We start from the raw sequence: 143,858 nt of genomic DNA, 5'->3' as shown, positions 1-143,858 counted from the left end.
ATGAGCATTTGATACTTGGACAATGAGAAAAAGATAATTCACAGTTTCAGAATATCTTCCTGGCACCAAGATTAACAGCATAAGCAGCAAATCAGTGCAAACAAAATACTGCTTGTCCATTTAATCATACTTTTGGCCATTAATTCTGTCCTTGACTTCCTTAAGCCTCTCTCCCCCCCTTCAAAATATGCTTGCTAGGCCTGGAGAGATTGCTCAGTGGTTACAAGTACTTGCTGCTCTTGGAGGGGACCCAGATTAGGTTCCCAGCGCCCACATGGCAGCTCATATTATCTACAAATGCCATTCCCTCTTCCAGCCTCCGCACGTACCAGGTATGTATATGATGCTTAAGCATACATGCAGGCAAAACACTCATACACAAAAAGTAAAAATAAATCTTCAAAATATACTTTCTTCTCTAGCAACAATGGTGATATTCAACTAATATTGTGATTTTGTGCCCTGCCAAATGTTTCATATGTGTTTTGCATTCCTTTGTCTATTAGGGGAATGCCTGTTCACTCTCCAAAACCTCCAAGGCCACCGCTTATGTGAAACCTTCCCTGACAAGCAGTGCTAACAATAGTTAGATTTTCATTGCACTGGAGTTTGTGCATTTGTCTGGTACAGTTATTTGTGTAACTTCCCCATCCAGGATGAGGATGCTATCTGACATAACCTGTTACATAGCTAGCACTGCAGATACTCATACCGACAGAAGTAGAAGAGAGCTTGTTCCTTGGTTGGAATTAGTTTAGGTTGGAGTCATTCAGAAACTGAATTTGAAACAAAGGTCAGAATATGTGAGGGGGGAACTCCTGGGAGCAAGCAAGACAGGAAAGGATATGATACCAAGAGAAGGTGAGTTAAGGAGTATCTCATTGCATGGGCTACTGATGTCATCCTGCTGGGAACTCAGAGGCACAGTAAATGCTTTGGAGTTGTCCCTCCAAGGAGAAAGCTAGGTTTCCCCACAAAAACTGTTCCCAAGTATTGACGTCCCCAGTGCTTCCAGTCCGACTTGAGATCGGCATGTGTCTGCTGTCAGTGAAGAGTCTGGCAACAGTGAGCCTCAGAGCAGGGTCTGCGCCGAGAACATAGCGAGTGACGAGGAGGGTGGGCGGGACTCTAGAGGTGTCTGTTGCAGGTGTGGAGAGAAGTATTCCCCTAACTACATGGACATTATTAGAAGGCTGACTGGCAAGCCCTCAGAGTTCCCCCTGTGGCTTCCAAGACATCTGGGGGGGACACAGCTGGCCTGAAGGAGAAGGCGTCTCCTTCATCTCCTGCCCAGACTCCCTGCTCATAGTTCTAAGGGCCATGGGGGCCATGTGGCTTCTCTGTGCTCTGCATCCTGCCCCACCAGTTGGCCTGAGGGCAAGTGTAGGCAGGAGGCTGGAGTATTATCAGAGCTAGCATGGTCTCTGGGGAAGCGTCACTTCCACTTACCATGGCACTTGGTGACACAGGCCATGGGATGTAAAGCCATAGCTGGTGCTGTTAGTCCATCTTTGGTCATCTCCCTGCAGACACCAGGCCTTGACAAACAGAGGTTGCGCTGGAGTGCATCTAGAATCCAAGAGACTGAGTCCTGAGGGCTCTTTCACAGTCCATACCTCCAAGGCATCATAGAAACAATTAAGGCAAAAGAGAAGGGGAAGTCTACTATACATCATCCTCTCTCTCTCTCTCTCTCTCTCTCTCTCTCTCTCTCTCTCTCTCTCTCTCTCTCTCGTGTGTGTGTGTGTGTGTGTGTGTGTGTCTGCATATGTGTGTTGCTCTCTCCCTCCTTCTTCCTTCCCTCTTCTCTGCCTCTTTCTCCCCCCATGTCTTTCCCTCTTCCTCCATTCCCCCATCCCTCCCCCCTCTCCTTTCCCCTCTCTATTAGGATATTAAATCTTTCTCATTGAAGCTGGTCTGCCCAGGGTTATTGGTCTTTGGTCTAAGTTGTGTTCTAAATACAAATAGCAAAACAAGTGCCCTCGATACAAAACACACAAGTTCAGATCTGGTTCCATCAGGTTACTTCCCACTGAACCCCTTGAGGTTTCCGAAGCTTCTCGTCTAGAAAGTTATGTCTCAGTTCTTGGTGTCTTCTCTGCCAGGTTATAAGACTAGCTGGCCTCCCGCAGTCACTGGCATCAGAGCGCCACTGTCCCTTATAGACCCCCACATTTACACCCTCTGCCTGGACCTCTGCTCTGGGTCCTAGTACTTTGGATTCAACTACAGTCTAGGCAGTTTTACCTGGAAAACCAGAGGCATGGAACTGACCATGAGCAAATCAGAGTCCCTGGTGCCCTCTCCGTGACTTACACATAAACTGCCCCTCCACAGTTGCCCTCAGCCTAGGTTACAATGCCTCCCTCTTTCTGGTGCCTCAAACCATTGAGCACCGAGTCAGTCTTAACTCTTCTTACTCCTGTATCTAACCCTGCACAGGTTCTGTGGACTCTAAATCATGTCACATCTCTGCACCTCAGAGGTGACTTCCCTATTCCAAATCACATCAGCTCCTGCCAGGATGGCTGTGACAGTCTCCAGGTGGCCTCTCCTGCTTGGCCCAGTTCTCTGTGACTTGAAGACTCTAGAACTGCAGGAAGACGTTTTAGTAATATGTTCATGCTCTGTTACCCTCACTCTCTTCCTCCAATGGCTCCTTTAGATTTGGTACAAAATCAAAGCAAGACCCTTCCCTAACTAATAGAACTCGCTTGTACTCATCTTGGGAAGGCCTGCAGCTCCTACATCAACAAGGGACAGAGGTTCCAGAGGGGAGGAGAACAAAATGGCAGATAGCACAGCAGAAAGATATCTGAGGCTTAATTGGGATCTTCAGTTGTGACCAAGGCCATCGCTGAAATGAGATAGGCCATTAGAAAAAGAAAAATAGAACATATGGCAATAGAAGAGCTTGGAGGGATAATTGGAAAGGTGTATCCAGCATGCAGTCTCCTGAAAGGAACAGATTTCCTTCCTTCTCTGCCTACCTAGACACATCCTTGGATGGACTTACCACGGTCATGAGGGTTAGAAGACAAGAGGGCTCATGCCTGACTCCTGACTGTCTCCAGGGCAGATGGGTTATGATTAACTTGATACTAGACTTCTATCCATCTGGGAATATCAAAGCAGATGGAAAGCTCAGAAACAATCATGCAAAGATTGTATTCTTTAACTAACTAACTACCTAAAGCATGGAATCACTTCTCAGAAACATAACACACACACACACACACACACACACACACACACACACACACCGTTCCTGACTGAGTGTGAAATTCATCGAGCATAAAAACATTGTGTACACTTCACAGTTTGTAATAGCTATTACGTGAATATACAAAACTCCATGCAGTCCTCCCAAGTCCATGTCCTCCCAGCATGAGTTCCTACACACATAGTAACCACTGTCCTGAACTTAAAATCATTGTCACTACTTTTTCTTCATGGTATTACCACCTATGAATTTATTCCCAAGTAACACATTGTTTGGTTTTACTATAGTCCATAATAATAGTTTCTTAGATTTATCCAGAATGATGGTATTTGCCGTAGTTTCCTAATTTCCATTGCTGTATATATTTAATTTGTTGACTATCTAACAACAATTTATTTATTTATTCAGCATGAAAGACATAGAGTTTAGGGTTGTTTCCAGAGTTTATGTGTGTACACATGTGTGTGAATTTCCAACAATCAACATAAACATGTTAAAATATCTCTCATCCACGTTCACAAGAATCTCTCCAGGGAGTATTCTTGGGAGAGAACACTCTTCTAAGCGTTGTTGCTTTCTAGGTTAAGCTCAGCTTGAGGAAGCAATGACACACTGTTTTCTAAGTGACAGAACCACCTACAGCTCCCTCTAGCAGGCTCAGTTCTTCCCTTCTCATCGTCAGAGCCTCTGTAACCTCGCCGTGATCTGCGCTGCTGACTCTTGGTGATCTGTAGAGTGTGAGATGATATTTTATTGTGGTAAGTTTGCACTTCTCCAACCGCTCATTATACTACATGCCTTCTCCCATGCCTGTGGGTCCTTTGTGTTTCTTTTTCTTCTGGAAATGACGGCACATTTGCCAATGCATACGTATTGGCTTGTATGTTCTTAATTCACAGGAGCTTTAAGCATGCTGGCTGCTTATCTTTCTGTGTTGGTGCAAGCATCTTTATTTGGTTGTGCAAGATTCCTGCTCTGCTCACGATTTGATAGCAATTATTTGTTTTACTATGTAAATGTATCACTATTGCTTTACTGCTTATGTGCCTTCATGTAATTTGAGAGGTTCTTCCCTCAATGACATTTTTCTTCATTATGTTTTAAAATTTGACAGTTTGGGTCTTTCATAGTTATGTCTTTAATCTACTCAGTGGGAGTTCATTTGTAGAAAGTGTGTGGTAGGAATTCACTTCATTATTTTTGATAAAACTATCGAGTAGTTACTTCTCTGTTTTGATTAGCAAAAAGTTCTCAAGCTTAAACAGTGTCTTTCTACAACTGGGATCCTTCCAGGCTTTCTCTTCTAGTCTACTTATCTGTTTGTAAGCACCAAGAACCTCGCTGACTTAATAACCATGACTTTATATTCATATCTAGAGAGAAAAAAATCTCCAGTCCTTTTTCATTGGAGCTACCTTTGAGGGGGGATTGGGGGAGGTCATTGCAGGTCAACAATGACAGCATTGAATCTGAGGTCATTTTGGAGAGAACTGACCTTTCCAGAGAGTTTGACCATCTCATCTGAAATTAGAGGACGTGTCATCATCTTTACTACAAAACTTTGTGGAAGAAGCCAAATGGTCCAGGGATAAAGCACACACCTAAGAGAGGTGTGGCCTGAGTTTTAATACTATCCCACTACTGAGTTCCTGTAACTCTTGGCTGAGTTCCTTTGTTTGCCCATTACCTCAGCTTCATCTTTAAAGTGTGTAAGATGCTGCTGCTACAACCATTGATAGTGGTAGTGACTTACCTCGTGCAACTATTGAGAGGATTATCGAGCACTTAAAACAGCAACCATATAGATTGATACTTCCCCAAATCTATTGGAGGCAAAGATTTTTTCCCCAGAATTTTAAAGTTAGGCTTACCTAACTTCAACCCTCACGACCAGGATGAAATAGAAACTGTGGGCTGTTGTTACAGTCCTGAGTCCAGTTTTTGGAATTAGAACTAAAGGCTGACTTCAGAGCCTCCTATCACTGCTTGCTTGTTGGGTGACCTTCAGATTCTGAATCTCCATTTCCCCACCTGTAAATAGGATATAAGATGGTGCCTATCATGGGAGTTGTAGGCCCTGTAATACCAGTAGGATTTATGGTTTCAAGGCTCACCATGGCTGCCCATTTGCCCCTACTCAAGATCTTAGCGTTCCAGCAGACTCCTGGCTTTGCTTGAGACTATGGGATGGAGTGAGCCTGCAGCTGGGGCCAGGCATCCATGCTTGTGGCATGGTTGTGGTAAACACCAGAAGCCCTGGTCTCCTGCCTTCCTTGACACAACAAGCCAGCCTGGGAACTCACAACTTTCCTGTTAGGAGCACAGCATTAAACCCAGGCACCCACTTCCCAGATGTGCTACCTGAGGCTGCTGAGTGACTCAGTTTCTCACTTCAGACTTTGTCTCATTGAGTAGTCATGAGGCTTAAATACTGAGAGAATGCTAAATGGACATCAATGACCCATCTGGTAGTGCTAAAGGCACAGTGGACACCAGTGACCCATCTGGTAGTGCTAAACTCACAGTGGACACCAGTGACCCATCTGGTAGTGCTAAACTCACAGTGACCACCAGTGACCCAAGTGTTAGTGCTAAATGCACAGTGGACACCAGTGACCCATGTGGTACGATGTTCTTTATTTGCTGGACAAAGGATTCTAGGCACTGTGCTAAGTCTTCTTCACATAGCATTCACTGTATTAAATCCATCTCACAGGTTAGATAGTGGACCTTAAAGTGACCAAAGGCCTTATCCTGGGTACAGGTCTAGAGTAGGACTGCTCTCACACACACTTCACCACACCCCAGGCTGTAGATCCACTGTAGGTTGGCACGGGTCACTCATGGCTCTAGGACTTCAGATTTTTGTTCCCTGACACTTGAAATGAGATTCCCCACCCCTGTCTTCATGTGACACACACCGGCCATTCATAACACTGGGTAATCTGACTGTAAAGGGTGGAGATCCTGAAGAATTTATGAGTCCAAGTAGAGTCTTGACATCAATGGGTGGGTGGGGGGAGTCAAGATTAGGCCAATTTCTCGGTGATAGTGGAAGCAGGGTGTCTCTTCATAGACCTCATGGCTTGTACTGAGAGATCATTCAAAGTTCTCACTTCCCTATGAGGAGCCTAGCAAGTCCCTAGCAAGGGGCGAGGTGGTTAGTTAACATCAGGCCCACCATCACACTAGAACACATGTTTCTCTGGGAAAAGTGGGGAGAAGGAGGCCAAGGGACTGGAATCTTAGGAGATGCACCAAGGCCTGTCTTCTGAAGGGCATATGTAACCTCCGACGACACAGTCACTGCAGGTGGGTCCTCTGCGGCATGATATTGAAACTACTACCCATAAACGTTTGCACAGATTTATCATTTGTTAAATACATGTAATGTTTCTATATTTGTGAAATATATATCATACCTGGGTTACATAATATATTTAGTATGTATCATTAAATATACATATGCACATACATTCCTAAAATGTGTGGGCAACCCTAAAGTTCTATATTGTATAGATGTATGTGCGTATATGACTTTATACTCAAAGAACACTGAACTGCTTGTAAATTAACTTTTTAACTACTAAATATACCCATTTACCTACACAAAGGCTATTAAAATGAAATAAGCAGCCTTACAAAAGTTACCCTGTCAACACTTCCAATCAGAATCCCCTCCCTCTGCCCAAAGGCAACCTTTACCTTGACTTATGATGGCAGGAATCCCTTTTCCCTGTCTAAACAATGAAAAGCATCTCTTCTTGTATGCTGTAAGTTCATGTAAATGCTATCATTCTGCATGAATCCTTCTGCAAATATTCTTGAGATTTTGCCAAGTTGATATGTGAATTTCCTTTTTTTTAAACAAGTGGATTTGATTAAGGAAAGCAAATTGATTGGGAAGAAAACATCAAGAGAACTCCGGGACACATGGCAAATGGAGTACTAGAATCTAGGTGCAATGGCACCTGACCTCACCATCATTCCCTTTTATGAGTATTAAAACTGAGGCCAGAGAAAGCAAAAGCTCCACCCTTGGTCACCATGTGTGATCCTGTCAAAACTGAAATGAGGCCTCAGCCAATATATGAGGCCAAAGAACTTTCTTATTATGTTATGTTGGCAAGAAATGTTGTCCACCCATAATCATAGACATCAATCCATTTCCCAGTCAAAGTTACTTCTCAGCCTTGAACTGCAGAAAGTAAACTGTTTTGTTGAATCAATTGCTTCAGCATTAGGCCTGAAGCTGGGGTGTGACTGCATTGGGGGACCCGGTCCCACTAAAACCGCTGTCCAGCCTTCAAAGTTATGACAAGTCTTCTATCAGCAGCCCACCTCAGTGACCTATATTTTAATGTGAGCTATTAGATTATTGCTAATGAGACATCTTAGGGATAAAAGAATTATGCTCGCTGCTCAGGCCATGGTAGAAGTCCAATTGAATTAAAGGCTGAAATCGTTTAGGACTCTGCTAGACAAGCTGTCCCCCAGGCTGAGCCTGAATGCAGATATTAAGCTTTGGAAATTACACAGGAAAAATAAGTATAATTGATCTAAGGTAACTTCACTCGTCTAAATTAAATAATGTGATTGTTACAGGCAGAAAGGCTCGGGATGAGGAGCGAGGCGGAAAAGGCTCCCTATCTGCAAACAAAGTTATAAGTAAGAGCCCCAGGGAATTGACTTTTCCATGATGGGCTGAACCCCCTCCTGGTGGCTTCTGAGAATCCACTTGGTAGCAGAAGAAAGGGAACTTGGTCTGGGTGTCATAGAACCTGAGGATGGCCAGGCACCCTACCAACCCCCTCACTCTCCTTCCCAAAACTTAAGTCTGTGACAGGGTCCTCACAGCCTCCCCCTGGTGGCTGACAGATTACATTTCTCTAACTTATGTTTAGCCATGAGGACGCTCTCTCAGAGATGCCTAAGGTCATCTATTGCCACCTCACCTCCTCAGAGCAAGCTTCCCCTATCCCATACCATCATTTGTCCTGTGATAGAGGTACAGAAGTGACAGCCTCAGACCAGCTCCTGCCGGTGAGACAGAAGACCCAAGATGTCTGGGAGTAGCTCTGTCTTTAAGTCTGTGACCTGAAGGGAACACCCTTCTCTTGAAGCAGTTCATGCAATGGCAGGTGCTGGCATCAGACATCTCCCAGGTAGGAACAGGCCGACCCATCTTTGAACTGAGAGTTCTCACTTACTGGCCATTTCTCTCCTGACTTCTGTGTACCCTACGTGTAAACAACCCAGGGGACAGCCTACAATGGAAGACGTGGTGGTTTCCCCAAGTTATCTTGCTTGCTGCAAAATATAGCTGCTCTGGGGGTCTTAACGTCCACAATTAAGACTTATAGTTTCCACTCCCTTATATCACCTTTCAGTGTGTCTGCGGGGCTGTCTGCAGAGAGACCTAACTTGAATGTGCTGGAGGCCCCGTAGAAGAAAAGGGAAAAGCCACAAGAGTGCCTGTATTTCCTGTGGTCTTTCTGATCTGCCCACATGTAAGCAAGCTTCCACCGTTGCAGCCACAAGCCCCTCCCAGTACCATGCCTTCCCACAAAGGACTAACCGTGTCTTCAAGCTGTGTGCCCAGAGACATCCTCCCCTAAGTTGCTCGTTGTCAATATCCGGTCACAGCAATAGAAGTGTCACTAATATGCTTCCTCCTCTCTTCCTTCCTGCCACAAAAATTCCCTGATCCACAATCCTGGGCAGAAACAGTTCTAGGAGTCGAAACTATAGTGGCAAATCAAGTCCCTCCTTGAACTCAAGAAGAAAGAGAAGTCTAGAGAGAAGCAAGCAAAATAAACACCACATGGACACACACTGATAAGGGTTCTGAAGAAAAGACTAAAGTGATGACAAGCCATAGAAAGCCCTGGAGGGACTCTTGCGAGGTGCAGAGAAGGAGAGATGAACGAAAAGGAGAGGTGGAAGGTGGCCTACTTTTCCGGCTCCTTCTGGCAGTTCTGAGGGCCGTGGTTTCCTCTTTCAAGTTACTAAGGAATCTATAACGAGTTTTGGAGCTGAGCGGCCTGAATGTGTTTAAAGGGTCCGGCCGGAAGCATGGTGCAGGGACAGGGACATGGGTGGAGCAGGGGGCCTGATCAGCAGGCTCCAGAGAAGTACAGGAGGGACAAAGGAAAGGAAGGAGAGGCTTTTGTCACCGGCGGGAGGAGAAAAGATGATTGCAGTGATATTCTGAAGTCCGCCACCCAAAGACAACGTGTGATGTCTTCCGACGTGAAAATATGTAAGGCAGGCTGGGGGATGGCTGTTTCTTGCCCTTCAGAGACGCAATCCTACTGGCTTGGAATCCAGCACTCCGGGGGAACCCTCTTTCTACCTTTCAAGCAAGGTTCATTCAGAGGCTGCTAGGCCCTGAGCAGCCTGTGAACATCACACATCACAGATTCTGGCTGTTTCAAGTACGTACATTCCAGCCTTGATCCTGTCAGTAGGAAGCTGACTTTCGGTGTGTGGAACAAAAGAAACAGCTTCGTTTGAGAGGGTTTCCATGTTAATTCCCACAGACAGTATTTGTAAGGCAGAAACTGAAGTGCAAGCTCTGCCTTTCCCAGTATCCGCTCTCCCCCGGTTAACTCAAAGGAAAACATAGAGCAGCTCCCACATGCCTCCACCCTCTCACTATGTCTGCATGGAACCGCTGCTTGGGTCTCAGCTTTTCCTGCTGTGCAACTGAGAGATGTTTTCCCAGCATCTGCTTCTGCTCCTACATCCCAGGTTTTTCCTGTAGTCTCCTAATGATGGACATGCTACCTGTGATGTGGGGTAGCAGAGACCATTTGCCCCAAGCGGTGTGCCTCTAGCCCCATTGTGTCCTAGAACACAGCAAGGAGGAGGAGAGCCTCGGGCAGGGTAAGCTTCCTGCCACAAAGAACTCACACATCAATGTGTAATTACATGTTTCCAACTTCCCCCAGTTTGGTCACCTGGGGGTCTTTGTGAATCCTTCATTACTTTCTAATTGCTTGATTTCTGTTTATTATTTTTTTCTCTCATGTTGCCCTCAGAGTGGGTTTAGTTCGGTGACTCATCTGTTTGACTTCTTGACTTTTTATTAGTTTACTCTTGGATAATTTCATACATAAAACATTGTGATCATATTTATGTCTCCCACCCTCTCTTATTCCCCTCTGGCTCCCATCAACCTCTTTATTCCCAAAAGTCTCCCTCCGTCTGTTTCTTTTGTTTGGCTTTGTTTCTGTTTGTGAGGCCCTGGGCTTAACCAGTACTTACTACCTATGTGGGTCAGGAAGTGAAGATGTTCCCAAACAGTGACTATTTGAACAGGAGATTAGATGCCTATTGTGACAGACACACAATGCTTTGGAAGGCAGCCCATCCCGCCTTTTGATATCATGATTGATAAACCAGGATTTGTTCCCTTTTACACCTGACTTTAACCCTCTTATCCAAACAAAATGATAACAGACACCTAGATCAGTAGATTGGCATAGAGGATTGGTGTGGAAGTCCAAGAAACTACAACCACCTGGTTTTTGACGAAAATGGCAGGCACACACATTGTGCACACCAACAGCTGGTGGTGGAGAAACTGGGTATCAACACAGAAGAACTGAATTGGATCCTTACTCCTTAGCCTGCAGGAAAACCAGCTTCCAGTGGATTCAGGACCTTGGTATATGAGGCGGGAGCATCCTTCAACATAAGAGCAGAGGCATGCACTCTGACTAGAACTCTGGTTGTTCAGGAAACAAGGCCAACAAATCAATAAATGGGGCCTTAGGAAGCTGAAAGGAAAACAAAACCAAAAAACAAATGTCCTCAGATGACTGGTGAGATAGCTCAGAGGGTAAAGATGCTTGCCGACAAGCTTGGCAACCTGAGATTCATCATAAGGACCTATAAGAAAGAAAGGGTGATCCACTTTAGCAAGTTGTCCTCTGACCTCAACACACAAGCTATGGCCAATGTAGCCGTGAGCGTACACACACACACACACACACACACACACACACACACACACACATTAATTAATTAAAATATAACTAAAAGTTTTTTTCTTTTCCAAAACAGCTTCTGTACCACAAAGAAATGATTGAGTAAGTGAAAAGGCACAGAACGGGAGGAAATCTTGACCAGTGATGTATTCAGAGGAGTCACTTCTACAGAAAAAAAAAAGCCCCACTTAACATTTTACAAATCTTAAACTCTCATGTCCTGTGTGCCCATTTCCCTTCCTGGTTCATGGAAGCCTGCCTCATGTTTAATTTTTCTCAGGTGATCACAAATTACAACACTGCCATTCACCTGTGTCTCCCCGACCGCATGCCTCTAGAACGCAGTGTTTCTGGGTCTGTTATTGTGCCGAGAGTGCCATTTCCAGAGAAAGCATGCAAAGAAGTCATGGCTGCAAATAAAGTGAGTTAAAATCACAAGCTGCGACTGTTAAGAGAAGTATGACAAGGCACAACCTTTCCCCGGCAGAGAGAGGGAATGCCAGAGCGCACCTAAAGGAGCCCTTCCTTCCCCTTATCACCCTCAAACAGTCACTGTTTAACACACACCTGGATTCCAATACACACAGAGTAGGATGGGCACTTAAATACAGAGTATCCTCCCTTTAGGAATCTGTGTTAGGTTGGGGTCTGTTTCACTACATACACCCTTAGAGTCACAAAGAAGACGCTGACACCCAGTCACCCCTGCAGACATTTGAGGGTGGGAATGACAGCTCTCCCTGTCCCCCTTATCACACCACCATTCACTATGTTTTCTCTCCACTGTGCCTCTCTGTTCCTCAGCATGTCTGGGAATTCAGCAGCTGTCAGGATATCAAAGCTAATTAGCGAAGAGGCCACGGGGACGCATTTCATCCCTGCTTCAGCCATTGAGTTTCTCAGGTTTTCCTTCACCCAATTTGCTTGGGTCACATCCCTGTGAAACACAGGCATTTGCCCCAGCTCTACCATCCTGAGAGCTCCTTCCCCTGCCCTACCACCAGGGACAGGCCATGGTTACATTCGTGATCACTCGGAAAGATGCCCAAGGGTCACTAAGTGACTGTTGGCACTTCGCAGTTCAGGGTGGATCAAAGAAGGACTTATACCTCTATCACAGGGAATCACCAGCAGGTACCTTGTCAACCAGCTGGAGACCTCGTCATGTTTTATTGTTTTACCCAGTGCTTTCCGAGTTGAGAGATTCTATATAAAACATCCCAGCTTCTGGCTTCATATAAAGCCTTGGGGGCTCTGTTTGGCTCCCCTGAATTTGAAGGCCGGCATGAGTTCTCCAGACGACCTTGGATTCCTCATTTCCCAACCGCCTTGCTTCTGCGTTCCACCTTTGAGATGTTTGGAAGTTTGTAACCCGTGTTATTGACACATCTCCCTCTCCACATCAGCAATGCCCCCAGGATGATGGCGCTGTCTAGGTAAGCGCTATCAGTACTTCTGTATGAGCATTCAGTGCTGCCCATTTCCACCTGCCTCCTCGTCATGACCGGCCATCCTACCTACCTGAGTGGTGGCAAGTTGTTGCAAGTCGAGTTGGCCCTTGTCTTTGTCCATGCCACACTCTGAAGGCACCCCTCTCCACCATGCACTCTTCCTTGTCTACTAAACATGAACCCCGCCGGATCAGCTTTCAAGGCCTTTGCCTAGGTACGTGGTGCTGACCTCCCTCCCAATCCACACAGTTTCTCTAGCACCATTGTTGTTGTTGCTGCTGCTGCTTTTACACACTTACTGCACATAGTAAGAAAAGTCAGGCTTGGTCCTTAGCAAAGCTCACACTACGTAAAGTGACATCAGATGGACTCAGGCGACTCAAGAGAAAGTGATCATTGTTAACACGATTCTTAAAGGACTTTAAAGTTGCAGTGCGTGTCCAGGCTCAGGGTGTTCTGCAAGACCACCCAGATGTAAAGTGGCAAGTGATGAAAAGTTAGATGGCCTGGACAAACCAGAACCAGACTCCAAATAATGACCTTGGGGAGACATGACACATCTTGAAGGGGTGCCTGGAGTTGGGGGGCAGTGAGGCCAGACCCGAGCTGACCCAGAACAGCGCATTCTGAATCCCTTGCCAAGCACATGCAGGACAAGTTCACTCTTGGACTGGTCAAGAACTGGTCCAAGAACCTGGGACTGCCACACTTTCACTGGGAGCCAGAAGGGTTTAGGAAACAGTTCCCTTGGCATATGCAGAACACACCTAGGAGTTCCCAGTAGCTGGAATTGTCCCCATTTTTACAAATAAGACATGGGTCAAGGACCAACAACAAAGTCTAATCAACCAACAGTTTCTTCACGCTGCCAGATGAGGAACCTGTATCACGAAATCATGCCCTCTGCCATCTTAGGGGATAGTAGCTGTTATGTAAGCCAAGGCTGGAGTTCACCTTACTCCCTGGGATGATGTAATCTTTGCTCCAAGACAGAACACCATGTTCATCCCTTTATACCTTACTGAGATGAAGCATGTCCCCACCCAATGCAGTTCTAGTGGACCAGCACAGAATTCCAAGTGTAAAGAGAAATGATAGCGCTCCAAGTGCAGACACAAATGGGTAGATCTTGACAAGACCTTGCTCTACTGAACTGAGCAAGGTCTTCTTTTCTTCTAAATATGAAAGAGAAGTTGACAACTATTGGTTCATGTCTTCTGGTTGGTTGGCTTAGGTGTGTACTTTTCACAAACTTCAAGACCTGAATTTTTTTCCTACCCTACAACTCCTTCCCCAGTACATCCTGTATTAGTCCATTTCGTTGCTACAACAAAGCATCTGAGGGATCAAAATAAGATTGATGAGCTTATAATTTTAGATGCTGAATATTCAACAGCAGGAGGCCCCAGTTGCTATGTCTCTTGTGGAGGACTGGTGGTCCATGGTGTCATCACTGCTGGAGTATTGTGAGATCAAACAGTACAAACAGTAAGAGAAGTCAGAGACTCAGGGCCCAGGCTTGTTCTTTATGTAATAACCAACAAAGAGAACCATGTTAATCCTTTTTGAGGATAGATCCCCCAATGCTGTAATTCCCTCTCTCCTCCCCCACCTCTTGTAGGTCTCACCACCTGTCAACATCACCCCACTGGGCCAGCAGGCGGCTAACATGTGTGTCTCTGAGACACATTCAAACCATACCTGCACTGTAGCACTCAGGGCAAGAGCATGCCAGCCTTTCCTTACCACCCTTCCCATTGCATGCTGAAGCCAAGACTGAAAAGGGATCTGAACACAGCTTGACAAGCACTCTCCAGCATTATGGAAACAGGAAGAAACAAGTTTAGGGACACAGTGACTTGCAGTATTGTTCTGCCCACTCCATGAAGCCTGCCATGATTGGGCAGTGGTGTTCAAGGGTCCAACCCTGGAGAAGATGTGTATCCCTGTTGCTTGCCCCATGGAAGAAACAGTTGCTCCCTTGATATGACAGATACATCTTCTTTGTCTCATTCTTAGCTCACCAGTGTCAGGACCCTGGGTTCCAAAAAGCCAGGAGAGTTGCAGAGGCTCCCGCCGGAGGGAGAAGCCCTCCCAGATGTGGGGTGATGGCTACAGCCATGCTGAGGCAGACAGTCATATGGTAGGAGGACGAGGAAACAGTGAAGCCTAGAGACAGTGTTGAGAGTTTGTTCTCAGCCACGTGAGTCTTCCCGGGGCTGCAATGCTAAGCGCTTCATTGTGGTGTGAACCAGAGAACAAACGGCCTCTGCTTGTGCAAAGAAGCCCAGAGAGGACAGCGGCTCCTGGAATGAGGAACTCGGGCAGTGGGCCAGAGAGGAGCGGCAGACCAGGAAACGGGAGTGAAGGACAGGACAAGAGAGCCAGGGATTGAAGAAGGGCAAAGCCGGGGGATGATGCAGGTTGAGTTGCGATCAGACAGCACTTGTTTCCGCCACAGTCTCTGTGCTCAGAGTGCCTACAGCTTGTCCCTGGATGGAATGCACCACCTTTGTTCTTGGGATGGTGGCCACTGCTCCCAGGGTCACATTGGGCACTGGACGCTGGCAGCAGACAGCAGAGGCCCACTGTGCTCCTTTGATGTTTCAAGGTGGAGTACTACATCCGAGGGTGAGTCTGGGCCACCACTAAGAATTGGTCATGGCAGCTAAGAGGAAAGCCAGAGGTGGATGGAGTGACATGAATCGGGGTTCCACAGGTACTCTAGTGTTGGGTATCGTAATGGGAGGGCAGAGTGCAAAGCCAGCAGAGCCCCCCAACTCCTCTCCTACTCTACCCAGCATGGAGGTTCTTCCCATTTTCATCCTCAGGGCTGGGCTGGGCAGCAGGGTAGACCTGGCACCAAAAGCAAGGTGACAAGCAGAGGTTCTCCTGGAGTGGCCCAATCACGTTGGGACATATGGTCATGGACACCTTCTTTGGGAGTTTGGCTGTTGACACATGGAGAGAGGCAGAGAGAGAGTCAAGGTACAGTCTATGAGGGTTTTTTGTCTTTGATTAGAAAAGATGGTATCCTCAATAATAAAATCTTAGCAGTCAGGAAATGGTGGGGCAGAAAAGTCAGGCCCTGTACTTAGCCAAAATGCTGGCCAGAGGTCAAAGTCATGAGTAGCAGGTCCTTCTGAGGGTCTGGATCCTTCGTTGTTGAAGGCCTGAAATCACCCAGCACCCACAATAAAGTTTAGACTTCATAATCTGAACTGCAAAGCCTCTTCAGGGGCAAGTCCTTCCAGATGCTTCTCCCATTCCAGGCACACTGGATGACCAACCCCTCCAGCATGGACAGGCTAGGCCCTTTCCCAGCAAAGCTGTTATTCCTTCTCTTTTCTTAAAAGAATTCCAGGTTCTCGGAATGCAGCCAGTTCCCATCCTGTTGAGTGCAACCCCAATATGGGTAGGCCCATTGCTGAGCATGCCCAGCTAAGGAGTACTTTTCTGAGCGTGTTCAGCTTAAGGTCATACAAGAAAAGATGACAGACACGTTGTGAAGCATGCTTAGCACAAGGGCATTGGATAGATGTTGAAAGGTTGACATGGCAGACACATAGGGGCATGCTGGCTTATGTCAAGGATGGAGGAAAAAGTTAGGCCTGGTGGCCCAGGCCTATATAATCTTAACTACTACAAAGGTTTTAGATAGGAGGATCACAGTTCAAGGCCTTCCTGGCCTATAGAGTATATTCAGGGACAGCTGAAGCAATGCAGTCTTGTAAAAAAATGTAGAAGCAGGATTGGTGATGTAGCTCAGTGGTAAAGTACTTGCCTAGTGTGGGTGAGACCCTATGTTCAAGTTCCAAACCAGCATCAGGGAGGAGCGGCACAGAGGAACTGGGCAGGCTCAGATTGTGTCATAAAGTCTTAGCTGGGAAACAAACAAAACGAAACAAAGCAGAACAAAACACAAAGGTGTGATCACTGCCTCGGAAGGTGCGTGTTAATACTGGAGTTTGCTCCCTAAAGGTCCCAGCCTCACGGAACTAGCCAAGTACATCTACATGCAGGCCCCATCTATGCTGCAAATGACCGGGTGTCTGCAGTTCAGGCCCTTGTCAGCTACAGGGTTCTTTTGTTTCTTTAGTACGGGAATTAAACCCAGGGTCTCAGGCATGCTAGGCAATGGTCCTACACTGCACCACACGGCCAGCTCTGCTTAACTCACTCTGTGGTCTGTCTAGGTTGACCTTGATTTTGTGATCCATTTCTTCAGCTTCTCGAGTATAAAACAACAGGCCCGAACCATCAACCCTGGCTTTCTTTACTTTCTTTAAAGAAAGGAAGAAGTGTTCCATGTGTGAGCAGGAAGCTTTGCTGGCTTCTCCTGACGAGACTCGGTTGCAGGAAAACCACCTCTGAGCTCTGGTTGTGTCCTCCCTGATATGTTCATTCCTCATCTGGCCAAACCAGTCTGATTCATTCAGATAATGATGCTCAATTGTTTTTAATCACACTCTAATTTTAGGGAGTTGTGAAGGGAAAGTTGGTTCCTTTTGGAAGTGACTTATGAGCAGATGCCGGAGATAGATTTAAAAGGCGCAGTTTAGCTTTCTTTTGTAACTCCAGGACACCCAAGTGACTGACTTGGCTCAAGGTTGCAAAAGTAAGCTTTATTATTTTGCCTGAGTTTGGAGTTCATCTTACCTAAAAGAAGGTAACTTACAGTCCTCAGGAGCTGTCCATAGGATGTGAGCCCGCCCCCCCACACTCAGAACATGGCCCCCACCTCGTTTCTACTCTGCGTTTGGAGCTTTCACTCAGGAAGCCCCAGCATCAACTCAAGTTCATTCCCCTGCCTCTTTTCTCCCCTAAGTCCCTTGGAGATGACTGGGCAATAAGCATCCATCTTTTCCACCTCCTGGGCTACCTTTAGCCCCCTCCACACATCTATACAAGAATGTATTTGGACATTAGAAGGATCGCCAGGCAGAAATTTGTGGCAGAAAAATATCAACTTACAGCCCCCAGATTCTTGCATTTTCAGATGCTCTCATGATCACATTGGCTAAAGGAAATACTTAACAATGGCATGAGTGATACATGTTGCAAGGTTTTCATCTCATTTCACCTCTCTCTATCTCTGTCTATCTCTCTCTTTCTGTCTCTCTCTAACACACACACACACACACACACACACCCCGCAACACACATACTGTTAGTCTGATTTTGACAGCAGCACAGAAAAAAATTATGGATGGGGAAACTGAGTCACAGAGAGGGTAAAAAACCATAGCAATCCGTGAGGAAACATGGGCACCAACACCACAGAATTTCAGAAGCTGTTTCTGACAGTCCCTGAGAGGAAGCGGGATGGAGGGGTACTAAGCCTGAGGACCCATCTACATCCACGCCACCTGGATCCTCTCCTAACCCCACTAGACTGTGCTGCCTCTTCTGAGCTCCCATCCGCAATGTGCGCTTACATCCTGTCTCAAGCCTGTCTATCAAGTTCTCTGGGAACAAACAAGGATTTTCTTCCAACTCCAGGACACTCTCTCCCACCCTTAGTACTGACTCCACCCTGGGAAGCCATGCGTCAATGGCTGGGGCCTGGTGACCTCTGCAGGAACTCCTCCATAAATGCACAGACAATGGCACAGGAAGCTCCAGTCTTTAATGTGCCTGAGGGGTTGCATTCATGCTCATAGCACCTCTCTGCCATCTAGGGCTTCAGAGCCCTCTCCTATATTATCTCATTGGGGGGTGGCACCAGAGCCCTGGGTATGCACAGAGCCAGCACAATCATTTCTTTTTCGATATGTGGAGACAGAGATGTGGGTCACTGCGGTGGGAGTTGGGAGTCTTGGATCCCTGGACTACCTCTAGCCTCAGGGTACAGAACTTCTGTCCCCAGTGTACGGACCAAGCAGTTACTCTGCCTCACGGGACCTCAGTTTCTTTGCTTGTAAAAGAGACCCAACAATCCATTAAGGATAACTGCTGATATGCAAAATACGTAGCTTCTATTGATGGTATTTCTAGAAGCATTTATGCAACTTTTAGGTTCCCCTGCTGCAATGGCCTACTGAATCAGTGGACGGAAGAACACAGAGCTTAAGGAACTTGACAGCTGGTAGTGAATCTTCAGATACTCCACCCCACTCCACCCCACCCCACTCCCGAGGCCTGGGGAGCTGCACAGCTTTCCACGGGACGACAGGAGTCACTCGTGTGAGCTGTCGCCACAACCATTCACCATCATTTAACCCCTGAGCCGTGTCCCTAACTTGCCCACAAGTGCTGCAAGGTAATGATGGGAAAGAGCAGCCATTGCAGTCTAAAGACCATCCACCCTCACGCTGAGTTTCTGTCTCCTTAACTCTTAAAGGAATAGTATCCTCCATGGCTTCCTCTTCTGTTCCTTCTTCCAGGTTCCTGCCTTAAGTTTCTACCTGGCATCCCTCAGTGATGGATTTTACCCTGGAATAATATGAAATAAACTCTTTCTTCCCCAAGTTGCCTTTGATCACAGGGTTTATCACAGTAACAGGGATATGAACTAGGACAGATCTCATGGATCAACACGCGTTTTCTTCCAGAACATTTTGTTTCACCTAAAGAAACATTCCATCCTCCACATGTGGTCCAGCCTCTGCCCATTCTTCCTCTCCCACTAAGCAGAGAAGACTTCCTCATAGCATTAGGGACAGCTCGCTTTGTTCCTAGATTAAAAGACTTTAAATCAGCGGTTCTGAGCCTTTGAGGGCCATATGTCAAATATCTTCACATTAGATATTTATATTGTGATTCATATCAGTAGAGAGATTACAGTTATGAGTAGCAACAGAATAATTTTATGATTGGGGTCAGCACAACATGAGGAACTGTACTAAAGGGTTTCAGCGTTAGGAAGGTTGAGATCACTGCTTTAACAGAAGGTCACTACAACATGAGGACCTATAGTAAAGGGTTTCAGTGCTAGGAAGGTTGAGATCACTGCTTTAACAGAAGAAAAGGTAGAAAGAGTGATGCAGACAGCTGTCTTCTGGTTCACAGCTACGCTATCATCTCTGTCCTGCACGATCTCACACTGGATCACAATTACACCTGTGCCACTGTACAAAATCTCACATCTAATTTTGTTTGGTTTTGTTTTCTATAACCTATCACATATATCACTATGGTTAGATGTCCTTAATCTAAAATGCTTAAGGCCAGAAATGTTTCTTTTTTTTTTTTTTTTTTTTTTGAGGACAAGTTCAAGGCTTGCCTAGATTGCCTGAGAAATTTTTTTAATTTAAATAAGCTTGCTTCACATGCCAATCCCAGTTCCGTACCCCTCCCCTCCAGTCCCCCCAGCCTCCCTCCCAATCCCCACTCCATTCCCCAGGAAGAGTGAGGCCCTCTGTGGAGGATCTCATTTTGTCCAGGGCAGGGCCTAGGCCCTCCCCCAAGAGCCCAGGCTGAGAGAGCATCCCTCATTGTGGATGGGCACCCAAAGTCTATTTGTATGCCAGGGACAGAAATGTTTCTAGATGTTAGATTTTTTTCATGTTGTGGAATGTCTGCACATACACACAAAGACACCTTGGGAGTGGACCTGTCAATGCAAAACCAATTATTACCTCAAAGACAATGACATTTTATTCTGATATCAAATTTGAATACCCATGGCCCAGGACCTTAGGTTTAAGTTACTTCAATATTCATGTTCCAACCTGGTATCATTTTCATGATATTTTTATAGTAGTATAACAAAGAAATTTCCAACTCAAGGCATTTTTAAAATTATGTTGGTGGGGCTATCAGGTAAATTGGGCACACAAAACAGAGAAATTGTATACAGGCCTCAGCTGTTACCTGATGGTATTATTGGCCTTTGAGTTACTGGGAGCTAGATTTCACCCAACAATCACCAAACCTCTAGGTCCAGTACAGAACTTGACAAGGAATGCCTTTCGAGGGGCCTAAGGACAGCCCCAAATAATCTTGCTCCTGACATGCAGGGTTCCATGTTTCCACAGCCACAAAAGTTCTAATTCATCAGCCAGCCTGGTAGACTCTTTTTTACAGGTGTGGCTCCCGCCATCAGGACTTTAATTCACAGGCTCAAATCTAAACGCTAAATAGATTTACATTTCACAACATTTATTGAGTGAATGTGTGCATGCATATCCATGCCATGGTGTGCTTGTGGAGGTTAGAAAACAATTTACAGGAGTCAGATCTCTCCTTCCACCATGTGGGCTCCAGGGATAGAACTCAGGTCGTCAGGCTCCGCCACAAACCCCTTTGCCCATCTTGTTGACCACCTGAAGATAATTTTGTAACTATCATTAGTGCTTCTGTATCTCCACCATGACATGTTCCACTTGGGACATCATGGGCGTGCTCAAAAAGGTCTGGCATTTGGGGCATTTTAGATTTTAAACTTGCAGATCAGGAATGCTCAATGTGTATGCATTTTAGACATCTGTCTTCTCCACTGTTTCCTTTGGAGATAAAGACTGTTTATCCTGCTCACCATTGTATGCCTGACATCTACCCCAGCGGTACACAATGTGCTTAACAAATATTTGTCAAAAGAACTTAAATGAAGGAAGGTAGTGTGAGTGAAGTTGAAGCCGTCTTCCGGTTCATTGCTGCTCCATCAATCTCCATCTTGCATTCTTTCAACGTGGATCACTGTGACACCCATGTCACTGGTTTAGATCGCATATGTGATGTGACAAGTCCCCTGCATCAAACATATGGCCTTTCTTGGACGCCCCCTTGCAGTTTGCAGCCCTCTGTCCTGCGTACGCATGCACTTTACAGCTGTCTTCCTCGCCTGTGCTTATCAGCTCTGTCCCTGCACACACAAGCACTCGCCTACCACGGAGGGAGCCTCTCTGTAATCGCTTGGAATTTATGAGATATTGACGGAAACCTTCGTGGTTAGCTCATGAAGTCAGCCTATAAATTTAATTATGTCTTCCTATTTTTCCTTGTCTTTAATGAATGAATTCCAATAATGCTTTCAGAATGTTCTCACCAAAGTTCTTGTGAATTTATTTTAGATTATCCTCACACACCCTGATCTAAAGCATTTCATTTTGCAATTGTTGAATAGCAGTCTTGTTCTAGTTTGTGCTATTTCTGAGACAGCCCCACTTTTTCTAGGCCAGGAGGGCCTTGAACTCACAGACTTGTGATGCTCCTCCTGCTGCCTTCTGAGTGCCTGGATAGTCGTGAGCATGCCTAACTCAGGGTAGTGTTCTTGTTAACTGTACTAATTAATCTGTAGACTGTTAAATTTTGTTTTGTTTTTCTTTTCCTGTGCCTGGCTTTTCTAACCTCCACTACAGTGGTGACTAGGAACATCGGGAATCAGGACAGTAGATTCTTGTCTCCTTCCGGGTTTTAGAGGAATGCTCTCGTAAGTGTGCATTTTCTTGAGATTCCTGGTACATAATCAAGTGAAGGAAGTCTCTCTATATACACAGATGCTTATTATATGGGGAGGAAGAAGTATGTGAATGTCTTGTTTACTCTATTCTGATTACTTCACATAGGTGTCTTCCAAAGCCCTGGGTCGTGGAGCTATTGAGAGGAAGCAGAAGTTTCAGTGAGTGAGGCCCAATGGAAAGACTTTGGATCATGAGCCATGTTCTAGAAAGAGGTTGGAACACTTCCTCTTCACTTCCTGTTTGCCACGAAGTAACTTGCTCCAACGTGAAGCTCTCCTCAAGGTGATCTTGCTGCCTTGCCACATGGGTCGCCAAGCCAGATTCTGGAACCTTCAAAATTGTGAACCATATTCATCTTTCCTCTGTGAAAGCTGATTTTCATGGTATTTTGTTACAGTATTGGAAAGCCCACTAATAGAGTTTCTAGACTGTGATGTGTACTTCCTGAAAAACACAGGCAGACTATTGGCTTCCTGAGTATTCCTTTCCTGTTTTTCTTAAACCCGTGAATATGCTCCTTTGCATGGCAATAATAATAATATAATAATTAAAGTTGCAGATGTAATTAAAGTTACTAGTCAATCAAACCATCCTGAATTTCCTTGGTGGACCCTTGAAAGAAATCCAGGCAAAGGGGTTAGAATAAAATGAAGTGAAGACAACTTGATTTTCCTTGCAATCCTTGAAGACAGAGGAGGGAGCCATGAGCTGGGGAATGTGGTGGCCTCTAGAAGGTGCCACAGGCAAAGACATCTCTTCTCCCCTGAGCCCCACAGGAGGAAGCAGTGCAGCCTATGGACGCTTCTGTTTTAGCCCAAGGACACCCAGCTACTACATAGTGAGATGAATTTGCCATAGGACACTAATACAATGTTAATTCAATTGCACAAATATATTCTCTGATGCTGAGCCCTCCTTAGATTCCTGGGATGAGACCACAAATTAATGTCCTTTATGAATTTCAATCAAATTTGATAATAAATGAAGTAGAATAGTTGGGATGGTTTTCCTTGTTTGGGTTTGGTAACAAAGTTACTTCCTACTCTGCTAGAGCATACACAACTCTGGGACAATCTATTGCTTCAGTGTTTAAAACTTTTTAACACCACGTGCAGATATATTAGGGGTCTAGTTAAGGTTATTTCCATGATTGTAGAATTATCCAGGATTTCTCTTTCTTCTTTTATTTTAATTATTTGTCTTTGTTTATGTGTTGGATGTTTTGCTTGCATGTAGGTCTACGTAGCACCTGCACGCAGTGCTTGTTGAGACCAGAAGTGGCATTGGATGTCCTGGAACTGGAGTCACAGACAGCTGTGAGGGACCATGTAGAGGCTGGCAATCTAATCTGGGTCTTCTGGAAGAGTAGCCAGCTCTTAACTGATGAGCTGTCTCTCCAGCCTCTTCTCTTAAAAAACAAACAAACAGCAACAACAAAAGAACTTTTATACTAGCACTGGTGGCTCACAACTTTGATCCCAACACTGGGGAGCAGAGGCAGGAGGATCTCTGAGTTCCAGGCCAGTGAGTTCCAGGTCAGCAAGGCTACACAGAGAAACCCTGTCTCAAAAACAAAAACAAAATAAACAAACAAAACACTTCTATTTTGAATTGGCACATTATAATTGTACATATCTGTGGGGCACAGTGTCATGCTTCACTGTACATATAGAACATGTTTTTTTCCTTAAGTTATATTTGTTAGATTTTTATTTAAAATATTTGAGGGACTTTAGGGATGACTCAGTGGTTAAGAGGGCTTACTACTCTTACAGAGGACCCGCGTTGGGTCCCTAGTACCCGTGTCGGGCATCTCATAGGCAACTGTAACTCAGCTCTGGGAGATCCAATGCCCTCTTCTGGACTCTGAGGGAACTCAGGTGTGCAACTTTATCCCATACACATAATTAAAAGTAAATATACTTTTTAAAGATTTATTTATTACGTGTATAGTGTTCTGCCTGCATGTATGCCTGCACGCCAGAAGAGGGCACCAGATCTCATTACAGATGGTGGTGAGTCATCATATGACTTCTGGGAATTGGACTCAGGACCTCTGTGCTCTTAAGCGCCTAGTCCATTAAAAGTAAATCTGAAAAAATACTCATTTGGTATAAACTTCAAAAACACTGACAGGATGTGTCTCATATTGTTCCCTTATGATTTTAAAACATTCTCAAGATGTGTTTGTGCTCATGGACGTTCCTAAGATGACTTTTCCTGTAATCAGTTTTTCCAAAGGTTTTTATTATTATTATTATTAACAGATTGCTTTCTGGGGGAGATGAATATAAACTCACCAGCAGTTGTGCACTCTTTGCGTGGATTCCTCCAGGCCACCACTTAGCAAAGCTATAGCTCACAGCCACGACTAGGATGATGGTGTTGACACAGAATACTTCCGTTAAAGGACTCCTTACGTTGCTATTTATGTCCCATCCCCTTCCATCCTTCCTATCTGCTGGGCCTCTGGTGAACACTGACCTGTTTTCCATGAGATTGATGATTTTATTAACAGTTTGTTCTTTTTCACTCCACACAGTAAGTAATATTAAATATGAGTCTTTTCTACCAAATTCTATAAAACTTGTGTTTAGGACATGGAATTCGAATCTTTTCATCTTCCTCACCTAGGAAGAATTTTACAGAAAAGCCTTAAGGCCCCCCTCAGTTCGGGGACCCCAACACCTCGAACTCACAGAGATCCTCCTGCCTCTGCCTCCCAAGTGCTGGGATTAAAGGCATGTGCCACCACTACTCGGTGTGTCACACATTTTTAGTCTAGTCATTTTGAGAGGTATGTAGCAGTGTTTTATTGGGATTTAATTTGTGTCATTTGATATCATAATGTTGACCATTCTTTCATGTGCTTATCAACCATCTGCTATATCTCTGTGGTGAAGTGTTTGCTTGTATCTTTGGATCATTTTCTAATTGGATTGTCTTATTTTCACCAATGTGTAATGTGTTTTGGGAGTTCTTTATATATTTCAGGGACTACTTTTTTGGATAGCTGATTTGTAAAAATTTACTCTAAATAATAGTATAAGATCACATAGATCCAAAGATTTGAATTTTGATGAGGCACTGTTTATCAGTCTTTGCCTTGTGAAACTGTATTTTGGGTGTTAGTCTAAAATTCTTTGTTTTTTGTTTTTTGTTTTGTTTTTTTTACGAGACAGGGTTTCTCTGTATTGTTTTGGAGGCTGTCGGTCCAGCCCGGCCTCGAACTCACAGAGATCCGCCTGCCTCTGCCTCCCGAGTGCTGGGATTAAAGGCATGCGCCACCACCGCCTGGCAATTCTTTGTTTTCAATGTGCTTTGCTCCTCAGAGGTTTGTGTATTGGGAGGCTGACCTCTTGTGACGCTGCTAAAAGGTGACTTTTCAGGTCTCTAAGAATGAGAACTGCTGGGGGAGGGGTTGTAGGTCACTGAGGTGGTGTTCTCAGATGAATTTACTCCTGGAGAATGGTCACTCTTTAGCTTCTTGTCCCTCAAACACTCATCTCTGTGATCGTTTGCAGGAGGTGGTTACAACATCCAGGAGATACCAAGTGACACAGTAATATTGGGACACCTTTGAGAACAATAGAACCTTTATTGGGGAGCCCAGATTCTAGAAAATTCAATGGTAACCAAAGTTGCCTGAGTCAGTGGCTTTCCAGATTTCTGGTTCTTGCCTTGCCTCAGGAACTCAAGGTCTTGTCTCTTAGGATTTCAAAGAAGGAAACTGGTGAACCACAAAGGATCCACAGTTTTAGAGGGAAACGTACTATAGATTCACAGGTGGGAGCCTAAGGGGGTGGGCCTGTACAGCAGCAGAGGTCTCTGAGTCTCAGCAGCTAGTCATACACAGCCTCCAGGCAGAGGTGCTCATTTAGGAGATAACAAAGAGACAGGAACCAGAGCTCCTTCTGGCATCCCCGGCCCCCAGGAAGGATGTTCTCAGAATCCATGCTCTAAGGTCACCCCCCAACCTGACCAAGTTTTACCTCCTGTTTTGATTGTGACCACAGACGGTACTAGACTCTGAGCTTTTACTTAGATGGTGCGATAGCTTTGCATTTCATATCTAAGCTTGTGGTCATTTTGAACTAGTTTTTGTGTAAGGTGTAGCTTTAGGCCAGAGGTCATGCTGTACTTAATTTTAACTAACCTGGACCATGTGATGCTCAAGCAGTTGTTTAAGCCATCTTTGTGTGTATTTCTAGATGAGATTAATATTTGAATCAGTAGACTAAGTAAAGCAGATTGCTGTCTTAAAGGTGGGTGGGCCCTACACATTCTCCTGGAGGTCTGAGGAGAATAAGAAAGGCCTCCCTGGGAAAAAGAAATGTCCTCCTTGTTGTTCTTTTGTTTAAATTTCCGGTGCATGATGGAACATGAGCCAAGAGATTCATTAACCACGTGGAGTTTATTAAAGGTGGGGGAGAGTGAGGGGGCATGACGAGAGAGAGGCGAAGGGAGACAGACAGACAGACAGACAGACAGAGAGAAGAGCAAGACAGCAAGAGAGTAAGGGAGCATAAGTGGGCGGAGTCTGCCTTTTAAAGGGGTCCTTTGCACCTGTTTTCAGACTAGTACTCATGGAACCCTGGGCTGACCAGAGCACTGCCTGAGTGCATTCTGCCAGGTGACAGGGCAGGCCAGCATAATGCCTGAATCCTTACATTCTCCCTGCCTGACTGCCTTGGACAGGGACACTGATGTTCTCCTGCCTTTTGATTGGAACTGAAATAGTGCCTCTTCAAGTCTCAAGCCTGCCTTTGGTCTCTAGTGACTTGTCAGCTTCCATGATCACAAAAGCTAATTCCTTACTAGCCGACTATCTGTTGACACAAAAATACCTGCCACCTCAAAGGATAAAAGAGATACTGTATTCTAAAACCTAACTTGAGTGACCATGACCTGGGAACAAAGATCCAGGATTCCCAGATTCCATGTTCCAAAGTGGTAAGAATTTCGGTAGACTTTATAGTGACAGAACAACAACAAAAAATAATACCATAAATCAAGGCGCTTTTCAAATGCACGGTGGAAACACAGGAGGCACTTTTCAAATGCCTGTTTGAAACACACAGGACACTTTTCTAATCCACACTGGAAGCAGGTGAGGCAGGTTAAAACAAAGCAAGGGAAACTGCTATAGGCCTCAGATGCTAGCAGAGAACACCCTTAGCTCATTGGGTGGTTGGAAATCAGGGGTCTGTTCCTACAGTCAGTGGATTTGCCTAATGGTCTCAAGGATGTCAAGTCACATATGAAAGAGGGGAATACTTGGTTATTAAGAAGGTAAAGATGTCCCAGTATCATTTGGCTCTGGACTTATCCACATCACTGAAGTTTTAATTAGTTAGTCAGCCTTGCAGAAGATTCAGGGGAAGGTGCCATTCTTTTGAGAAACTTTCATTCATGTATATGTCATGTAGCACCTTCTTTCTGCCTCGGGGGAATTTTAGCTTTCATAGATTCGGTGTGGGAAGTCATCTTAGAGGAAAAGGATTTAAGGATGGGTTTTCTGGAATTAGTTCTGGGCTTCTGGGATTGTATGTAATCACACCAGAGAAACCATATTAACGACTCAGTTTCTAGCAATAAAGAGCAGCCACGGCTTGATGCAGCCATGAAGGTGTGGAAAACATCACCACTCGACTCTCCAGGTTAACCACTTATGAGAATCCAGCATTTGACTGCCTATGTATACTTCAGAGCACATTCCTCACAAGGCAGAATGAGATTGGTACTTTACTTCTAATATCAAGGGACAAAGTAAGGAAAGAAAAATGATGAGTTCAGGGATTTGATATCCCAGCTCAAATGCCATATACATAACCTGAAAACTTGTGTGCCCAGAAGGAGGATCATAGCTCAGGACAGGGACCCCTAAAAATTCAGTTCAGACTTGCATCCTGTAGCTAGCTGAACAAAAAAAGCACAAGATTCTCTTATAGAGAATCTACTGTTAAAGTCAGCACACTGGTTCAGAAGGAATGAGTCTTAAAAGATTTATTGGGTGAAGGAGGGAGAACTGCTCAGTGATTAAGAGCACATGCTGCTCTTTAGACACATTTGGTTCCCAGCTCCCAATTGGTAACTTGTGATCACATATAATTCTGGTTCCAGGGGACTACAAGCCTCTTCTGGCCTCTGAGGACTCCAGAAAGCTTGTGGTACATATAAACTCTTACACACATACACATAAAATAAATATATAAATAAAAAGGTCAAATGAGGATATGAGAGTAGAATCTAATGGGAAGGAGACATTTGACCTCTGAAGTTTGACACATTGCTAAGTTTGGGGGCGTTTTTTTGGTTTCTCGAGACAGGGTTTCTCTGTATTGTTTTGGAGGCTGTCCTGGAACTTGCTCTGTAGACCAGGCTGGCCTCGAACTCACAGAGATCTGCCTGCCTCTGCCTCCAGAATACTGGGATTAAAGGCGTGTGCCACCAACGCCCAGCTTCATTGCTAAGTTTTAAATTAAAATAAAACATTTCCCCAACGTCACAGAGAATTGTAATTGTAGAAAAGGAAACAGCAGGCCTTTTGCGAAGTTTTGGACATTGTCTCCGAACCAACACTACTTCTAGGAGACTCAGAACATCACTGTGGTCTACCAGTAAGATTTATGGAGGAAAGGCAATCAATGCCGTTTTAATTCAGTTTCATCTCAGTGGGCCCAGTGGGTCTCTGAAGGGTATTTCACCCAATTCTACTTATTTCATTAATACACACGAGAGAGAGAGAGACAGAGAGACAGAGAGACAGAGAGAGAGACAGAGAGACAGAGAGACAGAGAGAGAGAAGACAGGAAGGGAGGGGAAGGAGAAGGGAGGGAGGGAGGGAGGAGAGAGAGGAGGGGTGAAGGGAGAGAAAATAGGCCAGCAGGTGCACATGTGGAGTTAACTTTACCGGTGGAGTCACATTGCTGGCTCTCATTTCCCCTACTTTTGAATAAATGGCAGGTTCACACTCATCACTCAGTTAAGGAAAAACAGGCTGGGGTTCCCTTAGGAAAAGTGAATTCTGCCTTCAAACTATATCTGAGTTTATGCTGTAGCATCAATCCTTCCTTGGGTCTCCAACCTACCATAGATTTTGAAGGTTTTGGATCTGCCAGCCTCTATAATTGTGTAAGAAGTCTTTAAATTCTTTCTCTTTCTCTCTGAACACATATGTACATGTATTTGTATGTATCTGTACATACATACATATATACAACATACACATACATCTGGTCTCAGTCTGTTTCTTTGGACAGCTCTAATAAAATACCCAACATGCTTGAAGTGAGTTTCTTACAGACAGTATATAGTTGTGTCGTTTTTAAAATCAACAGACCAATGTCTGCCTTTTAAATGGTCTGTTTAGGTATACATATTCCATTCAGTTATTAAGATGTTAAGCCTTTCTTTTATCTGTCTTTTGTTTTGTTTTAGTTATTTGCTGCTTTTGGCTTTTCCCTTCCCTGACTTTGTAAGCATTTATCTAATTCCATCTGAATTTATTGATAGTGTTTTTTGAGCATGGCTTGCAGGTTTATAATGATCACTCTGGGTAGGTGCATTCATTTCATGTCTGGGTGTCACGAACCAGTTTAAGCATAGAAGTGTTACTCCAGCATCCTTTTGACCCTCACACATTCATACAATGATCATCTTCAACATTGCTTCTACATACACTTGGAGCTAATCATAGAGGGTCATTTCTGATTTAGTTATCAAGCACAATTTAGAAAGCTCAGCGGTCTACTGAAACCACTCTCTTCGTTTATCACATTCTTCTCTTTCCCAAATGTCTTAAGGTTTCTTTTTTTGTTTTGTTTTGTTTTTTGTTTTTACGAGACAGGGTTTCTCTGTATTGTTTCGGAGGCTATAGGTCCAGCCCGGCCTCAAACTCACAGAGATTCTGCCTGCCTCTGCCTCCTGAGTGCTGGGATTAAAGGCGTGCACCACCACCACCCGGCTAGGTTTCTTCTTTTATCATTTCTAATATTTCTGGAGAACCTCCCTCAGATGTTCATTTTACAAACTTGATGGAAATAGCAAGCTTAAACGTTCAACAGAAGAAATACCAATACCAACATGACTGCTTTAACATGAAGGGAACAAGAACAGCCACGATAGGCATGCTAATGTGGATAGAGAAAGCCTAGGAGGCTTCAGCCCTAAACAAAGAACCACAAGAGACTAAGGAATGCTGAGAGTGGGATAAGCTGTCTTCCTAGGGAAGAGCCCACCACTCTAGCATCCAATGCCAGATGCTCAGCCCTGGAAAGGAAACATGAAGACAAGCAGCATTCAGACTGAGCAGGCTGTATTCATGTGTTTAGGAACACACACACAATGGCAATGAAAAGGTAAAAAGGGAAATAGGAGTATGCATTTGAAATAGAACAAGGAGAAATATATGAGAGGGTTTGGAAGGAGGAAAGGGAAAGGGCAAATCATAATTATTATATAATCTCAAAAAATAAAAAAGCAATAAGAAGACACCCCCCCAAAAAAGAAAGAAGGTCATATCTAGGTAAGTCATAATAAAATTCTCTAAAATCAGAAGTAAGAGACAAATGTTACAAGTAACCTGATGGCAAGAATATGGTATAGAGATGGCTCAGTGGTTAAGAGCACTGGTTATGTTTCCAGAGGACCCAGGTTCAATTCCCAGCACTCACAGGGCAACTCACAATCATCTGTAACTCCAGTTCCAGGGGACCTATGCCCTCTTCTTCAAATGAAGGCAGAAGCATATTCAGACCAAAAAGAGTTGTAAGAATTATTTTCATAAAGCTTGTGTTTAAGAATTGTTCAATAGCATTTTGAAGTAATGAAAAGGCAGAATAAAGGGGAGAAAGAGAGAGAGAGACAGAGAGACAGAGACAGAGAGAGGGAGGGAGGAAGGGAAGGAAGAGAGAAACATGACAGAAATAAAACCAAGTAAGGAGATAAATATAAGAGCTTTTCTTTCCCCCCTCAGATTCTTTCTCTTACATAAATCTGCTGTTTAGAATAAAAATGGTAAAAGTGTTACTTGAGAGTTTTTAAGACGCAAACACAATACCTGACACCAGCACCCATCCTGGGGTGGAGTATGTCAGGGTATAGTGTTGTAATCACTCTGTGTTAAAATGCCTAGTACTGTTTGAAATCAAGCTGCATCAAGTCTACTATACACACACACACACACACACACACACACACACACACACACACACACACACACACACCGGGTAGGGAGAGAAAGAAAAGGCAGGATAACTCAAGGCCCATATAGACTATAAAATACTTATTTGACATATATGTTATCTTCATAAGTGCATTGGGACATCTATCAGACTAAGAAGTTAAAAGAATTGAATGGAAAATGAAAACATCAGCTGTCTCCCTACATCCTCATACCCAAGATGAGAAAAACTGTCTTCATTGTCTTCCTTAGTCAGAAGATGAATTTTTTTTCATTCACTTTTTTTTCTTGGACAGGGTTTCTCTGTGTAGCTTTGTAGACCAGGCTAACTCACAGAGCTCCACCTACCTCTACCTCCCGAGTGCTGGGATTAAAGGCATGAGCCACCAATGCCAGGCTTCAATTCATTTTTATACTGAGAATTTAGCAAATGTATTCTCTGCTGAGATGCCTGTTCCAATCCCCACCATGTTAAACCTGAGTCTTACCTGCTCCTTCTACAGCCTCTTCCTTAGTGAGTCTGGCACACATCCACAGGTCAGCTGCAGTCTTCACCCCTTCAGATAGTCCTAGTTGCTGCTCTTTGCAGTTTTTGGCACTGAGGACTGTCCTTCATACACTGCACACTCATCCATGTATTTCCGTTCATGCTTGTGATATTTAGCATTCTAGAGGTTTTGTGGCTGGAGGGTTCTCAGATTATCTGGTTTCCATGTTTCTGGAAGCTTCAGACTGACATGTAACTCCTTGGTTATTTTATGGGTCCAGATATCAATATCGTAATCAAAAGCTCTCACATGGAGAGCCAGGCAGCCTTGGGTTTGAATTCCTACCCAAATCAGAGTTCAGAGTTAGGTAACTCTCAGCTTCTCTGGCCTTAACTTTTTTTTTTTTACTGGGGGGGGTGTTTTGAGACAGAGTTTCTCTGTGTAGTTTTGTAGACCAGGCTGACCTCGAACTCACAAAGCTCTACCTGCCTCTGTCTGCCTTCAAAATACTGGGAATAAAGGCACATGTCACCACTGCCCAGTTCTCTGACCTTAACTCTTGCGTGAGCTCTAGAGACAATAATTCCAGGTTTTCAAGTTTGTTGTGAAGATTATTTCTTGTACCATGTGAGGAATGAGAAATGAAAGATAATGTTACCATTATGTCTTAAGCCAACATCAAAAGTCAAAGAAACCTGAGCACTAGACAGGGCAAACAAGAATGAGCACCAGTAACTAACTTCAGATGAGTGTAACAAGAAGAATGGTGTGGGATTGAGACCGTCCATAGCTTTGGGACTGACAACATGCAATGTCCAAGTGATGACACGATATTTGATTTAAGATCTCAATGAAGATGACAGTGTGATGATATTAGATTGTGTGATGGTTACCCAGCCCTGTGAACAAACAAAAATAAGTATTGTATGAAATGTGAACAGCATTGTGGAGCTTTTCTTAAAACCTGAAGCACAAAAGCCATGGGAAGATCAGCGGGATAGTCTATCCAAGAAGGCAGCAGAGCCACTCTGAGACTGGAACTGGCCTTAGCTAGTTGGCCAGAAAGAAAGAAATTGGGTACCAGGATTTGGTGAGAAAGGAGGCTGAGGGCAGCTGAGATCTAGCATGCAGGGAGGAGTCAGGCCATAAAGATTTTGCATACTAGGTTGAATGTTTTCATTTACCCACATTGTAACTGCGGCCTTTGCTAAGCTTTGACTGAAGAAGTGGTATCTGGCTCAGGCTTTGAAATGATTGCCATGCAAGGCAAGAGAATTCGCAGGAGGTGAGTATCCTGCAACAGCTGGAATGAATACCTTGGCCCTCAGCTCTTCCCCCATGCTCTCCTGTGACTGCAAGACCACCTCTGCAGAGGGGAGAAGTCAAAACCCAGTGCTCCAGCGTTATCCACAAGGAAATGCTTCTGTAGCATTCTGAAAGTCACCTCCCCTCTAATTTACAGAGCCCTGAAGAATGCCCACAGGAAGGTAGGACCATAAGGGGGGATGGAGGTGTTACCCTCACAAGCCTGCCGTTCATCTGCCTTACCCCCTCTCAATCATTGCTCATTGTCCAGACCATTCCTTTTTTTGTTGTTTTGTTTTGTTTTAAATTTATTTTTCTTTTGTGTATGAGTGTTTCTCTGAATGTATCTTGCTGGTGCTCATAAAGGCCAGAAGATAGCATCAGATCCCCAAAACTGCTTAGAGCCTCCATGTCAGTGCTGGGAGCCCAGAAAGGGCTCAGGAGTCTCTCCAGGTCCCAGAACCACCTTTAGTGGCCTCTATCTCTTTTCCACTTAAGAACTAAGTTACACTATGATATCTGGAACCTACAAGTGGGAAGATATGTGGCAGATGTTGTTACAACCTTCTCCCATTGGGGTTCTGCTGACTGCTTGTTACTAGGGGCTTTTAGCTAAACACTTCTCATCCCCTCCTCCCAGTAAAGCCTGCTTGCAAGTTCCTGTTTCCCATCCTAGGTCTAAATGCTAATTCCTGTCTTAGGCCCACCTTTTGCTGGAGGGCCCTTTGCCTCAGATCCTTAGCCCTTTGCGGATCTTCAGACCACCTTGGGATTGGCTGGCTTACGGGTGACACCGAAGAACATAATTGCTTATGTTCCTCTGGGAGTTTTTTGGTGAGAGAGACCCATTCTTTGGGGTCATTCTTCTAAATCTGTGGTATCCTACCCCCAAGCTAGTTGCGCTCCTGTTTAAAGTGCAAAAAAATGTCTTACAAACCTTTGGAAAAGAGCCAGATCAGGTTGTTACACCTTTGTCCTGTCAACAACAAATAGAATGGCTACAAAATAATAATTGTGACTGGGACATTTTTCTCTCTGCTACTCAGAGTTATTTTGTTAATCACTACCCATCCAATAATTTGGTTTCGAAGGTGTAACAACCTGATGTAACACTTTGGCAAATTACAATTTGTCCATATTTCTGTAGATACTTATTCCCACCTGATAGTCACCTCTGCCCACTCTGGTGACAAAGTAAAAGATGTTAAGAGCCATTGTTTACAGGCTTTTGCTTACATGGGGGCCCCAAAACAAATTAAGACCAATAATGGCCCCACCCATGTCAGCAGAGGTTTCAATCACTTTTGTCTAGATTTTGATATCTCCCCCAAAACTGGAATTCCTTACAACCCCCAAGGACAGGCTATTGTGGAACGCGCTCATCACATTCTAAAAGCCTATTTAGCTAAAGTAAAGAAGGGAGTCTTGGGGGCCACCTTGGCTCCCCTCACCCTACTCTTATGATTTATCCTCTATATCTTAAATTTTTTAATTGTGGATGCTTCTGGCAACTCCACAGCAGTCATTGACAGCCTGCTGTACGGCAAAAATCTCTAGTCACATGGAAAGACCTAACCTCAGGTCTTTGGAGGGAACCAGATCCGGTTTTGGTATGGGCCCAGGGGTCTGTTTGTGTATTCCCACGGGATGCTGAGTTCCCAATTTGGGTTCCGGAGCATGATACTCATCAGCCACCAATAGACTTATTAGGCTTTAATGAGGAACTCACCTGTCCTGATGCTTGGGGGTCTTCCATGTCAGGTGTATCCAGCTGTAATTAGTTTCAACCACAACCTAGGAAAGGCAGCCCTCAGGGTGGATTTGCCTGCTTGGACATTTGCTATATTCAATAACACTCCCTCGGAAGAAATGTTTAATTATTTCCTCCAGGAATGCTGCTTGAGAAGCTGTTGATCAGTCTTGGTGGTCCATGTTCCAGGTGTCATGCTTATTCCAGTGTAAAACTCAGGAGAGAACTCATGAGAGGTGAGTGACTTTAACATCACGGCGGCTGCAGTTTTGGGGTTCCCTATCTTAGTTGGTTGCCACAGCAGGCATGCTGGATAAACCCCCGGGGGATGCCTTTACCCAAGTTCCCAAATTTATATTAATTACAATTACTTTAAACATTAATTAATAAGTAGACTTAATTGGCTATTCTGAGACCAGGGTGCCTCCCTTTTGGGAGACCCCCTCTTAATGGGACTGCAACAGACAGGTCTATTACTTAAGAAATGGAGTGGGTTGCTAGCCCTCAGGATTATGACCCTGGGCAACACAGTCTTCAGTCCTAGTTTGCCTTTTGGAAAGGCCACAAGCCCAGTGCCATTTTCATAAAAAGCAGATCATGCTTTCCTTGTCAACAGATAACCCCTCAGTGCAGGCCTGGTTGAGCCAGCAAGACAAATGAGTTATCAATGATGGGTACGTCCTGGGGGACATCTATTAACCTAAGACAGAGGGTTTGTGAGGCCTGAACAGACTTCTCGATGGCGGGTAAAATAGATGTTAAAATCCCGGGCAACCTAAGCCAGATGCTAATTTTTTAATTATATATAAAAGGGGGATTTGTTGCACCCTTCCTCCATGGGGGTTCTGCTGACTGCTTGTTACTAGGAGCTTTTAGCTAAACACTTCTCATCCTCTCCTCCCAGTATAACACCTGCTTGCAAGTTCCTGTTTTCCATCCTTTGTCTAAATGCTAATTCCTGTTTTGGGCCTGCCTTTTGCTGGAGGGCCCTGAGAACATAGGCTTCTAACCTTGGTGATTTTTCCACCATGCCTGCCTTTGGTATATAAGGCTCTACCCTTGTAATAATAAACGCCATTTTCCTTGTAAGAATGAGCCACTGTCTTTGTCTTCATTTTACATCCTTAGCCCTTTGCCTTGGATCATTGTGAAGTATGGTAGCCTCGAACACACCGGCGGCTCGCTACAAGATGTTAAGTCTTCAAATTCTGTAAAGCAGGCAGTCTGGTGCGATGCTTTACCTTATGGTAAAGCAATTCTGACTTAATTGTATAGTTTACCACTTGCTGACTGGAGTTCTCGATTTTGTTCACTGGAACTAGTGACAGAGTACCCATGCTCCACTGAGTGTTCAAATGAGCTATTTAGGACTAAGGAGCAGAGAGGACAAGAAGCTGGACCAGACACTAAATCTCAAGGCTTCTCCCTGGAGATGCACTTCCTCCATCAAGATTCTACCTCCCCAAACTGTACCACCTGCTGGTGACCAAACATTCAAACACATAAATCTATAGGAGCCATTTGACTTCTAAGACATTACAATAATTTAACCAACAAGAACAAACAAACAAGAAAAACAGACCAGAAAGTTCATCCAAGCGGGGTATCAGGGGACTAACACATCATGAATATGTTTGCTTTCCTAGAAAATAGCTTTCTATCAGTGTATTATCCTTTTTGTGATTGCTATATAAAGACCAAACATCCAAGGACTTTCACAGCAGATGGCCTGACTATTTCATACAGTCTATTCCCCTCTAGCTGAGAACAACACATTGCCTTCAATTAGCCATCCTGTATTTGGAATGATATGATGGAGAATTTCTGAGCCTGTGAATCAAGTACCTTTACTGCTGTGCCTCATGCAGAGGCAGAACACATACCTTCTAAAAGGGAGTCACTCTCCTCCAAACACCCACCAGAGGTGGGTAGGTGAGATGGCTCACTGAATAAAGGTACTTGGTGCCACACCTGATGACCTGTGTTCGCTTCCCAGAACTCTCATTGTGGAAATAGAGAACTGACTCCAGTAAGTTGTCCTCTGAACCCCACACAGAATGGTCACAGCATGCCTTTGCCACCACCCCAAATTAATGAATGTGGGCTTTTTGTTTGTTTGCTTGCTTGTTTGAGACAAGGTTTCTCTGTGTAGTCCTGGCTGTCTTGGAACTTGCTTTGTAGACCAGAAGGGCCTGGAACTCAGAGATCCACCTGTGTCTGCCTCCTGGGTGCTGGGATTAAAGGTGTACACCACCACATCCAGCTGCAAATATAGTTTAAATGTACATCCATTTAGAGCTAGTACCACTAATCATATCCAGAAGAGGAAAGTTAACCACACATAATGCAAACATCTTGATCTCCAAGCAACTTGGTTACATCGTAATCATGATTGGTTGACTAAATATTTTAAGAAATAGTATTTCTCATTTTCCCTCCACAAATTAGTATATATGACCATAGTGGAACTTAACTTCTAATCTTTAATCTTAAGAGGAAAAGAGCCTCTCTAAAGAAACTGACAGGGCAGGAAGGTCTAGGGATGCTCAATAGCCAGTCAAGTCAAGTTCCTTAAAGATAACTTCATGGGGCTGGAGAGCTGACTCAGTGTGTAAGAGCACTGGCTGCTCTTCTAGAGGACCCAGGTTTGGTTCCAGCACCCACATGGCGATCCTCTTTGGGCTCCATGGGCACTGCACATACAAGATAACCAGACTCAAATGCAGGCAAAAACATCCACATGCCATAAAATAAAAGTAAATGAATCTAAAAACCAATACAACTACTGGGTAAAGTCTGAGTTTTTTCAGTAAGACATAAAATCAACAAAACAAACAGCCAACTACGCCCACATTATGTGAACTCAGGCTCAACCATGGTATTTTTAAATAAAAAAGTTTATTTGAGATAAACATCACAAAACTAGAACTTTTGAAGTTGCCAAGTTTTACATTGCAACTTATTTGTTTGTTCATTGATGATGTCATAAAATAGAAATACCATACTGACAGAAGAGGAAGTATAAAAACAGGAAATGATGGGATCATTTTCGAGGGCCTCATAGAAAGCCTCTAACTCCTAATGTCACTCTCCCATGACTAGTAGATTAATGTGTGGGCTTTCTGTGCTCCCTGAGTACATACATTCACTGCATATGACAGACATCAGTGTAAACATTACTTAGCATAATTAATTACTTAATTGCTTTGGCTCATCTAATGTCTCTTTTTTTGTTTTTTTGTTTGTTTGTTTGTTTTTTCCAGACAGGGTTTCTCTGTATTGTTTTGGAGCCTGTCCTGGAACTTGCTCGGTAAACCAGGCTGGCCTGGAATTCACAGAGATCTGCCTGCCTCTGCCTCCCGAGTGCTGGGATTAAAGGTGTGCGCCACCAACGCCCTGCTCATCTAATGTCTCTTAAAAATGCTTTAAGACACATGAAAAGTGAAAAATTCCATATACATAAGGATAAAACTTTGTTGCTCAATTATCCAAATATGTATTTAGCCATTAACTTAGAAGACACCTGCTCTGTGTGTGAAAGTAGTTCAAAGTCACAGCCCTCGATTAAATATACACTCCAGCACTTTCAGGAGATTTCAGAGCCTCAAAACTGACTTTAAAACTCTATCTTAAGGTGGACTGTCTAATACATTATAAAACCTAGCCTGAGCAAAGACTTTGGTATCAAAGACTGAATGCAGAGGAGTAACAATTATTTTTGTACATTCTTTTAATAAATTGGTTCTTTATTTGAAACCTCAAAATGTGATCGATATTAAGAGGATGCAGACATGGGTTCCAATAAAAATGACATTTGGAGACATTTTCGCCTAACCTAGAAGGAATATGTTGCTGCTGGATTCCTGCTTGGGTGTAGACTGTAGCCACGTACTGACAAACTAAGTTTCTTGATCCCATGGTTGTTGGTGATACATTGGAAGTGTCTGTGGATATTTCTAACAAACTCTAAAGTTTGAGAGGAAAAGTAAACACAAAACTCTCTCTTGAGTTGGATGTTAACATATACTAATTTGACCATTATATAAATAGAACAAATCTGATTTATTTGTTGGGAAAGTGCTACCTTCAGAATCATCCAACTCAAATTCAATTCAACTCTGTAGCAAACAATTCATTTTCTCATTAGGCAATCACTGTTCCCTTCAATAAGGCAATTCCCACTCAGCTTGTGGCCACAGCAGTCATTTAAATCATGGCCTCTTTTACACTATGGATTTCGTAAAAGGACCTGCTGACCTTAGCAGGCAGGCATTTAAAGAAACCTGCAATAGAGAGGCATACCAAGGGGGTGTGCACTCTTAGAAAGCATTATCAGGTTAATGGTGCAATCCCTTTTCCTAGTCAGTGACCATGAAAAATGAAATTCGAATGGGAAAAGAAATCTGCAAAGATAAAGATACAAAATTCTGCCATGTTTTTCAGAATTCTTATCATTATTTTTCAGAAAGGGAAGTAATTAGAGAAAACATAGTGTTATTTTATGTGAAAGGGCTGAAAATTGTTTGTACTTGCTAAACTCACAGTGTTGATTAATGTTGGCCAATACAGAGTAAGACCAATGAGTTTATTATGAAAATTGAACTGAAAAAACTCATAAAAATATACAGCATTTATCACCAGCAAAAGCACAATATAAGACAAAAGGAACGTACTTGATATAGGCAGGTTAAGAAAAGCATTTTAGGGAGAGAATATGTCATCTCAGTAAAAAAAGCTTTCTATTTTGAACATCACTAGCTGATGAGCACATTACTATGTTGTCAATAAATGCCTTTCCAGTGTCAGGCAGAAGCACAGCTTTCTTCACCGGTAACACTGATTCAATCGACCTTTTTGTCTGAGGTGCCCTCTTCATGGTTCTCAGGGCAGACTTTATTACTAGCAACAGACTGGGCTGTCTGGACTTCATCTGGCAATGAAAATACATGGCATGTCTGGAGATCCAAGTACGTTGTAAATATCTTGGCATATTCTGGGTGCTTTAGGGCAAAACTTTTGAATTCCTCTAGAAGAAAGGAAAAAAATCAGTAAGTTTAGGGCGCTTGTTCTTTGGGTGTGATGAAACTCAACAAGAGATCCTAATCATGCAATTATTGCAGAATCCTCTTACTCAGCTCAGAAACCTGCTGATGAGAATATAAAGTGTACAGCCATCCCGTGAGAGGTTCTCCAACATTTAGTAGTCAAGTTGTAAATACATATTTTTAATGATTCACTAGCTCTATTCTGCAGTATACAACCTATGGAAATTGTGAATTGCACCCGGGAGACATGTATGGAAATATTTATAGCAACATATTCCTAAGAGGGGAAAAAAGAAAATGGACTCAGATGACTATCAACAGTCACAATGAATACAACTGCAGCACATTCATGGAGCATAATGACTGCAATGAAAGTGAGTGGAATATGATGATAAATCTGTGACTACGAACCCTGAGTGAAAAATGCCAGACACAAAAGAACACAGATTATAAGAGCTCATTTATATGGAGTTCAAAAACTTAGACAAAACTCAAACATGCTAACACTTATTTAAAAAAATACTTAAATATAACAAACTGTTTTTCTTTTTCTTTTAATTTGAACTTGCATAGTATTAGGGGAAGGGAGGGATTCTGTGTATTCTTAAAAGAAAAAGGTTGAACTGGAAACACAAAGCTAAACTCTGGTCACTGGTAGACTGTCTGATTGCCCACATCCCAGAGGATGGTCTCACGCCCATGTGCATACGTGCAGAACTAGCTGGGCTCAGTGGGTCATTTGCCAAAGAGGAAGTAATGTTGAAAGGGAGATGCACTGAGAGGACCTAGAGGGAGTTAGAGAAAGAGAACATGAGAGGTGGCTATGACAAAAAACTCTCTGTATACATGTATGACATTTTTAAACAAATGTATTATTTATGATCTGAATTTATCACGTGGGAAAATTTAATTTAAAAAAAGAAAAAGAAAAAAATTTCCTGGGACTGGTGACATGGCTCAGAAGTCGAGAGCACTTGTTCTTGAAGAGGGTCTGGATTTGACTCCCAGCATCCACTTGGAGCTCACAGTCATCTATAACTTTAGTACCAGGATATCTCTTGTCTTGTTCTGACCTCTTTGGACACTAGATAGGCATATGGTCCACAAACATCCATATAAGCAAAAAAACTCCTACACATAAAATAAATAAATCTAAACAAAACAATGTAGCATAATTCTCTAACAGACTGATTAAGCTGACAAAAGTATGGCCACATACAAATAATTTAGTATAATTTTAATATAATTAAAATTGTTATCTTCCAATGAAACACTGTCAAAATCTGGTAGTTCTGGGCCCAGAGAGATGCTCAGTGGTTCCCAACACACATGTTAGCTCACAACCTTCTCTAACTCCACTTCCAGGGGATCTGATGCCCTCTCCTGACCTCTGTGGGCTCCTGCATGTACATGGTGTATTTAAACTCACAGAGGCATACAAATAAATGCATAAATTTTAAAAAGCTTTAAAAATGGGTATTTGGAGTAATAGTGTTGTGCAAGAAAATGACTAAAGAAAATTTAGTTCCCATGAATTTTTGAAGATTCTTTATTTTAAAATGAACTCAATAGCCGGGCGGTGGTGGCGCACGCCTTTAATCCCAGCACTCGGGAGGCAGAGGCAGGCGGATCTCTGTGAGTTCGAGGCTGGGCTGGACCGATAGCCTCCAAAACAATACAGAGAAACCCTGTCTCGAAAAACCAAAAAAAAAAAAAATGAACTCAATAGATTTGTGGCCCTCTGTATGTGATTACCTAAAAGAGACTATGGGCACACAAAATGCCAGTAACTCGGCACAGAGTAAGGAAAGCATGTGACCTGATATCCCCATCCCATGAGCATTAATAAGCTGAACCTCTGTGAACACTGTCATGGCAGTGAAATTAGGTAGTTAGTGTCTCTCCAGCCAGAGGGGAAAACCTAGGGAAGATAAAGCAGCCTGGCATCCAGGACCACATCAAAGCTAAGCAGGAGGCAACCACCTATGCCTCTAACAGCAGTATGTTTCCCTGGGAAACACAGGGAAAATGGTTCACCACCATTGCTTAGATGGATGGTCTTGAGCCATCCTGATCGAGAAGAAGCCAATGCATGGATCTGTATCTATACCACAATACCACAGACCTTCTCTTGTCACAGTCACTCCCTGATGGGGGTTGCTGTAGGATGACAAAGACAAAGGCTGCCCACATCTATGTAAACTACGACATGAAACCTCAGTAAATCATTTAGCTACTACTATCTTCAGTGCCCTGGTCCCTGCTCCTCCACTGCAGTTATAGCCTAGCTTGACGAGCTTACTCAGAGTAGCCTGGCTGCACTCACAGCAGATACGAAAGGCACTGGTGCATGTAGTCAATGGTACAGGCTCTAACCTAGACTCTTAGGCTTTGAGTCCTGGCTCTGACAATCTTCAGGTGGCTACTGTTCAGAAAGTTACTTACGTCCTGTGTTCCTTGCCAAACACAGATGTGAAAAAAACAAAACAGGACACTGATTAAACAAGTGTATATACACAAAACCTAAAAGAGTACCTGGTGTGTAAGTCTTCAATAATTAGCGATTACTATCACCACCATAATAACATTCCAGCTGTTATCATCATTTCTCTTGCCAATAGTTAGCCGAGGAAACACACCCAGCTGACTCTCAAGATGCTCTCCTCATAAATGAGTGGGGACTGGGACTTCCTACTCACCATAGGAAACAGAGTCCCCCTGGGCAATTTCCCTGAAGAGACCAGAAACATCAAGGTCAGGCACTCCAAGAGAAGCCTGCAGAATGGTGCAGAACTCCTGCTCTGTTATGTAGCCATCCTCATCAACATCGAAGAGCTGCAAGGGAGACAACACACAGGGGTGGCCTAAAGCCGACTGCGTTCGACTGCACTGTAAAGACTTTAACAATGGAAACAGCTATTGTATAATATATATGCATATATACATACACACATATGTACATAATGTACGTACATGTGAGAGGGCGCAGCAAGAGAATGGTCTCTACTACTCTTATAAGACTTAAAACACCTACAGCGGTTTGGTAGTAGAAAGAGACAGAGTTAGAATAGGGGCTGTGCCAGTAGTACACACTAAAAGTCATGGGAACCCTGGAGGGACATGATGAATCTTTCCCAGGGAGGTCCACAAAGGCTGTCATTATAGCTCTCATAATGTAGAGATGTTCCAAGGAGATAAAAGGAATGGAAGGTGAGTCTCTGGGACTTAATCCAGAGACTGATGGAGAAGGTAGAACCAGATGACAGTGGATTAGTATGGCCCCACCTAATGCTTTCGAGGGGGAGGGGTATGATCATATGCATTATGAAGGAGGCCTTTGAAACAGAGTGTGTAGGACAGGATGGGGCCAGGAGGCTTTTCCAAGCAAGAAATCCAAGCGAGGCTAGGGTGGACAAGCAGCGCTGATAGAAGTTTCAGAAAGGTTTGTAGTGATGGGGAGGAGCCAAAGAGGCAGAGATTTCTAGTTAGGTAACCGAGGAAAAACAGTTCCTAAGAACTACTGCTGAATGAGATAAGAGTTGGACCTAGAAAAGTTCAATTTGAGTTAGAGGTGCTAGGAGAAAGAGAGAGGGAGTGAGAGAGAGAGGGAGAGGAACAGGAAGGAAGGAAGGAAGGAAGGGAGGGAGGGAGGGAGGGAGGAAGGAAGGGAAAGAAAGGAGGAGGAAGGAAGGAAGGAAGGAAGGAAGGAAGGAAGGAAGGAAGGAAGGAAGGAAGAAGAATCAGCTATGAGCTCAAGAGATTATGAAGTAAATTCGGGCAAGAACTGAAACCACAGGTGTGTGCATCTTGTCTGTAGAGAAGATGTGGAGTAAAGGCACAGCCACCCGGGACAGCCACCATAGAGATGTGTAGACAGAAGAGGAAGTGAGACTTCGAAGCTGTTAGACTATTGTGTGTCAACCGCAGCTAACAGAGGGTTTTAATCGGACAAGACTTGACAATGGAGACAGGCACCAGACTATTTGCTAGATTTGATAATTAGGACATGAGAAGCTTTCAGCTTCAGAACCCGAAAGGGAGGTCTTAGTGAGAACCAAGGGACAAACAAGCGACTCTCGATGACAAGTGGCATGGGCATTTCTAAGAAGTTACAGAATAGAGGGCAGGAGACAACGAGCTAACACCAGGCGAGACTGGTGATTATACAGACAGGGGGAAGGGAAGCAGTGGGCTAGGGAAGTTAAAAGCCAAGCAGTAGAAGAGAAGTAAATGACGGATAATGAATAATCAAAACGCTCTCTGGGCACTCATTTTTAATTAGAACTTATTTTTCACAGGCACCGATCAGCGGTATCCAGTTCCTTAATGCTCCCAACATGCTTTGCCAGCAGCAGGTGCTACGCTCAGCCCTCTCAGACAGGTGGCAGCTGAGGCCCAATGAAGGTAGCAGTTCTGTCCCAGGGGTACAACCTATTCATGGCAGAGGCAGCAAATGCTGGTGTTCAGTACTGAGAGGCCCCCATCATTGAATCTCTATTTCAGACCAAACAGTAGATCAAAGATATGGAAGAACTGGCATTACTAAGGTCTGCTAATCATGGAAAGAAATACAAGTGAATATTTAACAGTGGGTGAGATAAAAAAAAAGCCATAGCTCCCAAGAAAGGAAAGCAGGCTTCTGACCCTTCCCTGGTGTTGGGCTTTTAATGGGGGGGCGGAGGGGGAGAAGGTGGCTGTAAAGAGAGAAGTGACTTGACATGTTTTCATAAACTGTAGGCCACAGGTCCCTTATGCATCTTAGACTTCACACAGCAACTGCCAGGGCTCAGCGACGACTAAGTTAGCTGCAATGTGCTTACCACAGGAAAGGAAGTGACAGGATTCTAAATACTATGAAAGCATATTACTAACTGAAAACAAAAATTATGTAAAAATATTCACAAAACATACTAGAAAAACAGCTGTAGGTAACCAGTGTGAGCTAGGCATGGCGGCCTGTACTGGCAATCCTAACACTCCAGGGGTCAAGGTAGAAGTACTTCAAGTTTGAGTCAGCCTGGGCTACAGAGTGAGGTCTTGTCTCCAAAAACAAAAACAAAACAAAAAAAGAGACAAATAAATACATAAAAAGAGAGGTAAATAAAAACCAGTGTAAAACATGACCCTTGCCATAGAGAAAAATGAGCTAATTATAGATGTAAGTCTTCCTTTCTTCCATCTTCAAACCAAGGTCTAGGCTGATCAAGATTTTCATGGTTTCTTTAAAAATAGTAATTACTGTGATTAAGGGCCAACTTTTCTATTGGGTCTTTCATTGACAAACCAAGAGTGACCATTTGCCCAGCTAACCATGTAATTACACATGCAACCCCAAGACAGAAACAGAGATGTCTGTTAAGTTAGCTCTATGTGTCATTTTAGGCTTCTTGATGAGTAAGTCTGAAAGCTGAAGGCTTGGAATTTTGGGAAAGTGTTTGGCCCCAGCATCATGCTATCTGCTAAGCACAATCACTCGGGTTCCTTACATCCAGTTCACTCAGTTTAAAGCAATCTGCACCAGAAAGTGCCCTCATGGTTACTTCCAACAATGATTTAGTATTTAACACCATCCCTGATGGCCTCTAAAACACACAAAAAAGGAGTCTTGGCCAGAGAAGCTTTTAAGTAATAGAGAAAGGGAAAGGCTTGTTGGAGCCACAGTGGGTTCTCTGTCTCAGAGAAAGCCAGGGAGAGAGAAAAGGAGGAAATAGGAAGGAGAGGTCACTGGTTTTCATGCCACATTGAAACTGAGGCTGTCGCTGTACAAGACCAGAGGGGAGCTGAAGGCAGGGCCTCAGTTGAGAGATGCCCAGGAACTTAGAATTCAATGGAAACAGCAATGAAACACTAACAGATGAAGCACTCCATTTTCAGGATATGCGGTTTGGCGTACAGCATGTGGGAGTGGCCTATAGCATGTGGGCGTGGCATACCTCACGTGGGCGTGGCCTACAGCATAACTGAGGGGCAAGTGCAGCCTGGATTGTCACAACACACATTTTCCTGAAGTTTTGCTGAGGATAAGAACAGTTTTTTTCCTCCTAACTTAAATCCTTGCACTACACTGAAAATATGTTGGCTAGCACAGTAAGATCAGCAGGGTAGAAACGTGGGACATTTATGATGATGTTACCCTGACATCACCACAAAACATAAACTCCAGCACCAAAGTTCCACATAAATGACCTAACAGGTACAAAAGCAAGGACAGGTCACAACTTTCTAGATGAATTAGGATGCAGGGCAAGAAGTGGTATTTATTTACAAACCTTACTTCAGGACTTCAAAAGAGGGCTGAAAAGAAATAACATTACTTTGCTAAATCACCCGCTCACTCTTCAAACCCAGGCTGCTCCCACTGTTGTTTAAATGGATGCCTGTGTTTTCTTTATTCTCGGTAGCAATTGACTTAATCACATTATCCTCCTGAACATGTCACAGAGATCTATAAACTTGGGGAACAGATTCGCCAATCTTTCAAATAATGGAGTTAGAGTCAACACATATTTCCAAGGCCAACTGAGATGCGGTCAGTGGGGTTGGCAGTACCTTAAATGCCACCTGGATGATCTCTTCTGTGTTGGCAGGGTTGCACAAGACAGCCAGGCCGATCACATACTCTCGGAAGTCAATACTGCCATCGTTATTCTGTGGAAAGACAGCCACGGGTCAGGAAGGCAGTTATTGAATCAGTGCTCACCACACGAGGGGAAGCACAACCACGCTGTGTAGCATTGCAGCATCACAAGCCGGGGCACTGTGAAGAGAAGTTTCCCGAGAAGGACAGTAAGGGAAGGGTTACCCACTGCCGGTTCAGGGGGCAGAACACGTTATATCCAATAGTAATGACAAATACTTACGTCCAGGGCCATGTAAAGTGACCCAGCGTCACTCAGTGTGGGTTCCTAAGTTCACAACTGCTTTGATGAGGACCCTTTAGGGGGACAGGGACTAGGACTTTAATCCTTAGTGGGAATAAAGCTTTGGGCCACGGTAAAAATGGCCCTGCCAAGATGGTCAGCACCAGAGGATTTCTGAAAGGTCCTGGAAGGTTAATAAACAACCCTCTGCTGTTTCTTAACACAGAAAGTGGAAGTGAAAGGAAAACGGGAAACTGAGGCATTAATCAAGCTGCATTCTCTAGTTTTCTAGAGCTGATGTGGCAACCCCAATAACCTCTTGGGAATTTGTGGTCCCAGAAGCACCTATACTTTGGAGTCAGTGAAAACCAAACACAACCAGCATGATACAGTCCAGGAGGAGTGTCATGATGACCACAGAAAACAAAGGATGGGTGATTCCAACCCAGACTGGCACACTCATTAACTATCAAGGGAATGAGAGCTTACCATAAAGAGGAAATAAAGAATGAGGCTTGGTGGTGCACACCTTTAATCCCAGCACTCAGGAGGCAGAGGCTGATGGGATCTCTGAGTTCAAGGCCAGCCTGGTCTACATAGTGAGTTCCAGGACAGCCAGGGCTACAAGGTGAAACCCTGTCTGGAATAGAGAAGAAAAAGGAGGAGGAGAGGTATGTCTGAACATGAGACAACTCAAAGAAGAGAGAACATACACAAGAGGAAATGCAGGGGAATGAGATGGAGAGTGAAAGACGGAGGAGGGGGAAGGTAAATAGAATTATAAGTAGAATCCCAGATGGGAGAATCATTTTGGCAGCACAAACCTCAAGTGATGGATCCCCTGACAAACTACGTACCAGAGACAGCAAGCCAGAGCAACACTGCATCTGACAGATTAACAAAGGACACTTGACATCATGCATGGCTCTTCATCTATGCCCAGTCAGCAGGCACACTTGAGAAAGGGGGAGTCTGTAAAAGCCCCTGACGTGGCGGGTGGTTCTCTGTAAGCACATTTTCCAGGGAGGTTTGCATCTGCCTCTCAAGAGCCAAACTTCAAAAAGTCAAATCACTTTCTTCATATTAGTTTATCTTACTGCAGGGTGGAAACTAAAAGAATAATCATTTAATTTCATGTTCCCACCAGAAAAAGCAGAAACCGAGATTTTAAGATTTCCCCTAAGTATTAGGGTTTATTTCTAAGACAAAAACCTAAAGTCATTCAACTTCTCTATTTGCCTAGAAACCAGCTTGAGAATAACTTATGTTTTTTTAAAAAAGCAACTTTACTGTTGTATAAGTTATATCCAGCTGGATGCATCCACTTGAAGTGTCTGACTGATATCACATACACCAGATCGTCACCGGCACCGGTGAGCATGTATCTGCCACCACCACGGAACTTTCAAAGAGGAGAGCACATTAACGGACACCATACACTCATGGTGCCATCACCATTTAATTCCTCGCACACTGTACACAGTGGTGTGTCATGGGCCTTAGACACTGAGGAGCCTCCCGAATCATAGCAAAATTGCACAACATAAGTAAACTTCCTGTGTTCTTGACTTTCCCTGAGCAATACAAGGGTCCTGAATGATCAGTCCTCCTGACACCATCAACCCTGTGTGCAACACAGGTTAAGCAAGCACCACAACCCTTGTTGCAGAAATGAAAACATAACATACCCTTCCTATTACCACTAGGAACAAGGCAATGCACTTGCACCCAAATTTACATTAGTATATGATGGCTAAGCATTCTTCAATGGACACTTTTTTAATGATTGCTATGATTGCATTACGGCAGACCCCTGACTCAAATGAGAAATAACATGTAATTTTTCTTTCTAGTAACGTGAAGGAAGAAAAATCACTATGGAAATTACTCAGAGAGATTATTTTATTGGATTAATAACATACTAGTGAGGTTCCTAAATCAATATAGTACAATTTAGAACTGGAAGGAACTGTAGAAACTACTAATGAAACAAAGACATGCATTTCATCTCAAGTTAATAAAACTCACTACTTCTATAACTGCAATTACATCCAAGTAGTTTGACCATGAATCATTCAAATTTAACAGTGTGATGGAGTATATTTTTAAATGGACCAAAAGTTATATAACAGAATGCATTCTTTTAATTTTAATATTTTTGAATCAGTTTTATGATTTAAAAAATGGTCCCATAAATCTATGGTGGTTTCCTTAAAACTTCACCAGGGAGAATTATAAGCTTAATGATAGCACCTGGTCTTAAAATCTATTTCATAGCTACATGTAAATGAAGAAATAAACCTTTCAATGGAAGTTCTTAGTCATTTCTCCATATCCTCTGCCAAGCCAGAGTGGAGAATAGTCCAGAGTTGGCACCAAGGAGTTACACTGAGTCATTACAAAAAGAAGCACAGCCAAGCTTCAGTGAGCTCCAGCTGTGGACTTCGTCCCTTTCCTGGAGGTCAGCAGGGTTGGAAAAGAGTGAAGGAGGTACCACAGTGAGTCCAGTCACCCAGCACCTTTTACCCATGCCCTGGCTTCTAGAAGCAATGGGAAGTCCAGGTAACTTGTCCTTGTATTGGCTGTTTACAATCCCAGGGGGCGCTAGAGAGATCACTCTACAGTTAAGAGCAGTGGCTGCTCTTCCAGAGGACCCAGGTTCAATTCCCAGCACCTACGTGGCAGCTAACAACCATCTGGAACTCCAGTCTAAGGGGAACCTGATGCCCTCTTCTGGCCTCTGCAGGTACTGCAGACACATGGTGCCTAGGCATACACACAGTGAAACATCCATATACACAAAAATAAATTTTAAAAAAATCTCAGAAGAAATAAATAGCCTGATTCTCAAGCATCAGTTATTCAAGGCTGCTCCACAACTTAATGTATTTAACATATTTTACCATTTAGAATCAGATTTTTAAAAATAGGGTTTTCATTCTTACAAGATTTAAGGATATGATGTTGAATACATCTTATGAGGGTTAATTCCCAAGGATGATTTTTCTTTTTCTCTTTGTTGTGCTATAATTCCTATCATCTTTGTGAATGAGACTAACATTCAAAACATTACCATAAAACACAATCTACTTGTCTGCCCTAAGTCTCTACCTGTAATGACACACTATACCCCAAGAACACTAACATTGTTTGTCTTGGTTATAAAAACAGGCAAGGAAAAGTGTTCCAATTACTCGGGTATTCTGATTGAGAGGATATTTCTACTATGTATATGAGAATACTGCCAATTTTCCTGTAATTAAACTATGTTAATATACTTAGCATTATACCAGCCCTTTCAAAGAGTAATTCTCACATTCAAAATCAAATCACATCCAATGCAGAGTTCCTATGAAGGCAAAGCTTTAAAACTAAAATATATTCCTAAGGTCACCTTCAAGATGATATACACATTATGAATGCCTTTTAGAAGTTTCTTGCTTTCAGAGATACAACACATATTTCCTTTCTATGCTTTTATAGGTTATAGAGTTTAGTGGATACAATCAAGATAAAATTATTTTTAAAGTTTTACACAGCTTTTTTGAAGTGTACATTTATAGGCAGTGCAATATATATATATATATATATATATTCTTCTCATTATCAGCTTACTGCCTTGATTGTATTTAATGTTAGACCCTCACTGACAATGGAGTGAATGAATCAAAAGCTGTCATCACAGACTGTAAGCAGTTTTTCATATGGAAATGGATAATTTTTGCATGGGGTTGTAGGGGTTGAGATAGGGTCTCATGTAACCAAAGCTGGTATCAAGTTCACTAACTACATAGTCAAGGCTTGACTGACCCCAGGCCTTTATCCCAAGTGTGAAGATCAGAGACATGAGACTCCATGCCCAGTGACATGGCACATTTTTTTAAGTTGAAAATTAATACTTTCTCTAACCATGAAAGTGAAATTTTAAAAGTTAAATATTGAATGAAAATTAAGAAACCCAGTCACTGTCTGAGTTGTTGGTTCTATACAACAGCCAAAGACTTGCCTTTTCTAGTATCTGCGGTAGTGACGGGGTTATTTAGATAAAATTTATATGAATACAGAAGACAACAGAAGAGAAACTTGGGTGGTTTGTGGATATTTTCCATGTACTTGTTACAAGAGAATCATGAAATGGGTATGCCTTAGCCAGAGGAATGAGGGAAATACTTATTGCCACTTCTAGGATGCGATGACAGCCTTAACTTTTATATGACATTTGTGATGAAATCTGGAGCGAAAATATAAGCTCTGCATTGTGCTTTCCATAACCACAATGTGGAAATCAAATTAGAAACATATTCTGAGTCCTGACAGACATCTTGGCAGCTTTCTCCCTTTCCTGACCACTCTCCTGCTCTCGTGCCTGATGTATTCCTGCATGTATTCTACAGCAGTGAGGCTGACATGGATGTGTGGTTGCTGGCAGCAGCCCTGTGCTTATACACCCACAGCTGGTCTCAGCAGACGATCAGACCACGTTAAATGACAAGTCCCTTTAGGAAAGCAGATGTGATCTCTGTGCTTGGCTCAGTTCAGAATTATGTGTGTGGTAGTTCATAAGCACGGCATGACGGCGGTGGTGATGGTGCACACAGTGGCCAAACGCCAAGCTCTCCCGACGTCACTGGGGCTTTCTGACATGAGCTCCAGGCCCCCTAAGAGGCCAGCTACATCAGAAGGACTCTCCAAAGTGGTCCAGGATGGAAGGAATGCAGTAAACACAGAAGAGAGTAGAAAAACACCGAAGACTGGGGAATGGGTAAACAAAGACTTGCCACCAATGGGTCCTGGGTTTTGCTGGCTTAGTTGTAACAAACAGCTTGTACCAAAAAAAATAAAATCAGGTTGAGAGCTATACACCAGAAGACATGGCTAACTCAGTGGCAGGTTCTCACTATTCCTATTTCTCCCTTTCTTGAATGGAGGTGGCTCTGATTCACCTGTCTGGCAGCTCTGGCTGAGGCAGGCTTGGAAAACACTGGGAGACAGGCATAATCTAAAGTGCTTAGGTCTGTCAGCTCACTGGGCATTAGCACGACCTGAGGAGCTTAGAGAACAGGGATCTGAAGAGACTCCATCTGGAGTAGGAGTCGGTGGCACGCACTGCTGCAACGCTAAATTGCAGCCAGGACCTCAAACCACCGCAAGAAAAGTCAGCAGTATCTATGTCTAAGCCGCTTCATACTCCACTCCACTGATTGCTAATTGCTAACTGGGTTTGCCTGGTGTCTTTTTTTCCCCTCCCTGCCTGTTGTTTCCAAAGATAAGCAAAAGAATTTTTCCTTGCTCTCAGGTAGGGCAAGATGGGACAAGAGCTAGCTAACATCACCCGGGTGTGCCTGATTTAGTACCAAGTAAGCATAAGTGATCATGTTGGCTCATTAAGGAGGCTAAAGGCATTTTGAACAACAGAAACACCTTTTTATTACTCCTGGTCCTTGACACTGCTGTTTGTCTCACTAGAAAACAGTTAAAAGACTCTAGACTTTAGGTAGGTGCACTATATTTTCATAAAATGATACCCCTAGTGGGAGACTGGAAGGGGGAAGGGGAGTGCGGGAGGAAGGGAGGGAGAGGGGACTGGGATTGACATGTAAAACAAGCTATTTAAAATTAAAATAAAAATGATAAAAAATGATACCCCTAGATAAAATTGCCCAAACTCACATTTTGAACGCATTGTTATACAATATAAAGTAAGTTCTCTGGAAAGCACACTTCTTCATAATATGAAGACCAGATGTGAAATTTGGAGAACAGACACACAACTTACCCTTTCCTTCTCAGCTTCTCAAGGGAAAACAATCTACCCGGTGATGCATTCTTGATTTATTCCAGGATTGTAAGCAGTGCCAATCCATTCAACAATAAATAACAACCTTTTAAAGTCAACCAGTATCTCCTCATCACATACGTATGTCTCTACAATTGTCACTCCCGAAGCCAATATACAAACCACCCGGAAGACTTTTTGTCCAAAATTAGTTTTAATTAAGCAGTAGAGTATAGAAGTTCAGGCATATACAGCATTATAAAAGGACCTACACCCACCCCACCCCCCACCCCCTTCCAGGAAATGGTAGCTGTTGGTTGGGGTATGAGTTATGGCTCACACAGCCTGTCCTGCACACGGCGGGTCTCACCCTCTCTGCCTCCACTTCAGGAATACATGGTCAGCTGCAGCCACTCTCGGAGGGACACCTGAATCAAGCCATCCGCATCACGGTCCAGGGACTTGAAGGAGCGAAACATGGCGTCCAGGCGGACCAGGCAGCAGATGAAGTTGTTAAAATCCATGCCGCCATCATCGCTAGCATACCGGCGGACGATCATGAGGTATAGTTGCTCATTTAGCTGGAAGCCCGCGGCCTGCACGGCCCTGTGCAGCTGGGAGCCTCTGAGAGAGCCAGAATGGTCGCTGTCATGATTCTTGAAAACGCACTGCCATTTCTTGATGTTGTTCCACAGGTACTTAAACTCCTCAAAGCCCAGCTTCCCCGTGGTGTCACTGTCCATGACAGACACAATGCTCCTGCAAGTGTCAAGGCTGAAGCCATCGGTCTTCAGATCCTTGTGCTTGGAGAGAACTTTGTTGAGAATATTCATCAGGTCACGGGCACCCACCTCCATGTCAGGCCCAGCCAGCTGTGCAAACTGGTGCCGAAACCGCCGGACTTCCTCGCTTTCCGAGGCCTCCACCGTGGTAAAATGCTGTTGCTGCGGGGGAGGCGGCTCTGGGACATACTGAGCTGCAGCAGCCTCGCTGATAAAATTGACAATCCCTCCAATGATCCCTCCGATGTTGTTGCCTCCGCCTCCTCTTCCCTGACCGCCTCCTCCTCCAAGAAGGCCTCCGAGAGCCCCCCCAAGACCCCGATCTGCCCCTTCCAGGATCGCCTTTGCCAGAAACATGCTTGCGGGTGTGAGAGCTGCTAAAATCCTGGAGACTGTTTGGAGAGAACTGCAAATAGAGCCAGTGTGGTGCACATGTGGAAAAACTGGCTTTTCTGTACCTGCTTCAAACTGCACCACACCCCTCCATCTCCAGCTGGAGTTGCTGAGTTCCGCTGGGTCCTAGCACCAGCCATATTTTCAGGGGCCTCAATGAAGTTATTTTTCCCTGTCTTTAGACATTCCACATTAGAATAGTATTTTAAACAGAAAATATAAAACTATAGATTTCTATGGCATTGTGCTCTTACTTTTATTTAGCACCCAAAGAGGACATGAATTTTCTCACAGGAGAGCAGGTAAGTGACTCAAATCAACAACTTCTTAACTAAGGAATATTTCTGTGGGGGTTGAATTGAAAAATCAATTTGGCATTTGATACAGAGGTTCTCCTTCCTTAAGGTTTCCAGAATCCAGTTTTAAAGAACAACTTGGTACGGGGTCTTTTTCAGTCGAGGTCTCCAGATCCTACCTCAGAAGCTCTGTCTGGAGGTCGGCTATGGGGTCCGTAATTAATATTTCTGGAATGTCTTTGAGGCTTACATTTATACAAAAGCTATACTATATATATATGAGTCTCTGTGGATCCCTGGTGCTGGAGTCACAGGCCCCTGTGAGCTGCTGATGCGGTGTCAGAGGTGAATTAGTGTGGATTCTGATTTAAATGTTTGAAGGAATTCACCAGTGAAGCCATATAGCCCTGGGCCTTTCTTTGTAAACAAGTTACTGACTCGGGTGCAAACTTAACTTCTTCGGGGCTAGAGGGATAGCTCTGCAGTTAAGAGCAAGGACTGTTCCTGCAGAGAACTCAGTTTGGCTCCCCTACAGATGACAATCTCCTTTGACTCCAGCCTCTGGGGATCTGATACTTCTTTATGGCCTCTGTGGTAACTGCAGGCCTACACACATAAACACACATGTGCGTGCACATACACACAGTTACAAATCAAATAAAAAATTTCTAAAGGCCAGCTCATTGGATCACTAAAAGAACCTTAGATCTTCACAATTTTTCTGAGTCTTCATGATTCAGCCATGGTATTTGGCTGAGTATTTATAAGAATTTCTCCATTTTGTCTAAGTTATCCAGATGTATGGCATATGGTTGCTCATAGCACTAATTATTATTCCTGTAAAATTAGCACTTATGGTTATCCTACTGTTTCCATTCATTTGTCTGGCTTCCTTGTCTTCTTCTTCTTCTTCTTCTTCTTCTTCTTCTTCTTCTTCTTCTTCTTCTTCTTCTTCTTCTTCTTCTCTCCTCCTCCTCCTCCTCCTCCTCTTCTTCTCCTTCTTCTATATTACATTATTGAAATTTGATTATATATTTTTTAAAGATTTATTTGTTTATTATGTACACAGTGTTCCGCTTGCATGTATGCCAACAAACTTCATTACAAATGGTTGTGAGCCACCATGTGGCTGCTGGGAATTGAACTCAGGACCTCTGGAAGAGCAGCCAGTGCTCTTAACCTGGGAGCCATCTCTCCAGCTCCTTCATTATATATTTCTAAGAAGCATTTTCAGAAGTCAGTGTGTGTGATAGGTACATCTCAGACAATGCTCTGAGAAAGCCTACCTTTGATATGTTACATTTGAATTCACATCCTCCATGGTTCTTTGAAAGATCTATTGGTGAATTCAGAGAAAGATGGCTAGGACTTAATGGTGAAATTGGTATATCACTTAAGAACTAGGGAGACAGCTCAGTTAGCAAAGTGTTTAGATCTCTAGAAGCCATGCAAAAACCCAGGTACCACAACACACACATTCAATACAGCTCCAAGGAGGTGGTGACAATAGGATCCCTGGGCTTGCTGGTGAACCACTCTGGCAAAGTAAGTGAATTTCGGGTTCAATGAAAGACATTGTCTCTGTGTATGTGTGTGTGAGTGTAAAGAAGTAAAGCAGAGAGTAACTGAGGAAAATATCAACATCAACCTCTGGCCTCTACACTCACACACAGTCTCTTTCTCTCTCTCTCTCTCACACACACACACACACACACACACACACATATACACAGTCACACACAGAGTCACACATACACACACACAGAGTCACACACACCATCACACATAGTCACACACACACAGACACACACACTCACACACAGTCACACATACACACACACTTACACAATCACACACACAGTCACACATACACACACGGTCACACATAGTCACACTCACACACTCACATGCACAGTCACACACACATATATACAGTCACACTCACATATAGTCACACTCACACATACACACACAGAATCACACACATAGTCATACATACACACATACACAGATACACTCACACACATATACAAGTTACATTCACATACAGTCACAATCACACACATACACACAGTCACACTCACATACAGTGACAGTCACACTCACACATACACACAAAGACACTCACACACACACACATACACAGGATTATTTTATTACTTAGTACCCAGGGAAACGCTCAAATTCAAATCTGAAAAATGATAATATGAGTATCTTCCCTGCCTGCTTCACAATGGTTCGTTTTAATTTTATATGTATTGGGACATGGGCTAGGCAGTTAGGATACAAAGGTAAATAAAACAAAGTCAAGGAGATCATAAGGAATGACCGTTAAGTACAAGCTTGTGTCCATTTGTGCATTTCTATTATTAACACTAAATAATTAAAATTTCATAGCTTGTAGTTTGGTGTTAAGATTTCATAAAATTCCCATGGAAAACAAAAACATATTCCAGATAAAGAAAAACTCAGAAAAGCCAGCACTAAGTGAAGATCATTCAGGTAATGTGTTTTACATTGCATTACCAAACTAGCAAAGTTGCCAAAAGAACGTAATGAATTCTGCCAAGACAAAGGAAAGGGGAGCATTTGCTTCAGGAGAGATGATGCGTATGGCTGACTACAGGTGGGGTCATCCTCCTAGTGTACAATGATGCAAAAGGATAGCATAGTAGAAACATAGGGTACCAAGAGATGAGGGGTATTCAAGAGGCGGTAAACAGCGCAATGCCATGAGAGTCTGTTTATAAGAGTGAAAATGATGAGACAGCAACAAATCGGAATTGGTTTGGAAAGGATTCTGGACTACCATGTCACAGGGTCCACCTCACGGGTTACTGCAGAACCACCCATAGCCCCAAGTGAAGTCAAAAGGAGAACAGTTGTGAAGTTACCGTGGAACTGTATAACTCCAGAACAGTGAATGTGCTAGCTATTTAGAAGAGAATGGTAGCTAGAGAATCCCAATCTCTCCCTCCCTTCTGAATACAGCTACAGCCCAAGAGGACCTTGGAATTTCAATCCTTCTGCTTCAGCTCTGGAACGCTAGGGTTATGGGGGTATATGCCACCACACCCAACTATCATCATCATCGTCGTCGCCATTGTTATTATTTTAGGTCATGGAACAATGTCTCCAGTATCTTTTCTATTTCAACCACTATCCAAGAACTGGCCTTATTTCTTAGGAGCGCAATGAAATTACTTCTATGACCACCAAGGGACAAATGCTGCCTTAACTGGGTAGGGGAAAGTGTCCAGAAATGACTGCCTTCCTTTAAGAGATTCATAGGGCTCACTGTGTCTCACACAGACTTAAATTTATTCACAAAGCTTTTTAGGAGGAAAATTACATGGGTTTTTAAATTTTTTAAAAATTTTTACTTCTATTTTATTTTATGTGTTTGCATGTACATCTTTGTACCACATGCGTGCAGTACCCACGGAAACCAGAAGGGGGAGCGAGCTCTCCTAAGTGGAATTATAGTGGTGGGTCACCCTGCGGGTGCTGGTTATCAACCGTGAGTCCTCCAGAAGAACACCCAGTGCTCTTCACCACCGGGACATCTCTGTAGATTTTTTTTATGCTGCAAATTAACTTGATGGCAGCTAATATATAAAATGTATCTCATCTTACCAGTTGCTTTGTTATTTTGTATATTATAAATTCCAATCATTTATTTTCTGTAAAGAAGGTTATTTGGCTAACCGTTTGCCATAAATCATCACAGAATAAAATGCTATTATTACATGGAGAAATCTTTTCTTTAATGTCCCATTTAATCTTCTACAGTTATTTATTACAACATTTATAACCTGAGTTACTATCTGGGAGGAAACACCACTGCTAAAACCTGTAGGAAAAGGATAGACCAGGCCACACCTAATGAAAATTTGGCCCCAATTTGGGGGAAAGAGTCACTGAACTGAAGAGATAAACAATGATATGTGAACACTATTAAATAGTATTTCTAATACCCCAAAGTGAAAACAACCTGAATAGCTACCAACTGGTGAATATTTGATACAAAGAAATACTAATGAAAACCAAGGGGAATTAATCACTGAGGCACATTACACAGATGAATCTCAAACTGTGTTAACTAAAGAAGCCAGGCACAGGGAATACACGCTGAGACACTCCAGTTATGTGAAATGTCCAGAAAACCCAAACGTATAACGGCAGGATGCAGACTACTGGCAGCCTAGGTTCTAGAAAAGGAGCATGTCACAAAAAAAACATTGTGCAGCAAATGGCACAAGGCATCATGTGAGTTTGAGAGAAATGTGCTGAAACTGACTGATGGTGATGGTTGCACAGCTTGAGAAATACACTGAGGAGAAAACTTGCATTCTTGAAATAACATGATTTGTATGGCATACCTTAAGAAAGTAAGTTTTTAAAATCAACAGTAAGAGTTTACAGCAAAAAGAACACAAAATGTTTAGTTTCCATGGTGTAATTAGCCAGATCTGTTTCCACCTCCCTTGGCCTAGCTGCTTACCACAAAATGAGAAGAATGGACAATTAATCTGATACCGAAGGCCTAGGGTTCTATATTTGTGTGCCTTTGGGTTTTTTTGGGTTTTTTTTTTGCTTCTTTTTGTATTGTTTTGTTCTTTGTTTTTGTTTGTGGTGACAGGGTTTTTTTTTCTGTGTAGCCCTGGCTGTCCTGGAACTGGCTCTGTAGACTAGGTCTTGAACTCAAGAGTTCTGCCTGCCTCTACCTCCTGAGTGCTAGGATCAAAAGTGTGCACCATCACCATCCAGCATGTGTCTGGATTTTCATGTGTCATGTAGCAGTGACAGCAGCAGCATTCTTGAGTTCAGTTTCCTTTTGCTACTTACACCTCTTTCTGATCTGTCTGTCTGTTTGTCTAATTGTCTGTATCTATCTATCTATCTGTACCTATCTAATTATCTGTACCTGAGCTCAGTTTCCTTTTGCATCCATATATATATCTGTACCTGGAACCTGGTTCTAATGTGAAAGACTTATAACTTACTCCTAACCCCATGTTTGCATGCTATCTCATTTTCAAAAGTACTCCTGACTACAACCTATTAGGTACATGACTCCTCTAAAGAGGACCTCCAGGTCACAGGAGGGGGCTGAGTCCACACTGAGGACTCCCAACTCCCACCTCCAGTAAAGTCTTTCTGTCAGGTATGGCTTTAGCTACTGCAACATGATGTGGAGTAGACATTCTGAATTTGGCCATCATTTGTTGATCAAAATGCCATGTTGGATGAAACCAAAAGCTTCTCTAGAGTCTACATAGACAGTATCAGTTTTTCCTGTATGCTGGATGCTCTCTCTATCCAGCATGGGGGATGAAATTGGCTGAACACAATCTTTTTCTGCTCGTTACTTCCCTCTGCTCTCAGGGCAGGCCAGCAATTGCTCAGTTGCTACAGTGCAGATACTTGGATTGTTTCAGTCCCTCTTCTGTTTCCTCTACTAACTTCCCAGGTACCCATGCATTAATAAGGTAAAGTACATAATTCTTATGTCTAGACACATATTTATAACATAATAATACTCATAGAAAAAATATATGATGGATGAGATGTGAGAGCCAAGTCAACCTAAGAACTGGAAAGAAATGCTCAGAGATGTGCCAAACTTTCAGGACAACTGAGTAGAAAAGTTCACAATCCCACCCAGAAGCTGTAACCTTTTTCTTCTAATGATGTCATGTAAATTATGAAATGAGTTTCACAGAGGAAAGACTGAATAACTGGACCTGAAATCAAGATGAGTTCTCTTCACATGGACTATGAAAGACTATATTACTTAATCAAAACTGACATGGAAATTTTTTAAAAGATTGGGATTTTCCCAATCCTCTACAAACATTGAAGGAACCTGTGCCTTGACTTTTATCAGGAGCAAGTCCCTGTACCACAACACCCTGCTTCTAACAGCAAAGGCAAGCTGGGATGTTTGCTATTATTGGCATTCAAGACTTGCACTTGGATTCATACCAAGAACTGGGCAGATGGGAAGAACTCAGAATAAAGACATACATTCATTCCACGGAATGAAACAGTAACGAAAGATCTACACAAGTTTACAATAGCCAGAAAGGCTGGTTTGCCAGACTGCTAAAGTATATATAAACCCTTCCTGAGTCACACTTACACAACAGGTGCACTTCTGACAGAAGAGCTCAGTACTAAACAGCAGAAATGGAAATGTGACACTTGTCAGTGTTTTTTTAAAGAAGGGAAATAGTAGCCCTGTAGTCTTATGAGTCAATGGTCTGTGTACAGAATAGTATTGGTTGGTAAGATACTGAGCTCATGTCAGACTATACCGGAGGAAGTAGAAGTCTAGTTCTCTCATTCTTTTCTTGCGTCTGTGAAGACTGTTGATATACTACTACTTCAAACTAGGGGAGGGGGGCTAGAGAGATGGCTCAGAGGTTAAGAACACTGGCTGCTCCTCCAGAGGACCCTGTTTTAATTCTTAGCACCAACACAGTGGCTCACAGCCATCTGTAGGTCTAGCTCCAGAGGATTTGATGCTCTCTTCTGGCCTCTGCATGCACCAGGCATAGATGTGATACAAGGACATACGTGTGAGAAAAACATGCTTCCACATAATAAAATTTGTTTTAGTGTAGGAGGATATTAACAAGAGGTGCTTGCAGAGGATTAAATGAACTGTTGCTATGGTCCTGGCAAGGCATAGCTGTATTTATAGATGGCTGCCTCATAATTGTTCCTGATTTAGCCTGTATTATTTCTTGATCTCATTAAATGCTCTTAAGTTCCTTCACATGTGCTAGCAAGTAACTTAATGCTTAATTTGAATTATTAGCATAAAAATATTGAGATGCCAACATTCTAAACCATTTTCTCAGACTTATCTGAACATTTAACACATTTTCCAATTAATCTTTAATATGAAGAATTTGGTAAATGCTCATGAGTATAAACAAGCTAAACTAAAGCCAAAAATAAAAAAAGTCTTTTGCTTTTGTCCCTCAAAGGGACAAGACCTTGTCAAAGGAACTTACTCCAAACTAGTAAACAATGGCATGTCACCTTTGGAGCCTTCAAACTATCTACAACCAAATATCTGAGAATCTAAAGAACCTACGACTAGTAGCATTTTCAGGACAGATTGTTAAAAATAAAAAATTACACAGCTTTTGTAGATTATCCAAGAATGTAGCTGGGAAGAAAGAGTCTTAGAGAACCCCAAGAAGGGAAAAGATGGCAAAGGTTCATTAAAGGGGTTGGGGGAGTTTTCCACACAAAAATGTACAGCTGCTAAGAGATCAACAGGAACACCCAGGCCTCATTCAGCATTGAATCTACTACAAAGATGCTGAAAGAAACACACTTGGAGCTGCTGGACCTCCTTGCTCTCCCATCAAATATTCTCAAGTTCAGTCACTTCACTAGACTGAGGAAACAGGCCCAGCATGTGTGAGTGTATGCACAAGGTGTGGTGACAATTACATAACTCAGCTTTTTCAAACAAAGAAAATATTCACAGGCACAGACATGCAGCTGTATTACACACACACACACACACACACACACACACACACACACACACACACACACAGATTGATGGGAGTAGACAGACTCTTCCGATATGTATGGAAAGTCCTTCTGTATATGTGTTCTCTTACTGGCTGATGAATAAAACACTGTTTGGCCAATAGAGGCAGGAAGACAGGCAGGACTAGATGAATTCTGGGAAAGGTAGGCAGAGGTCTCACAAAAGAGATGCCATGTAGCCAACAAAGGAGAAACAGGTCCGAATATTCTCCAGCAAGCCAAGACCACATGGAAATACATAGATTTATAGAAACCGGGTTAATAATTAAGACACAGCTAGCCAATAAGAAGCCCTAGCCATCGGCCAACAGTTTAATAAGTAATATGGTGTCTCTGTGTGTTCATTTGGGGCTGAAGCGGCAGGACCTGGAGGGACAACAAGAAACTCCAGCAACAGCTAAGTACAGAGAAGAACATTTATAGCTGTACAGGTGAATGAAATCTGTCTGTATTCTCTGAATTCCTTCCCCAGCTTTGGTATCTCTACAGCTGCACCTGCTTCTATTTCTGACTTAGTGTTTAGCTCCCTGCATACACCACAATGTCCCAGATGGATCCTGGGCCAGCCTCCATGTCCTTGTCTCTTTTTTCAAGACATCTGTGTAGGAAAAAAGTTAAAAGTCCTCATCTCAAACCACCACTCTGCATAAGTCTGAAACTATGCAGCCCCTTCACCACATGGAGTTCCTCACGTTCATTTTAATCGTGTTTATGAGACCTGCCATATTTTCTTTTATTTTTAGTAAAAAATTGAGATCGTGCTATATATAAATTGATGCTTCAATTCTTTTTACCAATGTGTCATAAGCATTTTACTGTATTATAAATCGATTTTCACAATCACTAATGTCCTAATGAATTTTTATGTCTCATTAACTTTGTTGCCCAAAAGTAAGTGCTCAGGTAAATAAGGGGCGATCAGAAGTCAGCGCCTACAGCACTAAGGAACTGCTAGAAAGAAGGTGGAGATTTTCTACAAAACAGAGGCAGGCCAGCCAACCAGAGACCATCAAGTTACACTGTTTAGGGAGGACAAACAGAATGTAAGCACAGAGGAAGAATCCGTGAATAGGCATAGTCAAACCAAACACACACTGCTTAAGGAGCCTAGGAGGAAGGTTGATGTTTGTATTAGCAACACAGAATATTCCACGCCGCAAAAGGAAATGAAGGTCAGTTCGCATAAGAAGGAGAGAAAGAGAGAGAAAAAAACATACACAAAAAACCTACTAAAATAATCCATGAAGAAATGTGATTGGCAACATAGGCTATAGTTCTCATCTGTAACCTTGTGTCCAGGGCCAACTGTCTTCTCTGGGTCAGAGTGACTCAATCTGACTGGCGGTTATGTTAATCCCTGCTTTTAGGTCCCTTTCTCACTCCCAAGTCTTCCCGTATTTAAATGTGATAGAGAAACAGCACAGGAGTTAGCAGGTGTTACCAATCAAAAGCTGGAGCAATCCTGTAACTGCCAGCTACGGTAGTTTAACACCTGAGGTATGGAACAACCTTTACAAATATTACTTTGATGTTGCTGAGAAGATCCTGATGTCTAAAGATATGCTGTAACTGTCCCCTTGTGTCCCTGTTCCCCATGTTTCCCATTGCCTCATCTCCTTCCCTTACTGGTATGTCTGCCATACCCCATCCTGTCAGCATGTGGACTACAGGGGACTTCACTGGAAACTGCTTGCCTGGCTTCTAAGCCACAGTGAAGGCTGCTATGGAAATGTCACAGAAACAGTGTATAAAAAGTGAAAAGCACCTCTAATTTACCAACTCGCACAGTTAACGTACAATAATTTTTCTCCCTCATCATAAGTCTTCCTTATGCTTTAACCACACCATGACATTAATACACTATTTCATGTAGGAGGGCATGTTATTAGAATATTGTAGCAAGTCCAGAAGAGTTACATAGGGACTACACACAGAGAAAGGTTGGTGACCTGTGTCATTTTAAAGACTAGTTGAGTCTACAAGACCACAAAATAAATCACTAGGAAGATGACAATACTGGGGAAGAGAGACAGCAAGGGATGGGGAAACCTTACTCTGTCATCAAGCATAATTTCTTCAAAAAACATTTTTTTCTTGGTGGCGGCAGATAACTGAGAATTCCAGCATTAAACAAGAGGGAGTAAGAACCCTTTGAACTCTCTCCCAACTAAACTGCAAACCCTGGGTGAATACAAAAAGCTAAACTACATCTGAATAAAATGCCAAAGAAGGATTGGTGAGGAAAATCACAACTCAGAGAACAACCAGGAAGGAAGGATGTGGACCATGGAGGCCCAAAGGTAGGAGGATGTGTTTACACTGCCCCAGCTGGACACAAAACAAATATTCCTCAGTTGAGAAATAAAGGGAACAAATTATTGCTACATTCAACCCAAAGGCTCAATAGTAAATACATTATGCTATGAGAAAAAAACCATAATTGGGACTTTAGTACGATAGGATGCCATTTATATGGAGTCTTGAAAATGCATAATAACCAGGATGTATAGCAGCACTTATTAATGATAAATGGTAAAATGAATTAAAGGTGGGGGAAGGCTTATTAAGTACAAATGGATAGCTACAAAGAAATTATTGTTTTTGTATATTTTAAGACTATACACTTTAAGACTATTTTGTCTTAAATATAAGGAAGTAAAAGGATTCCACACATGTGCTAACTTGGAACTATAGCCAAAAGAGTTCATTTTAACACTTCATACACTAAAATAACTTTTTAAAGAAAATCTGAAATCTTGATAAAATTTTCCTAAAGCAGCTTTACTTATGGGTTAGTTTACTAATTGCTTGCACTTACATATTTATAAACAGTGAAGAGTTTAGCTGAACTCTGCAGGCAATTACATTTAAAAATAAAGACCCAGCAATTCCACTCTTAGGCATATACCCAGAAGATGCAAATTCATACAACAAGGACATCTGTTCCACTGTGTTCATAGCAGCATTATTTGTAATAGTCAGAACTTGGAAGCAACCTAGATGCCCCACAACTGAAGAGTGGATAGAGAAAATGTGGTACATTTACACAATGGAGTACTACTCAACAGAAAAAAAAAAACAATGGAATCTTGAAATTTGCAGGCAAATGGATGGCACTAGAAGAACCATCCTGAGTGAGGTAATCCAGTCACTAAAAGACAAACATGGTATGTACTCACTCATACATGGATTTTAGACATGGACCAGGATAGTGCCAGTCTGCACTTCCACTGACAGAGAGTCTGGGAAACAGGAAGGACCCTAAGAGAGATATGCATGGTACCCCAGAGAAGAGGAATGAGGCAAGATCTCCTGAGCAGACTGGGAGCACTGCAGGGGGGAGTAGGAGCTGGGACGAGGAGAGGGGGAGAAGAGGAGGAGAGAGTAGGTCATGGGGGAACAGGAAGGTTGAGTTGGGGGTAGAATAGGGGAAGAACAGGATAAGAAATACCATAATAAAGGAAGTCACGGGTTTGAAGAGAGATCTGGCACCAGTGAGACCTCTAGTGATCTACAAGGATGACACCAATGGGCAAGGTAAGCAATAGTGGAGAGATGACCCTAAATGCCCATTCCTGATAATGAATTTGACAATTACCTTATATGCCATCCTAGAACCTTCATCCAGTGACTGATGGAAGCAGAGGCAAACACCCACAGCTAAACCCTGAACTGAACCCCTGGAACCCAGTGACAGAGAGAGAGGAGTGATGAGAAAATGGGCAAAGAATGGGCTGGCGAAGTCAGCAGGGACAGCTGATCTGAACAAGGGGGAGCTCTGGACCCCAGACCGATAGCTGGGACTGATCCAGACCCCTTGAGTGTGAGAGTCAGTGGGGAGGCCTGGGCAACCTGTGGGACCCAAAATCAGTGTTTGTCCCTGGCATACAGATAGACTTTGTGTGTCCATGGCACGGGGAGGGATGTTCTCTCAGCCTGGACTCTTGGGGAAGGGCCTGGACCCTGCCCTGAGCAAGGTGACAGACTCTGGATATCCCCTGTGTGGAGGGAGGTGGGAATGGGGTCAGAGCTGGGGGGGTGGTGGTGGGGAGAGGAGAGGAGGGAGAGGGAGAGGGAGCTGGGATTGACATGTGAAGCAAGATCTTTTCTAAAAAAATAATAAATTTTTTTTTCTTGAAAATAAAATAAAATCCATTCGGTCTTCATACATTTTGGAGGCAGTCCAGAAATGTTCAGAATAGAACACTATTGCCCATGTCAAGAGCGTACAAATTCTACATACATTTAAAGTTCCTGTCAATTACATAAACATTTCCAACTCTACACTGCAGATGTGACGATGCAGTCAGTTTTCACTTCTGAACTGATGTTTAAATTAACACACCCTACTTAATGTTGCACTACATATATTCACAGCTATATTTAACATTCACACTAAGCGGAAAATCAATTCATGACATTACACTACATGGGCTCTTCTCACAGTGGCCTGAGAAGTTTGTCACTGTCTGCTTTGAGGTCCTGCAGGAACTGGCTGAGTAAAATGTCAAAGATAAATTTGAACATACCCTGTCAAAGAGCGCAAAAAGTTGTCTCAAGACATCTGAAACAGGTAACTTTAAGTACTCTGCGAACTCTTCAATTCCAATCCTGCCTCCTTTTGAGGAGCTTGCGATAGATGCATATTCATCCAAGTGCTTACGAATGCCATCCCAGTCTAATCTAGATAAAGAGTGGCAAGTACATTATTAGTTCCTTCTAAGCCACACGCACATTTTATGACTTAATTTTATCCATTTGCCTAAGGGAAAATGTTTTATGTTAAATTTTAAGAGAAGGTGAAAATAAGTATTTCAGAGAGCATATAAACGTGTTGTGATGATTTGATTTTTAAAAAGTATATCAGTGTAAGTGACAAAAAAATCTAAATACTGGAAGGAAAGAAAGGTAAATACAAGGAGCATGGTGGAACAGCAATTGATCCAAGAATTTTAACCTAACTTTATCTGGAAAGCCAGGTTGCTATAAAAGAAATTATAAATATTCTTTCAACAAGCTTTCAGGATAATTCATAGTTCACAAAATGTTGTGATTGATGTTAATTACTAAACATCAGAATGATAAAATATTGGAAAGTACACTCTGCTTATATCACTTGTTTTCTTTGAAGAATTAAATATGTGATCTAACATACATGTCTACAAGCAATTTTAATGACTATATAACTTTTCAAATCTATGAAATATTGTGGACATAGTACTAACACAAAAGCAAAAGTTTACTGTCATCTGGAAGACAAAATAATAATTTTCATATAATTTGTCATAACATATTTCCATATCAAACTTTGAATGAATAACTAGTTTTATAGCAATCACCTAGGGAGGGTGCCAACATCTATTAAGTCAATAACTTCCGCAAATTCCTAGTAAACACAAGAACAGAACAAACTCTCATTAAGTATTTGATGAGGGTCATACTAAGTGACCAAATTAGAGATACCAAATGGTTCAAATTAGATCACAAACGCACAAAGGGGAGTTTTTGCCTTAACAACAACAAGACTAAATAGGTACTCAAACCAAAAAAAAGAAAAAGAAAAAAGGAAAACAACGTACGAAAAGGTGGAAGTCGCTGCCAAGATTACTCATCGGGTAAAGGTGCCAGCCAATAAGTCTGATGACCTGAATTCAGTCTCTGGTTGGTGGAAATCATGGTGGAAAGAGAATTCTGCAAGTTGCCTTCTGACCTGCACACATGTGCTCTGACCTGAAGGTGCATGTGTGTGCACATAGATCTTGAGATACACTTACTTCAGTTTCCGGCTAATCTTAGTAAATTCTACCAGCCCAGCTTCCATAGGCAACGTCAGCTGTCCTGCTGAGATCATCAGCCTGCAGTCTTCGTAGGTGTGATCCGTGACGGGTATCGCCAAAGCTCTAAAAGCAGTAAGGAGACATCCAATGAGACACTCGTGGTTTTTACGAGCTCTGAGCTGGTGACCAGGCAATGTGGCTGGAGAGGTGCTCATGACTCCTCAGATACTCTTGTTTGCTCTACTGCCTGGCTTCAGTCATGGAAACTGCTTCCATCTTCAGGCTTCTGTGTGGCTGGAAATTCATATTTTGTGTTCTAACTAGAAAAACTAATCCTTTATTAGTAGTAGCATTATGAATCATACAACATAATGTTCGTGCTGTGGGGTTTGGTAATAGGAAGTGTGGATCTGAGTCCCACCCTGTCACCATTTCCTAGGACTCTGGGGAAACTGCTTAGTAACCAGAGTCTATTGCTCTCCTTACCTCAGGGCTGCTGTGAGCCCAATGCTAGATAACAAGAAGGAGGGGCCTTCTCACCACCCACGGTGTTCCTCATCCCTTTTTTGCCTTTTATATTTTGTTTTCTTTTTTGTTTTTACGAGACAGGGTTTCTCTGTATTGTTTTGGAGGCTGTCGGTCCAGCCTGGCCTCGAACTCACAGAGATCCGCCTGCCTCTGCCTCCCGAGTGCTGGGATTAAAGGCGTGCGCCACCACAGCCCGGCTGCCTTTTATATTTTAATACAGGGTCTCAGTGTGCACTCCAGGCTGGCCTTGACGTCACTATCCCCAGCCTACTGAGAGCTGAGATTTTTCAAATGGTTTTATCGTTTATTTTCCCGCTTGAGTCTCATTACAATAAAAACCATGTGAAAGGCAAAGCAATACTTTTAATTCCCACTTCATATATGAGGAATAAGAGCTCAGGGGTGGGGTGAGTTGTTCTCTTGTTCTTTATGTAAGGCCACTTCTCATCCCACTCATATTGCAGGGGAAAAAAAGCTGATTGAACAAGTCCCTTCTTTGTTTTAAGGTATACTGTGGAAAGCCAAGATTCCTTTCCTGATTTTTAGACATATGCTGGCAGACAGTTAAAAATATTGCTTTTACATTGTGAAAAAAAATAATATAAAATCAATCTTTCCAGCTGGTTTAGAACCTAGATAAAATAAGCATACTCAAGTATATTCAGTAGCAAAACTGTTTCAATGAACATTTATCCTATTTTGAAAACAAATTTATTCTGCTGTGAAGTAAGGCATTTGAGTATATAGGGGGAAGCAGCAGATACAAAATGTGGTCTTAGTTAAGTGATAAAACATCATGACTAAACAGCAAGTTGGGGAGGAAAGGGTTTATTTAGCTTACCCTTTCGGGTAACAGCTCATCATTGAGGGAAGTCAGGGCAGGAACTCAAACAGGGCAGGAACCTGGAGGCAGGATCTGATGCAGAAGCCAAGGAGGATGCTACTTACTGGTTTTCTCCTCATGGCTTGCTCAGCCTACTTTCTTATAGAGCCCAGGACCACAAGGCCAGGGGTCACACCACCCACAGTAAGCTGGGCCCTCCCATATGAAACAGTAATTAGGAAAATTTACTACAGATTAAGGAATGCTGGGAGTGGGAGACACACTCTTCCCCAGGCATAAGCCCACCAGTTGGTTATCTAATACCAAACGGTCAGCACCGAAAACATGCACATAAGTAACATTATTCAGAGTGGGTGTGTGTATGTATTTAAGAACACACTGGGTTCCACTCATGAATGATGGGGGAGGAGGAGCTTTAAGCTATATTAAGTAACATTTACCAATAATTTTCAAATTAGTTATCGGTTAGAAACTCTAAAACATACTTACTCTGCCATTAGATTCCGGACTCTACTGGCAAAAAGAACAGGGTCATTCTTTTCCTCCTCACTTGGTACTTGAACAGGCATAAACTGAAAGACAAACACATCTTTCCACAGCAATCCTTAGGCCCAAGAAACTGAACACTAGATACATTAAGTTAAATGACCAATCAACATATCTCAACGTTGGCCTTCCTAGAGCACACATCACCTGTCATGGGAGGGACACTGGGCTTGGACGTGGAACGTGGGAGTCTGGCTATATTAACTTTGTTAAACTGCCTCCCCTGTTCTGGAAAGATGGCCATGGTCACCTGCTAGCCTCACTGTGATGCTGAAGAAGACTGATGCCTAGAACTCTGGAATTTGTAGTGCAGCAGCGCCTAACCTCCCACCTGCAGAGCTGGATGTTCCTTATTCCTATTTTATGTGGGAGAGGCCTTAAATTTTTTATAGCATTATCTATTCCATCCATTCCAATATCAACAACACTTAAGTTATTTGATTGAAAACTATGCTCTGTTATTTTTTTCTACTTAAAAAAAAAAACCTAAACCTCAGAACTGGCTTGCCAGTCTTTTGTCTGTCACACTTTTGTTATTGTTGTTTTGGTTTTTTGTTTTCTTTTTTTTTTTAACTTTATTCTCCACCTAACATTGACACCTGACTTGTACCATCCTTGCTTTAAAAAAAATGCCCATGTGTATACGTGTGGAGTGTGTATGTGTGTGTGCACAAGTCATGTGGATGTATAAGCTCATATGTGTACATGTATGTGGAGGCCAGAGGTCAACTTCAGGATGTTTCCTCTATTGCATTCTATGTTGTTTTGGAAAGAGGGTCTGTCTCTGAACCCTGAGCTCACTGGCTGGCTACACTCTGTACAAAGAACTCCCCAGGGGTCTCTTATCCCTGTTCCCTCTCCCCAGCAATGGGGTTATGAGGTGCTCATGCCATATAACAGTCTCTTGCCAGCCTCTAGCCTTCACTTTTATGGTTTTCTAACACTAAGATTTTAGTTCACATTCAAATTATAAACTTTTCAGATCTTACAATATTCCAGACAAGATTATTAGGACCTTTCTGTCTAAAGAAGACGCACATTTTAGTAGAATAGATTAACATATCATTACCACCCCTCGTTCTAAGTAGAATTACAGGCAGAATTTTAAATCTTAGCTCACCTACCCAATGTTACAGAATTCACATGACCTAGGTTCAGTCCAAGGCTTGCCAGACTTATTTTCTCCTACAAAATCATTTTTCCTGGAACATGACAGCAAGGAGTAGGAAACTATTAATTTTGAGAGGAGGTGGGAGCCAAGGAAATGTAGTCAGTGTAGCAGATGGTGGCTGGGGAGAAGGTCCACCCCAAAAGAGCTAGTTCTACTGAGACTGTTCTACAGAAAACCCAATCCTTGATCATGGCTTTCAAAGGATACAAGCCATTTCAACAATTTGCTTGTTTATTGAAATATATCTATGAACCTGGGACCATCCTATGTGTTTCATAAACATCATTTCATTAATTTTTATTTGTAACATAAAGAATTATAATTTATAAAGATCAAATGACTCAAGGTATCATGACTTGGATTCATTCAACAAATGAATTGTTTGAACACATACCTCTCATGTGCCGCTCACTGCACCAAACCCTACAGATTTGGCACGAAATCCCTCCCCCTCAGGAAGCTCTCCATGAAGTATGGCAGATATTTAAATCAACCAACAAGAGCCACTACTCTGTACTGGGTGCTTTTTTAATTCATGTATTTTTTTTACATTCCAACTCCCTCCTCTCTTCCCATTCTCCCCACTCCCTCCTCCCACCTTTCATGTGCTCCTCAAGAAGGTAAGGCTTCTCCTAGGAAGTCTATTAAGTCTGTCCCATCATCTTGTTGAGACAGGACCAAGACCTTTCCACCCACCACAACCCTGAGTTTAGGCTGAGCCAGGTATCTCTCCATATAGAATGGGCTCCACTAAGTCAGTTTGTGCATTAGTGTTAGATCTTGGACCCATGCCAGTGACCTCATATATTGTCCCAGTCACACCATTGTCACCTATATTAAGAGAGTCTAGTTTGGTTTTATGCAGGTTCCCCATTTGTCAGACCTGAGTCAGTGATCTCTCACTAGTTCGGGTCAGCTGATTCTGTGGGTTTCCCCATCATGGTCTTGACTCCTTTGTTCATATTATCGCTACTCCCTCACTTTGATTGTACTCCAGGAGCTTGGCCCATTGGTTAGTTGTGGGTTTCTGCATCTGCTTCCATCTGTTTCTGGAAGAGGGTTCTAGCTTCTCTGGAGTTGTAGATTGTAGGCTGGGTATCTTTTGTTTTATGTCTGGTATCCATTTATGATTGAGTACATACTATATCAAAGACATCAACATAAATCCAGCCACACTGAACCTCATAGAAGAGAAAGTAGGAGGTACCCTTGAATGAATTGGGACAGGAGACCACTTCCTGAACAATAACACCAGTAGCACAGACATTGAGATCGACAACTAATAAGCATCCTGAAACTGAGAAGCTTCTGTAAGGCAAAGGACACAGTCAACAAGACAAAATGACTCTCTACATAATGGGAAAAGATCTTCACCAGCCCCACATCTGACAGAGAACTGATCTCCAAACCATACAAAGAACTCAAGAAACTAGACATGTACTGGGTACTTTTTATAAGGGGATTTACAATTATGTCTCTGTGCTCTGAGGCAAGACCTACCATTTAATATGAAATGACAGCTTTTTTATTTATGATGAAAATGCGACTTAAAAGACTAAATAATATAGCCAAGTCCATGCATAAATGGCAGGGCTAGAACTTAAAGGGAAAAAAAAGATTTGTACAAAGAAATACCACTCTTTTCATATGGACCTGTATCCAAATATTGTTAAGCATGCTATGAAACTTGGGACACTGGTGACTCAGATAAAGTTTGAGCAAAGCAGTGAGACAAGACAAAGCCTAAGGTTCTTTTGTTTGTTTTATTTTGTAGATTGGTGTTCTACCATCATATATATATATATTATATACACATATACATATATATACACATATACATATATATGTATATATACATATATATATACATACATACATACATACATATATATATATATACACGTCTGTGTGCCACATGTGTGAGCTGGCCATTGAAGCCAGTAAAGGACATCAGATTCTCTCAAACTGGCGTTTCAAGAGTATGTGAGCTACCATGTGGGTGCTGGGAATTGAACCTACGTCCTCTGGAAAAGCAGCAGTGCCTTTAACTGATGAGCCATCTCCGTAGACAGAAGTTTCCATCAACACATCTCTCCATCTCCAGGGTCTGAGTTTTTTGAGCAACAACGTGGGTGGTTGGGTACCAGAGAGGAAAAAGGTTGGGAGCAAAGAAAGAAGAGCCTGGAAGATTCTGCAATGGTCCCAGGGGAGACCCTGGGACTTGGAAGAGGAGGAATGGGGATGCAGAGCAGACTGGGATGCAGGAGGCATTTTTGAGATAAATGTAAAGGACTTGCAGAATAAACTGCTATGTGTCATTTTGCTTTTCCTGTTTTTTTATTAACTGTACAAGCACTTTGGAGAATGGCCCTGCTGTGTGATCCAGGGAAAGGCCTTAAGCCTTTTTTAGGTTTCAAGTCCTTCTGTCAAATGAACAACTTGGACTCTATAATCTCTAAGGTCCTTTCCAATCGGAAGTCTCTGCTAAGCACCCAATTCTTCTAGTGGAGAAATCAATCAAGCCACCAGAGGTCTCCACATCACTTAATATATCCAGAGCAAAAAGCTGGAAATCAGTGTTACTTACTAAAAAGGTCCCTCCAATCTAACCCAGTAAAATCGACGACACTCGCATAGTGCTAAATTTAAAGAAGAAAACGGGAGGTTGAAAATGCTAATCAAATCTCTAACAATACAATCTAAAGTTTTAAATTGCCAAACAATTCTTCTGCTTTAAAAAAAAAAAAAAAAAAAAAGAAGCCAGTGGCAGTTTCACTCTGAACTCCAGAGAAAGGTAGCCCACGGGAGCGCTGTTGCCATTCCACTGCACAGGCCTGGGCACTATAGCTCCACTCCCCCCCATCCCCCCATACCCCCACCCCACCCCCTCACCCCCGCTAAAATAGTCTCCAGTTTTACAGCATGCTTGATTTCATCTCACAGCCTGTTCCTGTTAAAAAGGTCTGCTGTCCCATTTCCCAGCTTCGGGCTTTGTTTTTTTATGGTGCTCACGTCTTCTCAAACTGTAAACTGTACACAAGATTCAGGGAAAACTGGGTGTATTAGCCACAGTCATCCAGTGACAAGAACAGGATTCCCATCAACACCGAACACCAGTAAAACGAGTTTCCTCGTTGTTTCATAACCACATCGGGCACATGTCCTTCCCACTAACTAGTGAGTGAGAAGGGGGAGACTGCTAAATGCTGGCATGATGATCGTCTTTCTTTTCGGGTTTTTTTTTTTTTCTGTCTTGGAAAACGAAAGCATCGTTAAGTCAACCCTAACAATGAGAGACTACAGTTCCTATGATTTCCTCTTCTAAAATCTTCGGGGAGAAAGTGTAAAATAAGGGGAAGAGTTTTATCACATCATTTGGTGCTTCCTTCCCAGTGGAAGAGAAGTGTCAGATGAGGAGGGTAGTAAAAAAAATTGATGCTTAATGAACGTGTACCACATAAGTAGCCTTATTAAATTTCACAACCCCATAAAAAGGCATTATTGTCCACGTACGCCAGTGAGAACACAGATTTAGAGAAGCTGAAGTAATTTTCGCACATACAGGCAGGCAGTAAAAACTTGGAACCATCTGATGCTTTTTATAATACATCTACCAATACTTACAAGTTACAGAACTATGTCAAGTTCTATAACAAAGTTGCTTTGTTAGAACAAGTATACATGTGAATGGTGTGTATTTATGTGAAGTTGCAAAATCTGGATTTTTCTAAAAGGCCTGCTTTAGATTCAAAATTACAAATAATTTAAGGTATCCAGATATTTAAATAAATTATATAAACGTACAGGCACAGGCAGTGTACCACTGTGTTCAGCAATGGACCGCATATATAATGATGATACTGTAAGGTTACAATGGAGTTGTTTATACATGTTTTTAGATGTATAAATATCATCATTGTGTCATAACTGCCTACGGCATTTAACATAGTAAGATGCTGAACAGGTTTTCAGCTGAGAAGCAACAGGCTCTACCACACCGTCCAGAGAGCCTGTGTGTGAGAGAGCCATCTAGATTTGTACAAGTGCAGTCTTAATGTTTACACAAAATGCATTTCATTTCTGTGCACATACCCAGCTGTTATATAATACATTATTGTATTTGAGCTTCCCTTAAGTAATTGTGTTTTGAAGACTTTTTAAGATGTTATATAATATACAATAATCATTGTCATAATCCATCCAAAGTTCACTTTTAATATAAAACTAATACTGTAGTCTTAGATAGCGAGTCTTAGATTAGGTTTCCTCAGTGTTGAAGCATGTTTACAAAAACAACATTTTCCATCAATTAAAAATAAAAAAAAAGAGTTTCTTCTGAACTGCCCAGACACTTGCAATTCCAGGGACAAAATGACCTGAGACCACCATCTGAACTTCTTGTGGGACAGTTCAGCTCTACCACAGAAGTTACAGAGAAAGGTCTAAGCCTTGGAGGCAAGGCCTGGATTATTAGAGTCTGTACCAGGGTGTGGCCACATATGTGCCTGAAAAGGCTGCTGGGAGGCACTTCTGAGATATATTCAAACAGTGGAGAACAAAACTTTTTAAATGACATTAAGCTATTAGACGCAGGCATGGTGGTATACATCTTTAATCTTAGTTACTCAGATCCTGAGGCACGAGAATTGCAAGTTTGAGGCCAATCTGGGCAGCTTAGCAAGATTCTTTCTTAAAATAGAATAAAAGATGCTGGGTGATATAAGTAATTCCATGGTAGAACCCTGGCCTAGCACGTGTGAAACCCTGGGTGAAACTCTCAGTACCATAACATAAAACAAAATAAATAAAGCAGTCAGGAGCCCCATGTGTGAAAGAACTATAAATCCAAAATAAATACAATAAAAACAAGAATACTAAGCTTAAAAGTCCATAAATTCCAGTTTGGCACCACAATCCAAATCAGTTCAACTGTTTTCAACAGGCTTCATTTGTGAAGTTATAGAACAAAGAACAAAGACTACATTCTTTCCTTTGCCAGATGGAGAACACATTTTTTTTAAGAAATAAAGTCATGACACAGAAAGGAAATGTGGTAATAGCAGTCAGAGAACAAGATGAGGAACTTACATACCCCGTTGTAATGTAGTTTCACCACTGACACGTATGCTAGACAGGAAAGTACAGCTGTGTGTACTTCCACATCTGGAGCCACATCTTACTTTGGTAGAGAAGGGTTGATTTAGAGAAGATACTGATGGCATGTGGTTCGTGTGTGTGTGCGTGTGTGTGTGTGTGTGTGTGTGTGTGTGTGTGTGTGTATGTGTTGTGTGTGTAGCATGGTATGTGTGTGTATGTGTGTGTGGTGTGGTGTGTAGTATGGTATGTGTGTATATATATGGTGTGTGTGTGTGTGTGTGTGTGTGTGTGTGTGTGTGTGTGTGGTGTGGTGTGAGCTTCCAAATCTACAGAGGTGACAAGGTTGTTTTAAAAATAGGTTTGTTGGTCTTTTGTAGAAAAAGAAGAAAGATCTAGACCACTCAAGCAATTAATAAAGAAGGGAGAGCCATGTTCAGGGCACTTAGGGACAACTGTGAACTTGCCTGTCCTCTGTGGAAGAGTTTTGGGGTCTAACTGTTCAAAAGCTTGGAGAAAGACTCCAGTTCACTGCATTTACCTTAATTCTTCCTGAACTTTGTGGGGTAATTAGACTCTGCCCCCTACCCTCCACCAAAACAACCAGGATTAGCCCATGTGTAAGTGTTCTGCCATATTTTATGACCATGACAATAGATGCTAAGCTGATTTTAAAAGTGGGTAGGTTTACATAATTTAAAAGATAATTTCCAAGTAGGTAAACAGCATGCAAATCTTTAAAGAACTCACAAAGGTTTAAACTCATTTGGAAGTTTGATTTATTACTGTATATCACTTGATATTGCTAGTTACCTATGTATGGTTAAAAAAACTAAGTTATCCATCATGTCAAAATGGTATTTTAAATGCTATGATCCTGCCCCTTAGAGCACAGGCCTCCACTCAGAATTCTGAAGTTCACATAGAAGTTTAAGATATTCAGGGCATAATTCACAGACGCAACTAGGACAACCATGCTAGAGACTTAGGTTCCAGTGTTTTAACCTTCACACTCCAGTCATGACTCGAGGGATTCACTTACTGTCTGGAACCGATTCTTAGGGTCTTAAAATTCAGGCCCAAATTGTGAAAATGTTCTAATTATTTACTCACTTCCCATCTTCCCCTGCAACTCAAAGACTGTCCTGTGGATGATGTCATGAGTCACACAAACCTTCATCAGTGTCCCAAGGTGCAAGAGCACACCGTAAATGGAGGCCTCTAAAACTAGTGTCTCTTGTCACATCTCAAGTACTACCTCTCAGTTTTTACACAACTACTCTGCCAGAAAGCTGGCTCCACTACCTGACACTGCTCCTTTTGCCAGGTGTGGGACATTTAACTAGGCACGAGTCAGCATTAAAATGTAGAGGGGCGAGAAGAGAGGTCAGGTCACCTGCCAGAGTGATTAGCATGTTGGGAGTCTTCAAAAGTTACATGTTTTTGCTGGCTTGATTCCAAGAGCTAACTCCAGCTAGCAGGGACTTAGAAACACAATCTAGAAAAACCGGGAGTAATTTTAAAGCTGTCGGGCTGCCACCTGGGATTCAGAGGAGAGGTTGCATTTGAAAGGCTTACCTCAACTTCCACCTTTGTGAAGAGCTGACAGAAAGTAAGCACACACAGCTGGAGGCTGAAAACAAAGAGAGGCTATTCTCACACATCAATGCAAGCTATTTACACACAAGCAACCCCCCCCGCCGCCACACTGCATGTATATTTTGCATTTAAATGTGCTGCACTTTGAGTTAGACAGCTACTCTTGTTACTGAAAAACTAAGTCACCAAATACAATCACTGGGCTACTTTAGTGAGTGTAAGGAATAGCTCAAACAGAGCAAACCTCAAGTTTACAGTTCCTTCAATGGCACACATTCACAGTCTGGAGAGAAAGTGCCCAAAGTCTACTTCAAGATACGGAAATGTGGATGGGAGACAGAGCTGAGAAACTGGCTGCTCTTCCAGAAAACCCAGATTCGGTTCCCAGCATCCATATGCCAGCTCACGCCTGTCTGTAACTCCAGTTCCAGGGATCCGAACCCCTCCTCTGACCTCCCTGGGCAACAGGCATGCATGTGTACACAGATGTACATGTGGGCAAAACACCCATGCGCATAAAATAAAAATGAGTAAGTCTAAAATAAAATCTAAAGGTTCATAAATGTGCATACAAGAAAATGCCTTAGTGCGATGTATTTCTATATTCTCTGGGTAACAACTTTTAAAAAGTCTGTGGGATTATTCTTAAAATTTTTTTTTATTAAAGTTGCCTCAGTAATACAATTTGAGCTATGGGGAAATGTCCTGAAGACTTGCAGCTTTCACCGTGAATCTAGACAAAGGGCTTCTCCAAGCAGCTGATCAAGCCACCAATGACGGCCTTTGAAATGGATGTCCTTCCTTACAGCTTTCTAGGGTGCACTTAAGACTCTGAGCCAGATTTCTGTAGGATTTTCAGTTTAGCCTCTTTAGGCAGCTGACCCAGAAATCAGACTGAGTGGCTGAGACCAGATGTTTAAGATAACAACTAGTCATTTTTTTTCTGTAGAGAAATAAAAGAATGATTTATCTGTGAAAATGATCCGAGGGGACTTACTTAAGTAAGTTAGGAATTCCACCAAGGAATACTGACTACAGATGGATGTGGGGTGTTCAGTACCCTCAGCTGTGTGCCCACGGGCAAGTCCACCAGACTTCAGGGGATAGCTATAAACCCGGGTCACACAGACTGCTCTGCTTAAACTCAGTGAGCCGCAAAACAAACAAAATGGTGTAAATGTGGGGAAGGGAGCTGGTAGGGAGGAGGACAGGTTGGTGGAGTAGGAGGGAGGGAAGAGGAGGGATGGGCAGTAACATACTCAGAATGCATAATTTATGAAATGGCCAAAGAACAAATTTAATGAATTTCATATAAGAAGGAAATTTGGGAGTTTGGTTGTAGGATCTGTGATTATGACATGGAAATATGACTGTTGCCAAACCCACCATTTGAACAGGGAAAGGAAAAGGAAGACTGTTTACTATGTATAAGCTCCAAGCCACACCAATCCACCTTGACCATGATCAAGCAGATGGTCTTGTATTGAATGTTTTCCAATGTTACACTGTATCTGAGTGTTTTGACTGCACGTATGTCTGTGCACCGTGTGTGTGCAGTACCCACAGACACCAGAAAGGTCATCCAATGCCCTGGAACTGGAGGTGCAGGCAATGATTGTGAGCAGCCATGTGGGTGCTGGGAATTACACCTGGGTTCTAAGCAAGTACAGCCAGGGCTCTTAACCACTGAGCCACCTCTTCAGCCCAAGAGAACACTTTTCAAACATTTATATAGGACCTTGTAGTCAGTATTTGGGCAGATACAAATTTTGTTCTTAAAAGTATGAAGGTTGAACGTAACAGGTCACCAAGTTTGCCTTGTTCACACTACAGTGAGACAAAATTCTTCGTAGAAAACCACCTTCCATAGCTCAGTCCCTTCTCTAAGTCCATTTCCCGTGTCCTTTCTCCCTGGGGTATCTGTTTTGGTGAACTAGATTTGAAAGTAGTAGATACAGTGCTTCCAGCAACATTCGATAGCTCAGAAGACAGAGAGAAGTAGGACAGGGCCATGTGCATCTGCACGTAACAAATGTGACCTTTTAAAAGATCTTGTGTCTGCTTCGACGTCATGAGGGGTTCCACACTGAAAGCTTTTTCCTCTCTTTCCTGAATTTACTCTCCAAGTCTTTTATTTTTTCTTTTCTTTTTCTCTTCTCTCATGTATTACGTACCAACTGCAATTTCCCCTCCCTCTACTCCCCTCACCTCAAAAAAAAAAAAAAAAAGGATATCCCAGGGATAGCCATCGAACATGACCTAGCAAGATACAATGAGACTGGGGGTACAGGCCCTCATACCCCATCTAGACATGGCAATACAGTAGGAGGAAAAGGGTCCCAAATGCACCCAATTTTATTTTTCTCCTTATCACACACTCCCCAGACTAGAAGGCTCTATTTCTAAGCCATTCTTTGTTCTTCTATTTGACCTTCATAGAAATCAGTGAACCCAAAGTCATACTTGCCACAGGTCAGCTAGCCTAGACGTGACCAATGGATGACACACATTAGAAGATATAAATTGGCATCCACTGTGTTTCTGAGATGATCATATACTACTTGTTTCTCTGAGTATTTTTGCTGTGCAAAAGTAAAAAAAAAAAACTAGGCATTCAAAATTAGTATCGGCATGAAACACACAGCTAGTCTGAGGAGTAAATTGATTCCTTGAAAAGTTGAAGATAGCACAATACCTATATTTCCCTCATCATGTATTGTTTCTAATGCTATCTGCTTAACTTCACTTACCAAGGACCAAAACTCCAAAGGAACATATATGTTCTATTTATTTATTACAGTATTTATTCAACTGACCCTTAAGTTACCTTTCCTGGTTCAAACTTGTTATCTCAGAAAATTTCTGCACACACAATAAAGGAGAAATACATAAATCTTTCTCATACACACACACACACACACACACACACACACACACACACACACATACACTTTCCAAAATTCAAGAGAGCATACAAATGTGTAAAGAAGGCGGAATGTGCTAGAAAGCAATGACGATTTCTTCCAAAATACTTCCATTGGCAATGTTATTTGAGCTCTGTTGTTATCATTGTCAAAAGTGGGTAAGGCCCTGGGGAAAACTTTCAAATCCAGATTTGCATATGGTTCTCACTGAAATTTAAGTAGGCTCAAATTTTCTAGTGGGAGCTAAACAAAAGGTCTTCCAAGAAAGCTGGATTCTAAGTCTTTGAGAGAGAAGAAGAAGAAGAAGAAGAAGAAGAAGAAGAAGAAGAAGAAGAAGAAGAAGAAGAAGAAGAAGAAGAAGAAAAAAGGCCTGTTTCATTCACTTCAGCTTGCTCAATGGTGAAAATATGCCTCACCTCTCTAAGAGCTCTAGAAATTACTGAGCTCTGTGCTTTCAGGACCTGGGAATGGAAGAGAAGCCCTGAGTAGCCATGTCCTCAACACAGACATGCCACAATAGTTTCAGGTCCCAAATTGATGTAATCTAAACTGCTCAAATCAACCTCATAAAATTTAAACAGATACTATGGGATTCTAAATCTATAGTGGGAATGAAAGCTAGGTATGATGCAAGCCAGGGCCCTGGAATGTTCCTTATAAACTGGTCAACGAAATCGTGAAGCTGACAGATGACTAGTAGTCCTCAAATGGCATCAATGGACATCAACCTCCCTGGGCACTTAGGGGGCAAGAAAGTGATACTGCTCCTAGAGATACGGCTGAAAGACTTAAGACTGATTAGAAATGTTTACTTTTAAAAAATAAGATTTTTTTAAAGAAGGAATAAATTATACTTTTTTCTTCATTAAGAGAGTTTGTATAAACTATTAAACCATGTAAGTGACTTACAATGTATATCCTTGCCATGTCCAGGTCACCGTATCCTAAAACAACAGAAGCAGTAAACTATTAGTCTAGACGGGTATAGATACCTGCAGTCTTAGCAGATGAGAGATATAGACAAGAAACCATGAGTTCAAGGTCATTTTTTAGCTATATCATGAGTTCAAGGCCAACAGGGGCTAAATGAGACCCTGTCTCAAAAATAAATAACACAAGGCAAACAAAACTTAAACAACAAAATAAAATCAGGCTTTTTAATATTAGAATTCATATACAGTTTTTCTGGAACAAAAAGCAACATATTAAAAACAAATAAAATCGTAATAATTTAAGGTCATGAAGCAATGCACAGATTCCTGAATTACATAGAAACTATAACTACACAGGAAATATTTCCTACCTCTATGTACTTTCATGGCATTTCTTCTGAAATAAAAATAATTACTGTACATGTTCACTTATCTTCCTCCCCAAAGAAGCATATCTGAAAAACTAATTTGTGTGCATGTGCATGCAATATATATAATTTATCAGTTATCAAAAAATGATTATTTGGAAGAAAAAAAACAAAAAAACAGGGAATTTTAATATATGAAAATTCACATATATAGACAGAGGCCAGATTAGAAGTTTGATAGATTCTAATTCCTTTTTTAATGGAGATGTTCAAGTTGTGAAGCCAGCCATTGAACAGAAAGCTGAACTGGTCAAGAGCTTGTCATCTTAAATAGTATGAGTAGCAGTTACTTCTGCTTTTTTATAACCCTCTGGTAAGGTCCCTTCAAGGATGAACCCAGGGTCTGGGGAAGGGCAGACAGTGCGACTGATGTCCAGAGAATAACAGTGTGGCCTGGGGGTCTGGGGAAGGGCAGACAGTGCAACTGATGTCCAGAGGATAACAGTGTGGCCCCGGGGTATGGGGAAGGACAGACAGTGCAACTGATGTCCAGAGAATAACAGTGTGAGCAGCTGATGTAGAAGACACGGCTTCCTGGAGCAGCCTTGAACTTTAGAGAAGGGGTGAAGTTGTTTGTGACCATTTCTTAATTAATCACGCTATTCCCCAAGGCTCACACAGCCAGTATGTACTGAGCCTGTACTCGATTCCTCCCCCAGGTGTATCCTCTACTTCTGGCCTTCCTCCCACTACTCACCTCTGGATCTGAAAAAGCTGCCTTGTCATCTCCCTGGAAATCATAACTTTCTGCTGTCTAGTATAATCAGAGCCTAAGTCTGAGACTTAACCTGTCCATCACAGAGATGGCGGAGTAGAGACCAAGCAATGCCCTCCTGGAACTAAGTTATACACAACAACATTTAGGACTGCTATCAGAGATGAGTGTTTAGCTTGCAAAATAAACAAAACAAAAAGAAAAAACACCAAACAGTGGCAGGTGGCACCAATCTGCCCAATTGCTCCTTCATTTAGCCATTTATCAATATTTAAAAAGTTCTATAGAATAGGCTATTTGGAATGCTGAATTCCTTTCCTTACCAGGTTGTTTGGGTATCGGAGGAGGATGGGTTGCACTGGAACTCCTGGGATGAAGGCTCCTAGAACCACATTGAAATTGTATAAAGTGATTTGTATATGAACAAGAAGTATTTAATAGTAAAAAGAGTACAAATACATTGATGGTTTATGAGTAGACAAAACATGAACCATTCTGAAATATTTACCAAAATGAGTTACTACAAGTAAAACATTAAATGTGTGCCTATATAACTTAAGCATACATTTATTTACTGTTTTCTTTGATAAAGAAAATTAAAGATATTTATCTCAAAACAACTCTTTAGCATACATATAATTTTACCATTTACTTTTATTTTGGGGATTGTTTTCATTTCCTAAATACATACTATCCAACAACATAAAAAAGCAATGACAAAATCAAGGTGAGAATAAAATCAAAGAGACAATAAGAACTAAAATGCTGGAAGCAAAGTCATTATACTGGCTTGAAGTGAGTCACACCTTTGGTGCAAAGCACACTAGCAGCCTAAAGTGTTACAAGTTAAAATAAAAGTCACATTCATAGCTAAAAACAAGAGTGAACTTTGGAAGGCATGTAAAAACATGAATGATAATAAGGCTGCCCACTGCGTGACAGAAGACCACAGACATCTATGAGGTCCCTTGGAGGAAAAAGAAAAATGTCAGTGACTTTTGAGCATGCCCGCACATAGATACACATATACACAGAAAGACATAGACATACATACAGACACATACATAGAGAGACACACATAGACAAAAATAACAGACAGACAGACACACATACACACACACACACACACACACACACACACACCACTGAAAGGAAAAGGCTATGTTAAAAAAAGAGAGCAAAGGAGTAAATAGAAATAAGTTCTGTGGAATTTATAAGCATCAGGAAGGTTTTATCAGAAAAGAAATGCCAGGAGCGAATGAGTTATATTGTGCATCACAATCGAATTATTTGAGAAATCTCCATTACTATATTGTTACAATACATAATTTAAGTTATCTCACCTGGTTTAAAAGTAATCAAACAGGAGCGATTAGTACAAGTACCTTCTGGGAAAACTAGTATCTTGGGAGAAAAGGAATAAATTTAATATTTCAGTCTAATTGATAGATTACCTCTTCATTTTCCTATGACTTCACCAACACTGTTAATGCTTCAAAAATAAAAATTAAATAAAAGGCTAACTCTTGGTTCTAATGGAAAAAAAAGGAACCAGATCATTCCATCCTCCTCTTAAAACAGTGTAGTTAAAAAAAGTGTGACTAGTCTAATAATTAGAAAAAGATCAAAGATTTAAATAAATAGTATTCTTAATATATAGAATATGTTGTTTACTTCTGCTTCTTTTACATTTGTTTCTCAAAGCTTTTATTAATGATCTGAATAAATTTAAAAAAAGACATAAAGCAAGGTTATACCCTTAACCAGGAGAAATCTTTTTGTTATAGTTTTCTCACTAACTGATATTTACTCCCAATCCATATTTCAGAGATGCCTTGAGAACAAAGGAGGAAATGCCTGCGACATGCCTTCTGCTCAGTGGCCTTGGTTATCATGTGGCATAGACTCAGCAGCTTGCTTTGTTTATCCTCAGGAAGTATTTTAGCGGTTAATGTGCTACTTGATGTTTTCTCTGTGAAAGACGTATACAAGCATTGCCAAGCTTCTCCATTAATTAAGACACAGATTGGTTTTCTGAAGCTTTTAAAATTTAGTCATGAGTTAACTGCTAAGTACATAAAACCAAATGAAATCCCTGTGCTCAAAGCCGTTAGTAATATATGATCTACAGTAATTAGAGAGGGAAAACACTGGCTCAAACTACAAACTAAAAATTAATGAGTGGGCATAATTCCATCCCCTAATTTATCAAATGGGTTTCCTCTGACAAGCAGACACAATGGCCAACAGTTTTACTTGGCATAAATCCACAAATAGCTTACTAACAAGGAATGCTAACAAAATGAGTCAGAAATCTCAGGGAGGAAGGAACATCCAAAATAGCCTAGTGGCTCCAATGTTTAAATGATTTCTACAGTCTCCTCCCCTCACCAAGTGGCTGTGAGTCAAGGCCTGAGAAGGATTCCAAATGAGGCCATTTCCCCCCTGGACAGAGAAAAAGTTCTGCAAAATGAGAAAAAAAATGAGCTGAATTCTATCTACTTGTTATTGTTTGCCTTCTAATCTTAGAACTATTTCTTGGATCCAAAAAGAAAGTCTAACTTTTCCAAATGCCACCTCAGTTGTTTATAAGCCATTCATCATTTGCCTTGGTTTCTAAAGCCTCCGGGGTGGGTGTGCTTGAACAGGTGTGTGACCATGGGTGGGCCAGCCATTGTAGTATTGCCCACTAGAGATCACATGCTTTCATCTGGGCAAAGACACAGGGGTGTTTGTTGGAGTCATCCCTGCTTAATGCAATACATACTGCCTTACATGGGCATCCCAGGGAAGCAGTGGGGAGTTGGTGGGGTCTGACAGGTTTACAGGCTATTTTGATATGCCCTTGAATGGAAAAATCCATTTAAATATAATTCAGAAACAACTTGGCACGCTCAGAATATTTTTAGTCAAGTGAGTTAAATTACATAAAATATTCATTTTACTTAGTAGGAATTAAAGTCAGAGAATCATTTGTTATAACACAAAGAGGATACCTATGGTATGTGCCGGGGACATGACATCATGCTAGCTGATCTGTTTATTCTGCATCAACTACGCTGCGGACACATGGCACGATATCGCACTCTCTGTGCACCCAAATGAAGAAGTGTACAGACATACAAAAGTTACTGCATCTTACCTGGGGCCATTCCCCTCCTGATGTTGCTCGCCTTCTTATTTCATTTATTGTGTTTTTTCGGGAATCTGGGTCAACCCGGGACACCAAAACTGGCTGCACAGCCCGTAACAGTCCTTGAAAACAAACAGTCATAACCTAGTCATTTTTTAAAGCCGCCATGGCATTAACATTGGATGAACTGAAACAGAAAATGAAAATGCTAGCAAATCTAAAGGAATAATCCTTCTAAACTCAAATTCAAAGTCGACTGGTTAGATTCTAATATTAAATGCAGAGATGGGAATTATTTCATTGACTTTACAGAAGTTAGTGGGAAGAACGGGGGGGGGCATAGGAGAGGGAGGTAAAGCAAATTTTTTTCTTAACAGTTTTCTTAGTGGATGTTAAACTGTGGGACCAAACTTCAAACGGTCACGTTTGGTTTTAGGAAGACCTTAAACACTCACAGTGAGGACTGATGGCATACATGAGCAGCTGGCGATGATGACTGGTTTTACTAAAATCCTTCTAGAGAAGTCACCTCCTATCTATGCAAAATAAACTTCAAGTGCTTTGCCACAGAAATGTTTAGGAAAAAGCCGCATTGCCTAACGCACAGTAGCTGTACACTGAAGAAAAAGAAGTGTCTCTACTCAATGACACAGCTACAAGGGCGACTATTCTTCCCAAGGAACGCCGAGGCAACACTGACAGCCACTCTCTCATGCTCGGTGTTTGTGGTAACCTTGGGACAACCGGGAGCAGTTACTTGGAGACTGATTCCTCAGGGAGAGATAGCAGCGTCTGGCAGGGAAAGCATTTCACTGGCTTCATTATTTTTTATGGCAGGAAGCATTTATTGTTCCACATCATAATTTTCAAAGAGTTATACAAATATCCCTCAGGGAGCTATAGGGGCACAATAATTTAGAAAACAGAGCTGGGGGAAAGACTCGGCACATTTATCAGCCTAATACCATGAAGAGAAGTTCGTGAAATAACATATGATCTGTGTATTTCAGATTCTTTAAAAAAAAAAGCATGTTTAGTGTCTGAAATCTGATTTTCTTTATGACACATAGGGACACAAAGATATGTTGGCTTAGTGATAAGGACAAGTTTCCTGAAAGTCTAAAAAAAAAAAACTAAAGAGGAAATGTCTACTTTTTTTTTTTTTACAAACTCACTCTTTACATAGACTAGCTCATTTAAGTAAAAGGAAATATATTTAAAATATTTTAAAGTTTTGTTTTTAACTGGATGGGTATTTTTCTTAGTATTAGACCACTTGCCTTGCATGTACAAGACCATGGGTTTAATCCCCAGGAATGAAAGTGAGTACGTATATAGAAAATGACTACGCATGCTTCTTTCATGCGTAGAGTATACACATGCATAGAGTATACACATGATAGTATTTTAGCTATTCCCCTACAAGTACTTACTGCCAACCAGGGGGGTCTGTGCATTCTCATTCCGTGACACCAGCGAAGGCAACCCAGCTACAACGCAGGCAATTCCATCGAAGAATGTCGAATGGGGGGCAACAACAAAAATGGGTGCTTCCGAAGGGCTGGCAATCTTCCCTTTCACTGTCACCATAAAGCCCATGGAGAAGAACATGGCATGACCCAGAAACTTCAAAGCCGGCTGAGTAATCTTCCTTTGAAAACAATGATAGAGAACACATTATTTGTCTAAAATACAGTCAGCTAACCAAAACAAATCCAAGAACCCCATCTTCACACATGAGCTCTGGGGAGTAACAGCTGTCAGAATTATCTTCTGTTGACAACTTAACACACTTTGGAAGAGACCGCCTCACCTGAGGAACTGCCTCCTAGATGGTTTACCAGGTAAATGCATTTGCCACCAAGTATGACGACCCAGGTTCGATGTACCGGACCCACAAAGCAGAAAAGAACCAACTATGAACCTGTACATGTGTGTAGTGGCATATATCCACATGCATATACATATATACACACAATGCAAAAAAAAGATTTTTATCACACTGTGTAAAGAACTGTGTTGAACATTTAAGATAAGTAAGGTCCAGTCTCTTGAGTAATAAGCTTAAATAAATAGAGAATCTGAATTCCAGGATAGGCTCCAAAGCTACATAAACCCTATCTAAAAATAAATAAATGTAAATAAATAAACAAATAAATCAGGAATAAAAAATATTCCCATATATATTTAGATTCCTAATGTGGGATAGTGCTCTTGTACACTGTAAAGATTTGTCATTTGTATTAGTTTAATAAAATGCTGATTGGCCAGTAGCCAGGCAGGCAGTAGAGGTGGCGCTACCAGACTAAGAGAATTCAGGGAAGAGGAAGACAGAGAACAATACACCATGTAGCTGCCGAGGAAGCAAAAAGCCAGAGCATCACTTGTAAGCCAAGATCACATAGAGATACACAGATTAATAGATATGGGCTAATAATTAAGAGAGAGCTAGCCAGTGAGAATCCTGAGTAATCAGCCAGACAGTTTATAATCAACATAAGCTTCTGTGTGTAAATATTATTTGGAACTAAATGGCTGGGAGACTGGGCAAGGACAGTCTACAGTCTACAGATTCTTAAGCACAGAATGGATACCTCAGATATGAACAAATATATAGAGCACCCAGACATGGCATGGCTCTTACTGTCTTGAAATAAGAACAGTTGTGGTAGCACACACCCTTAATCCCAGCACTTGGGAGGCAGAGTCAGGCAGATCTTTGTGAGTTCGAGGCCAGCCAGGTCTACAAACTGAGATCAAGGACAGCCAGGGCTACACAGAGAATCCCTGTCTCAAAAAAGAAAGAGAGAGAGAGAGAGAGAGAGAGAGAGAGAGAGAGAGAGAGAGAGAGAGAGAGAGAGGGATAACAGTTGTAATTATCCCAAAAAGACCCTCATAAGACTGGACCCACTGTTCTCCCTGTGGATAAGTAAGAGTGTTCACAAGACACCAGAAGAAATCAGTGCCTGAAAGCTTCGCGCTCACTAACGGCTCACTGATTTGCCCTTCCCTGCAGACAGAGGAGCAGAAAGCAATCACTGGGGTAGAAGTGGAGGTTGCACCTTTTCTGTGGTGCCCTAGCCTCCCTTAAGCCCGTGGTCAGTAGGTAGCTGTACCTTCTGCAGGTAACCCGTCCTCCATCCTTCTGTAAGATCCCCAGTTAAACTCAGTGGTTCACTATGCTAGACTTGGCTGGAACCACTTCTTTGGCCTGTCCACAGTGTCCTATCTGAATAAATAGACATTTGTTCACATCTCTACTTAACAAAACAATACAGCTTTTCATGGAATGTAAAATAAAATAAATACAGTCATCCTTCAGTAATTGTTGAGGGCAGACACCACAGCCTGGAAAATAGTAACATTCTTAAATGCTCAAGTCTTTCATATAATGCCATGTGACCATTGCTCATAAGCTAAACACACTGTCCTGTAGACTTTCAAACGCCTCTAGAGTGTTTATATTACCTAATATAATATGAATGCTATGTAAATAGGTCTGATAGTATACTGTCTAGGAACTATTAATAGGCAACAGTGTATACATGTTCAGTAAAGATGTAATCTTTTTTCTGAGCATTTTGGACCCACACTTGGTTGAACTGCAGATGCAGAACACACTGCTGACTATATAATACCTATGGGGTATTGGAAAGAACTTTACAAAACTGAACCTCTGATTGTCTGAGCCAGTGAATGGCTTCTAGTAACTAGCCAATGAGGAAGCCTCTGTGATGATGACCTTAAAGAAGCAAGACCCGATAAAGCAGGGTATTTTCCAGAGGTCACAATAAGTGCCAACCTCCACCGTTAGCCTAGAGGTGAGCTCTACACTCACAGGAACAAGAAGTATATATAGTTCTGTGTTTCCATATTTTGTTTAACTAGAGCGGTGCGACTTCGTATAAGCATATTTCAAGAAATTCAGACCCCTTAATGGCTTCTGTTTAAATGTTTTTAAAAATGCCTACGTGAAAAGAGCTGTGTAAACCTGATGACCAGAGTTTGAGCACCAGAAAGAACCCTCTTAAAAGGCAGATGCAGAGGGGTGTATCAGTCATGTCAGCTGTGTATGGGGGAACGGGAGGCGGAGACAGTGAACTAGTTAGCATGGACCATGCTGCCTCATAGCATAACATGACATAGTATGCTTCAAACAAGGGGAAAGATGAGAATCAACTCCCCAGTGTCCTCTGACCCCCCACATATGTGCTGTGGCACAAAAACACACACAAATGCACACACACACACACACACACACACTCTTTTAAAAAGTTTTTAATAGCTAAAAGTCTTGTGCCACATAACTAACTTCAAAATTACTTGTAAGGGAGGAAACAGAGATACTGACTTAACTGGCAAAAGTAAAAGTTTTCCAAAGCAAAAACCATAAAATATTAAAAAGAACACTTTTCTAGTTTTTTTTCCCTAGATTCCTAAACTATCCCTTCTCTCGTCCTAGATTTTTGTAGGACAACAACTATAAAACCAAAGAATCTGAAAGAAGTATAAATCATGAAAAGCTGCCCATGAAGTGTTATTTTATTCTGTGCATCCTTGAGTTATAAAACAAAGAAGTATCATTTGCAAGGCCTGAGTTTTCTCTGGGGCATTGCCAGCACTGAATTTATTTCCACTTCAAACCAGCCTTGTTTTGGATATTCACATTGGTTCACTGGGACAAGAACCGAATAGCAAACTGCACACTTCTACAAGAGTTGTAGAGCAGTGGTTCACAATAATTTTGGAGGACATAACCACATTTGAGATCTGCATAAAAAGAACACAAACTTACGTGTGGAAAAAAGCAAGCAAACAAACACCATACACAATTTCAGGGAGCTCATCAGAGTCCTAAAGTAAATGTATGGATTTGCAACCTATTGGAACCCATGGAGTACCCATTAAGAAAGTCCATGTGCAATATGTACAGATGGTGATAATTTGATCCTGCCAAACAGTAATGACTTTACTTATTCTTGCCAAATCTGTTCTCTAGAACCATCCTAATTAGATAATTCTAGAAATGCTAGAAAAGCAGTTCCATTTGCCTTAGTACTAACATTTGAAAAATGCTATGCTGAGTGATAACTAAAGTTAATATTAACCACTGACATAGTTATTAAAAAATAATACAATTTATCCACTTAACTGTATTACTGCAGAAAGCAGTTACCTCAAAGGAACAAAAGAAAACGTAAAAATTTGGAAAGACAAAACAAAGTCAAGCATTTCATAGCTATAATGTTGCAGAAATAATAAGAAAATATATTAGTCAGACTGCATCACTGTGTCACGAGGCCTAATTCAAGAAGCTAGGAAGGAAGGAAGGCTTGTTTTTTAGCTCATGGCTTCCCAGTGAGAGAATATGACAGATGCCACTCGCCTCACAGTGGACAGGAAACACAGAAAGGGAGTATGGGAAGGGGCTAGCCCCACTCCTTCCCCAGGACACATTCCTAGTGTCCTAATTACTCCAACTAGGCAAGGCCCTTCCAGATTTTCACCACCTCCAAATAATGCCATCATATTACGATCCATCAAGAGACTAGTCCCTTGATCAAGGGCACAGCCCTCAGGACACAATCCCTTCTCAAAAGTCCATTGGCTGTCAACAAAGCACTGAACACGTGAGGAAATTGGAGACATGCCATGCAAAAAAAAAATGGGGGGCACTGGAGCAATGGCTCAGTGGATAAGAGCACTGGCTTTTCTTCCAGAGGTCCTGAGTCAATTCCCAGCAACCACATGGTAGCTCACAGCCATCTGTAATGGGATCTGATTCCCTCTTCTGGCATGCATGAAGACAGGTCACACATACACGTAAAATAAATAAACATCTTTTAAAAATATAACACAGAACCAAGGATGGGTATCTTTCACAATAACTCAGAAAACAAAATGTTTTAACATTAAAAAATTATACCTAGAGCCCAATATTATCAAAATGTGCCTGTGTGATAATTTCTGCAGAAATCAAGGCCATTTCCATGCAAGAAAAAATATAAACTATAAAAACTGATTATCAGTAAGCTAAAACTATTGATCACTCAAGAAACTATAACCAAACCGTTAAAATTTTTGACTTGTATAATATATGGATATAATTATCTCTTACCTCCTCCAACCACTTATAGGATGGGTCAGCTTTTCAGGGCAGCATGCTGTTGAAATTGCAGCAAATGGCCAAGCCAGTAACAAAATTAATGCAACCAATAAAGCTCGGACTGGAAGCAGAATAATTCCAAGAAGAATCATCTACAAATCGAAGTTGACAAAAAGAAGATGAATGGATACTATTTAAATATACCACCACCAAACACAAAAGCATAATAGGAAAGTTTGGCTCCATGCATGTACTCTAGGATGAATTAAATGCTCTAGGATGTATCAGACCAGGATATATAAACACACACACACACACACACACACACACACACACACACACACACACACACACACACACAGAACATTTGATTTCAATGGGCTACTACTTGCTGGGCACTGTAGTATTCTAATCCCAGCATTCTCCTCCAGGCAGAGGCAGGCAGATTTCTATGGCATTTATATGCGTCAGAGGCCACCCAGCCTGGTCTACATAGTGAGTTCCAGGTCAGTCAGGGCTACATTACAAGACCTAGTCTCAAAAAACAAAACAACAACAGTACAAAAGGCAAGAGGAGCAGTGAGGAGAACCAGGGGATGACCTGATCTCTTTATTTATGCACAGGAATAGAGGATGCTGATAGAGCAAAGAAAAGAGGGGTCTGACTTAGGAGCCAGGACAGCTTCCTGGGGGAGTGGTAGCCTGAAGACTCCTGCAAAAGAAGAAAGTGCTGCCGGGCCTTTGGCCTTGGCTCCTTGAGAGGCTGAGGCAGGAGGAGCAAGCTCAAGGTTGCCTAAGCTAGGAAGAGAAGAGCTGGAACTTGGAATCTCGGTGAGAAAGGGCTTGCCTAGCATTCATAAGTTCCCACAGTTTGGTCCCAGCACAGCTAAACACAAAGCAAGCAGATGCCAGCAAGGCAAGACTGCTACCCTGCTTCCCAGGAGCTGCACAGAGAGAAGAGTGGGAATAAAAGCATTAGTGAATGATGGATTGCACTGCTTCCCATGCCTGCCAGTTACGTGTAACTGAGCAATAAGGAACTGGAGGAGAGAATAAGAATCAAGAGTACATGAATAAGAACAATAAATCATACATAAATGTTTACTGTGATCTCAAGTTGCTTTACATGAAAAGAATGCCATGGATAAATAAAATTACAATAACAAAAATCATATTAACAACAACAGAAGTGTTATAAAACAAATTTATAAAGCCTTTGCTCCTAATCCTTATACCACCCTGCCTTGTAAGTGAACAGTCATTATGTATGATAACCTTTTTTCTGAAAATTAGTTACATGACCCACAGTGCCTTCTGTCTTCTCTCTGCATTGTCCTCTCTGGGCACCTAAACACCAGGAAAGGATTTACAGAAATGCCCACACTATTCTAGTTATCTATCTTAGTTGTTGTAGTTTTCAAGTAGAACTTCAAGTGATGATGTGTGACCCCTAATTTTTTTCTTCTTTGATTTTTTAAAGATATTTCTAGATCCTCAAATTTCCATATAAATTTAGAAGCAATTCCTCAGTCTACACACAAACACACACTTTTTTTAATTGAGATTGCAATAAATCTAGAGATAATCTGGAAGCACTTATCATACTACTAATAACACTAGGTTTTCCAAATTCACAAATATGCTACATCCATTCACATATCTCAATTTCTCAAAGCACAATTTTGTTGTTTCCAATGTTGTGACCAGACTTAGTTAAATATAGTTATAAGTATTCAACATCTTACTGTTATTACATATACAATTATCTCATTTTATTTTATAATTGGTTTGGTGTGAATACAAAACTGATTTACTCTTTAAATGAGTGGAATTTTTTTCAAATGTATGGGTGGGTCATTCATTCATTCATTCATCCATTGAGACAGACTCTCAGTATGCAGCCTGACTGCCTTTGAATTTGCTATGTAGACCAGCTAGCCTTGAGCTCACAGTCCTGCGTCTGCCTCCTGAATGTTGGAATTAAATTAAATGTTGAACCACCATGCTTAGCCAGTTTTTTATCTCTAATATAATTTGTTACAGTCAGCAAATATATTCCACAGTATGTCAATCCTCTGATACTTCCAAGACTTCTTTTCTTCCAACGATTGGTCTATTTTGGAAAGTATTTGGTAGCCTGCAGTTGCAGGAGACAGTTAACTACAAATGTCAGTTTAGTAAAGGTCTTCACTATTATTCTTCCACTCTTATACTTTAATAATGATCTCCGGTCTGTTTTTTTTTTCCATGAATTATTAAGAAATGAGTGTTAGCATCCTCAAAGCAGATTGTTTGTTTGTTTGCCCAGCTCAGCATTCCACATAAATTGCTGGAATGACTCCTTAGCTATATTGTCTTGCAATTCATGCCAGCAGTTGCTCTGAGGACTATAGCATGTACATTTAATAATATGACATCTCAGAATTAAAGCTACAGCACTTCACATACAGTGTAAGAAAAATAAATGCAATTCTATCTTCTCAGAGATGTTCATAATGCTTTACATATACATACATGTAAACTTGAGAAATACCATCAGATTTTTGCATGAGTTATATTTTATGATTCTTTTTAATTAAGATGAAGAAAGATGAGCTTTATTTACTAATTTCCAATATTCTTCATTCTTTCCTATGTATCCATGCTTTGATCTGATAATATGATTTAGCATGTTCTTACAACTGAAAAAACATCCTTTATCTTTCTTTTATAAAGATTACACATACTTATTTGTGGGGAGGGTATATGTGTGTGGGGGGTGGGGCAAACATGTATGCATATGCACGTGTATGTGTGCCACTGCACATGTGTGGAATTCAGGGTCAGTTCTCTTTCTTTTCTATTCTTTTTTTTCCAAGACAGGGTTTCTCTGTGTAACAGTCCTGGCTGTCCTGGAACTCACTCTGTAGACCAGGCTGGCCTCGAACCCAGATCCATCTGCCTCTGCCTCCAGAGCATGTGCCACCAACGCCCTGCTGAAATTTATTTTTATTTTATGTGTATTGGCATTTTACCTACATGTATGTTTGTATGAGAGTGTCCAGATCTCCCATTACTGGAGTTATAGACAGTTGTGAGCTGCCATGTGGATGCTGGGAATTGAACCCAGATCCTCTAGGAAGATTATAGCCAATGCTGCTAACCTCTGAGCCATCTCTCCAGTCCCTTGGTTCTCTTCCTGGGAAACATAACTTACATAGTCAGACTTAGCAGCAAGAGCCTCTTTTTCCACTGAGCCATCTCCAGATCTACATAGCTTTTGTTTTTTTAATGCCACTGTAGCTCCAGTGAGCTACATACGTCCAATCCCCATTTAGCAGTTGTTGGCTGTTTACTTATTTATTTTTAGTTTATATTTGTTGTTTTGATTTTTGAGACAAGGTATCTCTCCATAGCCCTGGCTGTCTATAACTCATTATGTAGACCAGGCTGGCCCTGAACTCACAGAGATCTTGCCTGACTGCCTCCATAGTGTGCACCACCATGCATGGCTCCATTTATCATTTCTTACACACAGTTCTTACAGCAAACTCTCTGCCACTTTTCCTTCTAAAACTTTCTTCATTTTCTTTTAATTTCCAAGTAATATTTTCTTTCTATTTGTCTATTTTTATGTGTAAGTATATGGGAGCATGTGTGGTTTATGGAGGACAGAGGGCATCTTGTGGGAGTTGGTCCTCTGTTTCCGTCATGTGGGGCATGGGGTTGAACCTGGGTCACCAGGTGTGATGGTAAGCACCTTTACATAATTTGAATAAAGATGGCTTTATATAGAGCCATCTCTCAGCCTCCTCATTGGTTACTGATTTCTAGACTGACTTGCCTTTTACTAATGAGTCCTAGGAGTTATTTGCACACTTTGGATACTATATATTATGTAAAAATATTTTCACAAATTTTTAAGGTGGTCAGTTTAATTTCTTTCTTTCATTTTACATGTATACATGGTGTTTGTGGTGCTTGAGCTTGTTTCCATCTTGCTGTGAGCACACGTAGGGTGGAGGCAGGGTGCATAGGGAAGCCTAAAGTTAATGCTATGGTTTCCTCACTCTCCACTTTATTTACTGGGGTAGGGTCCCTTATTGAAGCCATAGCTCACCAATTTAGACTCATCTAACTAGCCAGCTTGCCCCAGGGATTCTATTCTGTCTCTGCCTTATTAGTGCTGGGATTACAGGCAGCCACCACACCTGCCCAGCTTTGTTACTGTAAGGGTTCCAGAGACCCAAAGTCAGGTTCTCATGCTTGTGTGACAAGTCACTGAGGCATCTCCTTGGACCCCTCCTCAATTTCCTGGTGAGTATATTTGAGGCACATAGCATTTAATTTGACAATGCCATTTATCTATTTCTCCTGTCCACCCCCTCCCTTTGTGTGTGTGTGTGTGTGTGTGTGTGTGTGTGTGTGTGTGTGTTTGCTTATGCTTTTATTGTCTGTCTAGGAAATGAATGACTAATCCGAGGTCAATAATATTTACACCTATGCTCTCTGTTAAGACTTCTATTATTTTAACTCTCATATTTCTCATATTTAGTTCTTTTGTCTGTCAGCTCAAGCTGTTTTATATGATATTAGGTGAATTTAATTCTCTTGCACATGTTAATCCATTTATCCCAGACCACTTATTGGAGAGACAAGCCTTTCTCCATTGAATTGCTCTAACACTCTTGTAGTAATCGATGGCCATAGACATATGTTTGTTTCTGAACCTAGTGTTCTCTCATTGATCCATTTATCTAGGGAGTTTTATGATTTAATTATGTATTACATTCTTTGTCACGTGCGGCTACTGAAGCCTCTGATCAATTTGAAAAGCAGTTAATGAGTACAGGCATTTCCTCTAGTGTAGAAACTAACAAGTTCCCCAGTATGTGTGAGGGGTTTTTGTCTTACACGCTGAGGTCTACGTCAATGAAAGTGGCAGTTCAAAACTTAGCCTCAGATTCCTACTTATACAGATCCCAAAGGCCAATCAGAGATGAGATCTTAGGGCATCTGAGCATCTTTCCAGAGTATGTGTACAGGATCTTTTTGCTCACTTCTATATGTCCAGACATCTGTACTTACTATATTATAGAGAGCAAATAGGTATTTTTGATATGAACAAATAATCCCACAATTATAGCTAATCATTTCAATTCTAAGTTCTGTTACAGCAATAATAATTAGACTACTTTTTTCCATGCCACAAAGCAGCAAAATACCCTTAAATAATTTTTAAAAATACATAAATAGGGGATATGGAGATGGCTCACCAGTTAAAAGCATTTGACTGCTCTTCTAGAAGACCAGGGTTCAATTCCCAGCACCCACATGGCAACTCATAACTGTCTGAAACTCCAGTTCTAGGAGATTCAATGCCTTCATACAGACATACATGCAGGCAAAATACCAATGCATATAAAAATAAAAATAAATATTTTTAAAAATGCATAAAAAAGGAGACAGGATAAACTTAAACTATAAACCCTATGATGAAATGTTCAAGTAACAATAATCTTTAAGTCACACATCATAATTCAATATTAAACTTAGTCTGAATTTAGATATTGTTTTATCAGTGTGAGTATATCTGTATTTTAAGCTAGATAGTATAAATGTCACATTTTATCCATGCCTATTCAATTTTTTCCTTTTGTCATGCTATTCAAGTCACTGAAGCATCTATGGTAACAGGTATTAGGGAGAAAGAAAGAAAGAAAGAAAGAAAGAAAGAAAGAGAGAGAGAGAACGGAGATCATGCCCCAACAGTTTAATCCAAGCAGCAAATCTTAAGTATAGCATACAATTATAGACACACAGCAGAATTAATAATTTTAAGATCAGCAAACCAGACTACATTATGCCACATTATTATCTCATTTATTTTTTTTCCTTTGAGGAATTATTATTTCAATTTAATATACAAGAAAATGCAATAGGGGAGGTTAAGTGACTAGGCCAACTTTACAGAATAAATGACCAGTGCTCTTTGCATTATATGTGGTTCCATTTGCGTTCTTAGGAAGAGCTCTCTATTAAAACTAATAACCTACTCAAAGCACAATACAAATATTTAAGAACGCCATTTTGAGCCTCCCTCCAATCTCTGAACCCAAACAGACAGGTACATTTTCATTTAAATATAACTTATTTGTCTGAAGTTAATCTTGAAGGATGGTTGATGTGCTTTCGAGTGTTGCAGATGCCTCAAGTCATACAGAGGAACTTTGTGAACTTCACTTTCTCTACATCCTCTGTCTTTCTCTTCCTCCCCCAGCCCAGTCTTCTACTAGATACCTGTCATTACTCTACCACTCCCATCTCCCCCCCTCCCGCACTTAGCTCAGTGCTGACACGCCCCCTCCAGAGAAGCCACTAGTCTTACAGCTGCATACATACAAAAACACTACAAAAATAACCATCACTTCGATCCAAACACAACAAAATTTATGAGATGGGCAGGGAAACATCAGCGTGGTCGTCGTCCCCAACCCCCCCACCCCACCAGCCCCCCCACCCCCGGGCGAACAAGACCAATGCAGTTTTCATCCTCTATCTTGTTCTCCAATCACTAACCTCACCACAGAGGAAGTCGAAAAGTGAACTAGGGACAAAAGCTGCCCTTTGCAAGATAAAGACAACTTCCTTTGCGGCCATTTGTAGCAGTGGCTACCACTCCTGTCATCTTTGAATCTAGGAAAGGTGCTGTGGGAAGGCTGATTCAAAGAAAAAGCTCCCGACTGCCTTCACAGGTCTCCCAGATACTGCTTTTCTTTGCTCCCGATTACAGCCTGGCTGTTCCTGCTCAGTTAAATCGCTAGAGCTTCACCTGTGGTTCCAAGCAGGGCTCTCAGCCTCCTCGCTTACTCTACCCAGCCCAGACGGACTCCCCTTTTTGCAAAGGAGAGGACGCCGAAGCGCACTCTCATGTGGTAGTTCTCAATCCTCTGTGCTTCCACAAACTGGAGACAAAGTCCCTGCCCCATCCATCCCTTCTCGGGCAAAGAATAGTCCTCTTCTCGCTTTCACGTCTCTGGGCCATCCCATCCCCCCGTGTCCTCAGTTCTCACATCCTCCTGTCTGCCCCGCATGACCCTGTCCTGTCACATCCACACCATTTCCTTCCTCAGATGCTTTCTCTCTCTTATCAGACTCCACACCACACTCAGACAGCCTCCTCCTTCAGACGCACTATCTCCCCAGATGCCTCCCCTGTCGGATTTCCAATTCCTCGGACAAATTCTGGGTCAGATTCACTATCACCTCAAGAGTGGCAGACCTGTGATCTCCTCGGACGCCTCGAGTTCACACAATCGTCTCAGACGCCTCCTCCGTTGGACCCACAATCCCCCCATGTTCCCCCAGACCTGCGATCCTCTTGGATACCTCCCCGCTCAGCCCCGATCCCCTCAAGCCGGATCCCCTCTTCGACCAGATGCCCTCAGGTGCTTCCTCTCTCGGATGCACAATTCCTCCCGCGCCTCCTCCAGCCGACCACATTCCCTCCGCCTCGGCGCGCACCGCGCCTCTACCTGCAGCCGTCGGGCCGCACTGATCCGCGTCTGCTGAACGAAGGGGTTGGGCACTGGCGGCGGGAAGAAGGACGCTTGACGGGGCACCATGGGTGGCCGCAGCCCTGCTTCCCCGACGCCTGCGCCCGGCACCGTGGCCGCTACTGCGGCCGCCTCGGCGCACCGGTTCATGGTGGATCCTGGCGCCTAACCGGAGCAAAGATGGGGAACCGGAGCGTGAGGAAGAATCCTGATGCCCGATCCTTGCAGGAGACCCACGAGAACCCCAGCCCCAGGCGCTGCTCCCAGCTTCTGCGCAGGCGCGCCAGAGTCACCTAGCCACTGGCTGCCCCACCCCCGGCTCCGGCCCCGCCCCCGGCTCCGGCCCCGCCCTCCTAGGTACCTGCTTTCAGAGGACAGCCACGCCTCTTGGAAGCACCTGCAAGGACCTGAATGGTCCTAGCAGAGCTTCAACTGAGAGAACTGCAACAGGATTTTGTTTCACTAGTCCTGTGCCTCTAAACCAAACCACTCATCTGTGTGACCCTCACTTGCCTGCTCTGAACCCAGGAGACACATAAACAGCCCTGGTAAGTAAACTAATAAATCCAGGGTCAGCTTTGTTCATCCTTGTTCGATTTCCAGTGTGTTTCGTTTTCGTGTAAACCTGTTTGATTTGGGGGTGTTTGTAAGTTAAGAGACGGCTAAGACAGGAATCGACAGAGTTTGTTATGGTCAAAACCTGGACTAGCAGTGTGGAGATGGCTGTCTTTCATGGAAATTGAACTATTATTTAGAAAGGGCAAAAACAATTGACTTCCACTGTGGATGAGGAACCTGACCCAGAGAAGGGAAATGGTTAAGACAGTGACTCCATTTCACACTGAGGAAGTATGAGGCCTGTCTGAACCTGCCTGGGAGGGGGAGGGGAAGACCAGGGTTGCCCACTTGCTGGTGGGTAGAACCCTGACTGGCCAGAGTTGAAGAATGGAGATACTGAACTAATCACCCGTACTGGCTAACTCTGCTCCCAGCAGGAGTGGTGTGTGTGTGTGTGTGTGTGTGTAGATATTAGGCCTTGATCTAGTCACTTTTCTGAGTTAGCCGCCTCCTCTAAGAGTGGAAGGATAATTCATACCTCATAATAATGCACACAGTGAAGTACTCTAGAAATGGTATGGAGAGGAACAGCTGAATTTTCTCTGAATATGTAACAGAGAGCCTTAATAACGATATATATATGTGTATATATATATATATATATATATTGCTATTCTGTAAGCTGCTCAGCCTAGAGACTCTTCCAACAGGGCTGCAAATCCTTAGCTAGTCACTTGCAAGAAGGACCTTCAAGAATCAGAACTTGTGGGCTGGCCACGGGAGATCTCTCCCAGAAATCAGGTTTGCTCTTCCCTCCATTCCCTGGTCCTACCAGGAAAGACCCCGTGTGACCCCACACAAAGAGCTTCCCACTTCTCAGGGGCCTGTAAAGGTGATCATAAGGGCTCTTAGAAGAGGGGGTTGTGAGGTTGCAGTCAGCACTACCTTTAGGATGGCTATTGGGGGGGCATCTAACAGACCCATAACTACAACAACTGAACTGCTGCTGTGTCCAGCTCTTCCTCATGAAGATCAAAACCGTGGCTGTGTCCAGTCTCTTCCTCCTGTGGACCAGGCATGCAAACCTATTTACTCCAGGGCTCTTAGTTCGGTAGCTCTGGCCTTCCCAGCACACATCATCTGTGCCTTGCACTAGCAGAGATGCCCTTTTTAGGCTCCTCCTTCTGGCTGTGAGCTGCTAAAACAGAGGCAGACACTGCCACTCAATTGGTGTCTTTATTTTTATTTGTTTGCCATTTCCCATGGGGAACTGTTAAAGGGAGGCGCAAAAAGGCTGCGAAGGAAGCCACGGGCTGGGTTCTCCTCCATCCAGTGGAGGAGGTGACCAAGGATGTCCTAGAGTACCCAAGGAAGCCATTGCTATGTGGGCTGAGATGCACCGTGCAGTGATGTCAGACCACCTGAGTCCTGTCAGGAAACGCGGCACGATAGAAAACTGAAAAGGTTGAAGGAAACGAACACAGTGCATACGAAGCAAACTTCTAAATGTAGTGCAGGCACTAGGACAGCTAGAAGCGAGAAACCAAGTGTCTCCGACTGCCACTTGGACACACCTGTATCCCACTGCCCTGTGCCAGGCTGTCGGGCCACCAGTGCCCTCCTAAGACAGTCTCTGTTGGCTCTGAAGGTGCTGTGAGCCACAGATCGTAGACCACGGATGGGGAGATCCTGCAGCGTGAAGCACTGGGGCAGCCCACAGGAGGGCTGCATTGAGAATATCCAAGAGTCCCTCGGGGTCGGGAGGAGGTGGGGGAAGCGCTGGGAGCGGTAAGATCAGCACCTTTCTTTGGGCACAAAAAGAAGCCACTGTGTTAAATCTTCAATCACCAGGTGAGGGAGAAGGCTGATTAACTACAGAGCCGAAGGCAGGGCAGCCACGCCCCTTCACGTCCTTCCCCGGGACTCTGGGCCTGGTGTGCAGTGACCATTGCAGGGCCTGTGGGAACAGGGCCAGCTCAGCAGCCCAGCCAGTCTGATTTGATGCTTCCAAACTTCACACTCTTCAGACTTTGGTTCTCCAGCTTCAGGTAGTAGGCACCTTTGAAGAAGTAGCTGTGACCTGAAAGAGAGACAAGGAAGAGAGATTGGACCTACCCTCACCCGCATGGCACACGGGAGGTCCCTGGGAATCATCACACCTGCCTGGCATGGGGAAGAGGGTTTTCAACCTGGGAAGACCCTCTGGGCTGGAGGAAGAGGAATGGCTAGGAAACCAGGTCTCCCCATCCTTGGCTGCTCGATTCTGAGCCAGTGATCATAACACCAACCTCTTAGAGCAGCAGTTCTCAACCCATGGGTCCCAACCCATTTGGTGTCACATATCAGATATCCTGCATATCAGATATTTGCATTACAATCCATAAGACTAGCAAAATTACAGTGATGAAGAAGTAGCAACAAAACTAATTTTATAGTTGGGTGTCAGCACAGTATGAGGAATTGTGTTAAAGGGTGACAGCATTAGGAAAGTTGAAAACTGCTCTCTTAGAGCTTGATATGAGATTAAATTAGATAATACTTGCTACTGGTGACAAAAGTACCTTCCTGAGCATAAGCACCAAGCCAAGAACTTTCATACATCAGGGGATGGGAAGTAGAAGGGTCTCAGGCCTACCAGGTTTGTTAGGTCCATACAAATATTTGCTTCTTTTTGTCTTTAATTCTGAAATGTTGCTAAGATGGAAACACATCTGGCAATGTCACATGAATATGCAGATGCCTGGTCTCTCTTTAAACCTCTCATCAAACTGAGAAGCAATCCTTCCCTGCCAATCATCATTCACTCGCCTGTGGTTCCTTACATAACACACCACACACACACACACACACACACACACACACACACACACACACACTCAGGCCCCCCCCACTCAGATACACTTAGCTACTACATACATACACACAAACTCTCACACACAGTTAGCCACTCCCATGCACACAAACACACTCAGGCACAAACACATACACACATGCACTCAGACCCATACATGTACACACTCACTCTCTCACACTCTCTCACAGACACACAGGCATTCATACACTCTAAGACCCCCTACTCTCATGCACATGCATACTCAGACCCACACAAGCACACATATGTACATACTCACACATGCACACACTGCACACACATGTTCTCACTCATACATTCACACACTCACATATGCATAATTTGTTTTCTACTGTTTCCTCTCCTGGCCTCTAGAGGCTTTGGCATCTGTGAATTCCTTCAAACAGACACTCCATTTAAAAGCCTAGCTCACAGTATAGACTTGATAGATGTTTGGCTGAAGGTAACCCTTAACAGAGCACCTGATTATACACAGATTTGCTTTCCTTCTGTGTTCATGAGACCTTTAGCTATGGGAGCTCAGGGCTATGAGCTTTACAGATGCTAAGAGCATACACACACACACACACACACACACACACACACACACACACACAGACACCACATTAAAAAAAATAAAACCTTTTGTGGAACTGAATTCAAACCTCCTCTCAAAAGCCAAACTGACTTCATTTCCAGGACCCTAGAGAGTCGCAGAAGCCTCCCTGGGAATATGGTTTTCAAATTCCAAATGCTTTCCTGTGCTGACACTGCAAACAAGCAAGCAGCTGGGTGGGAGGTCACTGCCACGGGAGTGACAGAGCACAACAGAGTTTGCCTTGTCTCAAGTGGAGCCATGCTTCTGACGGGAGGTGCTCACAAGGCCTCCCGAGAAACCCAATACAGCCTGGCTCAAGCCCCAGAATGAATCCAGGGCACCAGGCCATGTTCCTGGTCCCTGGAGGCCTCCCAGCCCTCCTCTGTTGTGGCTGCAGGCCCTGCAGCTGTGAAGGGGCCTTTCTAGGTCTTCCAGCCTGGCGCTTGGCTGGGGCAGCAAGGGGTCAGGAGACTGGCTGCCTTCCCAGCACTGAGCTAAAGGGACTGGTTTGTTTTCCAGGACGGCATGGCTGCCCTACAGGAGTGTGTACAGAGGAGGAGCTGCTTCCTGGCTGGGGGCAGGCAGTCCTAGAATGCCAGCAGAGCCTGGGTAACTCACCACCGCCCTGCAGGTCCACAACTGCACTCAGGTTGTCGGGGATGGCGTTCCAGGAATCCGCGATGAGCTTAGGGAAACCAGGATCCATTTTCTTCTTCACCTCATTGTATCTAGGGAAAGAGTAAGAGAGAAGCAAATGGCCTCCCTGAAGGCCAACACCCCCCACCGCTGACCAATTTCACCCCCGCCCTCATACGAATCCTGGAGAGAAGGATCCAAAGGATAGCACAGAGTGGGCTTCAGAAAAAGACTTGGACCTTCAGAAGGAAAGTAGCAGCAGTGCAAGGGCCTAGACACGGCCCCGCTCTGAATCCCACACTTCTGCTTCCTAATTGCATGGCTTGAGACAATCTCTAAGAGCAACAGTGTCATTGCCACCAAGAAGCATGTTTATGTCTCTCCCATGTCTGGTATTCAGCAGGGATTTGGGAACGTATAGTTCCCTTGCCAACTTTTGAAGAAAAATTTCTTTTGAGATGTATTTATTTTTATTTTTATGTGTTTAGGTGTTTTGCCTGCATATATGCCTGTGTGCCACGTGAATGAATGCCCTCAAAAGCCAGAAGAGGAAGTCAGATTCCCCTGGAACTAGAGTTATATATAGATGTTTATGAGCCTTGTGGGTACTGGGAATTGAACCCAGGAGCTGCTCAGCCATGCCTCCAGCCTCTCCCTCACAACCTTTGATTCCCGGCTGCAGTCTGAGGACCAATGGACCAGACCCATGATTCTTTCACTGTGCGGTTTGAACAAATTGCTGCTTCTTCATCTGTCAAGCAGAGATGACAAGCCGTGCCTGGGAGTTAACCAAGGCTCAGAGAGTGAGGTTACAATGCAATGTGGTGGGTGTGATTTCAAGGGCATGAGTCACTGGCAGACGGCATGCCACCCCTGTCCCAGCTGTAGCTGTCACGGTACATGTTCTTCTGGGCCCTGTCTCTAATCCAGGTCAATACCTTAAGCATTATGAAGTCTTTGTCCATGGCTCTTGTTTTAAGTTTCTTGGAGAACCTGTTAACTGCTGTCCTTTTCATTCCTTCTCTTCCCGCCCTCTGCCCCTCAAACTACTAGTGTTATTATACACATTTAACATTACAAAAGCTAATGTGTTCCTACTGTGTGCCTGTGGCTATGTCAGTAGAGGACACAAACCTCACCTTTTTGGAGAAAAGTTCCAAGCAGATCACTTTGGATCCTATCCTGGTGATGGGCAAGCTTTCTTTCCTCTGCAGTGTCCTGGGTGGCTCTCCTTTCCCCCCAGTACAGCGCTGCCACCTCCACCAGGGGTTCCAAGCATAGGTTACCCTAAGGCTGTCTTTTTAGGGGTTTCCCTTTCCGTTTATCACCCCAAGAGCTGTCAGTGACACCTTCATAACCACAGCTTCATCTGAGACAGTTTCTTGAGAAGGCTGTTTCTTCAAGGCCCAAGTTACCAAAACCAAGTCCCCTAACTCAAAACTGACCACCACCACTGAGCCCACTGTATTACAAAGCTCCTGGAATAACAATGGTACAGAGATGTACATGTGTCCCAAGCCCCAAGGGCTTCCCCTAGCACAAGCAGAGGGCAGAAATCAGCCCCACTGTATAGGTGAGGCTCAGAGAAATGAAACAGCTTGCTTCTTGAAAGTTCTTTCCACCCAGAAAGCCTACAGGTCTACGTCAGGAGAGGTGTCACCTCCTCTCTTTAGCCTCATTATCTTGACAGCTTATCTACAGATGTAGAAGGTGCAATATAAAGTGTCAGAAGAGACATTTGTGTCCCAGGTTTCTGGGGTGTCCTTGACCCATTTCAGCCTTAGTATCCTTTGTCCAGAAATAGAGCTGATCACTATATCTACATTAAATGAAAATCCAGATGCTGTGCACAGCCTCCACCTAAAGCAAGGCACAGGTCTGGAAGGAGTCACCAGTATTAGATGCAAATGTATCTGAGTTCTGCGCACCGCATGTAAAGGCCACTGACTATAAACTTGTGGTCTCTCGGGAACTTTCAAAGGCAGCAGCTGAGTTCTTACTGGCATGCTGGGGGCAGCTGCTCACCCCATCTCTCCAAACTCTCTTTTCCCTGCAACCATGGTCCAAGAAAGTGTCTCAAGGTCTTGTGCCACCTTTCCTGGGAGGGACCTGGCTCCTTAAAATGCACAGTCCAGAACCTAGGATCAGCACTATCTGCCCAAGCCCCTTTAACGAAGGCTCGTGGGGCTTCCTCAGCAGAAGGCGGTATCTGTTGTGTCTTCTAGAGCTCGAGGAAGGCCTTGTCAAAGAAAAGGATTAGAAGAAACCAGCAAAGCATTTCAAGGCCTATGAGTTGGTGGATGCATGCACACTCCTGCTCATATGGGGCATGTCTGTTCTTGCATGTGTACACACATAGGGCGTGTGGTAGGAAGGCTGGGAGAGAGTGTCCCATGCAGAGCAGGGGAATCACCTAGGCTTTAGGATTCTGAGATTCCTGAGTCACATGTCTGTGACTCCACTTCTCTGACCCACCACACTCAGATTTAAAGATTTAGAGTGCCCATGAATTCAAGAGCCCTAAGATGCCATTTGAAGTGCGTGGGCGTGCTGGGGAGTGTTCCGGAGCCCATGGACGAAAGGTCTGCTCAGTGGTTTCCTGACAGACTGTTTTTCTGCTTCAGGCTTGAGATACCAATCAGCTTAGGTTGCTAAGTGTCTCAGCGGTGCCTCCAGAATTCCACCCTGCCATGGGCAGCCTGGGGACATAGCAGTTTCTGAGTCAGGGCAGTTTCGTGTGGGGAGAGGGGAAGAGAAGGAGGAGGAGACTGAGACCTTGAAGGAAGCAGGAATGTTTGTTCAGGGACAGCAAAGTCTGGGAGTTCCATCAGTGGCTCCTGGTTTGGCCTGGCTGCCTTGACAGCCACAGAAGCGGGGAGAAGGGCAGAGTGACGGAGACACTCGGGAGAAAGAGGAAAAGCAGCTTTAAGCATAGCTCTGGGCCAGCACACTTACATATAAGTGGACCATGTCCTTTAGTTTCTTTGAGCCTAAGTTTCCTTAGAATTATAAGCACGCTCCAGAGTTTGAGCTATGTCCATGGGCACTGCTTTCTGTGGCCCATCATTCAGACCTCTGCCTCTCAGTGTTGGAGCCTTCTCTCTTGCTTCTAAACTGCTCGCCTGCCAGGCCTCACCACTGGCCAGGCCTGCAGACTTGAGGGAGGGTGCCTGCTGCAGACATTGGGAAGGATCTCTGTGGCTGCAGACATGGAGGAGGGTGCCTGCTGCAGACATGGGGGGAAAGAGTCCCTGTTGCTGCAGACATGGGGGAGGGTGTCTGTGTCTCCCTGGGCCTGGCTTGGATTTAGTCTTCCTCGTTTCCCTCTGCTGCCCTGCCTATACCTTCCCTCCCTGGGTCTCCACTGCATCAGGAAGAGGAAGACATTCTCCAGGATCAGGATGCCAGGCCTCAAAGCTGCGCTGTCACTTCATGGCCATGGGACTTGAAGCTAGTTATTCAGCCTTTCGAAACTCTGTCTTCTGCATGTGAAAAGTGGGAAGAATAGTGATTCCTACTTCATTGGGCCTTACAATAGCACCTGGCACACAGCAGCAACAGTAGCAGCAATTATCTGTATGTGTATCACCAACTCGTCTGTGATTTGCCGTAACAAGAGGGTCTAGAGTAGATCTCTGCAGGCCCAATCAGAGGCAGTGAAAAAGGAAAGAGGATTCTAGCCAGAAAAACCCTACCTATGTCATGAGGAGGGAGCACTCTGTGGTGTCTTCTCTTGGAGGGCCTGCTGCCAGAAAGGCTAAAAACCAGGGAAAGGATGTCTACCCACACTGTGTATATCAAGCCACAGAGTGTCTTGCCACATAAAACTGGCCATACTGCCATTCCACTTAGGCCCCCCTACCTCCAGAACTTGTCTCCAGCGAAGATGTATGTCTTCTTGTTCTTACTCCAGTTAAAGGCAGCATCTACTCGCTGGACATCAGGGGGCAACCCCAGGCTGGTCAGTGGTTTGGGATACCCTCGCTCCAGGGTGCTGGCAGAATAGACCCAGTACTCATTCCCTGGGGGAAGGGTCAGAAGGTGGGTTAGTGGCTGTGGAAAATGCCTCAGGCCAATCCTGCCCACCCCATCACACACACACACACACACACACACACACACACACACACACACACACTCTAAAAGTCTAACTTAAAGCAGCTACTGGCCAAGGCTCTAGCACTAGAAAGATGTTAGGGAAACGGCACTGGAAGGGGATTCTGTTTCCTTTAGAAAAGGAACCAGAAGATTGACAAAGGGACCAGGGGAAAGGAAACCTTCCCCGTGTGGGTGGGGCTAGTTGATGCTGAGTATCTAGACCACATAGATAAATCCCATGTGTGTTGGCTAGTTTTTTTTTTTCTTCCTGTCAGCTTGACACAAGTTAAAGTTATCTGAGAAGGAGGACTCTCAATTGATGAAATATGCCTGCATAAAATCGGCCTGTCGGCAAGCGCCTGAAACGTTTTTTTTCTTAATTACTGATTGATGTAGGTGGTCCGGGAGTGTGTAAGAAAGCAGGCTGAGCGAGCACAATGGGGACCAAGCCAGTGTTTGTCCGTGGTTCCTGGTTTAGTTCCTGCCTTGAGTTCCTGCCCTGACTTGCCATCATGCCACACTACAACTGTAAGCTGAAATTCGCCCCTTCCTACCCAAGTTACTTTTGAACATGGTGTTCTATCACAGTAATAAAACCAACTCAGACACTGTGCTTTGGGAAACGACGCGGAAATGGATCCTTAAAGGAGATGGCACACGTGCAGGAGCCTGGGAACTGTGGTTTGGTGGAGGAGTGGATCCAGTTAAACGGGAACCCAGGGCCAGCGAGAGCCTCCCACACACCTGCAAAGAACACAGCTTTCTCTTCCTGCGGGGCCTCGTACACAGCATCGATCTTTTCTGGGAGCTCAGGCCAGAATGTGGCCACCAGCAAGGGCCCTGTGGGCTTGTCACGTGGTGTCACTGTCCGCCAAATAAACCTGGGAATAGGAATGGGACACAGGAAGTTACTCTGCAGCGCTAACCAGCAAGCCCACTCAGAAACACAGTGGAAGGTGGCAAGGTCTGAAGAAGGTTGGAGAGGGACACTGAGGAACAGGACACTGCTCTGCAAGATGCCACCCTTCCCTCTTGCCCCCACCTCCTCCAGGAAGCCTCCCCAGACTGTCTGTTTACTGTGTCTCCTAACTCAGTGCCTCTTGAATATACTGAGCGCCTGGAGCAGCAGTTGTTCATCTATCTGTCCTATTGGATCGGAAGCCAGCGGAGGTAGGGGCGGGTGGCTCTTCAAAGCATTTTCTGAATTTAAATGGAATGAATGTGTGTGCCTTGGCAAAATAAGAGCTACATTTACTAAGGGAGTACTGAGCGGCAAGCACGTTTATGAATGAGCCTTGTAAAATGCAAGCCTCCTAACTGCATAATAACATGTGTGCTTGGTGATCTATCTGCCCAGCATCCGGCATCTCTCTCTCCACCATCCTTCCTCTCAGCTCCACACTTATAACCATCCTTCAACACCAGGAGCCTCCACTGCCCATGACATCATCCTCGGCCTAGGAATGAGGCCTGGGTGTCTCCAACCTTTTGACGTCATAACATGACTTGTCATTGCATTTCCAAAACAAAAGCTATCCTCAGCTGCAGTGACCTTAGTGGCAGGCTGGTCACGGGTGAGCCACTGGCTCTCTGACTGTGATCCTCAGGCCAGTGGGCTGAGCAGCACCTGAGCATGTGTGAGAAATTCGAATTTCTGGGCCTGACCTGAGATCTGTAGAGTAGATGTCTCTGACTTAAGGTTGAGACTATGTCTGAACAAGCCTTCCAGATGACTCTGCCAAAGATGGTTATCTTACCAGTCCTTGCCATGTGTCTTACATCAGAAAGACAAGATTGAGCAGATAGACCAGGGTCTCCCCTCTAGACATCTCTCTCTCTCCCTCCCACCTGACTCCACACTCTGGCTGGATGTGGGAAGTCTGTGGTCCCATCTGCCGCCAGCAGACATCTTAGAACCCAATCTTGGCACACAGGCCATGCAAAGGTGTCAACGGGCAAAGACAAGTCACTTTCCCTCCTCTGCCCTTTAAAACAGCCCACCCCTGGACACTATACCATAAAAAAGCATTTTTTTTTACACTTTTTAATTGGGGGCAGGAGAAGGTGATAGCTCTATTAACAGCACATACAAGCAGGGTCGTGATCCTAATTTGCCAAACCGCCCTCAGATAGATTATGCTATTACCTGGATTCAGTTACACATCCAACTCCAAAATCCATATTCAAGGATCTTGTAGCACAGCCCTGTCCTCCCAGAGCCTGGCACCATATTTGTATATGTTCACTGTTTAATCATTTACAGTGAAAAGTATTCTGTAGTACTGCCCTGTCCTTCCAGAGCCTGGCACCATATTTGTATATGTTTACTGTTTAATCATTTACAGTGAAAAGTATTCTGTAGTACAGCCCTGTCCTCCCAAAGCCTGGCGCCATATTTGTATATGTTCACTGTTTAATCATTTACAGTGAAAAGTATTCTGTAGTACAGCCCTGTCCTCCCAGAGCCTGGCACCATATTTGTATATGTTCACTGTTTAATCATTTACAGTGAAAAGTATTCTGTAGTACAGCCCTGTCCTCCCAGAGCCTGGCACCATATTTGTATATGTTTACTGTTTAATCATTTACAGTGAAAAGTATTCTGTAGTACAGCCCTGTCCTCCCAAAGCCCGGCGCCATATTTGTATATGTTCACTGTTTAATCATTTACAGTGAAAAGTATTCTGTAGTACTGCCCTGTCCTCCCAGAGCCTGGCGCAGATATTTGTATATGTTCACTGTTTGATTATTTACAGTGAATCAATTCAGAGAGCCTATTGAACATATGTTTAGGTCCTTTTGATATAAAGTATGATGTAGTGTCAGAACCAGCCCTGGCCTGGGCATGGGTGCAGAGCCATTTCTGAGACTCCCACTTCTGACAGCTCTACACGTGGTCACAGTTTCCACAGTGGCAACTGCACCAAGCTAGGGACCTTGCTGGATACTGGAGCCCCCACTTACATCAGTGGTATCGAGTCACTAACACTGGTTTGGGCACTAAGACCTAACTATAACTGACTTGCTGCATTTTGAGTCTCACTTCTCTCTACCTTCTTGTTGTCTTCAACTGGCCAGCGGCAGACGCTGTGAAGGGCAGGGCACGTGTAACCCACAGCTGTCCCCAATGTCGAAAGAAGCCCTTCGGGGAACAGAAGACATTCCTGGAGTATCTTTTAGCCTCCCGAGGCTCTCTGTCCCACACTGTGTAAGTCAGGAACTTTTATCTGTCCCTGCTTTGTGATTCCTAACCTGCCACCACTGTCACCATCCACCAGAATGCTGCTTCCCCTCAAAGGTCCTGTTGAGAGGACGCCCACACCATGAAGTCTTCCCGGACAGGGACATCTGTACAGAGAAGCTCTTTGTATTGCTGTCAATTTGCTATGATTTTCTTCCCCTAACCACACAGGTGGTATACCGTTAAAGAACCTCCAAATCACTGGGGAAGTCGGGTAAAATGCAGATAGTAACCCTGCCCCCAAAGAGTCCAGTCAAAGGACTCAGGAGAGAGGGCAGAAACACTTTTTTAAAAAAAATTATCCCGTTCTAGGTGGTTCTAGTGTAGGAGGCCTGTGCACTTTTCTTGAGATGATATGATGTTAAATAGACCCCCATCCCCAGCACACTGTCTTTCTTTCCTTGGTTACCATCAAGACACTGGCACAATAGCTGCTAAATTATCATCTGTTGAGATGACAGCTAATGGACTAAACAAACACACTCTGTGCTGCCATTATTCTAAGCTCTAAACTCATCTGATTCCTATTTCTGCTCTATTTGAACGGGTAAAACATTAACCCCATCTTAGAGATGGGCAAACAGAGATGCAAAGAAAATTATTAACTTACTGGTACCCATACAACCTGTAGAGAGAGCTAGTGTAGTACTCTACATCCACAGCCCATTTTCCTAACTAGTATACTCTATGAATGGATGAGTGAATAATTGGATCAATGTATGGAAGGACAATGAAGACTAGATGGCCAGAGGAAGATGATAGATAGATAGATAGATAGATAGATAGATAGATAGATAGATAGACAGACAATGGTAGTGATGAATGGATAGATGATGGACAGACAGATGGATGAATGGACTCTATAATGAGGTCCTAGACAGTTCTTGACATTACCCAGGGATCTGGGGCGTTAGGGTGACTCTCAGCCATCTATCATGACCATAGCCTTGAAGAATGAAAGAAATAATCTCTCTCCACCTATGGTCACTTGCTATCTATATAGACAGCAATTTGGCCACTTGAGATCAATAGCATTCAGTGAGAAGGTCAATGGAAGACTGGCTAATTCCCCTACATTCTTCTCTCTGTCCTACTTTAGAATCATGTCTGCATGCACCTTACTATACGACAACACAGTCTATCTTTCAGGGCTGAGCTGGGGTGACTGGGATGCCCAGCTTAGCTATGCTCTTTAATTGCATCTGTAGAAGATTCTTAGATATGACATGCATCAAATCCTTCAATGAATGTGTGTGATTTTATTTGACCTCTTACACCCTGCCATCTGCCATAAGTATCTGCTAACTATAGGAGAATGAGTGACATGTAAAATGTTGCAAAAGCCTAGACAAGACCCCTGGTAAACCCATAATTCAAGAAAACCACCTCTGTGGTAAGCCACCAAGATCTGCATGTTGTGAGACACTGATTGCTTACCACAGATCATTCTGAGAGGCTCCAGGGGTTCTCAGCAAACAGTGGGAACACAAGAACCATGGGAAGGGACAGAGGATAGAGAGACAAAAGCAGTCTCACTCACCTGTCCTTGAAGAAGAAAATCTCACCACGGATCTGGGCAATGCCATCAAAGACAATGTCCTGTTTGCAGATCTCTGGAGTGACAGGTCCCAGCGTAGGTGTGGGGCCAGTACCGGTGTCAGTATCGGCATCAGGGGAGGGCCCTGGGGAATGGGGAAACATCTGAATTTAGACTCTCCCCAGCAACAAGACTTCGCATCACCAGGCTGGGCCCCAGTACTGCTCACTTAACCCATAAAGGCTAGAAGGAAGAAACATCCGCCCCAGTGTCGCCTGCACTTAGAGAGGGGAACTAAGGGAAACCTGAATCATATGTGATCTCTTACTTTAGGTACAGGGAAGTCTGGGGCCCTTCTAGGGGTATGACACTTTCTTAAGGGTTCCTAATGATAAGCAGCCACATTTGAGGAAACTCAGTCTGGAGAAGTGAATTGCTCCATCTTTTTCAGCTAGCCTGTGACAGGGCTGGACTGCAATGCCACACCTCAATGTCTAGTTCTTTAGTTCTTTCCCGGGTTCAGTGTCCCTAGACTTCCCAGACAGGTTCTACTTTCACTATTTTTCCTGGCCCAGGAACCACAAGGACTATTATATAATAGATTTCTCCTCTCTCTCTCTCTCTCTTTCTGGGCAGTAAACTGGCTTTTTAACCTCTGGCCTCTCCAAAAGCAGCACAAACAATAGGCAATCATAGGTTGCAGGAACAAATTGTTATGTTTCTATCACAAATTCAAACATCAACAGCTTCAATCCCATGCCAGAGAAAATCTTGCCCTGTAGTCAGTTCACTTTTCTGGAACCTGAACCCTACTTGACCACTGAAACCTCGTCCAGCCTTAGTTTACACACCTAGCAAATGGAGAGCCCTAGAAATGGCGAGCCAAGAAGGGTGTGAATGGCTAATTTAGAAAGGACAGGGGTGGTTGAGCAGCCCTTTGAAGCATTACTTCAAAGCCCGAGGACCAGTACCATTCGTGTTCATGGCCGTTCTGGCTAGATGAGATCTGTCATTTTCCACTTCTGTGGCCTCCCACCCAGGCTATGGGATGGTTGTAGACACCTCCACCCCGAAAGGCCCTCAAGCTGAGGCTTACCGTAGAGCTCCTGAATCCCCTTGATATCATCATGGGATAAGCGGAAGTTCTTAGTGTAGGTGTAGATAGGAGCCATCAGAGCTCCGGGGTCCTGTGAGTGCTCCAGCCCCAACGCATGGCCAAACTCGTGGGCTGCCACAAGGAACAGGCTATATCCTGAATGCCAAAGCAGGAACAGGGGGTAAGATTTGAGAGAGAGGCATCAAGACTTGCCTCATATGAAGGAAACTTTGGGGGACATCTTCAGGTAGGCCTAAAAGATCTTCAAGTGGCATGTATTAATTTTTCGCTTGTCCTGAAAGTTCTGTTGCTTTTGAGTCGGTCAGCCAGCATCTGCTTGCCCTTTCCCAGTGACAGTGCTTGTGCTATGAGGGAGAGCATCTGCTTCAAGGCACATCTGTTAAAAGTCATGCTTCCTGCTCTTTGTGAGAGTTGAGGTCAAACATGCTGCTCAGAATCTCAAAGAAGGAGAGCAATCGGGATAGTCTGGCCTCGGGGCTTCACCATTTGGAGTAAAACATCCCCTGCGAATGTGACTTGATAATATAGCATGCAACAACATCTCCAGCCTCATAGGGAAACTGAAACAAAATATACCCATGCCTGTATGTGCTGCTCAGGTTTGACCACAGAGAGAGCAGGCAAATCATGTACTATACCCTGGTGGCAAAAAATATATATATCAAAATTCTGTTCCTGGCTGTCTAGAACATGAGATCTTATTTGTGGATGTCATTGAAATGAAACGCAGAGCCAAGAATGGTGTTATATGGTTATAGTCCCAGTACTTGGTATGCTGAAGTAGGAGGACTGTGAGCTTGAGATCAATGTGGGCCACATAGTGAAACCCTGTCGCAAATAAATGAATAAGTTACGATGCTACCGCATTGCAGTGGGCGGGCTCTCACCTCAATGTGGATCACGACCTCATAAGAGGAGAGAGAAAGAGACGGGCACAGATATGGAACAGAGATGGACATGTGACAACAGAGGCAGCCAATAAAGTGATGTAGCTCAGAGGGAACACTTTGGTTTTAAACTTCCAGCCTCCAGAATCAGGAAAGAGTCAGTTTATGTTGTTTTAAGCCACCAGTATGTTATGCTTTGTATATGGCAGCCTAAGGGGCCACAGACTCTTCAAATGGATAGAGATCCCACCTTTGGCAGAAGTTGCAGAGCGGGGATGTCAGCATATCTCCTAGCATAGCATTTGGAGGGCAAGAAAAACTTCTAAGAAAAACTCATTTGGACAGCTGTGGTATTCACCGAGGTCCATTTTATCATGGGGGGGGGTAGTAGTAACAGAAGAAAAGAGTGTCCCAGTTAGCATTAACTGTCCATGTGACACAGTCTACAATCACAGCTAAAAACTCTCAATTGAGTAGTTGCCTTCATCAGGTTGGTCTCTGGGCATGTCTGTACAGAACTGTATTATTGTTAATGGATATAAGCGAATAGCCTACTGTGGGCAGCTTCATTCCCTGGGCTGGTGTAAGAAAGCTAGCTAAGCATGAGCCTGTGAGCCAGACAGCGAGGCCAGCAAACTGTGTTCCTGCACAGTACCTGCTTCCAGGCTCTCTCCTTAAGTTTCTGTCCTGACTTCCTTCAACACATTGTAACCTGAGAGTGTCAGCCTGTTTATTCCCATTTCCTCTCTAAGTATTTATTCACAACAACAAAAATGAAACTAGAACAGAGGCTCACTTAATTCTGGCAGGACCCGGACCCGTCCAGATATCTGAATGTTTTTGGAATACCTGAAACCTGAAATAAATCCTGGGTCTCTGGGCCCTGAAAACTAGACACAAAGCACCCTGCTCAGTTCTGGCAACAGTAAAGTCACTGACTGTCTCCTGCTAGTGACATGCCTGCCTGGAAAGGTGGCTGAGCAGAGTCTCTGCTCAGATGGGGAGGTCTGAAGGCACAATGGGGTCTCTTGTTATGGTAGTTTGAATGGAAATGGGCCCCAAAGGGAGCGGCACTATTAGGTGAGGTCTTGTCGGAGGAAGTGTGTCACTGTGGGGGCGGGCTTTGAGGTCTCTTTTGCTCAAGCTTCCCTCAGTGTGACTGTCGGTAGACTCCATGTTGCCCGCAAGATGTAGCACTCACAGCTTCAGCACCACATCTGCCTGCAGCTGCCATGCTCCCCTTCATGATCATAGAGGACTGAACATCAGAAACGGTAAGCAAGCCATGCCAATTAGACGGTGTCTTTGTTTTTTTTTTTTTTTCAAGACAGGGTTTCTCTGTCACTTTGGAGGCTGTCCTGGAACTCACTTTGTAGACCAGGCTGGCCTCGAACTCACAGAGATCCGCCTGCCTCTGCCTCCCAAGTGCTGGGATTAAAGGCGTGCGCCACCAACGCCCGGCTAGACCGTGTCTTTGTAAGAGTTGCTGTGGGCATGGTGTCTCTTCACAGCAATAAAAACCCTGACTAAGACACTTGTCTAGGGACACTGTCTGAGCTGAAAATAGTCTGAGTCTCAGAATATTCTAGCTAAGGTGTGGAGGAGTGTCCGGTGTCTCTACCAAAAGCCAGGGCCTCCTACCTTGGTCAGGACAGAAGCCCCACTTCCGGTCATCATCATAGGTAGAGGTGGTTGCACACCATACTTTCCCATCATTGCGACCGGCGCTGGTGCAGCTCTCATATTTGTTGCCCAGGAAGGTGAAGGGGAAGACACATGGGGCACCGTCCGAATTTCCACCCACAGTGGACATAGCTGTTGGGTAAGGAACACAGGTCAAGGGGCAGCAGAGGATCTGAGGCCACTACCAGGAAATAATGACAAGATATTGACATTAACATACACTCACTGGGTACTGATCCATCCTATTGACCCCCACCAATAACCCTGGCACAGTAGAGAGCCTGTAGCAACATCTCCATATCATAGACGGGAAAAGTGAGACTTCATGAAGAGTTTAAGGACTTGCTGAGCAGACAATGCTAGAAAGCAAGTATCAGAGCCAAGGTTGAAACCAAGGTAGTCACAGTTCAGAGTCCAGAACTGGACGCCTGTAGATAGGAGCAGAGGGGCCAGATGTACCGGCAGCTAGTCTTGGAAAAGGATGCCGTGGATGGACAAGTGGGTATTAAATGGCAAAATGCTTGCCTATGAGGGGCAGAGAGAGGCAGTGATACCCACCAGTCTCTGGGCAGAATCCATACTTCTTATCTCGGTCATAGTCCTCAGTGGTGCCACACCAGCGGTAGCCGTCTGTGCGGCCCTCGGTGGTACAACTGTTGTAGGAAGTGCCCTGGAAACGGAATGGGAACTTGCAGGGCTGTCCATCTGCATTGCCTCCCATGGTGAATAAGGCTGGGGAAGAGAGGGAGGGAGAAGATGCCATTGAAAGAGATGTCTGCTTGGGCAGCATTGGCTAGTAATTAAAAATATTAATTACAAACAATCTCTAGAGACCAGAGGGGTGGCTCTGCAGTTAAGAGCAACAGCTGCTCTTCCAGAGAATTCAAGTTTGGTTTCCAGCACCTTCCAGCACCCAGGTCAGATAGTTCACAACCATCTGTAACTCCAACTCTGGGGAATTTGATGCCTCTAACCTCAGATGGTACCTGCACTCATGAGTACATATTCACATAAAGACACACACACCTACACATAATTTAAAGCAATAAAAATAAATCTAAAAGGTCAGTTTCCCCTTGTTAGTGAAGATCTGCTCCTCCGAGAAAGCTCCAGTCCTGTCTGGACAGTTTTACTGCTGCTATGGCCCCTGCAGAAGGGAGAGGAGGAGGAGGCAGGGGCAGCTGGTATCTAAGCCTCCCATTCTGATAACCCTGGGATAGGGCCATGACTGGAAAACAGGGAGGGATAGGATCAAGGTCAGCCTGACTGTCTTGGGTTCCCCCAAAGCTTCCATCCCTCCATCCACTCCAGAGTTACAAAATGGTGTGGCTCTGGAATTGCCAACTAGCAAAACCACAAGTACGTAACAAGGACCATCTGTGCACAGCAGCGCCAGAGGTGACCTCACCAGGCCTGTTAACTCTACCACGGGCTGAATGGAGCCCAACCCCTGGCATTCCGATGTAGGACTGGGATGGGGGGAGGGTCTCTATCTTCACTGCTCTGTTCAGCCTCAAACGAGAAGCCTTTCCTAATAAATCAGGAGGAGTGGGACCTAGGCAAGAGGCGAAACTGAGTCCAGAGACTCTGGTGATCCAGAGTGGGGAAGAGTTAAGTGATCACTCTGATCCCACCAGCCGTGTTTCTGCTACCCAAAAGCCCATCTCCTCTGGGACCCACCCGCCTCCCAAAGAGAAGGTCGGAGAGCAGACACTGAGTCAGCCATCAGGAGGGCCTGAGTAATCACAACGGATGCTCCAAACCCAAACACGTGTGCACTGTGCGTACTTGCACCTGGCTAAGGACCAAAGAAATGGCCAGTGTCTGACACAGAGGGAACCTTTCCAAGCTCATGAAGTTGGAGGCTGTTTCCGTACCTATCCATAAAGCCTGTTCTAACAGAAGGGCTGACTCAGGGGTTTCTGTCTTTCCTCCTGTCCTTCTGGGAAATGCAAGACACAGACTTTTCTTTTAAAAATCCCTTATTTGCTAATCGTCAATAGCTTGAGTTTTAGTACAAAGTTGAGCTTCAGTGGTAAAAGCATAAACAGGCTGGGGATAGAGTTCAATGGTGGAGAAGAGTGTGTCTAGCATGTGAGAGGCTATGGGTTGGAAGTCCCAAAAAAAAAAAAAAGAAGGAAAAGAAGAAATATAAACAGGAAGACAACTAGAAACTCTTTGTTTCTTCCCTTCCGTCTAGATGATTGGTGCTAGTATTGTGTTGCAATAGGAAAGGGCAGGGAGAGCTGCAAACATACATACACAATTATATACAATTATAGTCCTTCACCCCAAACAAACTGTCCTTAGTCCATGACCCCAGAGAGTCTTTATGGGCTGAGGAATAAGCTAATACTTAGAAGTATGATTGTATTTTCTCCCATTTCTCCAGCATTTACTGGGCTTCCAATCTCTAGATCAAGTGAGAGGGCCTGGCCAAGTAGGAAGTCATGCATACTGTTAAAAAAGATTTATGATAAGAAAAGCATATCCAGGATGTTTTCAAAGTTGATTGAGTGTGTACATCAATACCCTCCCCTTTTCTACATTGTTACCTCAAGTGAGCTTAGATAACAATCTAAGGTTATCCTCATGTATGTTAGAAAAAAAAATAATATACCAAATCCATGAATTCATGAATAATACTGCTAACAGTGAGACTTTCAGAAACCTGAAGTGACTTATATATATATAAAGTAAGTACATATGGTCATACATCACTAAAGTAACATTTGAGTCACAACAGACCACACACATGGTGGTGGTCCCATAAGGTCAGACTGGCTGGTAACTTTATACCTTTCTCAGCTTGTGTAAGGATTCTGTGTTCCCATAGTGATGATGAACTTGCACAACTATACATTTCTAGAATGTGTACCTGACATTAATCAGGCTGTAATACCTGACATTAATCAATATATGGCTGTAACAGTAGAAGAGGGACAGAATGATGGCTAAAATCAGGACGATGGACACGGTTGAGGGGGATGATGAGTGACCGGCCTGTGGAATGTGGAAGGGGAAGGCATAGCAGGAACCCAGGCAGGCTGGGGGTCTAGGTAGGATAAGGGTTGGGTCCAGAGTGAACGCTCACCTTCATGGGGGCAGAAGCCGTACTTGCCATCCTTCTCGAAGTTGTAGGTAGTGGAACACCAGAGGAAGCCATCGCTGCGGCCGGCGTCAGTGCAGCTGTTGTATTCCCGGCCATTAAACAGGAAGGGGAACTTGCAGTACTCGCCGTCAGCATTCCCATACTTTACCCGGACCACTGCAGGGCACACAGAGCATGGAACCCACCTCTCCAGAGACTTCATCAGACACTAGGCTGTGGTCTTACCTTGGAAACTGGCTTCCCTTCCCCTCTCATTGCCCTGATCCCATCAGAGAAGACGAAAGGCTTAAGGTTGGTTTTGGTTGCTATGGAACAGGGAAGCATGCCAGTGGAGTCTGTCTTACCTTGCCCTTCCCCCAGGGTCCACAGCTCATCGTCATCAAAGTGGGAGTCTCCCCCAACACCAGTGCCCGGGGCGAAGGCGTGTGCCAGGAGTCCATCCTTGCCATCAAATGGGTATCCATCTCCATGCTCTGAAACCCACATTGATTCTTAGCTTTCAGCATCCCTCACTCCCACAGCTTGGTCCTTAAGTCTAGCCACACCCTAAGCTGTGTTTGGAATGCTCGGTCCTCCAAGCACCTGCCCCCTTCCCTTTTCTCTTTGTGGCTACCTAGGATAGGCATTGCAGGGAGTTAATGGAAAAGCTCTGGCTTGTTTGCTACCATTCAGTGGCCCAAACTACTCTCAAGTCCACGCGGTCCTCTTCACCTGCACCAATGACCCTTGCTGTCTTCATTGCTACCAACACCACTGTGCCCGCCCACACGCCTCCAGTGCCACTAAAGCATGCTGACCACGTTCCCTCCTGACACCCATGGCCTCCCATCAACACTGTCTTCCTCACCATGCCCTACTCTCCTGGCAGGCTGTCATCACGGCCCAGAGAGCTGGCCCTCAGGCCCACTGTGACAGCATGCTAGCCTTACTAACTCCCGTGTCTACACTGCTCTTCCCCTCCCACCGCTGTACCGCCTATAACACCAGCCTTCGTATTGGCACTGCAACCAGTGCATACCAACAGCTTATATGGGGGTTTGAGCCCAGATGCTATTCCACTTACTCCCATGTTGCTATTGTGACAACTGAATTTTAATTAAAAAGGTCTTTCATATGACTGTAAGTCCAAGAAGCCACTTAGGGGCTGTCATTTAGAGGGTGCAGTAGATGTTTGCTGCATGCAGGGTACACTGCAGTGCATTCTCTGCTCTCGCAGCCATGGCTCTACAGGGTCCCGGCAATGTTCTGCTCCTTCCATCTAAGCCACATCCAGTGCCGACACCTTCTGCCCTCAGGATCCCCACGTGTCTCAAAGGCCACATGGCCCTGCTGTCTCTGTGTTGCCCCGCTCTCCATCCCCCTTCTGCCTACCCCAGCGACCAAAGTTGATCATGATGTCCGCTTCCCCGTCATGGATTCGAGAGAAGCGCAGGGGAGTCACGTCACTCCACACTTGTAGGGCCCGAGCAAAGGCATCATCCACCGTCTCAGGGTCCAGGTCAGGTGTGTAACCAATGATCCTAGAGAGGGGAGAGACGAGTGTGAGTGTGCATATGTGCAACTGTGCAAGTGTCTATGTGCCCAGTGTGTGTGCATGTGTCCAAGTGCCCTGATGTTTCCAGAATCCCAGGCTTTCTCATCTCTCACTTCTGTCTGTGACAAGGGCACCAGAGACCTAAACAGAACAGTTTAGACAAAAGGCAGAGACCTCACCCTTGGTGAACACCAGTCACACAGGGTAGAGCTCTTAGCCCAATTAGCAACCAATCAAAACAACACAAGATTAAATTATAAGCTGCTCATCAAGCTTCCTCTACCTACTCCAATGACCCAAATGATAAAAACAATCGTCAACACGTATTAGACCCTTTCTCTGTAACAAACATTGTGAAAGCCCTTGATTTACATGTAATCTAATTTAGTTCCCCAATCACCCCTATGAGAAGTGGATTTTTAAACCCTCTTTCATAAGCAAGGATACCAACTCAGACTGCAGGAGAATAAGACCAGTGCCCCATGGTTAGTGGGTATGAGACTCAAGTCTAGGTCTGCCTCGTCTCTACTCATCAAGGGACTCTGTATGAAGAGTCCCTGAATGTTCATCTCTCAGTAATGACACTTCATGGGCCCCTGAATTGGGAAGGCAAGTCCCAAGGAGACTCACATCCCTCAGCCTGCTGGCCTTGCGTCCCCAGCCCCTCCTTGGCACCTGTATGTGAGCTGGTTCTTGTCCCACTTGGGCTTTCGGGGGAAGAAGTTGTAGTTGGCCACATCTGGATTGCCACAGCGTGGCTTCCGCATGGTCTCAATGGTGTTCTGGTCAAGGTCACCAGTCTCGGGCAGCCCAAAGAACTTCTGCATCTTCTTGAGGGTATCCTTCAGCACGAAGAGGTTGCAGCTCTCCTTGGGGCAGCCGTAGAAAGTATTCAAGTATTGCTGAAAGAGACAAACAGTCCGTCTCAAAGCCAGTAGCCACAGCACACAGTCCTGACTACTCCCCAGACACCTCCTACTTGGGACAGAACAGAATCAAGGAGTCCAAGGACATTGAGTAGAGTCTTAGGCTCCCAAGTGAGTTCTGTCACTCACCAACTGGGTGGTGTGCGCCTGTAAATGGTGCAATGACCTTTTATTTCTCTGAATTTAGCGGACGTGAGAGCCCATGCTTGAACCCTGATCTTCCAGCATCTATCTGAATGAACCTCCCAACAGGCCTAGACATACATTATCCTCCTCCTTTTTTCTTTCTTTCTTCTTTTTTTTCCTATAAAAAAATCCAAGAATTGTGTGCATGGGGTTTGGTAGCAGACCTGTGTTCAGTCTTTTCATCTGCAATTTCTCAAAAGACACCGGTCTTACTCTTCAGAGGGGCTGCCCTAAACTAGTAGCCAGCTGCTCAACAAACATTGTTTGATGTCTTCCCCATGTCAATCATCCTTGTGCTACTGCCTGGGCAAACTGATGATCCAGACAGGCACCTCTAGTCTGTAAGATCCAAAACCCAGTGTAGGAATGTGGGTGGAAATCACAAAGAAAGGAAATTTTAAATATGGGGGAAGGGCTGGCTGGAGCGGCGAAAGGAGCCAGAAGTGATGCTGACTGGCTCTCACATCCTTGGAGGCAGTACACGAAGGGGGACGGGAGGGCATGACAGCAGTGCCGATAATGGCAACATAACAGTAATAATAATGCCTGATGTTTACCGAGTGCCTCCCAGGTGCCAAACACTCTTCTAAGTATCTGGGAACACCTGCCCATTTATCACAAAGATGAACCGGTGCCGTTCTGACCCTCTGACTTCAACAAAATGGCCACTCCAGAAGTTACATCAGTCATCAGTGATGGCAAGGCCAGGAGGTGAATACACTCCCTAAGATGATTTGCAGGGAATAGTGTAAGTTCAAAGTCCCCTTTCTCTCTCTCTCTCTCTCTCTCTTTCTGTTTTATGACTTTTTCACTTTAAAGTCCAAGCTCAAGTTGAACCCAGGACTGACTTCACAGGTGTGTACCACCATGGTTGATTGGAGTCCCCCCACCCCAACCCTGCTTGTTAACTTCTCTTCATTTGGACTGCCTCTGGGCAACAATGGCTTCTTTAGGGTACAGAAGGAAGCCTAAAGCAACTGATCCGAAGTTCCGCTCTTACTATCAACCAATGGGCACACCACTGCTTTTAGACCCTTGAAGAAAAAGCAGCACTCTGATGAGTATTTTATGATCTCCCAACCCATCTACCCAGAGAGGATGGAGGCTATGAAGGGAGGGCTGTGGAGAGAGAATTGGTGTCTCATGCAGCAGGGACACCCAAACGCTATCCAAAGGCATGTGATTCCTAGTTCTGGGTAGACTGGGGAGGAGGCTGGCTGGAGGATTTCTAGAATGGTTAAATAAAGGCAATAAAGGTGCAGATGTCCTGAAACCTGATATCTAAGCCAATCCATGGCCCACGGATGGCTAGAGGTGCCTACTCTTCCTTGTGGGTATTACTTTGCAACTGTCTGGCAGTCTAGCTTATGCAACAGTGCTGCCAGGGAGTCCCAGGGCCAGGCGCAGGCAGGCTCACACAACATCTGAGCCATCTAAGCCGCAGCTCGGGAGGCTGGCCAAGGAGGAGGTCCTGCTGGCCGCTGGCCGACCCCAGCCCGACTCAGTCCACCCCCGCCCCACGCGCCCCGGCCCTCTGTGCCTGCTCCTCAAGCAGCCTGCTAGCCTGGAGGTTTGCTTCCTTGCATCCTCTGACCCCAGGGAAAAGTTCAAAGAAACTCAGCTCAGACACTCCTGGACAACTTCTGCCTTAAACCAAGTCACCAAAATGCCGTTTCTGCTCCCCTCCAGTCTCTATTACTTGCCAAATGGTCCCCTCCAGAGTCTCACCAAAGGCCTGTCTCCAGATGTATGCCAAAGTTTCCCAGAAATTAGCCAAGCCTTGCTTCGGTTATCCTTCTATGCGCAAAGGCTTATAAAAATTATATGTCAAAGTACGCCCCCATTTTCAAGAAATTCCCCATTAAATTGATTGTGCTAAAAGCCTACAAAGACACTTGCCAAGGGCTCTGTTGCCAGCTCTCCTGATGCATCCAAAAGACATTTATAAAGCCCACCTCGAACCAAATCCCCGAGGCACGCAAACAAAGTCTCTGTTATTCACAAAAACAACCCTTTCCAGATGTTTCCCAAGGCAATCTCCTTTGCTCCTTCCTGGTGCCTGGGATGTACCATGAACTTCCCCCAAGTAACTTATCAACAGACTCCTCTTACCAAAGCCCCCTTCCCATCGTTTACAAAAGCTAGCCAAGGAGACCCTCAAAGATGTTTACCAAAGCCCCTCCTGACTGTGTGCCAGTAAGGAGTCAGGGGGAGGATGGCCTGAGTCCTCCACTTTCAAAGTTTGTCTAAACTTGGCTGGATTGAAGCCCGCATAGCAACTTACCACTGCCAACTCTTTGTCTGTTTTGGGGGCGACATCGCCGGGGAACTTGATGATGGGCGATGGAGCGGCGATGGCGCGGCCCAGCAGGCAGCCCAGGAGGCAGAAAACCCGCAGAAGGCCGGCAAGCGCTCCCCAGGCCACTGGTGCCTCCATCGTTGCGCTCCTGGGCTCGGCGCGTCACCCCGAGGTCGCTGGCTGTGTGCTGGGGTCCGCCCGGCTGGCGCCTGCTCCACAAGGCGTTCTGAGATCCCCTTGCTGGATTGCCTCGGCTTCGCAGGGCTCAGGGGCTCATAACAGGGTTCCGCGTCCCAACCAGCTCCGCTACCGCAGATGTTTGCTGGTCCTGGCAATTCCTTTGTATACTTAAAGCCTAGGATGCAAACACTGCCTCCAGCCACGCTGGGGGAAGTCTAGATGAGCGGAAACAAGGGCGGGCAGACGCCAGATGTGGCCGGCTGGGCTGAAGAGTGCTGGCAGCACCCGGCCGAGTGGGGAGGGTAGGGGAGAGAGATGGGATAGAGGGGTGGCGCAGTCTGACCCGCCCCTCTCCTCCCCACTCCCATCCCCCCTTCTCAGCTTCTTTCCACCTCTTCTTACATTTCCCATCCCCCTTCTGGCTCCAGCTACCTCCAGCCTCCTTGCTCCATTGCTGGGAGCCTTCTCCACTTCGCCACCTCTAAGCCTGCGGGCTCCCCATCCAGGAGCACAGTTAAGGACCCTGGGGCTAAACATCTGGTGCTGTAAAGGCTCTTGATATTTAGAGATTGTATAGGGGCCTTGTCTTTGGAGGGATGCTGGAGTCAGTACACTGAGCTCCCTGGGACGGGGGTCAGAAAAGTGATGGTTAGAAGCAAGAAGACCCTGATTTATTGATGGAGGGAAGCAAAAATTTTAGATAATCAGTCATGAAAACACAAGAGAGGAAATTGAGAAGAGGTAGAAACGGTCATATAGAAGCTAGTAGAATCTAACCTGCCTCCCTCCCTTCCTCCCTCTCTCCCAAAGTAAGCATTTGCTTGGTCTCACTGGTAGTTCTCAGTGGATCACATCCAGTGAAGAACACAGCACTCCACCCTGAGAAATGTCTTCTCTTAGCAAAGACAATTGAGTCTGACCTTACCCACTGCCCCCCCCACCCTAACTAATATGGACGTACCTTTTGAACTGTTCCAGGAAGAGCTCAACCTTGGGGCACAGGGTGGGAGAAGGACAGACATTTCCAGCAAGATATAACAGAGAAGGAAATACCCTCTATCTTAAAGGTAGAGGCTATCCTGCCAAAGGGGCCAGCAAGGACAAGTCTGGGAAGAAGAAGGTGGGATTAGGGTGAGCTGGGCCCTATTAAAGGAGCAAGGTCATGGGCTGAGATAGCCAGTATCACCCTACCTAAGGGGCTTGGAGATGATGGTGAAGAGTGTGCCCTCTATCCCAGGGCTTGGGAAAGCTCTGTGACTAGATGGGCCTCTGACATGTTCAGGCTTGCCCAGCAGGCCTTGGAGAGGGTTGGCCAGAGTCAGCTGCAAGGAGTCTCTTGGGACCAGGATCTGCAGAAGGGAGCTGGGCCATCTGAATGGATAGTCCAGGCTTTGGGAAGAGGTGACCTCTGGTGGGGGGGTGCCTGCTGGCCCAGCCCCATTTGGCTCCTGGTCACCAAGCCCTGTGGATAGCCAGAGCACCAAGTTGCAAAGCCAGTAATGAAAGCAGAAAAAGTTGTCTCACTAAAGCAGGGGTTGAAAACTCGTGGTGAAAGGGAAAAATTAATAAAAGTCTAAAACTTGGACTCCAAAGCCCAAATAGAAAAACTCTTAATCCTCTCTGAGTTCCCAAAAGGCAGCCCAACAGATAAGGTTAAACAAAGGTCTACATCACTCAAGGCCTTAGACCAGGTATCAAGCCCTCAAGCTGTGACAACATTCCTCTGTTCCAAAGAAGATCAGACAGTTATCAGTTGTATAAGCTCCCTGTCCAGGAGATAATTGACAAACTCATTTCCTCTGCAACAGCCTGCCTCATTGCACCCTGCCTGAAGCATACAGTCAAAGTTTCATCCTGTGTAAGCATGGAAACTTTGTAATCCTGGTGCTTTCAGCTCTACAATTTTCCCTTATGATTCACCCCTCAGTAGAAAGTGGGCACTCCACTTCCTGAACAAGTGGGGTCCTTGCTGCAGCTCGATTCAATAAAGAAATCTTTGTTCTTGCATTAGGTGAGTTATCTCCTTGGCAGCAGTCTTTTTGGGGTTCTGTGATCTAGGCACAACATTTGGTGCATTGTCCACCAGGAACCCCCTTTGTGTTTGTAAAGTGTGTAAATGTCCTATGTTGTTAAATGTGCATTTTTCTGTAGGTATGCTAGCGAAACCTGTAGGTAGGGCAGGCCAGCAGGTCATTGACAGACACGCTATAAAAGGGTAGGCCTGTGGGGACTGATTAAGGGGACACCCCAATCCCTCATCCAGGGTGGAGGTTTGACTGGCGGCTAAATTGATCCAAGGTCTGTAGGAAGAGGACCCAGGGATCAGGTTTCCCTGTCTGTGAAGGAAGGGGACCCGGGGATCAGATGGCCCAGCGCCCAGCCTGTAGGAAGGAGACCTGTTAGAGGAACGGGTAGCCCCTGTATTTGACTGGTCATTTACTGAAGCTGATTTTGAAAGGGCTCCAGTCTGTGTTTGTACATCCCAGTGTTACTGTGGTGTATACTTGTGCTACGTGTTAGTTTTGTTGTTGTTGCCTCAGTCCTACATACGGATCACCTGATGAGTAACAATGGACAAAACCCACCCCCCTTCTCCCCATACCTCTGCCTGGACATTACCTCCCCCACCCTGTTCCTTCCACCTCACAGGTGCTGGCAGTCACACCGAAGCAGACACCAGAATTGAATACCAAACCTATCCTTCAGGGTGAAACAGAAGAATCTGACGTTTTTCCTCCCACACCCCATGCTTGCCCACCTTCGCAGGAACTCGAACCCCTGAGAGTAGCAGAATGGGCAGAGCTGGCCGAGCACCCTTCTGGAGACCTGGGAGAGCCTGAGCAAGCCACACACCTCAGGGCAGCTAACTCTCAGGAGGAGGCTGTAGCCTTTCCCGTCTGCCCTGCAGGGCCTCAAGATGCCACACGGAATATTGATGCCCACTTCCTCTCTACCCATTGTGATTGGGATTACCACATTGCTCAAGGGAAGGAGAGATTCCCGGTCTATCGCCAGATGACACAAAAGCTGGCCAGAACGTTTAGGGTGCATGATGTTAGGCAGGGTCCAGAAAAATTGCAGTTGCATACCTAGAAAGACTGCAGGAAGCTTTTCAAAGTCAAACCCGGATGATCCTGAGACAGGGAAACCAAGACAACTGCGTTATTTATCTTCATTAATTAGACAGCACATGACATTGAGAGAAAGCCACAGTCAATAGAGAGATTAGAGAAAAAGCACCTTAGAGATCTAGTTGCAGTGGCAGAAAACGTTTATGGCAGGAGAAAAGATACAGAAAATCGGGAACTTAAAAAGAAAAAGCCAGAACCAGAGTTCTGGAACAGCAACAAGCACATCATCAGATGGAATGAAAGGAGCCCCTCCTGGCCACCGGCATGGGAAAACCACCTGGAGACATCACCTTTTAGCCAGGACCTAGGCAGCAGCCGGTAAGAAAAAAAAATCAGTGTTCCAATTGCAGAGAGGATGGTCACTGTACTAAAAGCTGCCCCAAGAGAAGGCAGGCTGCTGCCCACCCCCCACCCCCCACCGCCCACTCTCCTTCAAGGAGTCGGGAGATGAGGTTCAGTTCCCCTTTCTAAACCCAGAGTAAAGCAGAAGGGCCAATGAATAACAAAACTACCTTGGTACTATGGGCTACAGGCACCAAGCCCTATTAATGGACTACCCGAAGAACAGTAAATCTGAGGATGGGCCTGGCCTGGTAAACCATTCCTCTCCAGTCATTTCAGAATGCCTTTGCCCCCTCCCAGGGCAAGATCTCCTCACCAAAATAAAAACCCAGACTTTTTTCCCTGAACATGGGGCCAAACTCTGGTATGAGAACGGTTCCCCACTCCCATACAAATCTTTACAACCACCACTCTGCCAGAAAAATGCAGGCTACATCAAGAGGAAAATGCTGCCCCAGCCTGTAATCTCTAAATGACTAACTATGTACCCTCAGGCCTGGGCAGAGATTGGGGACATGAGGCTAGCTAGTCACCTGCCCCTCATTTTGGTAAAGCTAAACCCCAAAACTAAACTGGTCAATGTCTGCCAATACTCCATGCCCCCAAAAGCTAAATGGGGGCTGACCCCACACACACATCCATCTCCTTCTGAACCAGGAAGTCCTTACTCAAAACCTGGGCTTCTGAGAGCAACCAGTAGCCCCCTTGTCAGAGAGACTAAATCCAGAGATAGCAGAATAGCCACCCTGCTTATGGACGGTTTCAGCTACGGCTCTTGTGGTGAAAGCTGCTGACAAAAGACAGCATAGCCCATGCCTTGGGAAAAGTGCTCAGATGACCTCCAGAATGCTGACTGGATGGTATGCATATGGCGCATTATCAGAGTCTGCTCCTAAACCCTACAAGAATCACCTTCTAGACCCCCAGAGGCACCCCATCCAGGGCTGTACAGAAATCCTGACACAACACCCAACTGGACCTACCTAAGAGATGCTCCTCCTGCCCAGTGCCAAAGAGATTTGGCTCGCTGATGACAGCGGCTTCACTCAGAAGGAGCAGAGAAGCTTTTCTGGCAAAACAGAAAACGACACAGGTGGTCACAACATCCTGCCCAAGTATGGTTTTCCCTCATTACTGAGGTCACCCTGTTGTTCAACCGGGAGCAGAGAGAAAGAGAGAAGCAGAGAAGAGGGCAGAAGAAGGGAGAGCGAGAGAGGAGAGAGAGGAGGGGGCAATGAGAGAGGGGGGGAAATGAAGGGAGAGAGAGAGAGCGAGAGTTCCAACACAGATAATTGAAAATATCCTTGTCTTTGCTAAATTTGTTAAGTTACTGAGATAAACTAAGTCGGGCTGGAGAGATGGCTCAGAGGTTAAGAGCACTGACTGCTCTTCCAGAGGTCCTGAGTTCAATTCCCAGCAAACACATGGTGGCTTACAACCATCTACAATTCAATCTGGTGCCCTCTTCTGGTAGAACACTGCTTAAAAAAAAAAACTAAGTCATATAGATATTTCATGTTTCGCTAAAAAGAACTGCAATTCAAAATCATTTTTAAAGCTAAACCTGACCATGCAAAGTTCTAGATTTATAAAAAGCTGCTAACCTGTTGTATGATAGTCATGCCAAGAACTAATGGTTATTAACAGGGATAAACCTTACTAAGTCCCCTGTATGTTTTCAACAGATAAGCTTAAATAAGTAACTAAAAACAAAGTTGTCTATTCAGATTTACCTAGGCAACACTCTTAATATTTCTGAGATCTTCAGAATATGACATTTAAAATGTTAATCTAAAAGCTTATGATATCAGAAAGACTGTCGGATCCTGACAGTGACCCAAAGTTTCCAAAGATTACAAGGCATCTGGTTCCTGCACCTGGATTATGATGATGCGTACCAGTGAGTGAGATGCTCAAATGCAACACCTGCTGCCTGCCAGGACCTGGCCCAGTCTGTGGGCAAAGCTGCTGGACACTGGAACATTGATTGCACCCCTTTGCCTAGACAAAACAAGGCCAGTCTTTTCCAGGTCCCTCTTCCACAGAAAGAAAGAAAAGTCTCACTTTATAGGCCTGGCAAAGATTGATGCTGTTCCTTGATACTTCTGCCACCAAAGCTAACAGAAACTTGTGTATGCCTAACTGTATATGGACTGGTTCCTGTCACTTTTTAATAGATTCAAAAACTGTATAAAATTTATCCTTCTCGGATCTCTAAAAGTGTTAATGGTTGTCAGCTTGGCAGCATCAGGAAGACAAATCCACAAGGCTATAGCAAGTCTGATTGTTCATTATATATATGAAAATCAAGCCTTAATAGGGCTCCTCAATCTGAGGATGTAAGAACATGTAAGTTTTAAACATATAAAAATAATTTAAAATATAAAAATTCAGACCTTAACATTTAATTATGTTCTGATAAACTGATAGAGCAGTGACTAACTGAGGTCAGTCACAAGATCAAGGTTTTAGATTTATTTTGGTTGTCATCTAAATATAAACTAAAAGAGCTTTTCATTAGGCCAAAGACACCTCTGCCCAATCCATACCTGGCTCTCTGAACAAAAGAAAAATGTACAAGCTTCTAACCTAAATCTATAGTTTTAATAGGACTAAAAGGTATAAGTCTGTCCCTGCTATTTGAGAGATACCCAAATATCTGCTTTTTCTACAATGTGGATTTCAGTGCTGATTGACAGTACTAATATGTCTATAACTTTTATATAATAAAGTTCACATAGGCTTAAGAGTATCAAAAGTCACAAAGCTTGAATCTACTTCTCACAGTTCAAAGGGATTCCAGATAAGTACAGCCTAGGTTATCCCACCTGTCTGTTCCTGAGGATGGGATTTTTCTCCCCCTGGTCTTGGGAATCCTGTCCTTTCTGATCACTAAAACTGTGGGCCTAAGAGTTCTGATAGAGTATGTAAGTTTTAACTTCTGTTTCCAGTTTAAACATGCCTTAAACAGATTTCTACTTCTCCCAGATGCATCATCCGAGTATCAGTTGACAGCCTGCTCCTAAAGACTACAAGCTCTGGACTTGCTTTGGATGTGAACACTCCCTGTCTCTTCAGTAGAGTCCGCAAGCTGGATGCTTCTGATAGATGCCCCAGTGCCTAAATTCCCTGTTTTTTTTTTTTTGCTTTTGACTAGCATTTCAACCTTCTTGGGTCCCTAACAATGCTCCAAAGTCAGCAGGGAGTAGCACAGGAAAGGATGTATTGCCCCTTTTCCCTGGTTGAGGTACTAAGTAAAAAAAAAATTCCCTTACATAGGGGACAATATGATGCCAGTGTTACTTCCCCAGAAAAAATCTGTCAGCTAATAGCTTACAGGGCCTGGTAACATTCAGGCCCTATATTATTAATTACCCACCAGAAATTAATAAAAGTCTGAATTTGAACTCCAAAGCCCAAATAGAAAAACTCTTAAGCCTCTCTGAGTTCCCAAAAAGTAGCCCAACAGATAAGGTTAAATTTGATCTATGTCACTCAAGGCCTTAGACCAGGTATCAAGCTCTCAAGCTGTGACAACATTCCTCTATTCCAAAGAAGATCAGACAGTTATCAGTTGTATAAGCTCCCTGTCCAGGAGATAATTGACAAACTCATTTCCTCTGCAACAGCCTGCCTCATTGCACCCTGCCTGAAGCATACAGTCAAAGTTTCATCCTATGTAAGCATGGAAACTTGGAAATCTTGGGGCTTTCAGCCCTACAATTTCCCTTATGAATCACCCCTCAGTAGAAAGTGGGCACTCCACTTGTTCCTGAACAAGTGGGATCCTTGCTTCAGCTCTATTCAATAAAGAAACCTTTTTTCTTATATTCGGTGAGTTGTCTCCTTGGTGGAGGTCTTTTGGAGTTCCATGATCTGGACCCCCATTAGGAAAGACATTGAATCTGACCTTACCCACTGCCCCCCCCACCCTAATTAATATGAACATTCCAGGAAAGCTTCCCAGGAAGAGCTAAACCTTGGGGCACATGGTGGGAGAAGGACAGACATTTCCAGCAAGATATAACAGAGAAGGAAATACCCTCTATCTTAAAGGTAGAGGCTATCCTGCCAAAGGGGCCAGCAAGGACAAGTCTGGGAAGAAGAAGGTGGGATTAGGGTGAGCTGGGCCCTATTAAAGGAGCAAGGTCATGGGCTGAGATAGCCAGTATCACCCTACCTAAGGGGTTTGGAGATCATGGTGAAGAGTGTGTCCTCTATCCCAGGGCTTGGGAAAGCTCTGTGACTAGATGGGCTTCTGACATGTTCAGGCTTGCCCAGCAAACCTTGAAGGGGTTGGCCAGAGTCAGCTGCAAGGAGTCTCTTGGGACCAGGATCTGTAGAAGGGAGCTGGGTCATCTGAGTGGACAGCCCAGGCTTTGGGGAGAGGCGACCTCTGGAGGAGGCATGCTTGCTGGCCCAGCCCCATTTGGCTCCTGGTCACCAAGCCCTGTGGATAGCCAGAGAGCCAAGTTGCAGAGCGGGTAGTAAAGTGGAAAAAGTTGTCTCACTAAAGCAGGGGTTGCACACTTGTGGCTTGTGGGCTGAATAGCATTGAGATTTGGGAAGCCTTATGTAAAAATCAGACTTTCTGGTTTCGTTAAAAAATGTCCTAGACCTGGCAACCCTGGGTACCAACTTCCATGTGACAACTGCTAGTTGGGACTAGGTTGTCCCATTCAGACAACAGTTTACTACTCTTTACCACCTGGCCAGACATTTATAGTTGTCACTTTTGTCCATGTCACTTACTATGTCAGGTAGTTAGGAAAATGTTAGCCACCTTGAAGGACTTTAGGGTTGGATCCCTTCTTCCTAGACCACAGTTGTAAGGACAAGGACCAGAACTATGGGATGGTACTGGTAAGTGGAATGGGATCTGAATCATATCCCAGAAGGAGACATTAAGTCTTGAGACATCCATAACTGTGCAGTAGTTATTACTTGATAATAAGCTAAACCTCCTTCCAGGAACCCAAAACCTCGCACAATTAATTCCTATCCAGCAGAACACTTCATGTACCATTGCCTTCAACAGAAAGGCAATACAAATGGACCCATCAATCAATCTATCTAATCTAGAGCCTTTAAAAAGAATATAAATAAAGCCTACCCACAAATGCGTGGAAACAGTGGCATCTATGGCCGTTATCCACCCTCACCCTGGTAAGCTTGCATCCCTTCGCTTTGTGATAAACTTTATCTTCTTCACCACACTCTCTGTCTCATCTCAACTCCTTCTGCAGAGATAAGACCTGAGGGGAGGCCAGAATAGTATCCTAGTGACACCTGGCTTCGCTTTCAACCTTTCCACAGAGGTTTGGGAGCTCCTCTGGGGGAGGGAAGGAGGTTTTCTTTTTATGTCCCCAGGTGGAGATTGTGAGAATTGGTTTTCTTCTACTATGTGGTTCTAGGGCCCAAACTCAGGTCATCAGTCTTGGTAGCAAGTGCCTTCACCCACGGAGCCATCAGCCTGGCTCTAACTGGGATCCTTTATAGAAGCCTGTGGGGCACATACGGGGCTATGAGTAAATGAGGAGCCATATAACCGAAGAAACATTCCTTCAGGCCAACTACCACTACTGACTTATATAATCCTCAGGGAGGAGCAAGGCCTCTTACATCGCACGTGTCATCTCAGGAAGTCACTCCTGAACCCGTTGGTGCGTGCTCCGTGAGCCTTTTCTTTCTCCATCTTGTGGGGGCCTTGTGTGGGTAGTCACAGCTGTTCTGATTGCAAACAGCAGCCAGCCTGTGCCCAGAGGACAACATTCCACAAGAGTTTGGTGACCACCAGTTGCAGGAATGGGCCAAGAAGGGTTCTTCTCTGGGAGCTTCCTGGGGAGCTTGTGGCCCTGCAGGTGCCTGAGTGGGCTTTGGCACCCAGAACTGGGAAAAGATGAATTTCATATGCTCAGAGCCACCTTATTTATAGAGGTTTGTTACATATGTGGTGATTGGAATGATATGACTCCGCCCCCCCAGGCTCATATATTTGAATGCTTGGTTCTTAGGTGGTGGAAATGTTTTGGGAAGGATTAAGTGCGGCCTAGTTGGAGAAGGTGTGTCATTGTTGGTGATGGGGGTGGGGGCAGGGGAGTAGGGTAGAGGTTTACAAGCCCATGCTAGGCCCGGTTACTCTTTCTCTCTGCCTCCAGATAAAATGGATAAAATGCGAACTCTCAGCTACTGCTCCAGCACCATGCCTGCCTGCCTGCTACCATGCTCCCTGCCACGATTGTCATGTACTCACTCTCTGAAATTGTAAGCAAACCCCCAGTTAAATGCTTTCTTTTTTATAAGTCTCCTTAGACATGGTGTCTCGTCACAGCAATAGAGATGTACCTAGGACACCACAGTCATAGAAAACTACGCAGCCTGCAATTGGCAGGTGTTAGCTTATGGCAAGCATTTCATTCATTACTCAACTCATTCAAAAACTCTTTTGTGCACACTGTTCCAGGTGCTGAACTCCAATGCCATTAGGATAGAGTCTGTGTCACTGCAAAGACAGGGATTACTTCCAGGAGTCCTTGGCACCAGAGGCACCTAGCCAGGGTTAGCTAAGAGTCCAGTCAGAAGCAAGGACATGACAAGATTTGCTATCCAATGTAGCCACCTTGGGAAGACACAGGAGCCATCACTCTGACCCCTGGCTTTGGAGTGTTATCAGGGCTTCAAGGTATATGGAGACGGAACAGATGAAGAGCGCATAGCCAAGCCTTGCTGGTCGGGAAATGCTCTGGCTGATGACTATCTCAGGTCTGGTTTTGGGTCCTGTTGGCTGCAGGGCATGGTTATTAGGGTCAATTTGTTTCTTGTTAGGAGATGATTGTTCTTGCCTGAGAGGGGCAGGCCACTTCCAGTCAGAGGGTGGAAGCTTGGGGCACTCACTCTTCCTGGAATTTGTGATAAGTTTGGTAAGAATCAGAGCAAAGAGCTAGAAATACAGTTAGTCAGGACAACTGCTCTTTCTTCACAGTGACAATACAATTGCCTAAAGCTTTGGAGGGGCAGGCATCCGTCATCTGTGCCTTCCCAGGGCCAGATCCTTAATTCAGACTGATGGGGTTCAGTACATGCGCCCCACCTCCCAGCTCCACAGTGGCTGCCTGGCATAGACCTAGATGGAAAGTGAGTTCATACCCCTTGCAAGGCAGAACTCAGCTGGGCTTTAAGAGTCCCTGGAAACAAGCTGATAATTCAGCGACTCTTGCTGGTGTCTGTCTGGGATGCACCGCCTTTCAGCTAAAAGTGAACTTGGCGTGGCACAGGATATTAGAAGGCCACCACCGGCTTATCTGAAGTGGGAGCCACACAGATGGCAGTAGAACCGAGACCCAGGGAGAGAGAGCGACTTCCTCCCACCTCCCCCTGCCCCCACTAAGCTGCCCAGCCTTCTGGCCCCATAAGTAGCCAGGCTGCACCTGAGCTCTTAGTGAGTAAGTCCCTTTGATTGACTTTGTTTTGTCTGTGCTGAAGCCTATATAAATGACTATGGTTGGCTCATAAAAACCTTTGGGAAGCAAAGACCACTGATAACCACTTGCTCTCCCCCCTGTTGTCACTATGTCTTGATCTCCAATTCTTTTGAGGGACACATCCCTATCCATCCACCCCTATCCACCCATCGCCATCCCTTTGCCAGGGCCCAGAACACACGGTGGCAGTGGCAAAGACTTCCTGGAGCCAGGGAGTCCCAGGCAGATTGGAACCAGCTCTAGCCTGCTACTCCTGGTGACTCTAAGGGTCTTGCCTGCTGCATTCAACCTGCTCGGACTTCACCTCCTTTCATGGCAGAGCCTCAATTCCTTGCTGTAGCTATAAGACCCTTCAGCAATTCTTAGAGCCTTGTCTTGAATGGTCAGGAGCTGGGGAGGAGGGGTGGGCAGCCCACGGGTGCCGTAGAATCTGGGCAGAACCTGAGGCTGACCCCACTGAAGACCCTAGAGGGCCAATTACTGCAATCCTGAAGGAGGGGACAGGAACTAAGAAGGGGCTTCATTCTCCTTCTACCGATGTCTTGCTTGTCTCTCATTGATTGCAAAAAGCCAAAGCCAGATGCAGGGGCCACACAGTCCCAGAGCAGGGCAGGAAGTGCAGAGACATCTGGGGGACATGCGAAGGTACCCAGCGAAGCTCTGCCAGCTTTCCTTAGCATTGGAAGCCTGGGCCACATGGCTTTCTCCTTCTCTTTTCCTGTCCCGTGCCCCTGTGTGACAGACAAGAGGGGGGACTCTGGGATCTTCTTTTAAGGAATGGGTCGTAATGCAAAGGCCTGCAGAGGTGGGGTGTGCCGAGCCTGTCCCCGCCTTGCAGTCATACTCTCCTTCAACTCAAGCCCTAAGCCAACTTTCGGTGTCACAGTCTTTGTTCTGTAGGCCTGCAAAGGCCATTTTTTAGGTCTCAGTTCAAGTGCCACACCACTGCTGAGACTGTCCTTGACTGACTGTCGTCAAAAGGACTCACGCTGGTGTTGATCCCTTTGTGGCAGTGACATTCATGTGAAACCAGTCTTTTCTTCCAAAGTCGTCTATTTGTTGTGTGTGTGGTCAGGGTGTATTTATGTGTCCATGCACGCACACACAGAAGCCAGGGGAGAATGTCGAGTGTCCTGCTCTGTCTCTCACCTGCTGCCTTGTTCCTTTGAGTCAAGGCCTCTCACAGAACCTGGACTAGGCTGGTAACTGGAAAACCCCAGCTAGCCTCTTGTCTCCTCCCTGTCACCACACTGGGGCTACAGGCACGTGTGACACCATGCACTTACTCTCTTACCTGCTCACTCATCCCTCCAGCCCTCAAAACAAGCTTACTATTTAATTTCTCAATTCTTTATTGACTTTGGTGCTAAAACGTCGGTGCAATACCCAGGACTGCTTCGCACACTGTAGTTGCTCATTAAATACTTGTCTCAACAACAGCTTGAATAAGTGAATAACTTTCTAAATGTGGACAGACGGGAAGGCAAACCCAGAACCCAGAGGCTCCAGGATTCCTTCAAGGAACTCAGGGAGCAAAGGAGCGGCGAGACCCTGTTTGGTCTACACTGATCCAGCTACCACTGGAGGTCCTGGCTGGGCGGGAAGGAGCTGAGAACAGTTTGTGTCCTGGTGACCTCCACCTGTCTGCCTTCCACACTTGAAGTGTGTGTTCTGAGACATGGCTTGCCCCACTCACGTGCCGCCGCCTCCTCTCAATCCTACCTTCCCATCTCCTGATTCATTCCCATTATCTACTCCCCAACTCCAGGTCCATGGCTTCTGCCTTAGGCCGAGCTTTGTCTGAGATGCTCAGGAGGAAAGAAACCACTGGAGAGCAGTGCTGGACCTGCCCTAGGCCTACGATCCTCTGGTACCAGCACACCCACATCCCCACGGAAGCCACGCTCATTCCAAGCGTGGGCTTGAGGCTGGAGGAACCCTTGAGGCCTTTAAGTAACCATGCTATATGGGCACAAGAGCTCACTAAGAATTCATTTTTAATCAGTTCGTTAACTTTTATTAATTGTCTGTGGCACTGGGGATTGCATGTACTAGGCAAGTGTTCTGTCACTGAGCTATATACCCAACCCACCTGCATTTTATTCGTTTTATTTAGATTCTCTGCAGCCCACGCTGGTCTCGTGGGGATTACAGGCAGGTGCTACCGGGCCCTGTGCCCTGATGCGGTGAATCTGTGTATATGCATGTGGGGATCTGATTTAAAGTTAGTTGGGGAGGGGCAGAAGACTTTAATGACCGTGACACCCTTGACCCAGCAATACCTGAAAGCAACATAGCCTTAGATTTCCCAGTTCGATGAGCTCTTTTAATACTTAGTGCAACAACTTCAGTAGCGTTTTTATCATTTGTGTCTAAGAGTGCCCTGGGGAAGATTCCTCAGTGATCAAGACTAGCGAGTTGCCACCACGGTGCCAGGCGGTGTACCTGCCTCTTCTGCCTCCTCTAGGGACCAAAACGTCCTTCTTTGGCACTATAGGGGGAGAAGAGATGTGAAGTCCAGTCCTCACGGGGTGCCAGAAGCTCAGGCAGGAAGGGACCCTGTCCATGCTGCTGTTAGGAGGCTGGCATTGCAGAAGGACTGCTCAACGGAGCAGTGAACTCCTAATTCCTGGACTGGCTCAGACAGGCTGGGCTTCCCCAGAAGGGAGGATGCCACTAGCCCCGCACCCCTTGGATGGGAACCCCAATGCTAAGCTTTCACAGCCCTCAGAGGGAGTTCCCAATGCAGAGGAGCCCAGCAAGGGGCCTGTCCACCAAGTCCCTTGATGGAAAACCTCTTTGCAGAGTTCTGGGGAATTCTTGAGGGGAACTTGCAGGAGGCTTTGCTGAGCCTCGCAGCCAGCTTTTCTTGTTCTGTTTCATCTACTCTACATCCTGAAACTTATCCTCAGAGCATCTCCAGCTCAGTCCTCCATCCCAGAGTGAGTTATCCCGTGATGGCCCTGGTACCTACAGCATCAAGGGGCCCCCAGAACTGCTCCTGGGGTAGGAAGGGGACAGTGTCTTTCCACAGGAGGGAGCCCCTGAAGGCTTTGGCATGTTTGGGTAGTATATTTCTAAGCTGGCATCAGCAGAAGAGAGCCCTGGAATGAGACCTACAGGGGGCACAGCTGCAGGGGCATCTTGGGGGCACCAGTGAGGCAGACAAGATGATTGCTCCAGACAGCCCAGTAATGCTTCTCTGTCTAATAGCTTGAGACTAGAAGGCAGACTAGAGGGAGGGCGCCAGCTCTCCTGGCTTAGGGCGGAGGAAACTGAGATGACCCACTCAAGGCCATGGACTCGGGCTTTTGGTTTTAGAGTCCTTGTCCTAACTGAACTGTCACCTTCCACAGCCACCAGGGTGAGGCAGCGAACGAAGGCGCCAAGGAGGACCTGCCAGGGGCTTGCTTTGAGCCAGGAACTGTGGGAAGTACTGTCACCCAGGACACCCATTGGGCGCTCTGCAGATGATAAGAAAAAGAGAGCCCAGAGAAGTTAAGTGGTTTGATCAAGGACACACAGCAGGTCTGCACGATGATGCAAGCCGAGTCTTGGTTATTTCCCTTGCAGCTGCTGCTAACCCCTCACTAGCCCCTTGCTCACAGACACGCTCGAACTTACAGTCACACCCACATTGCCATCTTCTGCCCACTGGGAGCACCCCCTGCCCCCCCCCACTGATCTCCACTTCCTGGACTCTCCCTGGTCCAGAAACCAATCCAGGATTATTGTCCTTTCAAAGTCAGTTCAAAGCTCACCTCCAGGAAGAACTTCCTGATTCAGAGGCAGTCAGGAGCAACCACGTTCATGAGTATATGGTGGCTTGTTAACCGTGTGGCATAACCTTCCTTCTTTCATTTGTCCCGTAACCGCACAATCAACACTCAGGGCTGTGGTAACAGTCAGTGCTTATTAAGCATCAAACACTGCCTGGCATATATGTGGCAGACACTCAAAAACCAATCACTCTCTGTATGATAACGTACTCTCTGCAGGCTTCCCAATCGGGCTGCTCTGTGTGTGTGTGTGTGTGTGTGTGTGTGTGTGTGTGTGTGTGTGTGTGTGTGTGTGTGTACGCACATTAGTTCAAGAGATGAAAGTATCCGAGGCTTGTGTCTGGGTAGCAAGAGCCCAGTCACTGCTATATGGGCTCTGGTAAGGATGAAGCTGGATGTGTCTCACTTTCCAGGCACAAGGCTCTTCTCTGAGGCTCCAAGCATCTGAGCTGGGAAGTTCATGGACCATCAGTTTTCTAGACTGGCTGTTCCTGAGCAGACAGGTGTCGCCATCTGGTGGGACTTCTTTTGTAAAAGCAACCTCGGGGCTCAGAACGCTTGGGTCAGTACATTCTTTGGGCATGGGCTCCACCTAGTGGATATTATGAACAATCACATCCTCGGCTTCAGTCCCAGAATCATCTGAGTAGGTTCTTCAAATTCCAAGTGATAGAAATTAGTGAGCAAATTTCGGGTATGGGAGTGCGTTGGGTTCAGACACCGGACCCAGATTTTAAAATCAGCTCCCACAAGCTCTTGACTCTGGGTAAGTTTGTGTTTGAGAAGCGTGGCTTTATAATGAACTTCTGGAGCTGTATTTGTCCACACACCACACTAAGTCAGCAGCAGAATCTGTAGGTACCTGCTCCCATTTGGTTTTTTTGAGACAGCCTTGGCTGTTTTGTAACTTGCTCTGTAAAGCAAGCTGGCCTCCAACTCACAGAGATCCACCTGCCTCTGCCTCCTGAGTACTGAGATTAAGGCATGTGCCACCACCACCTGTCCCTGCTTCCAATCTTACAGCACTCCTTTACCGCCTGTTAGCCCTGCTGGTCACCCTTAGACCAGTGGTCTTGGTTTTCACTTACAGATGCCCTGGGGTGGCACACACCTGTAACCCCAGCATTTAGAGGCAAGTTCTAGCCCCATGTTAAACTCCGGATGCATGGGGCAGTCGTTCAGTGACAGGGAGAGTCCTTGGCAGGCACGCACAAGACCCTGTGTGTGAGCCTCAGCAAGGAAAACAATGATGAGGAACCCGGGGTATCATTGGGACTGGACTTACTGACCCTGAGTCAAGCGTTTGTCTTTCTGTCTCTTCCTATAGCTGTCATATTTGTCCTGGCTGGGGTGAAGATGAGTGGCTACTGACCTGCCAATCAGATGCAGGGGCAACGTGAAAAGTTTACAGTGACCATGCCTCGCGATTGTTACTGTGCACTTTAGTGCCCTGGTCCACTGGATCCTGAAAAAAATTCCTGAGGATGCATTGTTGTGAACAGGATCCACTCTATGTGAGAGGAAACCAAGACCCAGACAAGTTAAGAAACTCACTCAAGGGTTCACAGTGAGGGAGCACTGCCACAGTGAGGGAGCACTGCCACAGTGTGTGTGAGCACTGCCACAGTGAGGGAGCACTGACACAGTGAGTGGGTGAGCACTGACACAGTGAGTGGGTGAGCACTGACACAGTGAGGGAGCACTGACACAGTGAGGGAGCACTGACACAGTGAGGGAGCACTGACACAGTGAGTGGGTGAGCACTGACACAGTGAGTGGGTGAGCACTGACACAGTGAGGGAGCACTGACACAGTGAGGGAGCACTGACACAGTGAGGGAGCACTGACACAGTGAGGGAGCACTAACACAGTGAGGGAGCACTGACACAGTGAGTGGGTGAGCACTGACAACAGTAAGTGAGGGAGCACTGACACAGTGAGTGGGTGAGCACTGACACAGTGAGGGAGCACTGACACAGTGAGGGAGCACTGCCACAGTGTGTGTGAGCACTGACACAGTGTGTGTGAGCACTGACACAGTGAGGGAGCACTGACACAGTGAGGGAGCACTGACACAGTGAGGGAGCAGTGACACAGTGAGGGAGCAGTGACACAGTGAGGGAGCACTAACACAGTGAGGGAGCAGTGACACAGTGAGGGAGCACTGCCACAGTGAGGGAGCACTGCCACAGTGTGTGTGAGCACTGACACAGTGAGGGAGCACTGACACAGTGAGGGAGCACTACCACAGTGAGTGGGTGAGCACTGACATAGTGAGTGTGAGCACTGACACAGTGAGGGAGCACTAACACAGTGAGGGAGCACTGACACAGTGAGTGGGTGAGCACTGACATAGTGAGTGTGAGCACTGACACAGTGAGGGAGCACTGACACAGTGAGGGAGCACTGACACAGTGAGGGAGCACTGACACAGTGAGTGGGTGAGCACTGACACAGTGAGTGGGTGAGCACTGACACAGTGAGTGGGTGAGCACTGACACAGTGAGTGGGTGAGCACTGACACAGTGAGTGGGTGAGCACTGACACAGTGAGGGAGCACTGACACGGTGAGTGGGTGAGCACTGACACAGTCAGGGAGCACTGACACGGTGAGTGGGTGAGCACTGACACAGTCAGGGAGCACCGGTGGAGCCTGTCTCTGCTTATTTCCCAGGCTTGGATCCCAGGCCTGAGGGCTGGGGGCTCAGACACAGATGAGCTTCCCGTTTTCCTCAGGAGGAGAAATGGACTATCCCTGCAGTTGTGCACTAGGGAGCCTGCAGCCAAGGCTGAGGTGCAGGAATCCAAGTGAGCAGACCCCCACAGAGTGCCTCTGCCATTGGAAAATGTCAAGAGCCAAACACTGCCTCAACAGCCAGCTGGTGGCCCCAGCCCTTCTAGTGACAAGATCCAGCTCTGTTTTCTTCCTTTCTTCCCTGAGAATCCACTGCTCTTTCTTGCATGCAGAGGCCATCCTTCCTCCCACAGCTGCATGGCCTCCTGCCCCTGGCTGCTGGTGCCCAGGACCTGTGTCCTATCACCCCACTCCCTTCCGTTAGAAATCCTGGCTCTGCCCTCTGTACTGGCAGCCAAGGCCAGATGCCCAACATTCTGCACCTTGCCTTCCAACCAGACCTCCCCATGAGCCCGTACCTTTCCCAAGCTCGCCCAGTCTCAGGGTCCTCTGTCTTCCTTGCTTTGTTACGGCACTATCCCACTGGACAGAGTGCCGGAGCTTCTCCCTGCACAGCTGGAGCCTCCTTTGCAGAGGGACTGGGGTGGAATGGGAGGGAGATCTGGAAAGGTCTGGGATTCTGTGGCTCCCTTGCAGGTAATACTCAGATAATCAGACATGGGCACCAAATAGTTCGAGCCAAGGCAGGCCTCCTTTCTGAGCCACTGGGTGCCTTGGTTCAGGTTCCCAGGTGGCAGTGCCTGACTCTGCTCTCCTATCCCTGCCTCCCAAGGAAGCAGAATCTGTTCTCCTCGGAGAGGGCAGCTCTGCCTGTGGCGCCAGCAGCATTGTCAATGTGTGTTCCTACTACAAGCAAGAGAGTACCTGGCCACATTCTGGCAGGTCAGAGAGGTCCAGGGAGACCCAGCATGTGTCAGAAGCTACTGTGGGGCTTCAGGATGCTCAGGAGGTGTGCCGTCCCTTCCGTTGTTACAGGAGGTATCTGGGAGGCCTTCTCAGAGGAGGCACCACTGGAGTGGAGCTCTGAAGACTCCACTCAGTGGGAAGAATGCTCCCAGCTGGGTGGCGGGGTCAGAAAAGCCTTATGAGCTCACATGGGCATATACAAGATATACAAGGTGGCTAGCGTTGAACCAAGAACCCCTGACTGGGGATGGGGTGGGACGTGATGACAGGACAGGTCTAGCTGTAGGGTCTAGTTGGAGACCCTGCCCATCCCACTGAGCCTCTCTCCTCCCCAGTCACATGCCAGCTCTGGAGAGACGCGTGGAGGCCGGGGACTCCTGCTGAACCCACAAAGTACTGTGCCACCCAGAAACACATCTCTCCGGCTTCTGCTTTAAAAACCGCTGGCACATCTGAAACACAGTAGCACAGGGCAGCAAGGGACAAGCGGCAGTTTCCCATAGGCTTCCCCAACCCCTGTGGTACGTGCTGTCTACTGGTCTGTGGGCAACGAGGAACCACAGAACGTGGCTGGGCAGGCGTGATCAGATTTCTTTATAAGGTGTTCAATCCTAGAAGACTGTAGGAGAGTTAAGGTGAGGAAGATTGCCTAGTACAGACAGATGTTGGGGGCCAGGACTGGCTCTCAGGCCAGGCCTGGAGCTGCCATCATAGGTTGGAGACGGCCAATCACCAGCTGCCATACCCATTCCCTTCTCCCTCTGCTCCCTGGGCATTCCCCATGGCTCTTATTGCCTCCTGTGAAGATCATGCATCTGTTTCCCCTGGTCCACCACAGCTATGCCCCCCTGGTTCACCCAGTTAAACATCCCCACCCTGTGGACGGCGCCTGAGATTGGAGTTTGTGGATCCAGTTCTGTGTGGCTAGAGGGAGAAGCATGAGCTGAAGGCAAAATGCCACGTCGTCAGTGAGGCTTGTTGGACCAGGAGACTCAGCCAGGAACCCCGGGGGGCTCAGGGTACTTACAGAGCTGGTTCCTTTGGTGGCTGGAAATCATACTCCACTAAGCAAAAGGAGCGTCTTTCTTCTTTCTCTTAAGTTTCTTCACTTCCCCAAGCGTGTAAGATTTCTGTTGTTGTGGAAAAATACTCGAGACGAACAGAAGAAAGAAAGGTTTATTTCTGCTCGGGTTCTAGTCATGGTCATTTACTTTATTGCT

General features: G+C 44.4%; 3 protein-coding genes and 1 long non-coding RNA gene across 4 annotated transcripts; 1 reads left to right on the top strand and 3 right to left on the bottom strand.

Annotated features, from left to right (window-relative positions):
- Nucleotides 1-39,370: 39,370 nt before the first annotated feature.
- Lpcat2 (lysophosphatidylcholine acyltransferase 2) lies at nt 39,371-99,134 on the bottom strand. The gene is made up of 14 exons (XM_040735279.1): nt 98,841-99,134; nt 91,339-91,478; nt 86,654-86,871; nt 85,230-85,342; nt 83,431-83,491; nt 82,411-82,469; nt 80,922-80,956; nt 77,068-77,122; nt 69,168-69,250; nt 67,304-67,429; nt 66,059-66,212; nt 46,394-46,492; nt 42,544-42,679; nt 39,371-39,825 (listed from the first exon to the last, which is right to left on the bottom strand). Exons 1-14 carry the CDS (start codon nt 99,009-99,011, stop codon nt 39,641-39,643), a joined length of 1,635 nt encoding a protein of 544 aa, XP_040591213.1. The 5' UTR covers nt 99,012-99,134; the 3' UTR covers nt 39,371-39,640.
- Capns2 (calpain small subunit 2) lies at nt 52,769-53,754 on the bottom strand. Its single transcript, XM_005079147.3, has one exon. It carries the CDS (start codon nt 53,617-53,619, stop codon nt 52,867-52,869), a length of 753 nt encoding a protein of 250 aa, XP_005079204.1. The 5' UTR covers nt 53,620-53,754; the 3' UTR covers nt 52,769-52,866.
- Nucleotides 99,135-99,222: 88 nt separating the features above from the next.
- LOC121135906 lies at nt 99,223-112,264 on the top strand. The gene is made up of 3 exons (XR_005873012.1): nt 99,223-99,409; nt 103,993-104,434; nt 107,999-112,264. It is a non-coding gene; the product is annotated as an uncharacterized LOC121135906 (long non-coding RNA).
- Nucleotides 100,637-124,602, bottom strand: Mmp2 (matrix metallopeptidase 2). Its single transcript, XM_005079148.4, has 13 exons — nt 124,110-124,602; nt 121,389-121,615; nt 120,551-120,699; nt 119,524-119,652; nt 119,162-119,335; nt 116,626-116,799; nt 116,026-116,199; nt 113,477-113,632; nt 112,384-112,525; nt 108,347-108,483; nt 107,367-107,526; nt 103,487-103,596; nt 100,637-101,499 (listed from the first exon to the last, which is right to left on the bottom strand). Exons 1-13 carry the CDS (start codon nt 124,260-124,262, stop codon nt 101,396-101,398), a joined length of 1,989 nt encoding a protein of 662 aa, XP_005079205.1. The 5' UTR covers nt 124,263-124,602; the 3' UTR covers nt 100,637-101,395.
- Between the last annotated feature and the right edge of the window lie 19,256 nt (nt 124,603-143,858).

Source organism: Mesocricetus auratus, unplaced genomic scaffold, assembly GCF_017639785.1.
Source record: "Mesocricetus auratus isolate SY011 unplaced genomic scaffold, BCM_Maur_2.0 Super-Scaffold_100045, whole genome shotgun sequence".
Taxonomy (NCBI): domain Eukaryota; kingdom Metazoa; phylum Chordata; class Mammalia; order Rodentia; family Cricetidae; genus Mesocricetus; species Mesocricetus auratus.
This window is presented reverse-complemented; position numbering and strand designations above follow the sequence as displayed.

What these genes read in the sequence shown, in the direction of transcription:
- Capns2 (XM_005079147.3), bottom strand. Translation starts at nt 53,619, where the DNA reads ATGTTTCTGGCAAAGGCGATCCTGGAAGGGGCAGATCGGGGTCTTGGG.
- Lpcat2 (XM_040735279.1), bottom strand. Translation starts at nt 99,011, where the DNA reads ATGAACCGGTGCGCCGAGGCGGCCGCAGTAGCGGCCACGGTGCCGGGC. An exon ending in AAGATTAGCCGGAAACTGAA is followed by an intron (nt 66,213 to 67,303) that starts GTAAGTGTATCT and finishes CTCTTTATCTAG; the next exon opens with ATTAGACTGGGATGGCATTC. An exon ending in TCATCCAGGTGGCATTTAAG is followed by an intron (nt 42,680 to 46,393) that starts GTACTGCCAACC and finishes TCTCCCTTGCAG; the next exon opens with CTCTTCGATGTTGATGAGGA.
- Mmp2 (XM_005079148.4), bottom strand. Translation starts at nt 124,262, where the DNA reads ATGGAGGCACCAGTGGCCTGGGGAGCGCTTGCCGGCCTTCTGCGGGTT. An exon ending in GGGGATTCAGGAGCTCTACG is followed by an intron (nt 112,526 to 113,476) that starts GTAAGCCTCAGC and finishes CCCATTCCCCAG; the next exon opens with GGCCCTCCCCTGATGCCGAT. An exon ending in TGTGGACCTGCAGGGCGGTG is followed by an intron (nt 101,500 to 103,486) that starts GTGAGTTACCCA and finishes TCTCTCTTTCAG; the next exon opens with GTCACAGCTACTTCTTCAAA.